At 43.7% G+C, this 136,597-nt stretch overlaps 1 protein-coding gene across 1 annotated transcript; it reads right to left on the reverse strand.

Moving 5' to 3' along the window:
• Positions 1–9,414: 9,414 nt before the first annotated feature.
• Positions 9,415–79,462, reverse strand: LOC134355854 (polymeric immunoglobulin receptor-like). The gene is made up of 9 exons (XM_063066358.1): positions 79,324–79,462; positions 74,632–74,955; positions 50,542–50,647; positions 48,201–48,258; positions 35,950–36,157; positions 28,887–29,210; positions 23,209–23,335; positions 16,709–16,824; positions 9,415–9,863 (listed from the first exon to the last, which is right to left on the reverse strand). The coding sequence occupies exons 1-9, from the start codon at positions 79,418–79,420 to the stop codon at positions 9,526–9,528; spliced, it is 1,698 nt and encodes a 565-aa protein (XP_062922428.1). The 5' UTR covers positions 79,421–79,462; the 3' UTR covers positions 9,415–9,525.
• Positions 79,463–136,597: the final 57,135 nt, after the last annotated feature.

Genomic DNA, 136,597 nt, shown 5'->3' on the forward strand with positions numbered 1-136,597 from the left:
GAGTGCCTGAGGCTGAAGAAGCTGAAGATGTGATAAGATGGTCTCAGAGAGTCAGGAAACTCCCAATAGGCTGGCATATGATGCACAGGGGAAACAGTGTTCAGTCCATACTAATGGTGAGATATGTTACTGGCATGGTGAGGTATGTTACTACCAATGGTGAGATATGTTACTGGCATTTTCAAATGGATTGGGGATCCCAAAATCACAAACTTCATTTGAATACTGTGTTATTAATAATGGTTTAATAGGTTCCAAAATCATGAGGACATGATTATTTTTGGTGGGGCAGAGAATGTAATGCCCTCGTTAAGATTTCTACTGCTATGCTGTGAGGTATTTTATTTTAGCAGTATTCTGTAAAAGCAGTATGTCCTACTGGTACGAGTGTTTTGACTTCAGTTAAAGCTACGGAGCCTTTTTTCCCAACATTGAAATGTTGTGTCAGCCAGTCAGGGTTTGTGGGATGTACAAAAGGTTCTAGAGAGCTGGGTGGTAATGGACAGTAGTCTGGTTTGGAATCCTTTAGGGCAGATGCTGCGGAGTGGAGCAGAAGGGAAGATGCCGCAGAACACCAGTGGAAGGAGAGTCCCCATTGCAAGAAGTGCTTTGTGCAGATTAATGGTTTTCAAGAAAGAAGGACCATTGCAAGAAGTGCTTTGTGCCGATGAATGGCTCGAAGGGGAAAGGGCCAATACTCCTGAGAAAACAAGTTTGTTTGAGATGGAGTGTGTGGGAAATTTGGACTGTGGCAAGTGCTTTCACACAGACTGTGGGTCTAGCGTGGGAGTAAAGTGATACCCCCCTTGATTACTCCAGAAATGAGCTCAAACGTTTATGGGCACATTGGACTGGTATAACTGTAATGGGCCCTTGTATTTTTCTTTTCCTTGTTATTGTAACTGTAAAGTTGGTAAATATACAAACGTTTGTACTTACTTTATAATTTTATGCTGGTGTACAATCTGGACTACCGATAACAGTGCATGAGGAGTATTTACACAGCATTTGCTCACATTGAGGTTCCTTTAATCAGAACATTCCGACGTTCCTGTTTGGTTCCTTAGACATATGTTGCTTTTGAGAGGCAACCTTCTCACTGCTGAGTTATGTGGCTGTTAACAGAGTTAGCTAACAAGCCAAGTTAGTGTACTAGCCCCGGTGAGAAGTTAATATACATATATTTGCTGAGTATGCCTGCAGGAAAATGCATCTCAGGGTTGTATAAGACCATAAGACCATAAGACAAAGGAGCAGAAGTAGGCCATTCGGGCCATCGAGTCTGCTCCACCATTTTATCATGAGCTGATCCATTTTCTCCTATTTAGTCCCACTCCCCTGCCTTCTCACCATAACCTTTGATGCCCTGGCTACTCAGATACCTATCAATCTCTGCCTTAAATACACACAATGACTTGGCCTCCACTGCTGCCCGTGGCAACAAATTCCATAGATTCCCCACCCTCTGACTAAAAAAATTTCTTCGCATTTCTGTTCTGAAAGGGCGCCCTTCAATCCTTAAATCATGCCCTCTCATACTAGACTCCCCCATCATGGGAAACAACTTTGCCACATCCACCCTGTCCATGCCTTTTAACATTCGAAATGTTTCTATGAGGTCTCCCCTCATTCTTCTAAACTCCAAGGAATACAGTCCAAGAGCGGACAAACGTTCCTCATATGTTAACCCTCTCATTCCCGGAATCATTCTAGTGAATCTTCTCTGTACCCTCTCCAACGTCAGCACATCTTTTCTTAAATAAGGAGACCAAAACTGCCCACAGTACTCCAAGTGAGGTCTCACCAGCTCCTTATAGAGCCTCAACATCACATCCCTGCTCCTATACTCTATTCCTCTAGAAATGAATGCCAACATTGCATTCGCCTTCTTCACTACTGACTCAACCTGGAGGTTAACTTTAAGGGTATCCTGTACGAGGACTCCCAAGTCCCGTTGCATCTCAGAACTTTGAATTCTTTCCCCATTTAAATAATAGTCCGCCCATTTATTTTTTCTGCCAAAGTGCATAACCTTACACTTTCCAACATTGTACTTCATTTGCCACTTCTCTGCCCATTCTTCCAATCTATCCAAGTCTCTCTGCAGACTCTCTGTTTTCTCTGCACTACTGGCTCCTCCACCTATCTTCGTATCGTCAGCAAACTTAGCCACAAAGCCATCTATCCCATAATCCAAATCATTGATGTACAACGTAAAAAGAAGCGGCCCCAACACGGACCCCTGTGGAACACCACCGGTAACCGGCAGCCAACCAGAATAGGATCCCTTTATTCCCACTCTCTGTTTCCTGCCAATCAGCCAACGCTCTATCCACATATGTAACTTTCCCGTAATTCCATAGGCTCTTGTTAAGTAGCCTCATGTGTGGCACCTTGTTAAAGGCCTTCTGAAAATCCAAATATACAACATCCACTGCATCATAAGGAGATGCTTGATAGAGAAAGTGAAGAAGAAATAGACAGGGCAACAGGGAGGTGGTCACCCCAAGGCTACAGGAGACAGATAAATGAGTGACTGTCAGGAGAGGGAAAGGAGAACGTCAGATAGTGGAGAGCACCCCTGTGGCCATCTTCCTCAACAGTAAGTACTCCACTTTGAGTACTGTTGGGGGTGGGGGGAACGACCTACCTGCGGGAAGCAACAGTGGCCATGCCTCTAGCAGTGTGTCTGGCCCTGTGGCTCAGAAGGGTAGGGAACTGAAGTGGATGGCAGCAGTAATAGGGGATTCTTAGGGGGACAGATAGGCGAGAAAGAAACACGGATGGTAGTTTGCCTCTCAGGTGCCAGGGTCCGCAGTGTTTCTGAACACGTCCGCAATATCCTGAAAAGGGAGGGTGAGCAGCCAGGAGTCGTGTACATATTGGTACCAGCAACGTAGGAAGATCCTGAAATCAGAATACAGGGAGCTGGGAAGGAAGTTAAGAAGCAGGATCTCAAGAGCAGTAATTTCGGGACTACAGTGAGGACAGGAATAGAACGAGGTCACAGATAAATACATGACTGAAGAATTGGGGCAGGGGACAGGGATTCAGATTTCTGGATAATTGGGACCCCTTCTGGGGCAGACGGAACCTGCACAAAAGGGACGGGTTGCACTTGAATCCGAGGGGGATCAATATTCTTACAGGTAGGTTTACTAGAGCTGTTGGGAATGGTTTAAACCAATATGGCCTTGGGATGGGAACCAGTATGATCGAGCTGAGGATGAGCCCGCAGTTTACAAATGCATATAGAGCAAAGAGTTAAATTGGACCACAGAGGCAAAATTCAAAAGGGAAAAAAATATAGGACTGAAGGTGCTGTATTTAAATGTGCATAGCATTTGGAATAAGGTGGATGAACTCATGGCGCAATTAGAGACTGGTCAGTATGACGTTGTGGACATCACTGAGTCGTGGCTGAAAGAAGGCCAAAGTTGGGGAGCTTCACATCAAAGGATATACTTGATATTGAAAGGACAGGCAGGAAGGCATAGGCGGTAGTGTGACTCTGTTGGTAAGAGATGAAGTTACATCTTTAGAAAGAGGTGACATAGGATCAGAGAATGTGGAACCTTTGTGCACAGGGTAAAGAAACAGCAAGGGTAAAAAAAAAACATTATGGGAATCATTAATAGGCCTCCAAATAGTAGTCAAGATCTGGGGTTGAGATTGCAAAGGGAGCTGAAAAAGGCATGTAATAAGGGTAATGTCATAATTGTAATGGGGAACTTTAATATGTAAGGGGATTGGGAAAATCAGGTTGGTGTTGGATTGCAAGGGAGGGAATTTGTTGAATGCCTTGTTACGTAACCGGCAACAATGAATATCAATCGAGACAGGTTATATAAAAACAACCAAACATTTATTAAACACGGATAAACGATAAGGAAAAAAAAACATACAAAAACTTTAACCAGAAGTTAACCGTTATGCAGCTGTTCAACAAATTGTCACTTGGCACTGGTTCTTAAAGCGTTAAATGCGAAAACAGTTCTTAAAGCGATACAGTCAGATATAGTTTTTAAAATGGTAAATTCGAAAGTCCAACAGATTTATACGTTCAATTGGGAGAGACTTCTCTGGAGAAGGATTTCTTCATAGATGTGACTTTCCTGCTGGTTCTGTCCAAAGGATTCACGATGCAGTAACTAAACAGTTTAAAACAACTGACCTTAATTTCCTTTTAAAGAGAGAGAGCAAACCTTTGCATGAACTCTTTTTCTCCTTTGGCAAGAGTTACTTTCGATGCAGGTCGCTACTCCTTCAACGAAGACTCAATAAGGTCGATCCTTTGTTAAACTGCCAAATGATGCCATCTTCTTCCAATCCTTCGAGTCCTGTACTTCGATGAAGTCTTCACTCCCCCTACTACTGCTGGAATAGGGTAAATCAGCACATCTAGCAAAAATTTCCAGTCCAATAATATTGTATCTTGCAACAGAACGCAACACTCCATTTTAAAAATGAAACTGCGTCACAAAAACAAACGCAACAGAAACGGAGATGCAGCACGTTCTACCTGGAAATCTACAAACTAAAAACTAACTGTGTCATCTGGGGTCGACCCTTATATACCCATTGTGCGTATGTCATCACGTGACCTCACATTGGCGGGAAAATCACATCAGGTGACCTCCAAAAGAACATTACATCATTCTCACAAAAAAAACACAGATCTCCTTGAGCATGTAACAGCCTACAAGACGGCTTCTTAGAGCAGTTTGTGCTTAAGCCTACTTGGGGAAAGGCTACCTTAGATTGGGTGTTGTGTAATAACCCAGATTTTATTAGGGAGCTTAGCGTAAAGGAACCCTTAGGAGGCAGTGATCATAATATGATTGAATTCATACTGCAGTTTGAGGGGGAGAAGCATAAGTCAGATGTATCAGTATCACAGTGGAATAAATGGAATTACAGCGACATGAGAGAGGAGCTTGTCCAGGTGGATTGGAGGGGGACACTGGCGAGGATGACAGCAGCTCAGAGATGGCTGAAGTTTCTGAGAATAGTTCACAAGGCGCAGGATAGATATGCCCCACAGAAGAAGTAGTTCTCGAATCACAGGAGTAGGCAACCGTGGCTGACAAGGGAAGTTAAGGATTGCATAAAAGCCAAGGAAAGGACATATAAGGTAGCAAAAGTGAGTGGGAAGTTGGATGATTGGGAAGCTTTTAAAATCCACCAAGGGCAACTAAAAAAGCTATAAAAGGGAAAAGATGAAATATAAGGGCAAACTAGCCAATAATATAAAGCAGGATACTAAAAGTATTTTAAATTATATAAAGAGTAAAAGGGAGGTGAGAGTTGATGTTGGACCACTGGAAAATGATGCTGCTGAGGTAGTAATGGGGGACAAAGAAATGGCAGATGGACTATAAATTATGCATTACATATTTAGACAGAGACGTAACGTAAAGACTTTTACTCCTCATGTATATGAGGGATGTAAGTAACAAAGTCAATTTAATAGTGCAGATTATTATCTAAATGGGGAGAAAATTTAAACATCAGAGGTGCAGAGGGACTTAGGAGTCCTCGTGCAAACTAGCAGAAGGTTAATTTACAGGTTGAGTCTGTGGAAAAGAGGGAAGTACAATGTTGGCATTTATTTCAAGGGGAATAGAATATAAAAGCAAGGAGATAATGCTGAGCATTTATAAGGCACTAGTCAGGCTGCACTTGGAGTATTGTCAACAGTTTTGGGCCTCATATCTCAGAAAGGATGTGTTGTCATTGGAGAGAGTCCAGAGGAGGTTCACAGGGATGATTCTGGGAATGAAAGGGTTAACAGAGGAGGCGTGTTTGGCAGCTTTGAGCCTGTACTCACTGGAATTTAGACGAATGTAGGGTTATCTCAATGAAACCTACTGAATGTTGAAAGGACTAGATGAAGAGGATGTTTCCTATGGTGGGGCTATCTAGAACTGGAGGGCACAGTCTCAAAATTGAGGGGTGACCTTTTAGAAAAGAGGTAAGGAGGAATTTTTATTAGCCAGAGAGTAGTGAATCTGTGGAATGCTCTGCCACAGACTGTGGTGGAGACCAAGTTCGTGGGTGTATTTAAAGTAGAAGTTGATAGTTTCTTGATTGGTCAGGGCATCAAAGGATATGGTGAGAAGGCAGGTGTGTGGGGTTGAGTGAGATCTGGGATCAGCCATGATCGATTGATGGAGCAGTCTCAATGGGCTGATTGACCTAATTCTGCTCTTATGGTTTTAGAGTCTTTTGCTCTTATGTACATACTTCGATAATAAATTTACTTTCACTATGGTATTTAAAGCAGAGCTTGATAGGCTTATGGTTAGTATGGGCATCAAAGGTTACAGGAAAAAAGCAGGAAAATTGGTTTGAGATGGAAAATAAATCAGCCTTGATCGACTTGGTGGGCTAAATGGCAAAATTCTATCCTATGAGTAGGTCTTTGGCGCAGAGACTTACCAGTGACACAAGGGAGATGCAGGTGCTGGAAATTTTAAACAACACACGCAAAGTGGTGCAAGAATTCAAAAGGCCGGGTAGCGTCTATGGAGGGAATGAACAGTTGATGTTTCTAGTTGAAAGCCTCCATCGCAACTGGACGGAAGGGGACAGAAGCCAGAACAAATGGCATGTGCGGGGTGGGGAGGAGCACAGACTGGCAGGAGAAAGGAAGAGCGATGGCTGGAAGGGCTGAAGAAGACAGAATCCGATAGGAGATGACAGTGGACCATAGAATAAAAGGAAGGAGGTAGGGTATCAGAGGGAGTTGATGGGCAGGTTATGTGAAAGGGTCACCAGAGTCGGGGGTATAGCCTCTTAGTATTTAGTAGTGGCCCCATTGGAGTCTTCCACTGGATCTTGAAATTTCTGTATAAGTTCCTAACTCAGTGGTAGGTCTATACAACACATATTTACTGATCAAAGTTGCTGGTGAACGCAGCAGGCCAGGCAGCATCTCTAGGAAGAGGTACAGTCGACGTTTCGGACCTTCGTCAGGTCTCGGCCTGAAACATCGACTGTACCTCTTCCTAGAGATGCTGCCGGGCCTGCGGTGTTCACCAGCAACTTTGATGTGTGTTGCTTGAATTTCCAGCATCTGCAGAATTCCTCGTGTTTACATATTTACTGATTCTTGTTTCCAGTTCCGACCTGCCAGTTCTTCCATTTCCCCAGGTTTGAATTACTGATTAGGTTACCCTCTCTCACATGCCCCTGTTTGTCCCTACGGTTGTCCGGACTCCTCTCCACCAACATGTCTGATTCTTGTTGGTTCCCCTGGTGGTGCATTAATGGGCTCCTAGAGTGGGTGTTGCTCCATAGGTCCAGTGTTCTTGTGGGCTCAGACTGCAGCTCCAATCATAGACAGAAAGAATTCACACACACTCCGGGTTTACCTTCAGAGCAAACTTCCTCTTTATTAAAAGCCATCATCAACAGAGGAGTCACTCATTCCAGAAGGAATGCTCTCTGATTCAACTTTCATTCTTCTTATACTATTTTTAAAATCTGTCTTTCCCTCACTCTCTCTGCACCACATGTGCAGTGTATTCACAGCAAGGTAAGGCTTTTACAGTGTCAAGCTTCAGGGTCTACATCCTCTGTGTGCATTTAAGTTTGGGTACTTCGTTTTATTTTAATTACAAAAATATGTTTATTGCAATTTTATAATTCGACAATACTATAAAGCAGAGACAATACCATGACTAACTCGAACGAAATTAAAATGTTTCCAACACGGTCTATGATATATTTATCCCCTGCAGAGCTCAATAGTCCCAGAACCCTTCCATGGTAGCCGAGAACACTGCGTGACTATTGTCCACGGACACAGGTATACCCCTGGAAGATCGTCAAGCAGTCAGCCTGTGCAGAGCCCTCTGCTGCCCACCTCAAGGACCCATGGATAGCTATCTTTGCCAGTCCCAGGTACTAGCTTATGAGAACATCCTCCTCTCTACTTACAAGAGTTCATTGGGTGTTTCACGAGCTGTGTGCATTTCTGCTTTTAACTTATTATGTACACAGGTAAATTTTCTATCTGGGAGTCTATGGGATTGTTGTTAGGCTGGTAACCAGGCATCAGTTTCCTGTAGTTCAACTTTAGGCTGCAGTTCCTGGTCCGTATCAAGTTTCAGCATTCTATGTACATCAAGATATAGAGTGAAGTACATTGTGCTGGGGGAGGGTTGGGGAGAAGTTGGCAGTGTGTTGGGGATTTGGAAAGGAGATGCTAGCGGTGTGTTGGGGACTTATGAAGGGTTTTGGCCCAAAACATTGACTGTTTACTCCTCTCCATAGACCCTACCTGACCTGCTGAGTTCCTCTAGCATTTTGTGTGTGTTGCCAGTGTCTCTTTTCCCCTTCCCAAACACACTGACAACTCCCTCCTCCCAACATATTGACAACTCCTCACCAGTACACTGAATATTAGCCACCAACACACTGACAGCATCTCCTTCTCCCATCCACAACACTGATAACTCCCTCCTCCCAACAGAGGATGCTGTCTAAGTTGCATGCCATCTTGGTCAATGTCTCCCATCCACTACATAATGTACTGGGTGGGCACAGGAGTACATTCAACCAGAGACTCATTCCACCGAGATGCAACACAGAACGTCATAGGAAGTCATTCCTGCCTGTGGCCATCAAACTTTACAACTCCTCCCTTGGAGGGTCAGACACCCTGAGACAATAGGCTGGTCCTGGACTTATTTTATAATTTACTGGCATAATTTACATATTACTATTTAACTATTTATGGTTCTATTACTATTTATTATTTATGGTGCAACTGTAATGAAAGCCAATTTACCCCGGGATCAATAAAGTATGACTATGACTATGACTATACTGACAACTCCTCACCAATACACTGAATATAACCCACCAACACACTGACAGCATCATCTTCTCCCCTCCATAAAACTGTGAACTCCCTCCTCCCAACATACTGACAACTCCTCACCAACACACTGACAGCATCTTCTTCTCCGCTCCACAACACTGTGAACTCCCTCCTCCCAACATACTGACAACTTCCACTATCTCTGCCCCAACACACTGCCAATTTCCCTCGCCTCTCCCCAATACATCAACAACTCACCACCCCTTCACCCACACGTTGCTATCTCCTCCCTTTCCATTCCCCACCCAAAGCCAACTTACCACTCCCCAACACCCTGGCAACTCCCTCCACCTCAACACCCCCAACTACATCCTCCCCACCGCTGCCAACTTTCCCCTCCCCAGCACCCTAGCAACTCCCCTTTCCCCCCAAACCCCTCCAACTTTTCTCTCCCCAACACACCATGAGCTTCCCTCTGCAGCACTTCCTCAACACTTTGTCACTTCCATTACCTGAAAGCATTCTGTCAGCCCATTCCACTACCCAACCCCCGATAACTACCAACCCAACCCCAAGCACCAGCTGCCAGCCATCCCTCACCCAGCTCAACAGTCCCCCAGCATTGGGCTCCATGCCACCTTGTCTTGCCTACAGGTCTCATCAAGCCTGTGGTTGCTGAACACCCCTGAGCTTGTTCAAGGACGAGGAGGGATGAAGACCAACGTGGCCGCCAGCGGCTTGCCCCTGCACCAGTCCAACACAGCCCCACAGAATGCTGTCATGGTTGAGGGCTTGTGGGAAACAGCTGCACTAAAACAAAGAAACACACAAAGAAACGTATTTGCAATGTTTTCTAGGTGTTCTTTGGAGCTTGAGTTAATGATTATTAGTGAGCAACTGCTGAATATGTCACAGTTTCTGAGGCACGTTGTGTTCTGGCTCTTCCAGGAGCATCTTGAACCCGAAGATTCATGTACGTGTTTTCCACGTCGTCTCTGCGATGCTTCACACTGGCATACACCACTGGCATTTCCTATATGGTAAAGTGAGAAATATAGTTAGTGGTGGACTGATGACAAGTGGGTGACCTCAGAAAACAGCAGAAGACAACATCAGTGAGAAGAATGCGAGAGTAAGTAAACCAACACAGAGTATGTAAACAAACCCTAAGAGCTTTTCTAAGGTCTATAAAGAGAAAAAAAAATCTATGTAAGCATAGAAAGTGAGCCTGGGGAAATGTTTTGGGGAACAAAGAAACGCCATCCAGGACATGACTTCTTGTTACTACAGTCAGGGAGGAGACACAGGATCCTGAAGACCCATACTCAAAGATTCAGGAACAGTTCCTTCCCCTCTGCCTTCTAATTCTTGGGTGGTACATAAACCCATGAACACTACCTTGTTACTAATACAACAGATTCTGCAGATGCTGGAAATCCAGAGCAACAGACACAACACGATGGAGGAATTCAGCACGCCAGGCAGGGCTGATGGACAGGAATAAGCAGTCAACATTACAAGCTGAGACCCTTCATGAGGACTGGAAAGGATGGGGATGGAGAAGGTTAGGGGAGGGAAAGGGGTACAAGCTGGCAGGTGTTGCGTGAAGCAAGGTGAGAGGGAAGGTGTGTGTGGGGGGGGGGGATGAAAGGAGAAGCTGGGAGATGACCGATGGAAAGGTAATGGCTGAAGGAGAGGAGAATGGATCATGGATGAAAGGGAAGGAGGACGGACACCAGGGGGAAGTGATTGGCAGGTGAGGAGTAGGGAGGGGGTAAGAAGGCAGCCAGAATAAAGAATTGAAAAAGGGAGAAGAGAGAGGGGGAGAAAGTACAGGAATTTAGGTTTATACTTTTTTGACTTTTTTTTGTGTAACAGAGGAATTTTTTGTCTTTGCATTGCACTGCTGATGCAAAACAACAAATTTCACATTATATAAGTCAGTAATGATGAATTGAATCTGATGAAACAGAGAATTAAAATGTCTTTATGGTTAAAGATATTGTGAACATCATATTAATACAGACTATTGGCAGAGAGGAATGAAATACCATCACCAATCTTGGGGAATTTGTACTCGGCATTTCCCTGGACCAGATGATCTGCATCCTAGGATACTAAAGGATATGGTTGCTGAATTAACAGGGTGGCATGGCAGCGTAGTGGTTAGCGTAACACTACTTCATAATATTGAATAGGATAGGACTTCAACAACCTGGGTTCGATTCCTGCCACTGTCTGTAAGGAGTTTGTACGTTCTCCCCGTGACCGTGTGGAGAGTTCCAGTTCCCTCCCACTTTCAAAATACCTGTGGGTTGGGGTTAGTGAGTTGTGGGCATGTCATGGTACTGGAAACATGGTGACTCTTTCGGGCTGCCGCCAGCACATCCTTGAACTGTGTTGGCTGTTGAAGCAAACAACTCGTTTCACTAGGTTTTGAGGTACATGTGACAAATAAAGCTAATCTTTATAAAGATCTTTTATCTTTACGTTGACATGGAGAGAGAAATGATCAACAGGTAGGAATTGAATAGGGACAATGGGTTCATTTTCAAATTACCGGTGAATGATCAGTGCAGGGGTCAGGGTTGGCTCACTGCTGTTTGCACTATCTGGCAAAAAACTTGGAGGTAGGAAAGAAAGGCATTTGGCCACACTTGCAGACAATGTTTTACCACTTACCTACTGGAAAGATGTAAGTAATGTTGAAAGAGTACAGAGAAAATTTACATGGATGTTGCTGGTACTGGAGGTCAGTATTATAAGGAAAGATTCAATAGGTTAGTGCTTTATTCCTTGGAACATAGAAGGTTGAAGAGCGATTTGACAGAGGTATATAAAGTTATTGGGTAAGTGCAAGTAGGCCTTTTCCACTGAGGTTGGGTGGGACTACAACTAATCATGTGTTAAGGGTGAAAGGTGAAATGTTTGAGGGGAACATGAGGGGAAACTTCTTCACTTAGATGGTCATGGGAGTGTGGAATGAGCTGCCAGCGCAACTGATGCATGAGAGCTTGATGTCAACGTTTAAGAGGAATTTGTTTAGCTACATGGACGGGAGGGGTATGGAATGCTATGATTTGGGTGCAGGCCGATGGGAAAAATCAGTATTAATGGTTTGCCATGGACTGGATGTGCTGAAGGTCCTGTTTCTGTTCTGTACTTTTCTAATACTCGATGACTCATTGCAAAGGTAGGTAGGAAAGCAAGCTGTAATACATCACAGAGATTCTTAAAGATTAAACGAGTGGACAAAAATGTGAGGCTGTTTACTTTTGGAAGGATGGGCAAAAGAACATTAAAATAATTTGAATAGGGAGGAAAATGCAGAAAGTTGCAGTGTAACATGGTCTGGGTGTCTTAGTGCACAGAAAGCCAGCACATAGTTCTCCAGGTAGGGAAGGCAGATGGACTGTTGGCCCTCACTGCACTGGGGCTGGACTATCATGGTAGGGACATCTTCTGGTCACTAGTGAGACCTCATTTAGAGCACTGTAAATTATTTTGGTCTTTCTATTTAAGAAAAGATTTCATTAAGGCAGTTCGGAGAAGGGTCACCAGGATGATCCTAGGCCTGGAGGGACTGTCCTGCAAAATAAAACGTTAAACAGTTTGCAATGCCGGACATTGATGCACATTCTGAGAAATGTGCAAGGTGATCTTATTGAAACATGTAAGATTCTTCGGGGAGTGATCAGCTGAGAGGGAAGCATAAAAGACTGTAGATGCTGGAATCTAAAAGGGAAAGGAAAACAAACTGCTTGAGGAACTCAGCAGGCCAAGCAATCAAAACTCTGCATCTGGGTGAGAGTTTTGAAAGAAGACCGTCAGTATAAAGAAGTGAGAGGGAGCATAGAGGCAGGAGATGGTAGGTAATAGGTGGAACCAGATGACGTAGGGTTAATGGGCAGGTAGGGTGGAGGAGAGGGGAGTTCGGAGACAAGAGACCTGTGGGCAATCGGGAAGAACAGATAAGGACAAGTAAAGAGTTAGGCGGGGTTGAGGGGAGGGAGAAGGTGAAGTCAGACGTTGGAATTTAATAAGGAAAGGATGATGGGTAGATGGAACCAGATGGGGAAAGGGATAGGAAGGGTAAGGCCAAGGGAGAAGAAACCCAGGTGGATAAATATGTGAATATATGATGGACAGAGGGAAAAGGGAAATGTGAACAAAGGAAGAGGGAAGGTGGATTGGTAGGAGTAGGAAGGGAACATGAAGTGTGAGTAAGCTGAAACTGACAAACCCAGTGTTCATACCATTGGGTTGTAGTCTCCCCAGAGACTATGCGATGTTCTTTTTGAGTTTGGCAGTGGAGAAGGTTAAGAATGGACAGCTTATGACTAATGTATTATGTTACAGTCTTGTCGTGTGACCTATGTGTCGTGTGAATCTCTTGGAATATCTTCAAGCAGAGTTGGCTACTCTCCCCTGTTTCTTACATGAAGTGGCATCAACTTACTAGATTTTCTGCACCGTTAATCCTCTGTCCATTTGTACCTGGAAAATGTAACAATAATTTCCTTGAGTTCAGATTTGCGAAGGTTACTGTTAGGTTTATTCATTGATGTCATATTTGATGCTGTGCCCTTGCCCACAGGAACTGCGGGGCACACATCAGCAAATCACGGCAACCAGCCTCCTCTCTATGGTCTTTGTCTATACCTCAAAGGTTTAAGGGTTCAGAGGTTAATTTATTATCAAAGTATATATGCAGTATATAACTCTGAGATTTGTCTTCTTCAGATAGCCATGAAACAAAGAAAGCCATGGAAGTTGTTCAAAGAAAAACATCAACCCCCCCCCACACAAAAAACACATCATGCATCCAGCAAGAACATCAAAACGCAATCCCCCTCCCGGCACAAAAATCTAACAAATCATGCCAAACGGCAACAAGAAAGAAAGGCACCATGATTATCAACCCCCCATGTGAAAAATATCACGCAAACAGCAACAGGAACATCAACCCTCAAACTCCGCTGCGCAAAGAAACTAACAAATAGTGCCAAACAGCAACGAGAAAGGATGGCAACACAGTCATCAACCCCCCCATGCGAAAAAATCACACAAACAGCAAGAAGAATATCAACCCCCAATCCAACCTCCACACACAAAAATAACTAACAAATCGTGCCAAACGGCATAAGAACAAAGAGGCGAAAACACAGAACATTAACACCATAAAACTGAAAACCCCACAGTCCACAGACCAATCCATAAATCACAGAACGTTGGAAACATCCTTTGACAACATTGAAGAAGAGAGACCACTCGAATGCAGAGGCGTAAGGCAGCCAAAATAATCCAAGACCCCACCCACCACAGCCATTCTCTCTTCTCCTTTCTTCCTTTGGACAGATGGTGAAAGAATCTGAAAGTGTGCGCCGCCATGCTCGGGGACAGCCTCTATCCCGCAGTTGTGAAATTTTTGAATGGTTCCCGAGTGTGATAAGATAGATTGTTGGTCTCACAATCTACCTTGTTATGATCTTGCACCTAGTTGTCTAACTGCACTGCACTTTCTCTGTAGCTGTTACATTTTATTCTGCATTCTGTTGTTGGTTTACCTTGTACTGCCTTAATTCACTGTGTAATGAATTCATTTGTATGAACAGTATGCAAGACAGGCTTTTCACAGAACCTTGTTACATGTGAAATTGCAATGGACTACAGGGACCCCCTATCTCACAAGGAACTTATGTTCCAGGATAAAGGGTATCATGTTGTTTCTGAAAAGTGAAGCCACATCATCTGAACGTACATCAAGATTATCTAATCTAAAAAATGCAGACTTATTTACTTTGTTCACACAAAATTTGTGAAGTGTATTTTATTCTGCATCTGAAAGTTGTCTGTGAATTCTGTAACCTGAATTGTGGTAATACTAGTGCATTCTGTACAAAATACTAAATTAATCTACCACAGTACAATGTTAAATCCATGCCAACCAACTGAGATATCCATCTGAACTAGTCCCATTAGTCTGCATTTGCTCCATATCCCTCTTGGCCATTCCTATTTATGTGCCTTGTCCAAATGTCTTTTAAATGTAAGTGTATCTACCCCTACAGCTTCCCTGGCAGCTCTTTCCATATGTCTACCACCCTCTGTGTGAATAAAATTGTCTCTCAGGTTCCTTTTTAAGTTTTCCCTCCTCTCACATTAAATCCATTCTTTTAACTTCTCCTACTTCAGGCAGATGGGGCTTATCAGCTGTGGTTGGCAGCTCATCTACGAGAAGGAAAACTCTGATCTCATACTTCCGCTGCTTTGTGGCTATGTCCACTCATAGGGAAGGCTTTGGGTGTAAACCCCAAGAGAAAAATCCAGATCTGGAGTCCCTAAGGCAGTCATATGTGGAGTTCAATGCTGACTAGCAATTCTTGCGATGCCGTACGAGGCAAACTGTATCGGTCCCTGCCATTCCTTTGGGTTAATCAGATACGTGGAGAGGGGAAGCTTGCTGCCTGGGCAACAGCTTGCTCTCCATATCGTGCTGCCCATGCTTGCATATCAAGACAACTAGGACACAGCATCCATTGCCGACCCTGATGAATGGAGGCCTCAGAACTCATCCTACCATGGGGAGAAAATGTAGCTATTCAATTTATCTACATCCCTCATGATTTTATATACAGTGTAAGGTCACCCTTCAAACTCATAGGTTTCAGGAAAAAATGTCCCAACATTACCAGCTTCTCTTTATAACTCAAGCTCTCCAATCTTGGTCATGTTCTCATGAATATTTTCTGCTTATTGACATCCAACTTATTAACATTCTTCTGATAAATGAATAACTTCTTGACCAGAACAGCTTGACACCAGACTTTACAATTCCGAATAATTTCCACTGAATGGAGTATCAACAGTTCAAAGAAGAACTATTTGTACCTCAAAGTACTTATTCACATGTCAATAAACTGCACTTGGAGTTACAAAATGAAATAACATTGTGTAAATGTCTGAATCTATTGAGAAACAGGATGGCTTCTTCTGCTTTTCAACTACTTCATTTAACTCCTGGTTTGATGCTTTCATCACTTGGTTTGTACCGCTTTCAAAGAAAAACATTCTTGTTCATTCTAGGTATAACCAAAATACTTCCATCATCTTTTAGAGCTTTCAACCGTCCGACACAGGTATCGATTTTGTAGAGACATGCAGCATGAAACAGGTTATTGGAATTTCAATGTTGTGTCGACATTTTAACCTACTTCCAAGACCATTCCAAGAGCTACCTGCCAGCCTAGTCGTCATATGGGAGCCCAAACACGGGAGGATGAACCCTGGGCGTCCTCCCAAGACCATGGTCAACACACCCCTAGAAGACAGCGGCGCGGCTAATGTAGATGAACCGAACACACTGATGAGGGAGAGGGGGAAGTGGAGAGTCCTTCATCGTGCCCTAGGCCTGAGTTGACGTAGTAGTAGTAGCAGTAGCAAGACCATTCTAACCCTTCCCTTTTCCCCTTGCCCATAGGCCTCCATTTTTTTTTCATCCACGTGTCTATCTAAGAGTTTCTTAAATGGCCCAAGTGTATTTGTCTCTACCACCATTGCCGGGAGTGCATTCCACTCTGTATATTAAAAAACACCTCGGATATGCCCCCCAATACTTTCCTCCAATCACCTTAAATGTATGCCTTCTCATATTAGTCATTGTCATCCTGGGTAATAAGCTCTGGATGTCCACTCTAGCAATGCCTCATCATCTTGTACACCTCTATCAAGGTGTTGTCTAACCAGTGCTTTGCAGATGTATAAACTGGTTGCTTTTGTAGACTAGGTGAATGGTCTGAATTTGTGAAAGGCACATCAGAGAGGAGAGCAATTTTTAAACCATCATTTGACATCATCTTGATACTTAACTAAACTTACCAGTCTTCATCTTCTGCCTGAGCTTTGCACAAATAATCATGGCAGTAATGAGCAGCAGGAAAAGAACTGACAAGGCAATTGCAAGTATAATATGCCATTGGGATAAAGGTGTTGGCCTGCAAAATTCAACAAAGACATTAACAGACCTAGACTAATGGGCACACTGAAAATTTCTGGTTCTCCAGTATTACGCTATGTTTTTGATCTGGTAAATACCAATATGATGTACATTTGAACACAGTTAAATTCCGGAATTTTACTAATTATCCTAAACACGTGAGCCTCTCACTCAATGTCAGCATGACCAAGGAGATGATTATTGACTTCAGTAGAATGAAGCTAGTGGCCCGTGAGACATCCTTCATCAGGGGTGGAGAGGGTCAGTAACTTTAAAATTCTTGGTTACAATTTCAGAGAATCTGTCCTGGAGCCAGCACATAAGTGCCATTATAAAGAAAGCATGGCAGCGCCTCTGTTTTCTTAGACGTTTGTGAAGAATTGACATGCCATCTAAAACTTTGACCAACTTCTATGGATGTGTTGTGGAGAGTATACTGACTGGCTACATCACAGCCTGGTATGGGAAGACCAATGCCCTTGAATAGAAAAGCCTATAAAAAGTAGTGGATACAGCTCAATCCATCTTGGGTAAAGCCCGCCCCACCATTGAGCACATCTACATGGATCACGGGTATAGGAAAACAGCATCTATCATCAAGGGCCCCCACTATTCAGGCCATGCTCTCTTCTCACTGCTGCCATCCAGAAGAAGGTAGAGGAGTCTCAAGACCCACGACACAAGGTTCAGGAACAGTTATTACCCCTCAACCATCAGGTTCTCGAACCAGAGGTGATAACTTCACTCGCCCCATCATTGGACAGTTTCCACACCTATGGACTCACTTCCTTCATCTCATGATCTTGATATTTATTGTTTGTTTATTTATGATAATTATTATTATTTTTCTTTTTGTATATGTACAGTTTTTTGTCCTTTACACATTGGTTGCTTTTCCATCCTGTTGGGTATGGTCTTTCAACAATTCTGTTGTGCTTCTGGTACATACTGTGATTGCCCGTAAGAAGATTAAACTCAGGGTTGTACTTGGTGAACTTGTGAACTTTGAGATTCTGGAGATCCAAAGCAACACACACAAACTGCTGGAGGAGCTCAGTAGATCAATCAGCAACCATGGAGAGGAATAGACTGTTGTTGTTTCGTTAGGAGTGGAAAGGAAGGGGGAAGAAGCCAGAATAAGAAGGTGGGGGGGGGGGAGGGAGGTGAAGGAGAACAAGTATGGCAGGTGACAAGTGAGAGCAAGTGATGGGGTAGGTTGGTCACCTTTTACCTCTTCCACCTGTTGCCTCCTGACTTTTTACTTCATCGCCCTCTCCCTACCCACATCTGATCTTGTATATCACATTTTCTCCTTCCCCTTCCTCCCACCTTCTTATTCTGGCTTCTTTCCCCTTCCTTTCCAATCCTGATGATGGTTCTTGGTCCATAAAGGCAACTGTATATCCCCCATCCCCCATAGATTCTGCCTGGCCTACTGAGTTCCTTCAGCATTTTGTATATGTTGCAAATAATCCTGTTTGTACTTGAGGAAACACTAAGGAATTATACATTTCAACTCCAAATTTGTTCCTGTTGTAATCCTTTGTCAACTATGTAAGTCTATTAATGGAAAACGATCGCTTCTGTTAAGAATTTGTTATAAATAGAGTCAAGTAATCCTGGATTCACACAATTAGACCTCAGAAAATGCTCATCACTGATCAATAGTTCATCACTAACTGTATTACTAAGTCTAGGAACCCTCCAACCTGATGGCATGAACATCGATTTCTCCAACTTCATGTTGGAGACTTACGTGACACGAAATTTGTTGTTTTGTGGCAGCAGTACAGTGAAAAGACATTAAATTACAAAAATTAATGAATAGCAAAATAAAAAGGAATAACGTGACAGCAGCGAACCTAAATTCTGGTAATTTTTGCCCTCCCGCTCACTTCTTCTTCATTTCCCCAATCAAGCTTCCTACCTCTTCTCCTCATCTGCCTATCACCTCACGCTGGGTGCCTTTCTCCTTCCCTTTCTCCCATGATTCATTCTCCTCTCTTGTAAAATTCCTTCTTCTCCAGCCGTTTGTTTTTTCTACATATCACCTCCTAGCTTCTTACTTCACCCCCACCCTCCTCCCACTCATCCGGCTTTACCTATCATGTTCCAGCTTGTCCTCCTTCCTCTCCCCCCACCTTCTTATTCTGGCATCTTCCCCCTTCTTTTCCACTCCTGATGAAGAATCTTGGCCCAAAATATCTATTAGAAATATAGAAAACCTGCAGCACAATACAGGCCTTTCAGCCATCAATGCTGTGCCGAACATGTACTTACTATAGAAATTACTAGGGTTACCCATAGCCCTCTATTTTACTAAGCTCCATGTGCCTTTCCAGGAGTCTCTTAAAAGACCCTATCGTATCCAACTCCACCACCATTGCTGGCAGCCCATTCCACGCACTCACCACTCTCTGCGTAAAAAACTTACCCCTGACATCCCCTCTGTACCTACCTCCAAGCACCTTAAAACTGTGCCCTCTCATGATTGCCATTTCTGCCCTGGGAAAAAGCCTCTGATGATCCACGTGATCAATGCCTCTCATCATCTTATACACCTCTATGAGATCACCTCTCATCCTCCGCCGCTCCAAGGAGAAAAGGCCGAGTTCACTCAACCTATTCTCATAAGTCATGCGCCCTAATCCAGGCAACATCTTTGTAAATCTCCTCTGCACCCTTTCTATAGTTTCCACATCTTTTCTGTAGTGAGGTGACCAGAACTGAGCACAGTACTCAAAGTGGGGTCTGACCAGGGTCCTATATAGCTGTAACATTACCTCTCGGCTCTTGAATTGAATTCCATGGTTGATAAAGGTCAATGAACCGTATGCCTTCTTAACCACAGAGTCAACCTGCGCATCAGCTTTGAGTGTCCTATGGACTCGAATCCCAAGAGCCCTCTGATCCTCCACATAGCTAAGTGTCTTTCCATTAATACTATATTCTGCCATCATATTTGACCTACCAAAATGAACCACCTCATGCTTATCTGGGTTGAACTCCATCTGCCACTTCTCAGCCCAATTTTGCATCCTATTAATGTCCTGCTGTAACCTCTGGCAGCCCTCCACACTATCCACAACACCCCCAACCTTTGTGTTATCAGAAAATTTACTAACCCATCCCTCCACTTCTTCACCCAGGTCATTTATAAAAATCATGAAGAGAAGGGGTCCCAGAACAGATCCCTGAGGCACACCACAGGTCACCGACCTCCATGTAGATATGACCCATCTACAACCACTCTTTGCCGTCTATGAGCAAGCCAATTCTGGATCCACAAAGCAAGGTCTCCTTGGATCCCATGCTTCCTTACTTTCTCAATAAGTCTTACATGTGGTACCTTATCAAATGCCTTGCTGAAATCGATATACACTACATCTACTGCTCTACCTTCATCAATGTGCTTAGTCACATTCTCAAGAAATTTAATCAGGCTCGTTAGGCATGACCTGCTTTTGACAAAGCCATGCTGGCTATTCCTAATCATATTATGCCTCTCCAAATGTTCATAAATTTTGCCTCTCAAGTCTTTTCCATCAGCTTACCAACCACTGAAATAAGACTCACTGGTCTATAATTTCTTGGGCTATCTCTACTCCCTTTCTAGAATATCTGCAACCCTCCAATCCTCCGGAACCTCTCCCATCCCCATTGATGATGCAAAGATCCTTGCCAGAGGCTCAGCAATCTCCTCCCCCACCTCCCACAGTAGCCTGGGATACATTTCATCTGGTCCCGGAGACTTATCCAGCTTGATGCTTTCCAAAAGCTCCAGCACATCCTCTTTCTTAATGTCTATCTGCTCAAGCTTTTCAATCTGCTGTAAATCATCCTATAATCAACAAGATCCTGAAGCAAAGTATTCATTAAGTACCTCTGCTACCCCCTCCGGTTCCACACACATTTCCACTGTCACACTTGATTGGTCCTATTCTCTCATGTCTTATCCTCTTGTTCTTCACATACTTGTAGAATGCCTTGGGGTTTTCCTTAATCCTGCTCACCAAGGCCTTCGCATGGCTCCGTTTGGCTCTCCTAATTTCATTCTTAAGCTCTTTCTTGCTTGCCTTCTAGATCTCTAACATTACCTAGTTTTTTGAACCTTTCATATGATTTTCTTTTTCTCTTGACTAGATTTTCAACAGCCTTTGATCCTGTACCGACCATCCTTTCCCTGTCTCATTGGAACGTACCTATGCAGAATTTCATGCAAATATGCCCTGAACATTTGCCACATTTCTGCTGTCCATTTCCCTGAGAACATCTGTTCCCAATTTTTGCTTCCAAGTTCCTGCCTGATAACTTTGTATCTCCCCTTACTCCAGTTAAATGCTTTCCTAACTTGTCTGTTCCTATCTTCCCCCAATGCTGTGGTAAAGGAGATAGAATTGTGATCACTATCTCCAAAATGCTTTCTCACTGAGAGATCTGACACCTGACCAGGTCCATTTCCCAATACCTGATCAAGTACAGCCTCACCTCTTGTAGGCTTATCTACATATTGTGTCAAGAAACCTTTCTGAACACACCTAACAAACTCCACCCCAACTAAACCCCTTGCTCTTGGGAGATGCCAATCAACATTTGGGAAATTAAAATCTCTCACCATGACAAACCTGTTATTATTAAACCTTTCCAGAATCTGCCTCCCTATCTGCTCCTTGATGTCCCTGTTGTTCTTGGGTGGTCTATAAAAAACACCCAGCAGTGTTATTGACCTCTTCCGGTTTCCAACTTCCACCCATAGAGACTCAGTAGACAATACCTCCATGAATTCCAACTTTTCTGCAGCCATGACACTATCTCTGATCAGCAGTGCCACGTCCCCACCTCTTTTGCCTCCCTCCCTGTCCTTTCTGAGATATCAGAGGTAAGTTTTTTATGCAGAGAGAGGTGAGTGCGTGGAATGGGTTGCCAGTGGCGGTGGTGGAGGCAGAAATGATAGGGTCTTTTTAGAGACTCATGGATGGACACATGGAGCTTTGAAAAATAGAGGGCTATGGGTAAGCCTAGGTAGTTCTAAGGTAAGGTCATGTTTGGCACAGCTTTGTGGGCCGAAGGGCCTGTATTGTGCTGTAGGTTTTCTATGTTTCTATGTTTCTATCGAAGTCCTGGCACTCTAAGGCACCCTTCCTGCCCCTGAGCCAAGTCTCTGTAATGGTTACAACATAATAGCTCCAAGTATTGATCCATGCTCTAAGCTCAACCACTTTGTTCATGATGCTTCTTGCATTAAAATAGACACATCTCAAACCGTCAGTCTGAGCGTATCCCTTCTCTATCATCTGCCTATCCGCCCTCTCGCACTGTCTCCAAGCTTCCTCTCGCACTCTCTCCAAGCTTCCTCTAACCAACAGCCCCTTCCTCCATCTCTTCAGTTTGGTTCCCAACTCCCAGCAATTCTAGTTTAAACTCTCCCCAATAACCTTAGCAAACCTCCCTGCCAGGATATTTGTTCCCCCTCGGATTCAGGTGCAACCCTTCCTTTTTGTACAGGTCACGCCCTCCCCAATGATGCAGAAATCTGAATCCCTGCCTCCTGCTCCAGTCCCTCAGCCACGCATTTATCCTGCACCTCATTCTATTCCTATACTCACTGTCACGTGACACAGGCAGTAAACCCGAGATGACTACCTTTGAGATCCTGCTTCTCAACTCCTTCCTAACTCCCTGTAGACTGTTTTCAGGACCTCCTCCCTTTTTCTACCTTTGTCGTTGGTGCCAGTATGTAACACGACCTCTGGCTGTTCACCTTCCCACTTCAGGATATCGTGGACGCAATCAGAAACATCCCGGACTCTGGCTCTAGAGGAAAACTACCATCCGTGTTTCTTTCCTGCATCTACAGCATTGCCTGTCTGACCATCTAACTATAGTCACCTATTACTGCTGCCTTCTTCCTTTCTCTACCCTTCTGAGCCACAGGGCCAGACTCTGTGCCAGATGCGCGGCCACTGTTGCTTCCCCCAGGTAGGCCGTCCGCCCAACAGTACTCAAACAGGAATATTTATTGTTAAGGGGGACAGCCATAGGGGTGCTCTCTAGTATCTGACTCTTGCCTTTCCCTCTCCTAACTGTTACCCACTTACCTGTCTATTAAGTCTCTGCAGGTTCTTTATTCATTTCTATAGATTCTTGGTGATATCTTCTCCATTCCTTTCCTGTCCTGATGAAAGGTCTTGGCCCAAGATGTTGACTGTTAATTCATTTCCATAGATGCTGCCTGATCTGCTGAGTTCCTCCAGCATTTCGTGTGAGTTTCACTATATTACTGTACTGATAAAGTTGCATTTTCCTCTGATATTTACTGTGAGTTGTTCTCTGAATACTGTAATGCTGAGGTAAAGCCGAATTGTCCCATGAAATGACTAACCTGATCTGATGTGAGGAAACTGAAGACTCAGTGGATTCTGCTTTCCTGGTGGACATCTCATTCTGAGGTGAAGTGGTCCACATGGTTTCAGTGGAAATTTCCAAGGTGGTTGCCTTCTTTTCTGGAGCTAAAGTGGATCAAATATCTGATCATTGAATGTCTTATAGCAATTTCTATCTCCATGATGTGTCTATAGTGCCCCAGCTAGGAGGTCTCCTGCAATGTGCGGGTTGATTCTTGGTTCAAACCTGATACCAGCGGTTTGAGCAAGAATTTCCAGTCTGGTGATCCAATGCAGTCCCCTCCTGCAGAAGTCATCTTCAGATGGCCAAGCGCCATAAGCGAAGCATTAAGGATCAAGGATACATTTTATTTACTATTTACATTTACACGTATTTGGAATTTACTGTGGTGTTTGTTGATGCAACATGCAACAAAAAACAATTAGAAAGAATAAAGAATTATCTATTTCTTTATTCTTTCAAGGATAGAGGTTAGAGGTAAGAGGAAATCTTGCCTGATAAATCTGTTGGAATTCTTTGAGGAAATAACAAGCAAGATACACAAAGGAGGGTCACTAGATGTTTTTTACTTGGATTTTCAGAAGATCTTTGACAAGGTGGCACATATGAGGCTGCTTATCAAAATAAGTGCCTGTGGAATTACTGGAAAGATACTAGCATGAATAGAATATTGGCTGACTGGCAGAAGGCAAAGAATGGGAATAGAGGGGACTTCTCTGGTTAGCTGCCGATGACTAGTGATGTTCCACAGGGTTTGGTGTTAGGACTATTTTCCATGTTATGTCAATGAATTGGATGATGAAATTGATCGCATTGGGGCCAAGGTTACAGATGATATAAAGATAAGTGCAAAGACAGATGGTGTTGAGGTAGCAGGGAGTCTGCAGAAGGTCTTAGACAAATAAAAGGATGGACTATTTTCTATACAGGGAGAAAATTCAAAATTCAGAGGTACAAAGGAGTCCTTTTGCAGGATTTCTTAAAGGTTAACTTGCAGGTTGAGTCAGTATAAAGTCAGGAAGGTAAATATTATGTCAGCATTCATATCGAGAGGACTAGAATATAAAAGCAAGGATGTATTGTGAGCAGTTTTGCTTCTCTTATCTAAGAAAAGATGTGCTTGCATTGGAGCGGGTCACAAGAATTATTTTAGGAAAGAAAGGGTTAATGTTTAATTAGCATTTGATCGCTCTGAGCCTATACTCACTGACATTTAGAAGAATGGAAGGACGTTGGGGGATCTCATAAACCAACTGACTATTGAAAGGACAAGATAGATTATGAAATGTGGAGAGGTTGCTTTCTTTCACGTGAGTGCCTCGGACCAGTGGGCATAGCCTAGGAATAGAGGTATGTCCATTTAGGAGGAATTCCTTCAGCCAGAAAATAGTGAAACTGTGGAATCCATTGCCACAGACAGCTGTGGAGGCCACGTCATGGGGTATATTTAAAGTGAAGTTTTCCAGAGTCTTGATTAGTCTGGATGCCAAAGGTTACAGGGAGACGTCAGGAGAATGGGTTTGAGAAAGGTAATAATGGATTGGTGGAGCACAAATGACCTAATTCTGCTCCTATGTCTTATGTTCTTTGGAATAAAATTTACATAAATTCATAAATACCAGCATATATTTACAATGTAAACATCATTATAAAAAGCAACTTACATTGCAATGCATTAACTGAGGTAATAAGCAAAAGGAATCCTTCTCACTGTTACACACATTATTAAACTTCTTTCACAACTTTCAAAATACTCCAAGTTGTGTTGTCTGTGTGTTGTTAGGGAGAAGTATATTCCTTCTGAGCTGAAGCAGAAGTTGGGGTTGGGGAATGGGGAAGATCCCATGGTTAGCATTGGTACTAAGGACATAGGCAGGAATAGGATGGAGTTTCTGATGAAGGATTATGAGAAGCTCGGGGGAAATTGAATGTTTACAGGGTGACCAGGACTGAGTACTCATTCATCCAGATTACATAATGTTCCAGAACAAATGGACAAATCATAAATGAGGTGGCAGAAGTGTTATTAATCAAGGAAGGTATCAGTGGGTTTTGAGTTGTTAGGGTTCAGTCTGTGGGTAGTAATGTTGAATCAGAATAGGTTAAAATCACTAAGTACAAAGCTAAGATAGGAGTTGTCTACACGCACCCCCACCCCACAAAATGTGATCCTACATTACTTCGGAGCATAAATGTGGAAATCACTAAGGCATGTTTGAAGGGGACTGCAATTGTCACAGGAAAGTTTAGTGGGAATTGGAATGGTATGATTATTGTCACATGTACTGAGATTCACTGGAAAGCTTTTGTTTGAACTCCCTCCAGACAAATCATTCTCTACATCAGTATGTCAAGGCAGTAAAAAGAAAACAAAATGCGGAATGTAATATGCAGTTACAGAAAAATGCAAGGGCCACAATGAAGTAGAATGGAAAATCTAGGGTTCAACTTTGAGTGTATCAAAGGTCTGCTCAGGATCTGTTCACAGTGGTACAGAAGGTATCCTCGAGCCTGGTGGTACATACTGTCAAGCATTTGTACCTTCTGATAGACAGCAGGAGGGAGAAGAGCAAACTACTGGGGTGAAAGGTGTCCTTAATTTTTGATGGATGCTTTCCTGAGCCATAGACAAGAGACAGAAGTACAGAGAGAGACCAAAGAAGGGAGACTGGTTTAGCTCTTGTGGTCTTTGGCAGAGCAGTTGCCATAAAAATAGTGATTCATCCAGATAGGATGCTTTCTGTGGTGTATCTACAAAAATTGATGAGGGTCATTGGAGGTGCCAAATTCCCTTAAGCTTCTGATGAAGTAGAGGGTCAGTGTGCTTTCTTATTGTAGCATCTATATGGAGGGGCCAGAACAAATTCTCAGTGATACCTACAGCTGTGACTGAAGTTCTCACCCATCTCCAACTCTGCATTAATGATACAGATACAATCATGTACTGCATCCTACTGGTCATATCAATGACCAGCTCCTTCATATTGATTGCAAGCACCAAACTGGCGAGGGTATCAAAGAGAAAAAAATTGTTGAGTACATGAGAAATTAATTTCAGAGCAACATGTTATGAAGCCTACCCAGGAATTTGCTCATGTGAGCAGGTTTTTGCTGGGAAATATACTCAGTGGCCACTTTAGTAGATACTCTGCGTGTTATTATGTTAGATAATAAAAAACTTCAGTTTCCAGTGGGCAATGCGAGGAGTTCACCACAGTGCCATATCTGAAGAGGGTGTGATGGCTGACCCAAGAAAGACGTTGGACGCTGAAAACATGGAGAGGCCCATAAACAGAGAGGAGATGAGACATTTCTTGGGGATGGTGATTTATCTGGCTACATTCACCCTTGACTCTCAGATGTGTCAAACCCCTTATGTCACTGCTTGAACATCAAAAGTTATCTCATGAGCAAGAAGATTGTTTTCAAATGCTGAAAAGAGTCATAACTGAAGAGACAGGCTGACGTTTTATGATCTGGAAAGGGGTACTAGGACCTCAGCTGATGCGTCCCGAAATGGCTTTGAAACAGTACTACTGCAGCAGCATGATGACATATGTCAACCTGTGACCTGTGTGTCAAGGGTTTCAGCAAACGTGGAAGACAACTACGTACAAATAGAGAAAACATTTCTCACCAGCAAATATGCATGCAAAAAGTCCCATCAGTATACCTATGGACAAGGTTTTGAAGTGGAGACAGACCATAAACCATTGGTCTCTTTTCTGTCCAAACCACTGAATGACTGTCCCATGAGGATACAGCACATGTTGAGAAGGCTGCCGAAATATGATGTGAAGATGATCTACACTGTGGGAAAATAAAAGTTTGCTGCTGATGCGTTGTCTTGTGCAATTTATGAGAAAGAACAGATTGATGAAGAAGTTAATTCAGATATACAGGTCTTTGTTGACATGATTATCACCTCCCTTCCAATATCTCCAAGAAGAACAGAGCAGATTAGGAAAGCAGCAGTGTCAGATGAAACAATGAAAGAACTCAAGGATACGATATGGAAAGCATTGACAGCAGCAAAGAATTACTGTCCACTGAGTATTCAGGATTCTCGGGCATCCAGAGCTGAACTGTTAGTAGTGAAAGGTGTGGTCTTCAGATGGAGCAGTTTTGTGATTCCAGTGTTGCTATGCAAGGAAATGCTCCAGAGGATGTACAAAGGGCATCTTGGTGAGGAAGATGTAAACGTAGAGCTTGTGAAGTGATATACTGGTCAAGAATAAACTGAGACATCAACCAGACCATCGCTTCATGTGAAATAGGCCTTACCTACAGACAAGAAATTAGCAAGCAGAACTGCTTACACCAACACCTGTACCAGACAGCTGGTACTTCAATATTGGAGTGGGTTTGTTTGATTGTAATGGGAAGAATCACATTGTTGTAACAAACTACTTTTCCAATTACCCAGATAATGCAACACTGCAATCGACATCCAGCAAAGCAGTCAGCACCTTCCTGAAGGCTATGTTCTCACATTTTATTGATTATGAACATACATCAGTAGCCTCTTTATTAGGTAAAGGCAATGCATAATAAAATGGGCACTGAGTGTAATTTCTGGAATCTTTCTAAATAGTGATCTGAAAAAGTTCCTTTTATTTTGGGGAATTTATTTCTGGTGAAAGTCCATGATCAACCTTTTTGTTATCATCAGTTTTGAGGAAAGTAGTGATTTCTGTGGAAACTCTCCAGATGAGCTTTTGTGTTCTTGGACAAAAAATGTTCCTGAGAGTGTCCCAGTTCCCTGAAAATCCCCTCAGCAGCTGGGACTACATTTCCCCCTCCATCCATACTGGGACATCTCCCACACCGAAGCTGGGCTCTTGCTGTTGGTCACAAGCGCAGATCCCACTGGGTCAAAATTTCTGTGCTGAACCAAGGTGACAGAGTGAAAGCAGAAGGTTCCTGATCCCAGTCTGTCCACTGCTGGGACTACAGGGAAAAGGCCTGGCCTCGAACTCCCACTGCTGGGAAACTGGAGCATCTGAGATGGGAGAGTGGGAATAGGGTTTGTGGGGATGGAGAGAGAAGGAAGAACACTGAGGAAGGGAGGAGTGATCAGTGTGGAGAGGGGGAGAAAGGGAGGGTAAAGGTGAAGGGTGGATATAAAATGCTCTGGTAATTTCCCGCAGAGATGTGAAGATAATGTTCAAGATTTCATCTCTTTAATAATTGAGACAGAGATAATGTAATCTGTTAACTGTTCAGCAAAGGATTCCCACTTCTTATCATTTGTATTTTGTTCAGATTGTCAGAAATCCCAAGCATTCTTTTAGTGCAGTTGTAATGAGCAGTTTGTAGGAAGGATAGGGAGAAGGGCGGAGAGGCTGCAAAGGAGATTCACCGGGATGTTGCCTGATAGGCAACGATTAAATTATGTGGAAAGATTAGAGAGACTAGATTGTATTTTTTGGGGAGGTGAAGACTGAAGGGGGACTGACTGATATCTGCCAAACTATATGGGGAATAGATGGAATTGTTTGTGGTAAACTTCGGCTCATGGCGTATGTAACCTGGGACTGAAGTTTAAGGTAAGGAATAAAAGATTTAGAGGGCATATAAAGAATATTTTTACTTCATCCAGAGGTGAGGGAGGAAATTCTCAGGCTGGGAGAGTGAAGAAAAATATTAACGTACCTTCAGAAATCTCCAGTGAAATGGTAAACCTTTCGTTCGGTATCAACATTGCCCTTTCTATCATACACTGGTATAGCCCTTCATCACTCATCTTTAGATTGTCCATGGTTACTGAAAGTATCCCTTGTGTTTTGTAATCAGTCATTGTTATTCGTTCACTTTGTGGCTGCTCAGTCGAAACCACAGCGGAACAACTAGTGTAAGTTTCACCTCTACACCATTTCTTCACGTAGTCCTTGTATTTCTGATCATACCGACATTCCACAGTGACTGATTCTCCCACTACTCCTCTGACCTTCTTAGGTCCAGTTAATGCAGTTGAGCCTGTGAAGAGATTAATAATGAAAGGTCACTCACACGTCACCAGAACAAAGTGCAGTAAGCAATATAAACTCATCATTTCAGTTGTTCAGAAAATTCCATGATTTTGCAGAGATCATGTTCCATTTTAATAGTTTATCCCTGATGTTAATCCTTATTTCACTGAGATTGTTCTTGAAGTTACAGTGAAAGTGGAATCGCTCAGTTAGGCATTTCCAACTTGTGCATCTGCTGTTTCTTCTGTTGGTCCGTTGGTTCAATCTGTGCAGATTGGAAGTAGCATCTCCAACTTGCTGACAATCAACACTGGCTCTCCTCAGGGATGTGGGTTTAGCCAACTTCTCTTCTTGGGGTGCCCTACAAGGCTGTGTACTCAGCCCCCTGCTGTACTCACTGTACACTGATGATTGTGTAGCCAAGTTTTCATCGAACTCAATATATAAGTTTGCTGATGACACCACAATTGTAGGCCGTATCTCGGGTAATGATGAGTTTGAGTACAGAAAGGAATTTAAGAACCTGGTAGCATGGTGTGAAGACAATAACCTATCCCTCAACGTCAGCAAGATGAAGGAATTGGTTGTTGACTTCAGAAGGAGTAGCGGACGGCACGACTCCATTTACATCGGTGGTGTGCAAGTGGAACAGGTCAAAAGCTTCAAGTTCCTCGGGGTCAATATCACAAATAAACCTGACTTGGTCCAAGCAAGCAGAGTCCACTGCCAAGAAGGCCCACCAGCGCCTTTACTTCCTGAGAAAGCTAAAGAAATTTGGCCTGTCCCCTAAATCCCTCACTAATTTTTATAGATACACCGTAGAAAGCATTCTTCTAGGGTGCATCACATCTGGTATGGAAGTTGTCCTGTCCAAGACCGGAAGAAGCTACAGAAGATCGTGAACACAGCCCAGCACATCACACAAACCAATCTTCTGTCCTTGGACTCACTTTACACCGCACGCTGTCGGATCAGTGCTGCCAGGATAATCAAGGACACGACCCACCCAGCCAACACACTTTTCGTCCCTCTTCCCTCCGGGAGAAGGCTCAGGAGCTTGAAGACTCGTACGGCCAGATTTGGGAACAACTTCTTTCCAACTGTGATAAGACTGCTGAATGGATCCTGACCCGGATCTGGGTCGTACCCTCCAAATATCTGGACCTGCCTCTCGGTTTTTTTGCACTAACTTACTTTCCCTTTCCTATTTTCTATTTATGATTTATAATTAAAATTTTTAATATTTACTATCGATTTGTACTCCAGGGAGCGGGAAGCACAGAATCAAATATCGCTGTGATGAATGTACGCTCTAGAATAAGAATCAGAATCAGAATCAGAATCCTTTATTATTGCCATGTATGTGGACACATACAGGGAACTTGATGCTGGTTTCCCTGAGCTCTTGCAGTACAGAATCAAAAAGCAAACAAAACAATAGTGCAAGTGATCGTGAACTATATACAAATGAGGTATACCTGTGTATGTACAGGTGGACTAAAATTCAAGCGTTCATAAGACAGATGGCATACGGAAAGAAACTGTTCTTGTACCTATTAGTCCTGGCATACAGTGGTCTAAAGCGCCTACCAGAAGGAAGGAGTTGGAACAGGTGATGTCCAGGGTGTGATGGGTCTACAATGATGCTGCTTGCTCACTTCCTGACTCCAGATGCATATAAGTCCTGGATCGAGGGCAGCTTTACACCAATAATCCTTTCCGCAGCCCTGACGGTTCTTTGGAGTCTATTCTTGTCTTGTTTGGTAGCTGATCTGAACCAGACAGTGATGGACGAACAGAGAACAGATTGGATTGTTGCTGAATAGAATTGAATCAGCAGCTCCTGAGGCAGATTGTACTTCCTGAGTTGACGTAGGAAATCAATTGTTTGGTGACAATAAAATATAAAGCCGGCGGGAGGAGAAGATGGCAGCGCGCTGTGCGTGCGCAGCTCTCCGGTGAAAATGATGTCGTATCTGTTAAATAGGGGCCGTGGACAATTCTGATATGATGGAGAATGGACATGAAAGCACAGAGGAACACCTGGAGAAATTTCTGAAACGCCCGTTCGCTGCTGTCGTTACTGTGTGGTCGTGAAATTTTCAGAGGGTTGGCCTCAAAATCCCTGGCCTTGCTTGCTTTTGGCGACCGAGAAGGAGGTCGAATCGTTCGGACAGAGATGGCGCTCAGTACTCAGTGTCACAGAGCTGATCAGAGCTCAAAGCTTTCAGCCGACTCAGAGTTGGCTTTGGGTCGGCATGGCAGGGAGAGTTTTTCTTCCTTCTACCGTCTGCGTGAGATATGGGACTTTCGAGAAACTTTGAACTTTTTTACTGTGCGCACGGACTTCTTCATCAAGTTATGGTATTGTTTCACTGTTTGTAACTATATGTTATAATTATGTGATTTTGTCAGTTTTTTTCAGTCTTGGTTTGTCCTGTGTTTTGTGACATCACACCGGAGGAAATAATGTATCATCTCTTAATGCATGCATTACTAAATGGCAATAAAAGAGGACTACGTATCTTCATAATCATAAAGTATAAAGTATAAAGTACTCCCGAGACAACCATGATTAGGCACAGCTCGTCAAGTCAAGTCAAGTCACTTTTTATTGTCATTTCAACCATAACTGCTGGTACAGAACATAGTAAAAATGAGACAACGTTTTCCAGGACCATGGTGCTACATGAAACAACACAAAAACTACACTGAACTACGTAAGAAAAAAAACACAAAAACTACACTAGACTACAGACCTATCCAGGACTGCATGAAGTGCACAAAACAGAGCAGACATTACAATAAATAATAAAGAAGACAGTAGGCACAGTAGAGAGTATAGTAGGTTGGTGTCAAGCCAGGCTCTGGGTGTTGATGGCTTCGGGGAAGAAACTGTTAGGTAGTCTGGTCATGAGAGCCTGAATGCTTCAGTGCCTTTTGCCAGATGGCAGGAGGGAGAAGAGTTTATATGAGGGGTGTGTGGGGTCCTTCATAATGCTGTTTGCTTTGCAGATGCAGCGTGTGTTGTAAATGTCTGTAATATCTCAAATGTCATCCAGAAATTTGCTGATGGCACAGCCATTGTTGGCAGAATGTCAGATGAGTGGTGTCACAGGAACAACCTTGCCCTCAGTGCATGCAAGACCAAAGAGCTTATTATTTAAATTCAAAAAGGTAAGATGAGGGAACACATGTTAATCCTCAGGGAAGGATCAGAAGCAGAGAGAGTGAGCAACTTCAAATTCCTGGGTGTTCATATGTATGAGCACCTAACCTGGTTCCGTTATATTGACGCAGCTATGAAAAAGGCTATATTTCATTCGCAGTTTGAGGAGATTTGGTATGTTACCTACAGTCCTCAGACATTTCTATAGATGTACCATGAAAAGCAATCTGACTGGCTGCATCATCATCTAGTATCAGAAACAACTTCTGCCCATCTGCTCTCCAATTTCTGAATGGACATTGAGCTCATGAACACTACATCACGTCTTCTTTTTCTATTTTTGCAGTATTTATGCAATAAAACAATTTTTATCTATTATACAGTTTTCAGCTCTCTGCAGTTCACTTCGATCCTGTGCAGTCCCATACCAGATGGTGATACAAACAACTGTAATTCAGTTTTTTCCTATATTATTTGTTCTGCAGCTGGTGCAAAGTTATCAAATTTCACAAAATATGTTGGTGATATTAAACCTGATTCTGATTCTGATCCTTGTTGAGGGCAGGTTGTGATTTCTGGGAAAATGATCCCTGCTGTGGTTCAGTGAAAGAGTCATCACATTCTTAGGGGCAACCAGAGGTAGAGAATAAATTCTGGCCTTGTCAATGATGCCCAGATCTCAATGAAGTTATTGGGGGATCATCCAGTGTGGCTTTTTGGGTGAAACTCAGAGGAAGAACTGGGTGAATACTCTATTTCGATTACACTAGAGGCCATTTAATAATAAACCTAAATTAGAGGAACAAATTCTTCAAGGTGGTTGCAGAAAGTTGCATGAATATTAGGTTTGTCATAGTAAATGATTTAACTTTCTAAATAAAGAGTGAATCTGCTTCAGTGCTAAAGAAATTGATGGGATTGTATTTATTAATTGTTTTCAGAAATGTTCCCTTAAGCAATATGTAGAAGGTTCTGCTACAGAGAGGGAAAAGCCCAGTCTATTCTTGGGAAATGGGCTGGACAAATTGGAGCATTGCAAATTTTGATGATATTAGATAGAAACTTGCTGAAGTTGATTGGAGTAGTTTGTTTGCAGGCAATGGGGGCGACAGACAAGTGGGAATTTTGTAAAAGTGAGATAATCCATATTCCCTTTGGAGTATTGTCATGGCTGGCAGGAATAAAGAATTCTTAACCATGAGAGCCCTGGTCAGGAGGAAAGAAGGATACATGGAACAACTGGGATCTGGCAGTAAAGGAGATGCAGGTGTATGCTTAGGAAGGAAATCAAGAGCGCAAGGAGGTGGCATTAGATAGCTTTGGCTCAGACACACTTACTCACACAGCCAGCTGATCTCCATCGGGAGAACTTCTGAATATACAGAATGGGGGGCTGGTGGACCCTGGTGATTACTGTACATGCACTGAAACTCCTGCCCATATGGCTAATAGCCTAGGGTGCAAGGAGAGAGCAAAAAAAGTTCAAATGCAAAGTAAATTTGTTATCAACGTCCATTCAGTGAGTTTATTCAGTAAATCTATAATAGAATAATAACCATAACAGAATCAATGAGAGACCTCTTGGGTGTTCAACCTGTGTGCAAAAGTTAACAAAATGTGCAAATGCAAAAAGAAGGAATAGTAAGCTATAATTATCGAAAAGATGCGATGAAGTGTCCTTGGAAGTGAGTCGATAGGTTGTGGGAGCGTTTCAATGATGGGGAAAGTGAAGTTAATCCCCTGGTTCAGGAGCCCGATGGTTGAGGGGTAATAAAAGTCCCTGAACCTGGTGGTGGTATTGGATCCTGTTGCTCCTGTACCTTCTTCCTGATAACGACAGTGAGAAGAGAGCATGTCCTGGATGGTAAAGATCCCTGATAACGGATGCTACGTTCCTGTGACAACGTTTCATGTAGATGTGCCCAGTCGATCATGGGTAAAGCCCTCACCACCACTGTTCACAATTTGCAATGGTGGGGACTGGCCCATGGACCTCTGGTTTCCTCCTCCTGAAGTCAATAATCAGCTCTTTGAACTTGCGGACATGCTACAAGGTTGTTGTTATGCCACCACTCAGCCAGATATTCAATCTCCCTCTATATGCTGATTCATCACCACCTTTGATTCAGCCAACGACAGGAGTGTCATCAGCAAACTTGAATATGGCATTGGAGCCATGCTTAGGCACACAGGCATAAGTGTAAAGCGAATCGAGCCGTGGACAAAGACCACACCAAACTGGGTGTTTAACCAGTGTGCAGAAGGACAACAAACTGTGTAAATAGAAAGAGAAAGAAATAACAATAATAAATTTAAGTCTCTTTTAAGAGTCTCCTGGATAGGTACATGGAGCTTAGAAAAATAGAGGGCTATGGGTAACCCTAAGTAATTTGTAAGGTAAGGACATGTTTGGCACAGCTTTGTGGGCCGAAGGGCCTGTATTGTGCTGAGGGTTTTCTACGTTTCTATGTCTATAAATAAATAAACAATAACTGTCAAGAACGTGAGAGGAAGAGTCCTTGACAGTGAGGCCAATGGTTATGGGAACTCGCCATGACAACATTCGGTCATGCCCTCTTTTCACTGCTACTATGAAGAATGATTTTGAAACCTGATATCTCACCTCATCAAGTTCCAGAGCAGCAGCTTTCCTGTGACTACCAGGGTCTTGAACCATCTTGCATGGGCTTATCTCTACCTCAGCAGCAGAACACAGTGGACCATCCATTGCACTACCATGGACTGGACTCTAATTGTGCTTATCTTTGCTCTAATGTCTTGTTTTACACAGTTTCTTTGTTTTGTGTTTGTCTAAATCTATATGGCCGTGTTGCTGTTGCAAACAGATTTTACCCTGTGACTGTACATCACAGTGCTTGTGTATGTGACCATAAATTTGACTTATCACCAAGAGCTAGGTAATCTTCCTCATGGCACCAAATCAAAATCTTCCATGCAATTGCACCACCCACTCAAAGACCTTCCACCTTCCAACCAGTGCTATCAGAACCTCTGTCGATTGAGGATTATCTCAGATCATCCGCACCCTAACTCTTCTCCACTGGGGTGAACATCGTAACCTCCCCCTCCTTTGTCGTACTAAAGCCCACGCCTGTTTCCCTGGATGCCAGCTTGTCATTCAGTCTGATTCTGTGCGTTAATCAAAGATCAGCTTTATTCTCCATATCGATTTATATGTATTGGGAATTTGCAGTGGTGTGTTGGTGAGATAGAAAAGAAAACATCGCCATTCAAAATTGTAATAATAATACATTATATAAAAATAAATTAAAATACAGATACGGAATAAAACATGCATAAATATCAGCATATACTTGCAATGTAAACAACATTAAAAAATGTTTTAAAGTGCTTACAGTTATTACAGAGACAGGGATGAGTGGGGGTGCAATCCAGAATAGTTACCTGGGGGAAGAAACTTTTAAAATGGTGTAAAGTGTTTGTTTTAATAGGCTTATCGCGCTTCTCAGAAGGGAGCTTTAGGAAAAAGTAGTTTGCCAGGTGGGTAGAGACTGCAATTAATTTTCCTGCCCATTTCTTTGTCCGAGACACGTACAAGTCCTGCAGTAATGGTGGGCTGCAGCCAAGGATATTTTCATCTTAAGTGAAATACTGATGAGCAGGTACTTGAATGATGAAGCAGTGCCCACTGTAGAGTTGTTGATGATAAGAGTGTGGAGAGGAGACCCATTACTCCTGAAGTCGATATACAGCTCCCTGGTTTTGAGGGCACTCAGCTCCAAGTTGTTGCGATTGTATCGACTCTGGTGATTAGTCAGTGATTGAGCAAGCTTTATCAGTGTAATTGATGGATCACGGAAGACGCAGCCATTGGTGCATGGAGAAAGTAGCAGAGGGGATGGAACACACCCCTGTGGTGCAGCAGTGTGGAGTGAGCATGATGTGGAGATGTGCCTGCCTCGTCTCATAAACTGCCTTCTGTCAGTATGTCACACGTCCCCATTGAATTAAACTGTATGGCTGCTCATGAAAGCTGCTGTTTCAACCCCGAGCCCCAGTGGAAAATCCACGCCTTCATATGACAGGACTGTTACTCCCTCTGGTTAGAAGTAGGAAACAAAAGGATTCAGTCCGATACTGAGACCTAGGCTGTGTGGGAGGAAAACCAGGAAACAGTGTCCCAGAAGCTTGGAGCAGATTCCAAACCTCAAGCTCAGTCTATTACAGTAAAAGTAGCCACTCACATGAAATAAACTGTCTGCCTTGATACTGGCAGCTCGGGAACATCTTCACACTGCACTTCATCCAGTCTCTGAAACATAACATCATTCAATTCTCTTTCCAGTCACTGGTAACGTGGGCAGTGGACAGCACACTCCCCATTGTGTAGTGTAAGGAGCCAGTGTGGAGATGTGTGATCAGATCAATCACCAGTTACCATCGAGGAATTCAGTGACCTGATCTTCAGAGACTGGGTAAAGCCCACTGTGCAGACGTGCTCAAGCTACCAGGGCCTGCTGTGTTGCAATTTATTGTAAGTGAGCAGATGATTTTTAACAGAAGGGAGACATTGGCACAAATTCTGCAAATGTGAAACTAAGAAGAGCTTGTAGTGCTTCCTGATTTCAGAAGAACATCTGTTTCCAAAGGTTGGGTTGCACACATTTTTATTAGAGTGTCCTATAATTTAACGTTTTCCCATGCAGTGTGTAGAGAGTGTCATAGAGACATAGAGTCATTGAACACTACAGTATGGAAACAAGCCCTTCAGCCCATCTAGTTTATGCTGAACTATTAATCTGCCTAGACCCATCAACATTCACCCACACTGTAGTCCTCAATGCTCGTCCCATCTATGTACTTATCCAAATTTCTCTTGAATATTGAAATGGAACCTGCATCCACCACTTACGCTAGCGGTCCGCTGTGGCTTTCGCAGGCTGACTGTACCCCACCCAGTGCCAGTGGTGTGTTCCGGGTAAAGCTCAATGGGTGATGTTCTGGCCGTTTCCTCTCGCACTCCAGGAGCCTGAGCACTGACGGAGTGTACATCTGAGGGAGCTTGGCACTGTTAGAGGACCCTCCTTGTTCAGGATGAGAATTATCCCCACCACCAAGGGCAAAAAGCAGGGCAGAGGGCAGTTATCTCTTTGCTATTCAGGAGAACTTGCTGTGTACACATTGGCTACACACAACACCACACAGACACTGATGGAGGTTACTGCAGGATCCTGCAGATTGAGTGATTTACCATTAGCTGAACCACCGAGCGAGGGAACAACATCAGAATTTCCTGTTATTCATCAGTTGGTTTGACAAAAACACTTTAGGCCACTTGTTAATAGTTCAACTGATGAGATTATTTTATAAAATAATGATTTACCTGATATGAAACCAACAGAGATGAGAAACAAGAAAGCGATAGATTCCACAATCCTGGGCCATTTCTGGTGAGTGACTTCACCCTGCAGCAACTCCATATTTCAGCAGTGTCAATCTGATCAGCTCCCTGTACTGTGTCTTGACTTGGTCTCTTCCTTATTCCGATATCTCAAAGAAACTAGTTCCTGTTTTGAAATAAAACAAATCAGCTGTAGTGTACGAACTGCTTGGTGACTCACTTCCTGACTCGCCCAAAGTCAATGCCAATTACATCTCTGCTCTTTCATCCTCTAGTTCTTCAATCCCAACTGCATTCATCCTACCTACAAATCTCGGTTGTATATACCTCTGTAAAATCTTCCTTATTCAACTACCATCCAGTAAGAGAAGCCCCAGTCAGCTCAACCTCTCTCTGTAAATCGATAATCGAATTCCATGGCCAAGTGGTTAAGGCGTTTGTTTCAAGGTTGCTGGTTCGAGCCTCAGCTATGGCAATGTGTTTGTGTCCTTGAGCAAGGCACTTAATCACACATTGCTCAAATGTCTGTGCGAGGAGAGGCGCCCCACACAGACTTCCAATCTGTGCCTTGTAAGGCATGAAAATGCCCGACACAGGCCTCTCATGGTCTGAGTTGACGTTCCCCCTCCCTCCTCCCTGACTGGGGTGAGGAAGGGCAGTGTACCAAGAGCCTTTTTCACCACACAGTCTATTTGTGATGTTACTCTCAAGAAACCAAGCTCTTGTACTCCTCAGTCCCTGAGTTCTATAACCCTACCCAGGGCCTTACTTTTCACTGTAATATCCGACTCTTATTTCCATTCCAGATTAAAGTCTGCCGCATCATTGAGACTTTCAGCCTGACCACTGCATGATTTGTCAAGTCCATGAGGAGATCCATCCAACAATACTTCTTGCAGAAAAGAGAAGAAATTCCATGTTCTTGGGCAAAAAAAAAATCCCTTTAAGCAATGGAAAGAAGGTAGGCTGTGTTGTCATCATCTCATTGCTGTTCATGGGAGTTTGCTGTTTCATAAACTTGCTTTGCTGCTAATGTTCTGTTCCTACATCAGTGATGGAAGGAAGTTACTGCAGTATCAGGAATTTGCAAAGCTGTGAACGGCTTTTCTTTCCTTTAACACCCAGTGAAGGGAGCAACATTGAGGTTTAGACTTGAATCCACTAAGCTGATAAAGAACTCTTGAAGTTACATGTTATTAATCGCAAAGGACATTAAAAAAAAACTACTTATCTGATGAAATGTCAACAGAGGTAAGAACCTACACAGGAATTGTTCCTGTAGTTCTCTGCCTTTACCGGTGGGTATATTCACCCTGCGCAACCCCCTATTCCAGCTGTGTCGAATGGGTTGGGTGTCTGAGTTCTGTTTGAGTTAGTCACTTCCTTTTTCAGGCAGTAGTCAAAGAAACCAGTTCCTCTCTCAGTTGTAACCCAAATGTGCTGAGTGAAAATGATTCCCTGTCACTGTCAACTGATCCAGCATGAACAACGCACCAATCAGGAGAGTATTATAACAAATGCCGGCTGGTCGTAGTGGCATCAACGCTGGACTTCAGGGTGAGAGGTCCCGAGTTCAAATCTGGCCAGCCACCTTGCATGCTCTCCATCTGTGCCTGGGTTGAGTGTCGAGCTAGCAACACGACCTCGTTAAAATAAAACTTGGAGAGGGGTTGTCTCCGCCAGGTTTCATATGCTGAAGACACGCCGTACAATGAGCGATCACCAAAATAATCGGTGCGAAAGCTTGTCATGACGGTGACCCGACGACCACCAGGAGTTAAGGGCACGTACACACACACACACACACAAACACACACACACACACACACACACACACACACACACACACAACAAGCTCCTCTTACCAAGACCCACACACTTCCAAGACTGGTTCAGATGCTTAATTTTGCGACTTACTACTCAGTTTAATGCAGTCGTGTATGGCGGGTGCCGGGGGGTGGGGAGTGTGGGTGGGATAGTGATGTGGGAGCAGTAGTGTGGCAGATAAGAAACTGGAAGAAAAAAATAGGCAGATTCTGCATGATTTCCTTAAGGGAAAATCTTGCCAGATAAGTCTGTCTGAATTATTTGAGGAAGTAACAGGCAGGGTAGATAAAGGAGAATCAGTGGATGCTGTTATTTCAGAAGGCTACTCATAAGGCTGCTAAATAAGATATGAGTCCATGGATATTACAGGAAAGAATCATTTTACATCTGAAACCACGCTCAAGATCTCTCTGTCTATCTGTGCGCGGTTTTTTCTGCATCAGTTAGGAAATGTGATGCAAGGGCTATGGGGCGTTTACTTAATGTGACAAGACTACACCTCCACCATAAGGCCAGGCATTTCAAGCAAGTTTCACTGGATAATGTGGATTGTAATGTGTGAGCAGTGTCTAACTTCACCATTTCCTTTGCCTTTTGGAAAGCTACCTCACACTGCTTTGGCCATTGCCATTTCTTCCCAATCTGTAGTAATGAGTTCAAACCATCAGGGCAGCCAGGTTTGACAGGAACATGTCATAGTAACTGAAAAATCCTGAAAAGGACCACAGCTCTGACAGGTCCTTTGGCCTGGGGTATCCACCACTGTTTGACTTTTCTTGGTACACTTGTGTAATCTTTGTGCATCAATACTGTGACCACAGTAAGTAATGTTTGATTTAAAGAAATCACACTTGCCATATAGTGCTGTAAGCCCGTAGCTATTTTAACATTTGTTTTGTAATTTTAAAGATGTTCTGTGTTATCCTTGGTAACAATAATGTCACCCAGGTAACACTGCATGTGGAGATGCTACTTTAAAAACAAGTCCGTGATTGCAATAAAGACCTTTGTGAGTGCTATGGTGAGGAACACTTTGGACTCCTCTTCATCTCCTTCTGTAGGGAACCACAGCTGAGTCCACAATGCCAAACTGTTTCCTCCGGAAAGGTTTGCAAAGATATCCTCTATCCTGGGCAAAAGGTATTGGTCTACTTCAGTACTGGGTTGATGGGACCTGAAAATCACCACAGATCCTGACAGACTCATCCTTCTTGGCTACTTGGACCACTGATAATGTCCGTGTGCTCCACTCAACCTTGTGAAAATTCCCTCAGCCTCCATGCAATCTAGCTCACCGACATCTTTATCATAGAATATAATGAACTAAATGGACTTTGTAAAATTGGGGTGTGGCATTTTCATTTCACAATATTGTACCCTTGATATGTTTGATTTTTCCAATGCCATCCTTGACCACTGCTATGGCATCATTTGGTATCTTTCTTAATATGTTTTCAGTTGACTATATTGCAGGGATGTGGCATGCAAATGGTTGATGGATCTCCAATCAAATTCTATATGTCTCAGCCAATCAGGTCCCGCAATACTGGCCTTCCCGTTCTTAACCAAATACAAGCCCAATGTGGCTTGCTGGTTGTTGTACTGACACATGGGGCCTCCACAAGGGTCTTCCATTTCTGTTGTATTTCACTGTTATGAATATCACTCCCACAGGAGTTATCTTTTCTCCAGCACAAGTTCTTTGTTGGATATCTGCAGGCATCATTTCAGTATCTTTGAAATGCTGTTCAAACACATTTTGTGGAGTGATTGAAACAGGCAAGCCAGTGCCAAATCCATTTTATTTAATTTTCCATTTTCAATTTTCTAGTGTAAGCCGTATTTGCTGGTGTCTTGTTAGTGTTCATATTGTAAATCCCAAGGCTACCCAGCAACGTTCCTGCAACGTTGAGTGAGTGTGTCTACAGGCTTCTGTATCTTCTCCTTGATGGTAGCAATGAAAAGAGTGCATGTCCTGGGTGATGGAGTCTTTATTGATAGATAAACAAAGAAACATAGAAATATAGAAAACCTACAGCACAATACAGGCCCTTCGGCCCACAAAGCTGTGCTGAACAGGTTACCTGAGAAATTACCTAGGGTTACCCACAGCCCTCTATTTTTCTGAGCTCCATATATCTGTCCAGGAGTCTCTTAAAAGCCCCCATCATATCCCACCTCCACCAGCGTCGCCGGCAGCCCCCATTCCATACACTTTTTAGACCAAAAGACCATAAGATATAGGAGCAGAAGTAGACCATTCGGCACATCGAGTCTGCTCCACCATTCAATCATGGGCTTATCCAGTTTTTACAGTCATCCCCAGTCCCCTGCTTTCAGCCCATACCAGTTGATGCCCTGGCTAATCAAGAACCTATCTATCTCTGCCTTAAACATATCCAATGACTTGACCTCCACAGCCTCTCGTCGCAACACATTCCACAGATTTACCACCCTCTGACTCAAGTAATTTCTCTGCATATCTGTTCTAAATGGATGCCTTTCAATCCTGAAGTTGTGCCCTCTTGTCCTAGAATCCCCTACCGTGGGAAATAATTTTGCCTTATCTAATCTGTTCAAGCTTTTCAACAATCTGAATGTTTCTGAGAACCCCCCCCCCGACCCAATTCTCCTGAACTCCAGGGAATACAGCCCAAGAGCTGACAGACATTCGTCATATGGTAACCCTTTCATTCCTGGAATCATTCTCGTGAATCTTCTCTGAACCCTCTCCAATGTCAGTATATCCTTTCTAAAATAAGGAGCCCAAAATTGCACACAATACTGTAAGTGTGGTCTCACGAGTGCCTTATAGAGCCTCAACATCATATCCCTGCTCTTATATTCTATACTTCTGGAAATGAATGCCCACATTGCATTTGCCTTCTTCACAACCAACTCAACCTGGAGGTTAACCTTTAGGGTATCTTGCATAAGGACTCCCAAGTCCATTTGCATCTCTGCATTTTGAATTTTCTCTTATCTAAATAATAGTCTGCCCATTTATTTCTTCCACCAAAGTGCATGACTATACACTTTCCAACATTGTATTTCATTTGCCACTTCTTTGCCCATTCCCTTAAACTATCTAAGTCTCTCTGCAGGATCTCTGTTTCCTCAACATTACCTGCTCCTCCTCCTGTCTTTGTATCATCGGCAAAGTTAGTCACCAATCCATATACCGTAGTCCAAATCATTGACATACATTGTAAAAAGCAGCGGTCCTAACACCGACCCCTGTGGAACCGCAGGCAATCGGTAGCCAGCTAGAATAGGATCCCTTTAATCCCACTCTCTGTTTTCTGCTGACCAGCCAATGCTCCACCCATGCTAGAAACTCCCTTGTAATTCCATGGGCTTTCATCTTGCTAAGCAGCCTCATGAGTGGCACCTTGTCAAAGGCCTTCTGAAAATCAAAGATTTTCCATGTCTACTGCATCTCCTTTGTCTAATCTGCTTGTAATTTCCTTAAAGAATTGCAGTAGGCTTGTCAGGAAGGATTTTCCTTTCAGGAAGCCATGCTGGCTTTGGCCTATCTTGTCATGTGTCTCCAGGTACACCGTAATCTCATCCCTAACAATTGATTCCAACAACTTTCTAACTACTGATGTCAGGCTAACAGCTCTATAGTTTCCTTTCTGCTGCCTCTCACCCTTCTTAAATAGTAGAGTAACATTTGCAATTTCCCAGTCATCCGGTACAATGCCAGAATCTATCGATTCTTGAAAGATCATTGTTAATGCCTCCCCAATCTCTCCAGCTACTTCCTTCAGAATCCGAGGGTGCATTCCATCAGGTTGAGGAGATTTATCCACTCTCAGACCATAAAGTTTCCTGAGCACCTTCTCAGTCGTAATTTTCACCGCACAAACTTCACTTCCCTGACACTCACGAATGTCCAGTATACTGCAGATGTCTTCCACTGTGAAGACTGATGCAAAATACACATTCAATTCCTCTGCCATCTCTGCATCTCTCATTACAATATCTCCAGCGTCATTTTTGAGGTATTACTTTTTCAAGGTGCCCTCAATGCTGGGGAGGGCCATGATGGAGATGGCTGAATTTGCAACTTCCTGCAGCTTTTTTCTGATCCTGTATAATGAACCCTCCATACAAGATGGTGATGCAAATAATCGCTTTGGTAACCTAACAAGTCTCCTCCAAGTCCTAATGATATATTGCTGCCATCATCCCTTCCTTGTAAATGCATGAATGTGTTGGGCCCAGGGTAGAGCTTCAGAGATGTTGATGCCCAGGAACTTGAATCTGTTCATTCTTTCCACTGCTGATCCGTTGATAAAGACGGGTGTGTGTTTCTTCAACTTTTCCTTCCTGAAGACCACAATCAATTCCTTGGTCTTACTGACATTGTGTGCAAGATTGTTGTTTCGACAACACACATTCAGTTGATCTATCTCGCTCCTCTATGTCTCATCATCACTGTCTGAAATTTCACCGACAATGTATGTGTCATTGGCAAGTTTATAGATGGCATTTGATCTCTGCCCAGCGGCACAGTCATGGGTGAAGAGAGAGTAGAGCAGTGGGTTAAGTACGTATTCTTGTGGTGTACCAGAGTTGATTGTGAACAAAGAGGAGATGATGTTTTTGATATAAACATAGAGCAGGCCCTTTGTCTCATGACCTTTTAACCTAGGAAGATTAATCTAATCTTTCCCCTCTACATAGCCCTCCGTTTTCCTGGCATCCATATTCAGAGTTTCTTAAATGTCCCTAATGTATCTGCCTCTATAATCATCCCTGGCAGGCATTCCACGCACCCACCAATCTCTGTGCAAAGAGCTTACCTGTGACATTTACTGCACACACACAAAATGCTGGAGGAACTCAGCAGACCAGGCAGCATCTATGGAAAAAAGTAATCAACTTTTTGGGCTGAGAGCCTAGTTGTGTTTCTAACTCAGAAGGACATCACAGTAGTACTTGGAGAGGATATTCCTGATGGATCATCCAGTGAGGCAGTGTGGATGGAATTCAGAAATAAGAAGGGAATGATCAGTTTGAAGGAATGTTATCATAGCCTCAATAGTCAGCAGGAATTACAGGAGCAAATATGTTGGCAATCACAGGTAGCTGTAAGAGCACAAACAATTTTAAATTTCCTAATATTGACTGGGACTGCCATGCTGCTAAGGACTAGCATGGGGCAGAATTTTCTAGGAAATCAGTAGCACGAGAGATGCTTTCACTGGAATACACACAAAATGATGAAAGAACCCTGCAGTTCAGGCAGCGCCAAGGAAGTTAATAAGCAGTCAATGTTTCAGGCTGAAACCCTTCATCAGGCCTTGGCCTGAAATGTTGACAATTTCTTCATTTTCATAGATGCTGCCTGAACTGCTGATTTCCCCCAGCATTTTGTGTTTATTGTCCAGGAATGTTTTCTCAAGAAATATGTAGATTGCCCTACTGGAGAGGGGGCAACAGTTGACCAACACCAATGCCCTTGAACAGAAAGTCCTACAAAAGGTAGTCGATATGGCCTCGTCCTTCATGAGTAAAGGACCATTGAGCACATCCACATAAAACCCTGTTGCAGCAAAGCAGCATTTATCATCAGGGACCCCTACCATCTCAGACATGCAGTCTTCTTGCTGCTGCCATCAGGAAGAAGGTACAAGAGCCTTAGGAATCACACCATCAGGTTCAGGAACAGTAACTATCCCTCAACTATCAGGCTCTTGAATCAAATTGGATAACTTCACTCAACTTCAATTCCCCATCATTGCAATGTTCCGCCAACCACTGGACTCACTTTCAAGGACACTTCATCTCACGTTCTTGATATTTATTTCTCATTATTTCATCTTTTTGTATTTGCACAGTTTATTGTCTTCAGCACTCTGTTTGAACACCCAGGTAGGGTGGTCTTTCATTGATTGTGATCTGTATGTTATTCCAGAGGTTTATTGAGTATGCCGACAAAGAAATTAATCTCAGGGTTGTATCTGGTGACATACATGTCCTTCGATAATAAAATTTAATTTGAACATTGAAATGTGGTGGGAGAAGTTACTGAATTGTAGCAGGGGGAGCATTTGGGACCAGTGACCGTTTTTCCATGAGCATTAAAATAGTTATAGAAAAATATATGTTTGCTCCTCAGTTGAAGTCCTAATTTGGGGCAATGCTAATTCCAAATGGTATTAGATAGGAATTTGGAAATATTGACTGGGAGAGGCTGCCTACAGGTAGAGAGATGGCTGGCAATTGGGAGGACTTTAAAAGTGAATTAGGGAGAATTCAGGGCCAACGTATTCCAGTTAGAGAGAAGGGCAAAGCTGGCAGGATTAGGTGGACAAGGGGCATTGAGGCTCTGATTAGGAAGAAATTGAGTCATATTTATATAACGCTCAGTTATGTTGGTTTGTATATGTCTCGGGGAAATCCCACCCAGCACCTGTCTTAAAGCTTCCCACAGAGTTGGTTGCCGCCCGAAACAATCCCAAACATCAATCATCAGCCAGCACACCCAGTACGTTTTACCAAGTACACTTTATAGATATTACTAATTCTATGACATTAATATAAATTCGATACAGAAAAGGAAGTAATGAAAATAAAGGTGCCAAGACTTATCAAAGTCCAAGTTCTTCATGTGCAACCGTTGGAGCTCAATTGATTCCTGACGACCACCCGAATCCTGTCGACTCATGGCTCGGGACCACCTGAAGTGATCGACTGGAGCCTTTCCGCACGTCCGCCGTCCTCCTCGTCTCTCCTCTGACTCCCCCCAAAAACCCCATCCCCAGTCATATGAGACAGCATTATCACCCGAAAACAAAATGATACATGACCACCCATTGGCTAATAGCACCCTGCTATCTGTATTAACTCAAGCAACTGTCTAGCTAGAGACTTTCTCAGCATTTAACATAGCAGAGAAGCATCCCCCAGTATAACATAACAAAGAAGCCACTTTAAATTTAACATACAAAGAAAAAGAAAGACCCCGTACATTTAAATTATAGACATTTGTGGAGGGGAGGGATCGTGGGGAGCGTTGCGTTCAGATCTTATGGTCACTCATCTTTGGGATGTCTGCCTGTGAGTGGGCATTGGGGAGAAGGCAGGTGTGTCTTTCCTTTTTGTTGAAACTTTAGCCTCCCCAGTACTTCTTCCATTAATTGGAATTAATTGCTGTTGACGTCACTGGTCACTCCGTGTCAAGAATTGTCACTGTCCTGGGAATTCCCAGCCACAAAAGGCTTGATAAATGGGAACCCTGCATCAGCATCATGTGCGATTGACCAATTTCCATTCAAGTACATGGTGTTCCCTACAATATTGTGCTGTTGGCAACAAGAACAGACTCCCTAAGGTATTGACTCTGTGTTCTTGAATGTAGAGTCATAGAGCGCTACAGCACAAACCCATTCTGAACTATTTTGCTGCTGCGACCCCTTCCCACCATTTACCTATCCTAATATCTCAGAAAAGTTGAAAACAAAACCAACATCCATCTGTTCTGCTGGCAGCTTCTTCCACACTCTAACCAACCTCTGAGTGAAGAACTTCCCCCTCATCTTTCTCTTAAACATTTCACCTTTCACCTTTAATCATGACCTCTAGTTCTTGTCCCACCCAACCTCACTGGAAAGAGCCTGCTTGTATTTACACTTATCATTTTGTATACCTCATTCAAATCTCCCCTTAATCTCAAATGGTCCAGGGAACAAAGTCCGAAGCTGTTCAACGTTTCCTCATAACTCTGGTTGTCAAGTCCCAGCAACGTCCTTGTAAATTTTCTCTTCTGTCTTGCAATCTTATTAAAGGTCAAAGTACATTTATTATCAATGTATGTATGCAGTACACAACCCTGAAATTCGTCTTCCCCACAGACTATCACAGAACAAAACTACAGAACCAACCCTTTGAAAATGAATCAAAGCCCCCCCCTCACGCGCATAAAAAGCACGCAAGCACTAACAAGAAAAACCGAGCAAAAGCAGGGAATATAAAGACACAAATTCAAGAGGCATATTTCAGTACAGTTTAGCTCAGTGTTCCATTATCTGCAGGCCACCCTGATTCAAAAATGTCCCAAAAGCAGTAACAAAAAACACGACCAGAACTAGAACATATCATAAACCTGAGAGTCCAAATCTACAGATTTTCCTGTAGATATATTTCCTGGAGTTAGATGACTAGAACATCTCTGATCTTAATTCTTCTTTCTCTGGTGGCCATATCTTCATCAGTCCAGGCTCTGAGTTCTGGATTCAAACCTGAAGTCTCTCAGTCCCTGTTGATGATGCTCATTTAATCCCAGCTCGTTGACTGAGCGCTGGGTCATGTGTGCTTATAACAGGTCTTGTGATTCAGTGGCAAATTCTGACGACACTGCTATGGAGCACCTCGGGACTTGTCTACCATATTCCTGTTGTTGCATTATTACAAAGGATTGGTCAATAGCGTTTACAAAGTTCAGTCATCTTTATTCAATCTGGATTATTTTGACCAGTATTGTTTGTGCAAAATTTTACACAATCTTTCATTTGGTAAAAAATAAAACATTTCACATCACTGAGAGCAACTTGTGAGTTCAGGTCAAAATACTACCGGTCCTTTCAGCGAATCTCTGGTCTGGAAACTGGGCTGATTTGTCTTAGTCGTAGGTTCTGCTTTTCATGGACTTTCTCATTTACTTGTCTAGAAAAACAGAAAGTCACTGATTAAGAGGTGAGAATTGCAATATGATTGATGATATTTCTCATCAAGGGACACTGTTGATAGTCTCCAGGTGGAGTGTCAGGGGTGGATGGATTTATGTGGTGGTGGGTGTGGATGGTGTGTTGGTAGGCTGGTGTGCGAGTCTGTTAAACTGTGGGGCTTCCTTGGGGCTGTAGTGCGTGGAGTGTGGATGTTGGATGATGTGCAGGCTGGTGGGTCCAAAGGGAGAAGACTGAGCTGTTTGCTGCAGGATTTGTGAGTGAAGTGCCATAAAGTTGTTTGGGGAGTGGGTGTGGAGCGGGAGCTGTCTAATAACATTCCAGAAGGGTATGGTGAAATTAGATTGGAGATAAATGGAAGCGTAGTGTCAGGGCATGCATGTGATGAGATTTGTATGTCTCCAAATGGTGACCACCCTCTCTAGCCCTGAAAAGCTAAACATGAGTGTGCAGTGCTATTTCATCAGAAGAATAATTTTTATAGATTGAGTTTGAGAATCTGGCTCAAGGACTGAAGGCCCTGAGGTGGCCTGGCCTGGATTGTCTATGTGTGTGGGGTGGGGTGGTGAGTTAGTGTATGGAAGGGATGGGAAAGGGACTAGTTTTGCTGTTATTGATTTGTTTTGTTGTTGTTGTTCCGGTTGTTGCTTACATTGTTCTGCGGAGAAATGTGGAATGCTATTTTGTTACCATAATGTGTGGTGACACTTGTGAATGTCCTTGGGTGTGCTGGTTGTTAATAGAAATGATGCATTTCATTGTATGTTGCAATGTACATGTGAATCTGAATTCAAATACAGTTATTAGCCTTCATTTCAATATTATTCTTCTCATATGGTCTGTACACATTTTGTTCAGGTGTATAACCATTTGTGTGTCGCCGCTGCTGTTTCACTCCAAGGATAATGGTTAGTAGATACAATCACAAAAATTGCATGCCAATATCTTTATTTTGTTAGTAAGTCAAAGAGATTCAATATTTCAAGGAGCTCTCTAACAAGCTTCTAAATATGTACTTTTGAAAGTATCTTGACTTGTTACATTGTGGTCTGGTAATTGCAGAAAAATAAGTAGCTGAAGAGGGTAGTGGACTTTGCCTATTACATCATGGGAACGTCCTTCCCCACCACTGGGCATATCTACAGGTGCCGGAGCCTTGTGAAGGCAACAACCATCATGCAAGATCCATCATTTGGACTATGCATTTGTCACAGCTACCATCAGACAGGAGGTACAGAAGCCTGAAGTTTGGCATCACCAGGTTCAAGGTTCAACCATTTGGTTCTTGAAGGAACTGCAGAACCGTAATCTCTCTCTCAGTATTCATTTATTTAGAGATACAGCGTGGAACAGGCTCTTCTGGCCCTGTGAGTTGTGCCGGTCAGTAAACCACCTCTTTAACCCCAGGCTTATCATAGAGCGACTTACATAGACTAATTAACCTACGAACTGCTGTGTCTGAGGAAATCACAGCACTCAAGGAAACCCACGTGCACTCGGGAAAGACCTACAGGTTTCCTTAATGAGGATACAGGAATTGAATTCTGAGCTCTGCCGCCCCCAGCTGTAATAGCATCACGCTAACTGCTACAATAACGTGGCAGTCTGTAATCAGAATCAGGTTTAATATCTCTGGCCTATATCGTAAAATTTGCTGTTTTTGCAGCGGCAGGACATTGCAATATATAAGAATAAAAAACTGGATTGCAGTAAGTATATATATGTAAAACAGTGAAATTAAATAAGTAGTGCTGAAAAAAGCAGTAAGGTAAGTTTATGGGTTCAATTTTGATTCAGAAATCAGATGGCAGAGGGGAAGAATTGTTCCTCTATTGGTGAGTGTGTGCCTTCAGGATCCTGTGTCTCTTGTAGAAGAGGTCGCGTGCGAGGTGATGGGAGCCCTTAATAATGGATACCACTTTTTGAGGCATTGCTGTATGGCAACTATATGATCACTTTCACATCTTTGCAATAATTGATTTTTTTTGTCTAATTGAGTTCTTCCTTTTATATTTTTATATAATTCATGTTTTAATGTTGTGCACCTGATACTCTGTCTGCGTTGCTGCTGCATGTTCTTCGTTGAACTTGTGCACGCACGTATCTATGCAAATGACAATAAGTTCAACTTTGACATAATGTGCAGGTTATAATCTGTTCTGTGTGAAGCAGTTATCTCAGGGAATTCACAGCAACTCTTCAGATTCTGCCTTTGATTGCATTTAATGTTAACATGGAAGTGAAGAGATTGGAAACAATATACCTTTGAACAGCTGTCATGCAAAGTATTGAAACGGTGCAAAGAACCAGAACTCCAAAGACTATCCAGCGGGTCAGAGCCCAAAAGTGGTGAATTTTCCGCTGTGTTCCTGATGGACCAAGAAAATATAATTATTGCTCACAGAGTAATCAGTAACCGAAACAGTGTAGGGAAAGTTTGAAAATGTTAGGACTTTATTCCCTGGTGCATTGAGAAATGAAGCGAGACTTGATCGAGGTTTACAAAATTATGAGGGGTTTAGACAGGGTAAATGCTAGCAAGCTATTTTCCACAGAAGTTGGGTGAGACTAGAACTTGAGGTCATGGGTTAGGTGTGAACAGTGAAATGTTTAAGGGGAATATGAGGGTGAACTTCTTCAATCAGAGGTTGGTGAGAGTAGAATTTGCAGCCAGCTGAAGTGGAGGATATAGAATTGTTCTGGTGGATGGAGTCAGAGGGATGAATTGGAGGGTTGTTTTTCAGTACTGAGCCCTGTACTGCAGGAACTGGTGCCAAGTACCCACTTGTTTGTCGTCCATATTAACCATTTGAATGAGCGAGTAGTTGGCATGACTCATATAGTTTCCGGGCAGATGACACCAAAATTGGTGTTTAGTGGACAATAAAGAAGTTTTCTTTGATTATAACAGGATCGTTATTTATTTGGAGAGCGGGGCAAAGTATAGCAGATAGAATTTAAGTAGGATAAGTGTGAAGTGTTACATTTTGGGAAGGTAAACCAAGGCAGGACTTACACAGTAAATGGCAGGTCCCTGTAGAAGGTTGTAAAAAAGTTAGTCCTGATGGGAGCCAAACAGTCTGTCAGCAGGGTAGGTAGGATCCCTCATGATATTGTTTGTCTTTTCCCGACACTTTTCAAGGACACGCAGTATATACAGAAAGGTACTGGTAAAAGGCCAGCAATATTATGAAGGATTACAGCCATCCTGTCCATCTCTTTGTCTCACTCACATTAAGATAGAGACTATACAATATCCACACCAGCACCACTGGACTGAAGACCAGTTACTTCTCCCAAAACAATAGACTGATTAACACCTTCATGTTCCTTCCTCATTCCCTCTCCCTTTGTTCACCTTTCCCTCTCCCTCTGCCCATCACTCACTTATACACTTATCCACCTGGGTTTCCTCTCCTTTGGCCTTACCCTTTCTATTCCTTTCCTCCCTACCTGGTTTTATCTGGTTATCATACTTTCATCAAGTTCCACTTATCACCCTCCAGCCTTTGACCTCACCTTCACCCTCCCCTCCCCCACTTGACTCCACCTGACCTTTTTTTAGGTCCTTATCTCTTCTCCCCGATCACCCAGCAGCCTCTTGTGTCTGAACTTCCCTGTCCCCCACCCTTACCTGCCCATTAACCCCACATCATCTGGTCACACCTATCACCTATCTGTCCCTACCACTTTCCTCCCTGTCACCTATTTATACTGACGGTCTGCTCTTTACCCTCTCACCCCGATGCAGGGGTTTGGCTACTTGGCATATTGTGCTCCTCCAGGGGTTTGATATTTTTTAATTCAGATTCCAGCATCTGCAGTCTTTTGTGCTCCCCTCTCACAATTTATGTTGATCACCCCCAGAAAAAATCTTACATATTTTAATAAGGTCATCTTGCATCCTTCTAAAAGTAGACTGCACACTCATTGGAGTATGCATCAAAGTCTAGTGTTGCAAAACTTTTAACTTTGTTGGACAATCCCTCCAGGCCTCCAGGATCCCTCCAGGAACATCCCAGAGATCCTTCTCTGAACTGCCTTCATGAAATCTTTTCTTAAATAGGAAGATCAAAATTATTCACGATAGTCTAATTGAGGTCTCACTAGCAACCAGAAGACTTCCCTGCCATGATACTCCAACCCTGGTGAAGAAAGGGCCAACGGTCCATTAGCCTTCCCGACCTAACTCACTATGTGCTGGCTTTCTGTGCACAAGGATACCCAAACCTTTTAACACTGCAACTTTCTGCAGTTTCTTCTCTACTCAAATAGATTTAATGTTCTTTTGCTCATCTTTCCAAAGTATCAACTTCACATCTTCGTCCACTCGTTTAATCTTTCAGAATCTCTGTGAATTATTACCCACCTCACAGCTTGCTTTCCTGCCTATCTTTGCATTGAGTCATAGTGAAGTAGAAAAGTACAGGAGAGAAACAGGCCCTTTGGCCAATCCAGTCCATGCCAAACCATTTAAACTGACTACTCCCATTGGCCTGCATCTGGGTCATAGCCCGCCATACCCCTCCCATCCACGTAGCTATCTGCACTTCTCTTAAACATTGAAATTGAGCTCGCACACATCACTTACACTGGTAGCTCATTCCACACACTCACAACACTCTGAGTGAAGATGTTTCCTCTCATGTTCCCCTTAAACATTTCACCTTTCACCCTTAACTCATGATCTCTAGTTGCAGTTGCACCCAACTTCAATGGAAAAAAAAACCTACTTGCATTTATCCTATCTATACACCACATACTTTCCAAGAAATAAAGTCCTAACCTATTCAATCTTTCCCTATAACTCAGGTCTTCCTGTCCTGGCAACATCCTTGAATTTTTTTTTCTGTACTCTTTCAACCTTAATGACACCTTTTCTGTAGGTAGGTGACCAAAACATTGCCTGCAGGGGTGACCGTATATTGGAATTGAATTGATTTATTGCTTACATCCTTCATATACATGAGGAGTAAAAATCTTTACGTTATGTCTCTGTCTAAATGTGCAATGCGTAATTTATAGTATGTAGAACAGGACAGTCGATCTAGCATAGAAATACAATTGTATCAGCCTGAATTATTCAGTCTGATGGTCTGGTGGAAGAAACTGTGTCAGAGCCTGTTGGTTCTGGCTTTAGTGCTGCGGTACCATTTTCCCGATGATAGCAGCTGGAACAGTTTGTGGTTGGCGTACTTAATGATCCTTCGGGCCCTTTTTACGCACCTGTCTTTGTAAAGATCCTGAATAGTGGGAAGTTCACATTTACAGGTGCGTTGGGCTGTCCTGCAATTGAGGGAAGTACAGCTCCCATATCAAGCACTGATGCAGTCAGTCAGGATGCTCTCAGCTGTGCCCCTGTAGAAACTCCTTAGGATTTGGGGACTCATACCAAACTTCTTTAACTGTCTGAGGTGAAAGAGGCTTTTTTCACCACATAGCCGGTATGTGCACGGAAAGTGAGATCCTCAGTGATGTGTATACCGAGGAACTTAAAGCTGTTCACCCACTCAACCAGAGATCCATTGATGTCAATAGGGGTTAGCCTGTCTCCATTCCTCCTGTCGTCCACAACCAGCTCCTTTGTTATTGTAACATTGAGGGAGAGGTTGTTCTCTTGACACCACTGTGTCAGGGTGATGACTTCTTCTCTGTAGGCTGTCTCATTATTATTTGAGATAAGGCCAATCAATGTAGTATCATCAGCAAATTTAATTAGCATATTGGAGCTGTGGGTGGCGACACAGTCATGGTATACATAGAGTAAAGGAGCGGCTTAGGATACAGCCCTGAGGGGCTCTTGTGTTGAGGGTCAGAGGGGCAGAGGTGACAGGAGGTCCAGGATCCAGCTGTACAAGGCAGTGTGAAGGCCGAGGTCTCTGAGCTTCTTGTCGAGCCTGGAGGGAATTATGGTGTTGAATGCTGAACTCTAGTCCAAGAACAGCATTCTCACATAAACATCCTTCTCCAGATGTGTAAGGATAGTGTGTATAGCTGTGTCTATTATGTCATTTGTCGATCGGTTGTGTCAGTAGGTGAATTGCAGGGGGGTCCAGTACGGGTGGTAGTGTGCTGCAGGTGTAGTCCTGGACCAGCCTCTCAAAGCATTTGTCTATTACTGATGTGAGTGCAACAGGACACTAGTCATTCAGCATGTTACCTTAGTCTTTTTAGGTACAGGAACCATGGTGGATGTTTTGAAGCAGGAGGGCACTCTACACTGGGAGAGGGTGATATTAAACACACCTGACAGTTGTGCTGTGCACATCCTGAGTACCCACCTGGGGATGCCGTCCAGTCTCGCAGCCTTGCGACTCCCTACTCACTTCCGAAGAGGAAATGATATACTTGGTGTGCGTTTGTCCAGTTACAGAGTAGAAAAACTTAAAAGGAATTGCTCTTGGCTCTCGCGCAGGAGGACTTAAAACTAAAAAAAAATACTGGAGCGTATGGAGGCAACTGACAGGGAGTTCACGGACAGTATGACCCGGCTGACGACGAACATTGAAAAACTGACTAACTCTGTTGCATTAATAAAGCACCTTGTTAAATGTATAAAACATGTCTGCATCAGTATTATCCTGTATTTCCATACGATGTTACATTAGGCTGTTACACATCTATTGTCAGAGAAGTACTTACATAAATAGATAAACCACCTTCATACAAGCAAGGACAGAAAATGGGGCAAAGTGAGTATACTTATTTATTCAGTAAGCTATGGGTCAAGGTATTTGGTGAGTACATTTCTAACACTTCTGGCTTCAGTCCCGTTGCCGTCTGTTCTGAAATTGTTAGGTTATGTGGGGGTTGCGTTCAAGAAAACAACGAAATGCCGCGCTGCGGCCATCTGTTCTGGCACGTCATGACAGCGTTTTTAAATAGTCAAAAAAGCTCACTTTACAATTTAACTGTCTCACCGTTCACACTGACTGCGCGTTATAACAGCCGTACAGCAGTGCTTGTGTAGTACCAAGAAGAAGCAGAAAAAGCATTGTTGTTGTGGTGTTGTCAGGACAGCGTTTTTAAATCTCTCCGTTTACCCTGTACACACTACAACGGATATTAGGCGTTTTCAGATTTATTCACTCTGGAGACCGTTTCTGAAAATCTCTGTTTTCGGGGGATGAAAATGCCGTTTTAGTCTGGACAGAGGGTCAAAACAAAGAGAAAAAGCTTCATTTTCAAAATTATCCAGTGTAGTGTGGACGTAGCCTGAGATAGATACACTGACACATATGTTTTGGTCTTATTCTATATTGGAACAGTTCTGGAAGTTGGTTTTTTCAACAATTTCTAAAGCTCTTAAACTTAGTCTACAACCTAATTAATTAACTGTGCTTTTTGGAATAATTCCTCAAAATATTCATGGTATTTCTGTGTCTGACCAACATGTTATTGCATTTGTTACATTGATGGCTAGGAGGGCCATTTTGTTGAAGTGGAAGGAGACATCAGCTCCCACTTTGTCACAATGGTTCTCTCAAGTGATGCTATGTCTTAGTTTGGAGAAAATTAGAAGTCGAACCTTTGAACCTTTATTTGATTTTGAGAAAAGATGGGGTTCATTTGCTCGTTATTATCATTTGAGCTAATTGATAGATTTTTTCCACGATCTAATTGTAAATTTTTTGGTATATTTTCTTTTCTTGCTGGCGGTTTGATGTTTATTTTTTGAAGCTTTTTGTATGACGCATGGCTCCGGGGTTGTACACCTAACGGGTTCTTTTTTTCCTCACTTTTCTGCTTAGTAGGTTTTTTTCAATCTTTAAGATAATGTCTTTTTTGAGACATTGTCAGTGTTGTTACTGTAATGTACTAGTGTTACTTTTGTATAATATAACGATAAAAAGATTTGAAAAGAAAGAACAATTAGAATAAATAAATAATTTTATATTTCTTTGTACTTTTAAGGATAGAGGTTAGAGGAAAGGGGAAAATCTTGCCTGAAATACCTGTTGCAGTTCTTTGAGGAAGTAACAAACAGGATACACAAAGGAGGGTGTCGTTTGCTTGGGTTTTCAAAAGGCCTTTGTCAAGGAACCACACATGAGGTTGATAACAAGTTAAATTCCTGTGGTATTGGAGGAAAGATACCAGCATAAGTAGAGTATTGGCTGACTGGCAGAGGGCAACAGTGGGAATAAATGGGGAATTTTCTGGTAAGCTGCCGGTGACCAGTGGTGTTCCACAGGGTTTGGTTTTGGGTGCACTTCTTTTCACATTATATGCCAATCATTTGGATGATGGAATTGATCACTTTGTGGCCAGATTTACAGACAATTTAAAGAGAGGCAAAAAGACAGGTAATTTTGAGGAGGTGGGCAGCCTGCACAAGGTTTTAGACAGATAATGGCATAGACTATTTTTTAAATGAGGAGGAAATTCAAAAACGAGAGGTACAAAGGGACTTGGGATTCATTTTGCAGAATTCCTTAAAGGTTAACTTGCAGTTTGAGTCAATGGTATGGAAGGTAAATGTTATGTTAGCATTCATATTGAGAGGACAAGAATATAAAAGCAATGATGTCCAGTAATACCAAGTCTTCATAAGGCCATTGGTCAGATCACACAGAGTATTGTGAGCAGTTTTAGGCTTCTTATCGAAGAAAAGATGTGCTGGCATTGGAGAGGAGCACAAGAATGATTCTGGGAATGAAAGCATTAACATTTAAGTTGCATTTGATTGGTCTGGGCTTATACTTGCTGACATTTGGAAGAATGATGTGGGAGGATCTCGCTGAAATGAAATGAATATTGAAAAAACTGCAGCAACACACACAAAAAATGTTGGTGAACGCAGCAGGCCAGGCAGCATCTATAGGAAGAGGTACAGTCAACGTTTTGGGCCGGGACCCTTCGTCAGGACAAGCTGAAAGAGGAGATGGTAAGAGATTTGAAAGTGGGAGGGGGAGGGGGAGATCTGATATGATGGGAGAAGACAGGAGGGGGAAGGGTTGAAGCCAAGAGCTGGAAAGTTGATTGGTAAAAGGGATACGAGGCTGGAGAAGGGAGAAGATCATGGGATGGGAGGCCTAGGGAGAAAGAAGCGGGGGGTGGGGAAAGCCCAGAGGATGGGCAAGGAGTTACCAAATTTATCACCTCACGGGAGCTCCCATCCACTGCTATCAACCTTACAGTTCCAACACAACTCACTTCCCATTTCTACCTCCTACCCAAGATCCACAAACCTGCTTGTCCAGGTAGACCCATTGTCTCAGCTTGCTCCTGCCCCACCAAACTCATTTCTGCATACCTCTACACTGTTTTATCCCCCCTTGTTCAATTCCTTCCTTCCTATGTTCATGACAGCTCTCACACTCTGAATTTTTTCAATGATTTTGTGCTCCCTGGCTGTCACCGCTTTATTTTCACCATGGATGTCCAGTCCCTATATACCTCCATCCCCCACCAGGAAGGTCTCAAAGCTCTCCGCTTCTTTTTGGATTCCAGACCTAATCAGTTTCCCTCTACCACCATTCTCCTCCATCTAGTGGAATTAGTCCTTACTCTTAATAATTTCTGCTTTGGCTCCTCCCACTTCCTCCAAACTAAAGGTGTAGCCATGGGCACCCATATGGGTCCCAGCTATGCCTGCCTTTTTGTTTGCTTTGTGGAACAATCCATGTTCCAAGCCTGTACTGGTATCTGTCCCCCACTTTTACTTTGCTACATCGAGGACTGCATTGGCGCTGCTTCCTGCAAGCATGCTGAGCTCGTTGACTTCATTAACTTTGCCTCCAACTTTCACCCTTCCTTCAAGTTTACCTGGTCCATTTCCGACACCTCCCTCCCCTTTCTAGATCTTTCTGTCTCTATCTCTGGAGACAGCTTATCTACTGATGTCTACTATAAGCCTATGGACTCTCATAGCTACCTGGACTATTCTTCTTCCCATCCTGTCTCTTCCAAAAATGCCATCCCCTTCTCGCAATTCCTCTGTCTCCGCCGCATCTTCTCTCAGGATGAGGCTGTTCATTCCAGGATGAAGGAGATGTCCTCCTTTGTTAGAGAAAGGGGCTTCCCTTCCTCCACCATCAACTCTGCTCTCAAACGCATCTCTCCCATTTCATGCACATCTGCTCTCACCCCATCCTCCCGCCACCCCACTAGGAATAGGATTTCCCTTGACCTCACCTACCACTCCACCAGCCTCTGTGTCCAACATATAATTCTCTGTAACTTCCGCCACCTCCAACGGGATCCCACCACTAAGCACATCTTTCCCTTCCCCCCTCTCTCTGCTTTCCGCAGGGATCGCTCCCTACGTGACTCCCTTGTCCATTCATCCCCTCCATCCCTCCCCACTGATCTCCCTCCCAGCACTTACACTTGTAAGCGGAACAAGTGCTACAGATGCCCTTACACTTCCTCCCTCACCACCATTCAGGGCCCCAGACAGTCCTTCCAGGTGAGGCGACACTTCACCTGTGAGTCGGCTGGGGTGATATACTGCATCTGGTGCTCCCAATGTGGCCTTCTATATATTGGCGAGGCCTGACGCAGACCGGGAGATCATTTCACTGAACACCTATGGTCTGTCTGCCAAAGAAAGCAGGATCTCCCAGTGGCCGCACATTTTAATTCCACGTCCCATTCCCATTCTGATATGTCTATCCACGGCCTCCTCTACTGTCAAGATGAAGCCACGCTTAGGTTGGAGGAACAACACCTTATATTCTGTCTGGGTAGCCTCCAACCTGATGGCATGAATATTGACTTCTCTAACTTCTGTTAATGTCCCACCTCCCCTTTGTACCCAATCCCTTATTTATTTATTTACTTACTTACTTTCTTTTCCCTTTTTTTTTCCACTTTTCTCCCTCTGTCCCTCTCACTGTAACTCCTTGTCCATCCCCTGGGCTTCCCCCCTCCCCCTCCCCCTTTCTTTCGCCCTAGGCCTCCCATCCCATGATTCTCTCCTTTCTCCAGCCTCGTATCCCTTTTGCCAATCAACTTTCCAGCTCTTTCCTCCCCCTCCTGTCTTCTCCTATCATTCAGATCTCCCCCCACCACTTTCAAATCTCTTACTATCTCTTTTTTCAGTTAGTCCTGATGAAGGGTCTTGGCCTGAAACATCAACTGTACCTCTTCCTATAGATGCTGCCTGGCCTGCTGCATTCACCAGCATTTTTTGTGTGTGTTGCTTGAATTTCCAGCATCTGCAGATTTCCTCGTGTTTGCGTTGAAACAATTGTGTTCATTGCAACAGATATCTGTGGAAGCCAGGTCGAGGCAGGAGGAAGAGAGAGCAGCGCGCCGTGTGCGCGCAGCCCTCCGGTGAAAATTATATCGTATCGTTAAATAGGGGCCGTGGACAATTCTGATTTGATGGAGACAGCCATGAAAGCACAGAGGAACATCTGGAGAAATTTCTGAAACGCAGGTTCGCTGCTGTTGTTACTGCGTGATCGAGAATCTTCCGGAGGGAAGGCCTCAAGATCCCCAGCTTTGCCTGCTGTTGGCGACCGAGATTGAGGTCGAATCATTCGGATAGAGATGGTGCTCGGTACTTGGTATCGGAGAGCTGATCGGAGGCTCGAAGTTTTCGGACGATTCAGAGTCAGACTGTGGTCGGGCATGGCAGGGAGAGTTTTTCTTCCTTCTCCCATCTGCGTGAGATGTGGGACATTTGAGAGACTTTGAACTTTTTACTGTGCCACGGACTGTTCTTCATCAGGTTATGGTATTGTTGCACTGTTGTAACTATATGTTATAATTATGTGGTTTTGTTAGTTTTTTTCAGTCTTGGTCTGTCCTGTGTTTTGTGATATTACACCGAAAGAAATATTGTATCATTTCTTAATGCATGCATTACTAAATGACAATAAAAGAGAACTGCATGTCTTCATAATCTAATCTAATGGGGTATACTCAAAGTGGGGGTTTGCAGGTTCTTGGTTAGTCTGGATTGTCAAAGGTTACAGGGCAGGGAGAAGACAGAAGAATGGGGTTGAGAGAGATAATAGATCATTAGTAATGGAATGGTGGAACAAAAGGGATGAGATTCCTTCTCACTCTTATGCACGTTATTAAACTTCTTTCAATACTTTCTGAATTCCACAAGCTGTGTTGTCTGTGTGCTTTTAGGGTGAAGGACATTCCTTCTGAGCTGAAGAAAAAGTTGGGTTTAGGGGAGGGGTACGATGCCATGATCAACATTGGTACTGATGATAAAGGTGGGACTAGGATGGAGTTTCTGATGAAGGATTATAAGAGGTTTGGGGGAAATTGCATGTTTACCGAGTGAACAGGACTGAGCACTCTTTCATGCAGAATGTTCCACAACAAATGGACATAAAGGAAAGACGATGGTGTATGTGTTATTAATCAGGAAAGATGTCAGAGTGGTGTTCAGTTGTTAGGGTTGAGTCTGTGAGTAGTAACATAGAATCAGAATGGGTTAAAATTCCAAAGTACACCCTCCAAAATGTGACCCTATATTAGTGCAGAGCATAAATGTGGAAATCACTAGGGCATGTTTGAATGGAACTGCAATTGTCACAGGAACGTTTAGTAGGAATTGGAATTGTTTGATTATTGTCACATGTACCGAGATCCAGTGGAAAGCTTTTGTTTGAACTCCCTCCAGACAGATCATTCTCTACATCAGTATGTCAAGGCAGTAAAAAGAAATCAGAATGCAGACTGTAATATGCAGTTACAGAGAAATGCAAGGAACACAATGAGGTAGATTGGAAGATCTGAGGTTCAGCTTTGAGTGTCTGAAAGGTCTGCTCAGGATCTGTTCACAGTGGTACAGAAGGTGTCCTTGAGCCTGGTGGTACATGCTGTCAAGCATTTGCACTTTCTGATAGACAGGAGGAGGGAGAAGAGCAAATTATCAGGTTGAGGGGGGTCCTTGAGTATTGATGGATGCTTTCCTGAGCCATAGATGAGAGATAGAAGTACAGAGAGAGACCAAAGAAGGGAGACTGGTTTAACTGATGGATTGAGGTATGTTCACAGCTCTTGTTGTCTTGATAGATTGTTTTCAAATACTGAAAAGTGTCATAACTGAAGAGACAGGCTGATGTTTTATGATCTGGAAAGGTGTACTGGGACCTCAGCTGATGAGTCCCGAAATGGCTTTGAAACAGTACTACTGCAGCAGCATGATGACATATGTCAACCTGTGACCTGTGCGTCAAGGGTTTTAGCAAGCGTGGAAGACAACTACGTACAAATAGAGAAAGCATTTCTCGCCAGCAAATATGTATGCATAGAGTTCCATCTGTACATCTGTGGACGAGGTTTTGAAGTGGAGACAGACCATAAACCATTGGTCTCTTTTCTGTCCAAACCACTGAATGACCGTCCCATGAGGATACAGCACATGTTGAGAAGGCTGCAGAAATATGATGTGAAGATGATCAAAACTGTGGGAAAATAAAAGTTTGCTGCTGATGCGTTGTCTTGTGCAATTTATGAGAAAGAACAGATTGATCAAGAGGTTAATTCAGATATACATGTGTAAGGGGGTTTCGACTTTTATGTTACTGCGGAGGCTAATTAAAATGGCGTCTTTGTTATGTTAATCTGGGGAATGCGGCTTTGTTGTGTTAAACGCTGAGAAAGTTTGCGCTAGCAGCTTGTTTTTCCTTTAGAGTGTGATAAGAAAGTGCTATTAACCAATTGGGATAGTTGTTATGGTTTTGGTGTATTTGAAGATACTGTATGCGGTGGGGGGGGGGTTTGGGGCAGAAGGCGGGAGAGCGAGACAGAGGATGGACCAGGTGCTGTGAGTCCGCTAACGGGGTCGGACCCCGAGCGGGACGTTCGGCGAGGAGACGGAGACGGACTCGTGTGGTGCGTCTGGTCGACCACTGTTGTTGGTCCCAGGCGGCCGGTCGAGGTGGTCCAAGGGGGGGGTCGCAGGGTGAAGAAGAAGGTTCTTGAGCTCCAACGGTTTTTGTGCACGAAGAGATTGAACTTTGATAAGTGTGGCGCCTTTTATTTTCCTTTTATATTTTATTCTCTCTTAATTATATAGTTCCAGTAATATCTATAAACTGTAAATCATTTAATTGCATCTGGTGTATTGTCTGTTATTTGGGCGGGGTGGGGTAGCTCACACAGCATCCACACAAACGAATTACCCAGTTTGGCGGGGCCGAGGCTGTTTCCTTAGACGACAGCGAGCCGAGCGACCCTGAGGGTGGCCGGGGGTGGCGGGGGTGCAGGCTACACAGGTTTTTGTTGACATGATTGTCACTTCCCTTCCAATATCTCCAAAAAGACCAGAGCAGATTAGGAAAGCAGCAGGGTCAGATGAAACAATGGAAGAAACCATAGAAAAACTACAGCACAGAAACAGGCCTTTTGGCCCTTCTTGGCTGTGCCAAACCATTTTCTGCCTAGTCCCACTGACCTGCACACGGACCATATCCCTCCATACACCTCCCATCCATGTATCGATCTAATTTATTCTTAAATGTTAAAAAAGAACCCGCATTTACCACCTCGTCTGGCAGCTCATTCCATACTCCCACCACTCTCTGTGTGTAGAAGCCCCCCCTAATGTTCCCTTTAAACTTCCCTCCCCCTCACCCTTAACCCATGTCCTCTGGTTTTTTTCTCCCCTTGCCTCAGTGGAAAAAGCCTGCTTGCATTCACTCTATCTATACCCATCATAATTTTATATACCTCTATCAAATCTCCCCTCATTCTTCTACGCTGCAGGGAATAAAGTCCTAACCTATTCAACCTTTCTCTGTAACTGAGTTTCTCAAGTCCCGGCAACATCCTTGTAAACCTTCTCTGCACTCTTTCAACCTTATTTATATCCTTCCTGTAATTTGGTGACTAAAACTGAACACAATACTCCAGATTCGGCCTCACCAATGCCTTATACAACCTCATCATAACATTCCAGCTCTTATACTCAATACTTTGATTAATGAAGGCCAATGTACCAAAAACTCTCTTTATGACCCTATCTACCTGTGACGCCACTTTTAGGGAATTTTGTATCTGTATTCCCAGATCCCTCTGTTCTACTGCACTCCTCAGTGCCTTACCATTAACCCTGTATGTTCTACCTTGGTTTGTCCTTCCAACGTGCAATACCTCACACTTGTCAGTATTAAACTCCATCTGCCATTTTTCAGCCCATTTTTCCAGCTGGTCCAAGTCCCTCTGCAGGCTCCGAAAACCTTCCTCACTGTCTACTTCACCTCCAGTCTTTGTATCATCAGCAAATTTGCTGATCCAATTTACCACATTATCATCCAGATCATTGTTATAGATGACAAATAACAATGGACCCAGCACTGATCCCTGTGGCACACCACTAGTCACAGGCCTCCACTCGGAGAAGCAATTCTCTACTACCACTCTTTGGCTTCTTCCATTGAGCCAATGTCTAATCCAATTTACCACCTCTCCATGTATACCTAGCAACTGTATTTTCCTAACTAACCTCCCAATGCGGGACCTTGTCAAAGGCCTTACTGAAGTCCATGTAGACAATATCCACTGCCTTCCCTTCATCCACTTTCCTGGTAACCTCCTCGAAAAACTCCAATAGATTGGTCAAACATGACCTACCACGCACAAAGCCATGTTGACTCTCCCTAATAAGTCCCTGTCTATCCAAATGCTTGTAGATTCTGTCTCTTAGTACTCCCTCCAATAACTTACCTACTACCGACGTTAAATTTACTGGCCTATAATTTCCCGGATTACTTTTCAATCCCTTTTTAAACAATGGAACAACATGAGCCACTCTCCAATCCTCCGGCACCTAACCTGCAGACAGCGACATTTTAAATATTTCTGCCAGGGCCCCCGCAATTTCAACACTAGTCTCCTTCAAGGTCCGAGGGAACACCCTATCAGGTCCTGGGGATTTATCCACTTTAATTTTCCTCAAGACAGCATACACCTCCTCCTTTTCAATCTGTACAGTTTCCATGATCTCACTACTTGTTTCCCCTAATTCCATAGACTTCATGCCAGTTTCCTTAGTAAACACAGATGCAAAAAACCTATTTAAGATCTCTCCCATTTCGTTTGGTTCCGCACATAGCCGACCGCTCTGATCTTCAAGAGGACCAATTTTATCCCTTACAATCCTTTTGCTCTTAATATACCTGTAAAAGCTCTTTGGATTATCCTTCACTTTGACTGCCAAGGCAACCTCATGTCTTCTTTTAGCCCTCCTGATTTCTTTCTTAAGTATTTTCTTGCACTTCTTATACTCCTCAAGCACCTTATTTACTCCCTGTTTCCTATACATGTCATACAACTCCCTCTTCTTCTTTATCAGAGTTGCAATATCCCTTGAGAACCAAGGTTCCTTGTTCGTATTCACTTTGCCTTTACTCCTGACAGGAACATACAAACTCTGCACTCTCAAAATTTCTCCTTTGAAGGCTTCCCACCTACCGATCACATCTTTGCCAGAGAACAACCTGTCTCAATCCACGCTTTTTAGATCCTTTCTTATTTCTTCAGATTTGGCCTTCTTCCAGTTCAGAACCTCAGCCCTAGGACCAGATCTATCCTTGTCCATGATCAAGTTGAAACTAATGGTATTATGATCACTGGAACCAAAGTGCTCCCCTGCACAGACTTCCGTCACTTGTCCTAACTCGTTTCCTAACAGGAGATCCAATATTGCATCCCCTCTAGTTGGTCCCTCTATATATTGATTTAGAAAACTTTCCTGAACACATTTTACAAACTCTAAACCATCTAGACCCCTAACAGTATTGGAGTCCCAATCAATATATGGAAAATTAAAATCCCCTACCACCACAACTTTATGTTTCCTGCAGTTGACTGCTATCTCTCTGCAGATTTGTTCTTCTAATTCTCGTTGACTATTGGGTGGTCTGTAATACAATCCCACTAATGTGGCCATACCTTTCCTGTTTCTCAGCTCCACCCATAAGGACTCAGTAGACAAGCCCTCTAATCTGTCCTGCCTGAGCACTGCTGTAATATTTTCCCTAACAAGCAATGCTACTCCCCAACCTTTCATTTCTCTGCCTCGATCACATCTGAAACATCGGAACCCTGGAATATTAAGCTGCCAGTCCTGCCCCTCCTGTAGCCAAGTTTCACTAATTGCTATAACGTCATAATTCCACGTGTCAATCCACGCCCTCAACTCATCTGCCTTCCCCGCAATACTCCTAGCATTGAAATATATACACCTCAGAAGATTTTTACCACCACTCACAACCTTTCTATTAGCGGATTTGCTTGAACTTTTAACATCATTTATTTTCACCCCAGCCACACTGTCAGCTCTGGCACTCTGGTTCCCATCCCCCTGCAAATCTAGTTTAAAGCCTCCCCAATAGCACTAACAAACCTCCCTGAAAGGATATTGGTCCCCCTGTAGGTCAAGTGTAACCCGTCTCTCTTGTACAGGTCCCACCTACCCCAGAAGAGGTCCCAATGATCCTGAAATCTGAAATCCTGCCCCCTACACCAGTTCCTCAGCCACTTGTTCATCCTCCAGAGCATCCTATTCTTACCCTCACTGGCACGTAGCACAGGTAGCAATCCTGAGATTACCACCCTTGAGGTCCTGCTTTTCAACTTCCTACCAAGCTCTCTATACTCACTCTCCAGGACCTCCTCACTCTTCCTTTCTATGTCATTGGTACCGATGTGCACCACGACATCTGGCTGATCACCCTCCCACTTTAGAATGTCATGCAAGCGATCAGAGACATCCTTGACCCTGGCACCCGGGAGGCAACAAACCATCCTGGATTCTCTGTCACGACCACAGAACCTCCTATCTGCACCTCTAACTATCGAGTCTCCTATCACTACCGCTCTCCTCTTTTTCCACCCTCCCTCCTGCACTGCAGAGCCAGACTAAGTGCCAGAGATCCGGCTACTGCAGCTTGTTCCAGGTAAGTCATCCCCCCCAACAGTATCCAATGTGGTATACTTGTTGTTGAGGGGAATGGCCACAGGGGAACCCTGCTCTGCCTGCTCTTTCCTCTTCCCTCGCTTGACAGTGACCCAATTTCCTGTCCTCTGCTCCTTTGGCGTAACTACCTCCCTGTAGCTACGATCTGTAATCTCCTCATTCTCCCGAATGATCTGCAGGTCATCCAGCTCCTGCTCCAGTTCCCTAATGCGGTTTGCTAGGAGCTGCAGCTGGATGCACTTCTTGTAGGTGTCGTTGTCAGGGACACCGGAGGGCTCCCTGACTTCCCACATCCTGCAAGAGGAGCATTCCAACATCCTGCCTGGCATTCTCTCTACTCTAAACAATCTGAACAAAAATCTTACCGGAACCTACCCTGGCCTCTGCCTGTTGAGCCAAAGCTGTCCCACTCTGACTCAGTCCACTCTGACAATGGCTGCTACAATGATGGCCGCTGTATACGGTGGTCTGCTTTTAAACCTTGGCGCGCTATGTCACGCGCCTGCGCAGTGCAGACCTTTCTCCCCAAGCAGTGTTTAAAAAAAAAACGACTTTTTCTACCCGATTTCTTCACTCCCTTCTTCTCAGCTGCTTGCTTCGACTGAAACACTCAAAGATACAATATGGAAAGCATTAACAGCAGCTAAGAATGACTGTCCAATGATTATTCTGGATTCTTGGGCATCCAGAGTTGAACCGTTGGTAGTGAAAGGTATGTTTGTCTTTGATGGAAGCTTGTATAGCTCCGGGGTTGTGCTCCCAATAGGTTTTTTTTCCCGGTTTTTTAAGTTAGTAGGGTTTTTTTCTCTTAGTTAGTAGGGGTTCTTTTTTTTCCTTCCTTTTTTTCTTTCAAAAAATATTCTTAACACTTTATTTTTTCTTCTTATTATTGATATATTGCTTAGCTTTGTTAATCAGTTATTTGCTAATTTAATTCTTTATTGTACATATCGACATATTGACTTGATTATCTTAAATGTATTTTTTTGTTGATCTTTAATAATAATTGATAAAAAAGATTTAAAAAATGAAAATGGAGCAGTTTTGTGATTCCTGTGTTGCTATGCAAGGAAATGCTCCAGAGGATGCACAAAGGGCATCTTGGTGAGGAAGGTGTAAACGTAGAGCCTGTGAAGTGATATACTGGTCAAGAATGAACTGAGCCATCAAGCAGAGAATTGCTCCATGTGAAATAGGCCTTACCTACAGACAAACAGAACTGCTTACACCAACACCCTGTACCAGACAGCTAGTACTTCAATGTTGGAGTGGGTTTGTTTGATTGTAATGGGAAGAATCACATTGTTATAACAAACTACTTTTCCAATTACCCAGATATTGCAACACTGCAATCAACATCCAGCAAAGCAACCATCACCTTCCTGAAAGCTGTGTTTGCAAGGCAGGGAGTTCCACGTGATGTAGTGTCAGACAAGGGGCAACAATTGGAGCTGTGAATTTCAGTCATTTGCCAATGAATGAGGGTTTTGACGTACAACATCAGTGAAAATCTAGCAGAGAGTTTAGTCAAATTAATGAAGGGCCTCATGAAGAAAGTGCAAGATGGATGAGAGGATTTCCACAAAAGTCTAATGATTTACAGATGTGTGCCACCGCAGAATGGCCTTTCACCAGCCCAAGTGCTGATGGGTCGACACACATGCACTAACCTTCCATGCATGAAATCCTGTTCACACCTAAATGAGCACACAAGGTAAAACTGGCTAAAGTAAAAGGGAAAGAAAAACAGCAAGAGTATCATGACAATACTGCAAAAAAATACTACCAGTCCCGAAGCCTGGAAATCATATGAATTCGAGATCATGATTTTGGCACATGGTCCATGCAAGGATACGTACAAGAGGATGCAGATCCATATTCCTATCACATCCAGATGGAGCAAAACATCTCCAAGAAGGAATCATGTGGCTGTACGGTCACAAGCTCCAACCCATAGCTGTGACATGTCACCTGTCAGTACACCAAAGGGGCTAGCATATGTAAAAAATGAACTTGTTGATCAGAGTTCTCAGAAAGACACAAGTATTAACGCAGCAAATACAAGCAATACTCCTGTGGAAATGAATAGCAGACCAAAAAGGACCATTAAACAATCTCAGAGACTGAACAGGTACTTTGAATCTGTCTTCACTAGGGAAGACACAAACAATCTCCCAGATGTAATATTGGCCAGAGGACCTAGGGTGATGGAGGAAATGAAGGAAATTTGCATCAGGCACAAAATGGTGTTAGGTAAACTGATATGACTGAAGGTTGATAAATCCCCAGGGCCTGATGGTCTGCATCTTAGGGTACTTAAGGAGGTGGCTCTAGAAATCGTGGACGCATTGGTAATCATTTTCCAATGTTCTATAGATTCAGGATCAGTTCCTGCAGATTGGAGGGTAGCTAATGTTATCCCAATTTTTAAGAAAGGATGGAGAGAGAAAACAGGCAATTATAGACCAGGTAGTCTGACATCAGTGGTGGAAGATGCTGGAGTCAATTATAAAAGATGAAATAGGGGCATATTTGGATAGCAGTAGCAGGATAGGTGCAAGTCAGCATGGATTTATGAAGGGGAAATCATGCTTGACTAATCTTCTGGAATTTCTTGAGGATGTAACTATGAAAATGGACATGGGAAAGCCAATGGATGTAGTGTACCTGGACTTTCAGAAAGCCTTTGATAAGGTCCCACATAGGAGATTAGAGGGCAAAATTAGAGCACATGGTATTGGGGGTAGGATACTGACATGGATAGAAAATTGGTTGGCAGACAGAAACAAAGAGTAGGGATTAACGGGTCCTTTTCCGAATGGCAGGCAGTGACTAGTGGGGTACCGCAAGGCTCAGTGTTGGGACCGCAGCTATTTACAGTATACATTAATGATTTAGATGAAGGGATTAAAAGTAACATTAGCAAATTTGCAGATGACACAAAGCTGGGTGACAGTGTGAAATGTGAGGAGGATGTTATGAAAATGCATGGTGACTTGGACAGATTGGGTGAGTGGGCAGATGCATGGCAGATTCAATTTAATGTAGATAAATGTGAGGTTATCCACTTTGGTGGCAAGAACAGGAAGGCAGATTACTATCTGAATGTTGTCAAGTTAGGAAAGGGGAAGTACAATGAGATCTGGGTGTTCTTGTTTATCAGTCACTGAAAATAAGCATACAGGTGCAGCAGGCAGTGAAGAAACTAAGGGTATGCTGGCCTTCATAACAAGGGGAGTTGAGTATAGGAGCAATGAGGTGCTTCTGCAGCTGTACAGGGCCCTGCTGAGACCTCACCTGGAGTATTGTGTGCAGTTTTGGTCTCCAAATTTGAAGAAGGACATTCTTGCCATGGAGGGAGTACAGCGTAGGTTCACTGGGTTAATTCCAGGGATGGCGGGAATATCATATGTTGAAACATTGGAGCACCTGGGCTTGTATACACTGGAATTTAGAAGGATAAGCGGGGATCTGATTGAAACAGTTAAGATTTTTAAGGGATTGGACATGCTAGAGGCAGGAAACATGTTCCCGATGTTGGGGGAGTCCAGAACCAGAGACCACAGTTTAAGAATAAGGGGTTGACTATTTAGAACGGAGTTGAGGAAAAACTTTTTCACACAGAGGTTTGTGGATCTGTGGAATGCTCTGCCTCAGAAGGCAGTGGAGGCCAATTCTCTGGATTCTTTCAAGAAAGAATTAGATAGAGCTCTTAAAGATAGCGGAGTCAAGGGATATGGGGAGAAGGCAGGAGCAGGGTACTGATCGTGGATGATCAACCGTGATCACAGTGAATGGCGGTGCTGGCTCGAATGGCCGAATGGCTTACTCCTGCATCTATTGTCTATTGACTATTGAATGTAAGCTGATGAGTAGATAAGTGATTGCAGCTGCTCATTACAATTGAAGTTGAAATGTTCAACAGTTGAGAATTTGAATAAAAAAGAGAAAAGTGACTGGCTACAGAATGTGGATATCTCCTTTGGAATGAATTATTCTTCCTTGCAGGTTTATGAGCACGTAGAATTGTAGCAACACACGTAAAAGTTGCTGGTGAATGCAGCAGGCCAGGCAGCATCTGTAGGAAGAGGTGCAGTCGACTTTTCAGGCCGAGACCCTTCGTCAGGACTAACTGAAGGAAGAGTGAGTAAGGGATTTGAAAGTTGGAGGGGGAGGGGGAGATCCAAAATGATAGGAGAAGACAGGAGGGGGAGGGATGGAGCCAAGAGCTGGACAGGTGATAAGGCAAAAGGGATACGAGAGGATCATGGGACAGGAGGTCCGGGAAGAAAGACAAGGGGGGGGGACCCAGAGGATGGGCAAGAGGTATATTCAGAGGGACAGAGGGAGAAAAAGGAGAGTGAGAGAAAGAATGTGTGTATAAAAATAAGTAACAGATGGGGTACGAGAGGGAGGTGGGGCATTAGCGGAAGTTAGAGAAGTTGATGTTCATGCCATCAGGTTGGAGGCGACCCAGACGGAATATAAGGTGTTGTTCCTCCAACCTGAGTGTGGCTTCATCTTTACAGTAGAGGAGGCTGTGGATAGACATGTCAGAATGGGAATGGGATGTGGAATTAAAATGTGTGGCCACTGGGAGATCCTGCTTTCTCTGGCGGACAGAGCGTAGGTGTTCAGCAAAGCGATCTCTCAGTCTGCGTCGGGTCTCGCCAATATATAAAAGGCCACATCGGGAGCACCGGACGCAGTATATCACCCCAGTCGACTCACAGGTGAAGTGTTGCCTCACCTGGAAGGACTGTTTGGGGCCCTGAATGGTGGTAAGGGAGGAAGTGTAAGGGCATGTGTAGCACTTGTTCCGCTTACACGGATAAGTGCCAGGAGGGAGATCAGTGGGGAGGGATGGAGGGGACGAATGGACAAGGGAGTCGCGTAGGGAGCGATCCCTGCGGAATGCAGAGAGTGGGGGGAGGGAAAAACGTGCTTAGTGGTGGGATCCCGTTGGAGGTGGCGGAAGTTACGGAGAATAATATGTTGGACCTGGAGGCTGGTGGGGTGGTAGGTGAGGACCAGGGAAACCCGATTCCTAGTGGGGTGGTGGGAGGATGGAGTGAGAGCAGATGTACGTGAAATGGGGGAGATGCGTTTAAGAGCAGAGTTGATAGTGGAGGAAGGGAAACCCCTTTCTTTAAAAAAGGAAGACATCTCCCTTGTCCTAGAATGAAAAGCCTCATCCTGAGAGCAGATGCGGCGGAGACGGAGGAATTGCGAGAAGGGGATGGCGTTTTTGCAAGAGACAGGGTGAGAAGAGGAATAGTCCAGATAGCTGTGAGAGTCAGTAGGCTTATAGTAGACATCAGTGGATAAGCTGTCTCCAGAGACAGAGACAGAAAGATCTAGAAAGGGGAGGGAGGTGTCGGAAATGGACCAGGTAAACTTGAGGGCAGGGTGAAAGTTGGAGGCAAAGTTAATAAAGTCAACGAGCTCTGCATGCGTGCAGGAAGCAGTGCCAATGCAGTCATCGATGTAGCGAAGGAAAAGTGGGGGATAGATACCAGAATAGGCACGGAACATAGATTGTTCCACAAAGCCAACAAAAAGGCAGGCATAGCTAGGACCCATACGGGTGCCCATAGCTACACCTTTAGTTTGGAGGAAGTGGGAGGAGCCAAAGGAGAAATTATTAAGAGTAAGGACTAGTTCCGCTAGACGGAGCAGAGTGGTGGTAGAGGGGAACTGATTAGGTCTGGAATCCAAAAAGAAGCATAGAGCTTTGAGACCTTCCTGATGAGGGATGGAAGTATATAGGGACTGGACATCCATGGTGAAAATAAAGCGGTGGGGGCCAGGGAACTTAAAATCATCAAAAAGTTTAAGAGCGTGAGAAGTGTCACGAACATAGGTAGGAAGGGATTGAACAAGGGGGGATAAAACCGTGTCGAGGTATGCAGAAATGAGTTCAGTGGGGCAGGAGCAAGCTGAGACAATAGGTCGGCCAGGACAGGCAGGTTTGTGGATCTTGGGTAGGAGGTAGAAACGGGAAGTGCGAGGTGTGGGAACTATAAGGTTGGTAGCAGTGGATGGGAGATCCCCTGAGCGGATAAAGTCGGTGATGGTGTGGGAGACAATGGCCTGGTGCTCCTTAGTGGGGTCACGATCGAGGGGTAAATAAGAGGAGGTATCCGCGAGTTGTCGCTGTGCCTCGGCAAGGTAGAGGTCAGTACGCCAGACTACAACGGCACCCCCCTTATCAGCGGGTTTAATAATAATGTTAGGATTAGTGCGGAGGGAGTGGAGAGCAGAGCGTTCCGAAGGAGTGAGGTTAGATTGGGGACAAGGTGCGGTGAAGTCGAGACGGTTGATGTCCCATCGGCAGTTAGCGACAAAGAGATCCAGAGCAGACAGAAGACCAGACCGGGGTGTCCATGAAGAAGAGGAGGTTTGAAGACGGGAGAAGGGGTCATTGGTGGGGGTGGAAGAGTCCTTGCCAAAGAAGTAGGCTCGGAGACGGAGACGGCAGAAGAAAAGTTCCGCGTCATGGTGAACACGGAACTCGCTGAGGTGTGACAAAGGTGAGGCCCTTACTGAGGACAGAGCGCTCTGCTTCCGACAGTTGAAGGTCGGAGGGGATGGTAAAGACACGGCACGGATGAGAGCTGGAATCAGAGGGTGGAGGGGAGAGGCTGGGGGTGTCAATGGAGAGGGGAGGGTTGGGGTGAGAGGAAGATGGAGCCTCTGAGAACCCAGGAGCTGACGATGGGATCTGAAGGAGATGGGATTGCAGAGTATTGGTGGGGCAAGGGGAGACGGGAGTCACAATAGCAGCACATAAAGACCCGTCCTGGAGTCAAGGCTGGAATCTTGAGAGCTCAGATCAGAGGGGGGAGGGGGGAGGCTGGGGTTGTCAGTGGAGAGGGGAGGGTTGGGGTGAGAGGAAGATGGAGCCTCTGAGGGCCCAGGAGCTGATGGTGGGATCTGAGGGAGACGGAGTTGCAGAGTGGTGGTGGGGGACGGGGAGACGGGAGTCACAATAGCAGCATATAAAGACCCGGCCTGGAGTCGCAGTTGGTGGTTGCGCAATCACTTTGAATGTGTCCATGGTCATTGCTGGAGTCCGGGTTTTGAATATGCCCTGAGGTGTTGGAGCCAGTGAGATCAATGGCAGAGGTAGAATTGTATTTGTTTTTCTTTCAAGAAGGAAGATATGTTATTATGTGTGCATATTAAATAACTTCAGTTCCCAGTGGGCAACGTGAGAGGTTCACCTGGTATGAAAAGCTACAATGGCGACCTGGTTGCATAGGTCAAGGGTTGAGCAGCAGTTCAGTAATAAAATGTTCTCACATTTTATTGATTATGAACATACCTCAGAAGCCTCTTTATTAGATAAAGGCAATGCGTAATAAAATGGGCACTGAGTGTAATTTCTGGAATCTTTCTAAACAGTGATCTGACAAAGTTCCTTTTATTTTGGGGAATTTATTTCTGGTGAAAGTCCATGATCAACCTTTTTGTTATCATCAGTTTTGAGGAAAGTAGTGATTTCTGTGGACACTCTCCAGATGAGCTTTTGTGTTCCTGGTCAAAGAATGTTCCTGAGAGTTTCCCAGTTCCCTGAAAATTCCCTCAGCAGCTGGGACTACATTTCCCCCTCCATCCATACTGGGACATCTCCCACACCGAAGCTGGGCTCTTGCTGTTGGTCACAAGCGCAGATCCCACTGGGTCAACATTTCTGTGCTGAACCAAGGTGACAGAGTGAAAGCAGAAGGTTCCTGATCCCAGTCTGTCCACTTCTGGGACTACAGGGAAAAGGCCTGGCCTCCAACTCCCACTGGAGCATCTGAGATTGGAGAGTGGGAATAGGGTTTGTGGGGATGGAGAGAGAAGGAAGAACACTGAGGAAGGGGAGAGTGATCAGTGTGGAGAGGGGAAGAAAGGGAGGGTAAAGGTGAAGGGTGGATATAAAATGTTCTGGTAATATCCCGCAGGGATGTGAAGATAAAGTTGAAGATTTCATCTCTTTAATAATTGAGACAGAGATAATGTAAACTGTTAACTGTTCAGCAAAGGATTCCCACATCTTATCATTTGTATTTTGTTCAGATTGCCAGAAATCCCAACCATTCTTTTAGTGCAGTTGTAATGAGCAGTTTGTAGGAAGGACAGGGAGCAGGGCTGAGAGGCTGCAAAGGAGATTCACTGGGATGTTGCCTGATAGGCAACGATTAAATTATGTGGAAAGACTAGAGAGACTAGATTGTATTTTTTGGGGAGGTGAAGACTGAAGGGGGACTGACTGATATCTGCCAAACTATATGGGGAATAGATGGAATTGTTTGTGGTAAACTTCGGCTCACAGTTTTTGTAACCAGGGACTGAAGTTTAAGGTAAGGAATAAAAGATTTAGAGGGCATATAAAGAATATTTTTACTTCACCCAGAGGTGAGGGAGGAAATTCTCAGGCTGGGAGAGTGAAGAAAAATATTAACATACCTTCAGAAACCTCCAGTGAAATGGTCAACCTTTTGTTCGGTTTCCACATTTCCCTTTCTATCATACACTGGTATAGCCCTTCATCACTCATCTTTAGATTGTCCATGGTTACTGAAAATATCCCTTGTATTTTGTTGTCAGTCATTGATACTTGTCCTTTTTGTGGCTGCTCAGTCGAAACCAGATCATTACAACCAACGTAAGTTTCACCTCTACACCATTTCTTCACGTAGTCCTTGTATTTCTGATCATACCGACATTCCACAGTGACTGATTCTCCCACTACTCCTCTGACCTTCTTAGGTCCAGTTAATGCAGTTGAGCCTGTGAAGAGATTAATAATGAAAGGTCACTCACATGTCACCAGAACAAAGGGCAGTAAGCAATATAAACTCATCATTTCAGTTGTTCAGAAAATTCCATGATTTTGCAGAGATCATGTTCCATTTTAATAGTTTATCCCTGATGTTAATCCTTATTTCACTGAGATTGTTCTTGAAGTTACAGTGAAAGCGGAATCGCTCAGTTAGGCATTTCCAACTTGTGCATCTGCTGTTTCTTCTGTTGGTCCGTTGGTTCAATCTGTGCAGATTGGAAGTAGCATCTCCAACTTGCTGACAATCAACACTGGTTCTCCTCAGGGATGTGAGTTTAGCCAACTTCTCTTCTTGGGGTGCCCCACAAGGCTGTGTACTCAGCCCCCTGCTGTACTCACTGTACACCCATGATTGTGTAGCCAAGCTTCCATCGAACTCAATATATAAGTTTGCTGATGACACCACAATTGTAGGCCGTATCTCGGGTAATGATGAGTTTGAGTACAGAGAGGAAATTAAGAACCTGGTAGCATGGTGTGAAGACGATCACCTATCCCTCAATGTCAGCAAGACGAAGGAATTGGTTGTTGACTTCAGAAGGAGTAGCGGACCGCACGACCCCATTTAGATCGGTGGTGTGCAAGCGGTACAGGTCAAAAGCTTTAAGTTCCTCAGGGTCAATATCACAAATAAACCTGACTTGGCCCAACCAAACAGAGTCCACTGCCAAGAAGGCCCACCAGCGCCTTTACTTCCTGAGAAATCTAAAGAAATTTGGTCTGGCCACTAAATCCCTCACTAATTTTTATAGATGCACCGTAGAAAGCATTCTTCTAGGGTGCATCACATCTAGTATGGAAGTTGTCCTGTCCAAGTCCAGAAGAAGCTACAGAAAATCATGAACACAGCCCAGCATATCACACAAACCAATCTTCCGTCCCTGGACTCACTTAACACCGCACGCAGTCGGAGCAGTGCTGCCAGGATAATCAAGGACACGACCCACCAGCCAACACACTTTTTGTCCCTTTTCCCTCTGAGAGAAGGCCCAGGAGCTTGAAGTCTCGTACGGCAAGATTTGGGAACAGCTTCTTTCGAACTGTGATAAGATTGCTGAACTGATCCTGACCCGGATCTGGGCCGTACCCTCCAAATATCTGGACCTGCCTCTCGGTTTTTTTGCACTAACTTACTTTCCCTTTTCTATTTTCTATTTATGATTTATAATTAAAATTTTTAATATTTACTATTGATTTGTACTCCTGGGAGCGGGAAGTGCAGAATCAAATATCGCTGTGATGCTAGTATGCTCTAGAATCAGAATCAGAGTCAGAATCCTTTATTATCGCCAAGTACGTGGACACATACAAGGAATTTGATGCCGGTTTCCCTGAGCTCTCGCTGTACAGAATCAAAAAGCAAACAAAACAATAGTGCAAATAATCGTGAACTATATACAATGAGGTATACCTGTATATGTACAGGTGGATTTTGTTTATAATAGACTAAAATTCAAGTGTTTATACGACTGATGGGATACAGAAAGAAACTTTTCTTGTACCTATTTGTCCTGGCATACAGTGATCTAAAGCGCCTACCAGAAGGAAGGAGTTGGAACAGGTGATGTCCAGGGTGTGATGGGTCTACAATGATGCTGCTTGCTCGCTTCCTGACTCCAGATGCATATAAGTCCTGGATTGAGGGCAGCTTCACATCAATAATCCTTTCCGCAGCCCTGATGGTTCGTTGGAGTCTATTCTTGTCTTGTTTGGTAGCTGATCTGAACCAGACAGTGATGGACGAACAGAGAACAGACTGGATTGTTGCTGAATAGAATTGAATCAGCAGCTCCTGAGGCAGGTTGTACTTCCTGAGTTGACGTAGGAAATCAATTGTTTGGTGACAATAAAGTTTAAAGCCGGTGGGAGGAGAGGATGATAATAAAAGTGAGACAACATTTTCCAGGACCATGGTGCTACATGAAACGATGCAAAAACTACACTGAACTACGTAAGAAAAAAACACAAAAACTACACTAGACTACAGACCTATCCAGGACTGCATAAAGTGCACAAAACAGTGCAGGCATTACAAGAAATAATAAACAAGACAGTAGGCACAGTAGAGTAGGTTGGTGTCAAGCCAGGCTCTGGGTATTGAGGAGTCTGATGGCTTGGGGGAAGAAACTGTTACATAGTGTGGTCGTGAGAGCCCGAATGCTTCGGTGCCTTTTTCCAGATGGCAGGAGGGAGAAGAGTTTATATGAGGGGTGTGTGGGGTCCTTCTTAATGCTGTTTGCTTTGCGGATGCAGCATGTGTTGTAAATGTCTGTAATGTCTCAAACGTCATCCAGAAATTTGCTGATGGCACAGCCATTGTAGGCAGAATGTCAGATGGTGACGAGAGGGCATACAAGAATGGGATATACCAGCTAGTTGAGTGGTGTCACAGGAACAACCTTGCACTCAGTGCATGCAAGACCAAAGAGCTTATTATTTCAATTCAAAAAGGTAAGATGAGGGAACACATGTTAATCCTCAGAGAAGGATCAGAAGTGGAGACAGTGAGCAACTTCAAGTTCCTGGGTGTTCGTATGTATGAGGACCTAACCTGGTTCCGTTATATTGACACAGCTATGAAAAAGGCTATATTTCATTCGCAGTTTGAGGAGATTTGGTATGTTACCTACAATCCTCAGACATTTCTATAGATGTACCATGAAAAGCAATCTGACTGGCTGCATCATCATCTAGTATCAGAAACAACTTCTGCCCATCTGCTCTCCGCTTTCTGAATGGACATTGAGCTCATGAGCAGTAGATCACTTCTTTTTCTATTTTTGCAGTATTTATGCAATAAAACAATTTTTATCTATTATGCATTTTTTCAGCTCTCAGCAATTTACTTCGATCCTGTGCAGTCTCATATCAAATGGTGATACAAACAACTGTAATTCAGTTTTTTCCTATATTATCATGTATGGCGTTGTGCAGCTGGTGCAAAGTTAACAAATTTCACAAAATATGTTGGTGATATTAAACCTGATTCTGATTCTGATCCTTGTTGAGGGCAGGTTGTGATTCCTGGGAAAATGATCCCTGCTTGGTTCAGCGAAAGAGTCATCACATTCTTAGGGGCAACCAGAGGTAGAGAATAAATTCTGGCCTTGTCAATGATGCCCAGATCTGAATGAAATTATTGGGGGATCATCCAGTGTGGCTTTATTCAGGGCTCTGTGTGGATACTGGCAGCTCGAGAACATCTTCACACTGTACTTCATCCAGTCTCTGAAACGTAACATCATTCAATTCTCTTTCCAGTCACTGGTAACGTGGGCAGTGGACAGCACACTCCCCATTGTGTAGTGTAAGGAGCCGGTGTGGAGATGTGTGATCAGATCAATCACCAGTTACCATCGAGGAATTCAGTGACCTGATCTTCAGAGACTGGGTAAAGCCCACCGTGCAGATGTGCTCAAGCTACCAGGGCCCGCTGTGTTGCAGTTTATTGCGGTGAGCAGAAGATTTTCAGCAGAAGGGAGACATCGGCACAAATTCTGCAAATATAAAACCAAGAAGAGCTTGTAGTGCTTCCTGATTTCAGAAGAACATCTGTTTCCAAAAGGTTGGGTTGCACATATTTTTATTAGAGTGTCCTATAATTCAACGTTTTCCTGTGCAGTGTGTAGAGAGTGTCATAGAGACATAGAGTCATTGAACACTACAGTATGGAAAAAGCCCTTCAGCCCATCTAGTCTATGTTGAACTATTAATCTGCCTAGACCCGTCAACCTTCACCCAGACTGTAGTCCTCCATGCCCATTCCATCCGTGTACTTATCCAAATTTCTTTTGAATATTGAAATGGAACCTGCATCCACCACTTCGCGAGCGGTCCGCTGTGGCTTTCTCAGGCTGACTGTACCCCACCCAGTGCCAGTGGTGTGTTCCGGGTAAAGCTGAGTGGGTGATGTTCTGGCCACTGAGTCAGAGAGTTGCCGGTTCCTCTCGCACGCCAGGAGCCTGAGCACTGATGGAGTGTACATCTGAGGGAGCTTGGCACTGTTAGAGGACCCTCCTTGTTCAGGATGAGAATTATCCCCGACACCAAGGGCAAGTGGCAGGGTAGAGGGCAGTTATCGCTTTGCTATTCAGGAGAATTTGCTGTGTACACATTGGCTACGCACAACACCACACAGACTCTGATGGAGGTTACTGCAGGATCCTGCAGACTGAGTGTTTTACCATTAGCTGAACTACCGAGCGAGGGAACAACATCAGAATTTCCTGTTTTTCATCAGTTGCTTTGACAAAAACACTTTAGGCCACTTGTTAATAATTCTAAAGATCAGGTTACTTTATAAAACAATGATTTACCTGAAAAGATATCAACAGAGATGAGAGCCAGTAAAGCGATTGATTCCACAATCCTGGGCCGTTTCTGGTGAGTGAGTTCACCCTGCACCAACTCCATATTTCAGCAGTGTCAACCTGATCAGCTCCCTGTACTGTGTCTGACTTGGTCACTTCCTTATTCAGATGTCTCAAAGAGACTAGTTCCTCTTCTGGTAAAAAAAAAAGCACAAATGAACAGTGGTACAAGATTAGTTCTGTGCCTCACTTCCTGACTCTTCCATGGTGAAGGCACCAATCAGGACTGCGCTGGAACTGTCCCACCAGCCTGTGTTGGAGTGGCTATTTCCTGCGTTCTGAGCTCACTGTGCGTGAAGGTGGGCACTTGCCTCATCATGCACAGCCCCAACCTGTCCAGCCTTCCTCAACGTCTCATGCATTCTTCTCATAAACATATACACCTACAGCAGGTCCACCACGATTCACATTACAAACACCTTAAATGAGAATTCAGGCATTGAAGCTCCTTCAATAATTCCAAAAGACTGAAGTTGGGTAAATACTGAAAGGCTTTTATTCGCAGTGAGACATGACCTCCATGCTAAGTGTCTGCCCCTGGTCTGAGGGGAAGGAGCAGGGTGAATACGCCTTTATTCAGTGCTCTGTGGGAGGAGCCACAGGGGCAGTCAGCAGAGGGGTGTGTCCAGACAGTTAACCCAGTTACCACACATATATATATATATATATATATGGTTTACCACAGGAATGTTATCTTCAAAGGATGGAGAAAACAAGGGGTGAAGGAATACATAAGCTGTATTCTGGAACAGGAAACAGGACTTTAAAAAATTTAAATGCAGCCATGTGGGCAAATGTTTTAAGTGTATACTTGGCTTCGTATCACTGAATCAGGATTGGGAGGGGAAACTTCAAAGACTACCAGTATATGGCAGCATGAAGAGGGGTGGGTGGATAGGGAATGGGTAGGAGATGATATAGGGTGAACAAGTTGTGAGGAAAGAATGGGAAAGGTGAAAAAAAGGAGAAGCTATCTAGGTGGACAGGTGAGTGCGTGTGGCAGGAGAGCACCTGCTCAGTGGGTTATCTGACAATTCAATGCTCATACTCCTGTGTTGTAAGCTCTGCTGGAAGATTTGAGTTGTGCAACTGCCTATTTCAGATGAAGTGTTGATAATTAGCAGAAGTGAGTAATAGCCCCATCTTCTTCGAATGTAAAACTGGGAAGTAACTGTGATGCTTCCTCATTCCTCATTTGCTTTCAACAGACAATTGTGTCTACTGTGAGGGTCCTGTGGTTCAGATTTTTTTAAAGATAAAGATTAGCTTTATTTGTCACATGTATGGTGAAATGTGTCATTTGCATCAACGACCAACACAGTCTGAGGATATGCTGGGACAGCCCATAATTGTCATTGTACTTCAAACGCCAACATAGCATGACCACAACTGACTAATTCTAACCCATGTCTTTGGAATGTGGGAAGAAACTGGAACAGTGGAGGAAACACCCACAGTGAAGCAAAGAAAGTATAAAGTCCTTACAGACAGTGGCGGGAATTGAACACCAATGATTGACTGCTAGTGACTGCATTGCCTGACCTGCTATGTGACATGTCTGTGTTAATTCAGTGGGCGATACTCTGGGGCCACAGAGCCAGAACAATATTGGTTCAGATCCCATGCCAGAATCCTGAGCACGGAGGGAGTTCAGAACTTTCAGAGGTGCTGTCTGACACTTTGATGAGACTGATAGCTGAGAGGCTGTCTGCTCTCTCAAAACCCTGAGAAAGTTCACCTGACAAGATTTTAATAATAGGGTAGGAAAGGTACTCCTTTTTCTATGCCAGGAATTATCCCTGCACCCAGGGAAAACAAGGCAGGCAGTATGGACATCCACTCGTTGCTGTTTGCAGGAGCTTTCCGGGCAGAAGTTGCCTTCCTCTTTCCTGCGTCTGCGGCGGTCACTGAAGGAAGTCAAGAAGTCAGCACAATATTAGGAGCCTGTACGACTGTGAGTTGATAGTCTTTAGCTCAAAGCCCCAGTGCTGAGAGCAACGTTGTGGCTTACTGACTTTTGTCCACTCAATTGATCAGAGTTTTTCAAATGACTTATTGCTAATTATAAGGAACATCATTGTTTTTCCAAAAAAAAAAGAGATTTGGTTGATATGGAATCCACAGACACATGCATGACCGATACAACAGTTCCCATAGTCTGGGCCATTGCAGGTGGGTGAATTCACCCTCCCTCCAAGAGAAGCACAGCCTTGTTGTGGTTTGGAGGCTTGCATGTCTCACTAACCAGAGAGCTATGCTGGCTGGATTGATGGATTTATGCTACGGCTCTTGGTAGTGTCTCCATGGCAAGCATGTCAAAGGGTAGAGGACAGACTAAGAGTGGTCCCAACGGTCCTCCAGATTTGGGAGCTTAGCTCAGGGCTAACAACCATGACTGGGAAAACAAAACTGTTATGGAAACCACAATGAAGAATCCTTCTACATCTGTGTGCAGTGGTGGCCAAACACAGACAGAGATGGAGGACCTTCATTGCTGCTCTCAACACCAATAGTGAAATGGGCAGTAAGTAGGAATTCTTAACTCTGTGCTTCAACTGTGTTGAATCAGTTGTGTCCCTGAGCTGTCTTTAAGTTGGTCACTTTGTTCAGACAATAATGAAAGAAACCAGTTTCTCATTCTTGAAACAAATCAATTTATTTCTCGGCTCCCCAGCCGTTCCACCATGGGCAATGACCCAAACAGGAGTGTGTTGTAACAACCTCTACTTAGCTGATTGATGCATCTCCAAGAACGTTCCAGATTCTCAACCATCACCTACTAGACATTTGTCTGTTTAACTTGATTTCCATCCATTATCCCCACACATTCCCTTCCTGCATGATGGATGCACTGTAACCACACTCTCCTCAAAGTATCTGGAATTAAGCTGTCCAGGATTCTTCAACTTACCATGTGTTGCTGAAAAATATATCTGAATCTGAGGATCTTCCAGTTTACTGCTCTTGAACTCTGGGCAATAACCCCTTACACGGAATACCAGACCATGCAGAGAAGATATATCCATGAACTACTTTCTTGGAAAGGTAAACTATTTCCACTTCAATCAGAAACAAATATTTCCCTGTCCCCTGATTTCAAAAGGAGGAAACCCTGCCTCCCTGTCCAGCTCCAAGCCACTTTCTGAGTGTTTTTCTGGAAAATGATCAGCTCTGTATATATGATGCCCTGTCTAACCATTGTACCAAGTAGAATTGAGTCTGGGACAGGGCATTTAGTTCCTGGAAATTAGCAACCCATGGGACCTCTTTAATTGACCTTATTGGGATGACAGGTCGCTCCAGCATTAGACAAGCCCAACCCAGGCTGCTTCCTGATAGCCTGAAATGACATTGTTTGTGCTCTGGGCTAGCTCACATCAATATTATTTAATTCCAGCATCTCATAGAAGATTGGCCGGTCAGTTTTGGGAAGTGCAGCTGACACTGAACAGGCTCTGGGGTCTGGAGAGTCATCGGGGATATGTTGTCCTTATTTTGGTTCTTCAGCTGCAGCCTCACCAGTGATCCTCCTGGTCATCTGGCTCAACAGTTGTAAGATCACTTATCACCCAATCTATGGAGCTGGAGCTGTCCTGGTGATATAGAGGCCTAACACACTGGTTTCACAGTAAAAATGACACTGTACTAACACAATTCCATTCAGATAGAGATTATCCCTTACAATATGGGACACTTGGCATCTCTTGAAGCTCTGAAATACGGAGACTTCCAGTTCTGAACCCCTCATCATCTCTAATTTGTACCTTCCATGGCCCAGATCCTGAGTTATTGGAATTCCTTCCCTACAGCTCTCTGGGTCACTTTAAATGCTTGTTAAATCCCACCAGATTGTTTTTGGTCACCTGTGACTCCATGACAAAAATTGTCAGACTGTCATGGTCCAGTCTGTGAGGTCTGTGTTCCGGTCCCCGGTCCGGTCCTTGGACTCCGGACTCCGGGTCTTCCGGATGTCCCTTGTTTCAGTTGGGCTTAATCATAGGCACCTGATGCTCGTCTTGGGGCTGGGAATATAAGTGGCCCTGGGACTGAGTGTGGTTGCTGGCTTGTCTTGTCAGTATCCTGTCCTCACCTCTGTGGGGTAAGTCAGGCTGGCTTTGTTGTACCCTGCGGTTGGATCTGACCCTTCCTGATCTTGCCTCTGTTGGGTAAGCCAGGCCCCCTTCTCTCCCCCCCCCCCCCGAGCCTTGCCTGCAACCTTGTCAAGTTCTGCCACTGGAGTGAGACTGGAGCCTTGCTGTGTCAAGATAAGGAACTGTCTATAGTTGAGTTGGAACTGTATCTGTGTCCACGCCCTCGCTAGGTAGGTTCGGCTATTTGCCGCTACCTAGTGTTGGGAACTGTCTTGTCGTGTTCAGCATTCTGTGTAGAGTCCCAGCCCTCAGTCCTGTTCTCAAGGAGGAGTCCTGGCTCTGTGTTCCATGTCCCTGTGTTCCTGTCTCTCAAGTCCAAGGCTCTGTGTTCCTGTGCTCTAGACCAAGCTCTGTGTTTCTGTCCTCCCCAAGACTAAGGCTCTGTGTTGTGTGTTCCTGTCATCCCAAGTCCAAGGTTCCTAGGTTCCTGTCATCGCAAATCCAAGGCTCTGCTATTCCTGAGTACCAAGTCAAAGCTTTGTGTTCTCGTCCTGTGCTGGATTCCCTCGTCCTGTGCCGGAGTTCCCTCTTCTTGCCCAAGAGTCTCTCGTTCTGTCCTGTAGCCTCGCCTAGTTCTGTCTCCCAGGACCACGTCATGTCTTCACCTAGTTCTGGGGTCCGAGCCCGAGTCAAGACTCAGGTTCTGGGTCCTTCTCCAGTCTCTGGCTCGGAGTCCAAGCCCAGGCTCCTAGTTCCCAGTTCCTTGTCCTGGTCCCACTTGCCTAGCCAATGTCCTAGTTCAAGTCTGTGTTCTTGTCCCAGGTCTCTAGTCAAGTCCTGTTCCTAGTTCTTCAGTATCTATGTCTTGCATTTGGATCCGCCAACCACACCCCCTTATGACACAGACAATGTTACTTCAGTCTTTACCATGACATTCTAGGTGCTATGGAAATGAAATTTGTTGTTGTCTTATTACAAAGGATTGTTCAAACATTACAAAATCCAGTCACTGTATCCACTCCGGATTATTTTGACGAACATCATTTGCTTTGGTTGCGCTGGGTTTTACAAACTCATACAGTAAAAATGGAAAATAATGCATCGTATTGAGAGCAGCTTGTGAGATCAATCAAAACACACAAAATGCTGGAAGAACTCATCAGGTCAGGCAGCATCCATGGAGGGGAATAGTCAAATTTCTGGCTGAGCGACTTCATCGATCTCATGTTGAAATATCAACACTTTATTTCTCTCTGTAGATACTGCCTGACCTGTTGAGTTCATCCAGCATTTTGTGTGTGCTACTCTGCATTTCCAGCACCTGAAGAATCCCTTGTGTTCAAGTCAGTTCTGGTGATTTTCTGGATCTTAATCAGTGTCTGCAAATGCTGCACTAACCTATCTGTGGATTTACAAAATTCTGGAATCTGGTCAATAAGAAATCTACTGGAGGAATACAACGGGTTCAGCTGTATCTGTGGTGTGAAAATATGCTGTCGCCATTTTGGGTCGAGACCCTGCATTAGGACCGATCCATCTGTGTTGTGGGTTCTGTTTTTCAGGGCACGTCGCACCAGCCTGTCTAGAAAAACAGAAAATCCAGTGTTAGGGATTGAGGGATGAGAAGGATCAGAATAGTTGATGATATTTCTCTTCAGCAAACACTAGTGATAATTTCCTTATGTGGGTGCTGGAACAATGCAATAAGGACTCTGCAGTGGTGGGTGTTGATGCTGTGGGGTTGGGCCATTCTGTATCTGCCTGGGGAAACTGAAAATATGTGGTGGTAGTGTAAAGTTGTCTGAGCTGGAGGTTGGGTGGAGCGATAAAGGATTGCGGATGGCTTACTTCCGTGAGTGAGGCTCCATTTAGGAGTTAAAGATTAGCTTTATTTCACACAAGTACATCGAAACGTAAAAACGTACAGTGAAATACGCCATTTGTGTCATCGACCAACACAGTCTGAGGATGGTGCTGGGGGCAGCCCACAAGTGTCACTGCTCTTCTGACGCCAACACAGCATGTCCACACCTCAGTAACCCAAACACCTCCATCTTTGGAAAGGGGGAGGGACACCAATGTGGTAACAGGGAGAACTTAAATATCCTCACAGCAGCGGGAATTGAACCGCGATCGGTGATCACTGGTGCTGTAAGATGTCGAACTAAGCATTATGCTATCGTCTTTCCTTAGTCTATTGAGCTACGTGAGATACTTGGCCAGTGGTGAAACTAAATTGGGTATGAGTGGAGCTGTGTGAGCAGGATCCCTGGTGCATGTGAGGAGCATTTTACATCTCCAAATGCCTAGTAACCTCTGTGGCCCTGAAAAGCTAAGCATAACATGTGGAGTATGTTAACTTAACTATTATATTGTTTTAATGTGTATCCTTTAACTGTTACTTTCAGCCACTTTAAGACATTTAACCATTAATGGATCTCCACCGTCATTTCACTCTAATCGTTAGTTTGCAGTTACAGATGCTTATGTGACACTCTGAATTAATTAGCAAGGACTAATTTGAAGCTTCCACTTTTAATTGTGATTCATACGACGTGGAAGTGATGGGGTTGGAAACAATATACCTTTGAAAAGCTGTCATGCAAAGTATCGAAACAGTGCAAAGAAGCAGAGCTCCGAGGAGTATCCAACGGGTCAGAGTCCAAACATGATGAATTATTGACACATAGTTCCTGATGAACCAAGAAAATATCATTAGTTACACACAGAGTAATCAGTAAGTGCCACTGAGAAATGCATTTTATCGAATACGTGTTATCAGCAAATGATAGATACATTTTATTAAAATGGTTCAAAAAGCCAGGTCACTGAAGAATATTAACTGGATCACAGCCAAATCATGGTGAATTTTCAACTCACAGACACTGATGGAGAAAGGAAACATAATTAACAACACGCAGAGAATTCTGTAACAGTTGGGAAACGCCTTGTCCTCACATTGCACATGAAATCATTCAACGTGATGCATGGAGTATCGAGCAGTCTGCTGGTTGAGTGCTGATTCTCCAACCTATGCCCATGCCTTGGAACTGTCGCACTGCCAGTGAAACTGAGTGAAATTAATGTTATCATATCTATGTATATATTTCTATATACTTAATGCACACTAGACCTTGTTTCCCCATCACAGTGCATAGCGGAGATAAATATAGTCAGCAACTGTGACGCTGAGGCTGTGAGGTCGCTCCAGCTGCTCTGTTTCGCGTTTGCGAACCTTGCGGCGATTCGCCCTGGTAACATGATGAGCTGATACCTAGTCTTTGAGCCTACTCTGGGGATTTGGATCTAAGGACTCAACTTGGTACAAAATGCTGCTGTTGTTCCTCGCTTCTTTTGTTTGCACGATTTGTTTTTTTTTTCTCTTTTTCTATGCATTGAAGGTTGGTCTTTACTTTTTAAAATTGGATTCTTTTGGGTTTCTTGCTTTGTGGCTGCCAAGGCTATATAATCTATACATTCTTTGATAATAAGTGTACTTGGAATCTTTGAACTTTACCAGCGATCAGAGTGATTTCATGTTGAATACTGATGTATATTTACTGGGTTGTTTTCCCCTTCCTTGAACCTTTTGTGTGCAGACAATCCTGCTGGAGTAAAGTCCACCATGTTGGTGTTCTGCCAGAATTATTCCTGGATAGCCCCAGGAGAGGAAGATCAGGTTGCAGAGACTGTTCTTCAGGCATTTTCTTCTCAATGTGTTGAAAAGAGGGAATTTCTGCTGTGTACAATGAGGTGCAACTAAGGCAAAGAAAATGCTCATCATGAAATCACTGTGATCTTTGGTTGGGTTGTTCACCAAGCCCGGAGGTTAGGTCGCAAAGGTTTCGTGTCCAGTCGAGGTGACAACATCAATACGCAATTTGGGTGTTTCTGCCGAGTGCTCGCAGAAGCACAAAACAAGAAAACAAGAGAATTCTTAAAAGTTTGGTTCTCAACAGAAGACTCTATTAACAAGCATATTGGACTAGATGCAAATTACGAACCTGTGTCTGTGGGATCGGGGGCAAGGGAACACCCAAGGAACCACCGATCAGTGACTGCTAACCAGGGACATGGGCCAGCAAGCCAGTGGTGATCACTCAGCTATCTGTTTCGCTTGGACCTAGTGTAAACTAGTGGCCAGTGCGACAGCCTACCTATCAGAACTCTGAGTCAGACCAATACAAACGCAAGCATTCGGCAGAAACAGCACTCATTTGCACACTGATGATGTCATCTCGACTGCTGTTGTAACATTTGCGACCCAACCGCCAGGCTCAGTGAACAGCTCTACAAACAAGCAGCCAACCTGAGCTACCGTCTACTCTTTCCTTTCAAGTCACTGCGATCACTGGAAAAATTGCTGACTATATTCATCTTGAGCTGTCCTGAGAGTACTGCAACATTGAGGTAAAGCTGTGGAAGTCTGAGTTGGCCCATGAAATGGCTGATCTGATCTGAATCAATGAAGCAAAAGTCTCAGTGGATCCTTCTAACCTGGTGGGAATTCCGTTCTGAGATGAGCTGGTCCACGTGGTTGCATTAGTAGTTTCCATGGTGCTTGCCTCATTTTCTGGAGGGTAAAGTAGACAAAATATCTGAATATTGAAAGTTTGAAAGCAGCTTCTATCCCATCTCCATGAAGTGTGGGCAGTGCCCCACTTAGGTCACTTGCTCAGTGCCTGAAGGTCCTTGGTTCAAATCTTACTGCAGATGGTCATTGTGGTTCCCTCCTGACAAGGCCATCTTCATACAGGCTAAGCCCTATGAGCTCTCAAACATTCCCCAACTTCTATCATGAGCCTCAGTCTGGTTAGACATCGCCAGTGGAAGCACCGTTGTGTGACTTGCAGCTGTGTCTGACCTAGGAAGGGTGGGGCAATCAAGGGGTTGTGGCTGATAGGACAATGTGCAAGAGACCTGGCAATCATTCCTTTCAATTTGGAGAGTTTATTTCTTGTGAGAGTCCATGCTTGCGTTGTCTTCAGTTATTAGAGAAAAAGGGTGACAATATATTCCTGATTTTTGGGACGCTCCCAGAGGTTCCTGAATTTGGGGCACTCTCAGGGAGATTCTTTGGCCATTCTTTGTCCCTGGTCATAGAATGTTGCTGAGAGTGTCCCAAATTCAGGAAAATCTCTGGTGCAGCAAGGACCACATCTAACCTCTTCACCTAAGGATGTCCACTGCTGTCATTACTTTGCCCCTGTGGCTGGAGTCTTGGAGCTGGTCACCAATCTAGATCCCACTGACACAGCATTCCTGTATCGGACTGAGGAGTGGGGTGAAGGTAGAGGGGCTCTGAGCCCAATCTGTCCACTGCTGGTACAGGGAACAGGCCTGACATAGAAACATAGAAAACCTACAGCACAATACAGGGTTGTGCCGAACATGTCCCTACCTTAGAAATTACTAGACTTACCTATAGCCCTCTATTTTACTAAGCTCCATGTACCTATCTAAAAGTCTCTTAAAAGACCCTATTGTATCTACCTCCCCCACAGTTGCCGGCGGCCCATTCCACGCACTCACCACTGAGAAAAAAAACTTACCCCTGACATCTCCTCCGTACCTACTTCCAAGCACCTTAAAACTGTGTCCTCTCGTGCTAGACATTTCAGCTTTGGGAAAAAGCCTCTAACTATCCACAGGATCTATGCCTCTCATCATCTTATACACCTCTATCAGGTCACCTCTCATCCTCCATTGCTCCAAGGAAAAAAGACCAAGTTCATTCAACCTATTCTGATAAGGCATGCTCCCCAGTCCAGGCAACATCCTTGTAAATCTCCTCTGCACACTTTCTATGGCTTCCACGTCCTTCCTGTAGTGAGGCAACCAGAACTGAGCACAGTACTCCAAGTAGGGTCTGACCAGGGTCCTATATAGCTGCAATATTACCTCTCAGCTCCCAAATTCAATTCCACGATTGATGAATGCCAATACACCGTACGTGTTCTTAACCACAGAGACAACCTGCACAGCTGCTTTGAGGGCCCTATGGACTTAGACCCCAAGATCCCTCTGATCCTCCACACTGCCAAGAGTCTTACCATTAATACTATATTCTGCCATCATATTTGACTTGCCAAAATGAACCACCTCACACTTATCTGGGTTGAACTCCATCTGCCACTTCTCAGCCCAGTTTTGCATCCTATCAATGTCCTGCTGTAAACTCTGACAGCCCTCCACACTATCCGCAACACACCCAACCTTTGTGTCATCAGCAGACTTACTAACCCATCCCTCTACTTCCTCATCCAGGTTATTTATAAAAATCATGAAAAGTAAGGGTCCTAGAACAGATCCTTGAGGCACTCCACTGGTGACTGACCTCCATGCAGAATATGATCCATCTACAACTATTCTTTGCCTTCTGTGGGCAAGCCAGTTCTGGATCCACAAAGCAATGTCCCCTTGGATCCCATGCCTCCTTACTTTCTTAAGCCTGGCATGGGGTACCTTATCAAGTGCCTTGCTGAAATCCATATACACTACATCTACTGCTCTTTCTTCATCAATGTGTTTAGTCACATCCTAAAAAAATTCAATTAGACTCGTAAGGCATGACCTGCCCTTGACAAAGCCATGATGACTACTCCTAATCGTATTATACCTCTCAAAATGTTCATAAATCCTGCCTCTCAGGATCTTCTCCATCAACTTACCAACCACTGAGGTAAGACTCACTGGACTATAATTTCCTGGGCTATCTCTACTCCCTTCCTTGAATAAAGGAACAACATCTGCAACCCTCCAATCCTCCGGAACCTCTCCCGTCCCCATTGATGATGCAAAGATCATTGCCAGAGGCTCAGCAATCTCCTCCCTCTCCTCCCACAGTAGCCTGGGGTACATCTTATTCGGTCCCAGCGACTTATCCAACTTGATGCTTTCCAAAAGCTCCAGCACATCCTCTTTCTTAATATCTACATGCTCAAGCTTTTCAGTCTGCTGCAAGTCATCACTACAATCATCAAGATCCTTTTCACAGTGAATACTGAAGTAAAGTATTCATTAAGTTCCTCTGCTATTTCCTCCTGTTCCATCCACACTTTCCCTCTGTCATAATTGATAGGTCCTATTTTTTTCATGTCTTATCCTCTTGCTTTTCACATACTTGTAGGATGCCTTGGAGTTTTCCTTAATCCTGCCCACCAAGGCCTTCTCATGGCCCCTTCTGGCTCTCCTAATTTCCTTCTTAAGCTTCTTCCTATTAGCCTCATAATCTTCTAGATTTCTAACATTACCTAGTTCTCTGAACCTTTTGTAAGCTTTTCTTTTCTTCTTGACTAGATTTATTACAGCCTTTGTACACCACAGTTCCTGTACCCTACCATAACCTCCCTGTCTCATTGGAATGTACCTATGCAGAACTCCACACAAATATCCCCTGAGTATTTCCCACATTTCTTCCATACATTTCCCTGAGAACATCTGTTTCCAATTTATGCCTCCAATTTCCTGCCTGATAGCCTCATAATTCCCCTTACTCCAACTAAATGCTTTTCTAATTTGTCTGTTCCTATCTCTCTCCAATGCTACTGTAAAGGAGACAGAATTATGATCACTATCTCCAAGATGCCCTCCCACTGAGAGATCTGACACCTGACCAGGTTCATTTCCCCATACCAAATCAAGTACAGCCTCTCCTCTTGTAGGCTTATCTACATATTGTGTCAAGAAACCTTCCTGAACACACCTAACAAACTCCACCCCATCTAAACCCCTTGCTCTAGGAAGGTGCCAATGGATATTTGGGAAATTAAAATCTCCCATCGCAACAACTGTTATTATTACACCTTTCCAGAATCTGTTTCCCTATCTGCTCCTCGATATCCCTGTTACTATTGGGCGGCCTATAAAAAAACACCCAGTAAAGTTATTGACCCCTTCCTTTTCCTAACCTCCACGCACAGAGACTCCGTACACAATCCCTCCATGGCGTGCACCTATTTGCAGCCGTGACACTATCTCTGATCAACAGTGCCACACCCACACCTCTTTTGCCTCCCTCCCTGTCCTTTCTGAAACATCTAAGACCCGGCACTTGAAGTAACCATTCCTGTCTCTGAGCCATCCAAGTCTCTAATGACCTCCAGCTCCCACTGCTTGGAAACTGGAGATCTAAGAGGGGAGTGCGGAGGTGAAACGGGGGTCGGGTGAAGTAGCTCAAAGAAAGAGGCTGAGAGAAAGGAGGGGTTGATCAGTTCACAGAAGAGGAATAAAGGGCAATAAGAAAAGGACATTTGAAGGTGCTAATAGGGTATCTACCTCTACCATTAAATCTAGAGATGCTGACTGACCTATTGAGAATTTCCCATGATGTGTACCTTCTGTGTTGGCTCAGTGCAAAGACCAGACAGACATTTTTGCTCGGGGGAAATGATTGGTAGAATTGGCAGAACTGGATCAAGGTGAAGCAATGGAATCACCACTGTGTGTGAGTGGTGAACGTGAGCTTGGTGGGCAGGGGAACAGGGGTTGGGCTGGTTCCTCTCCTCCTGTTTCAGTGAGACTCAGCACAAGGTCTGATCTTAGAACCGCAGTCTTTTGGGGAAAATGTCTTATCAACAGCTGAAAAGCTGGCCGCCGGGATCTTCCTGTCAGGTTTATCAGCTCATTCATACTCCCCCCAGGAAGGTGGAGCTCTTCTTTGTCCTTATCGGCTGCACCCCTGCAAATGAGTTCCCATCTCTTTAATGGTACTGAGTCACAGTCAGAGCTGAGGGAGGGAATTCCTAAGCTGCGATTTTCTAATATGGAAGCTTGACGAGAAATTGTAAACGTACCTTCAGAAACTTCCAGTGAAATGATAAACCTTTTTCTCGGTACGTATATTACCCTCTCCATTATACACTGATACACCCCTTCATCACTCTTCATTAGATTGTCCACGGTTACCGAAAGAATCCCTCGTATTTTGTTGTCAGTCATTGATACTCGTCCTCTTCGTGGCTGGTCAGTCGAAACCACAGTGGAACAACCCACGTGAGGATCACCTCTACACCATTTCTTCACGTAGTCCTTATACTTCGGATCATACTGGCATTCCACAGTGACTGACTGTCTCACTGCTCCTCTAACCTTCTCAGGTCCAGTTAATGCACCTGAGCCTGTTGGCACATGAATAATGGAAGTTACCCACACGTCATCAGCACAAGGTGCATTTAGCAACATACACTCATCTTATTAACTGCTTAGAGAATCTCGCAGAGATCATGTTCCTCTTGAATATTTTATCCCGGGTGTTAATCCTCATTTCACCGAGTTGTTCCTCAAATTACAGTAAAAGCTATAATGGGTGGTCAGGCGTTCACAACTTGCGTGTCTGTTGTTTCTTGTTGTGAGCAGGCTGTGAATCCTGGAGAAATGATCCCTGCTGTAGTTCAGTGAGGGAGCCGCCACCTCCTCAGCGGCAACATGAGATGGCAGATAGGTTCTGGCCTGGTCACTGTTGTAATGAGTTTACTGGGGGATCATCCAGTGAGGATCTCTGGGTGAACCTGAGAAATAAGAAGGGGTTGATCATTCTACTCCAGGCGGGCTAATCATCAATGGGTATAAAAGGAACCTTCAAAGTGGTTGCAGAAAGTTTTAAAAAAAAAATTAGTTTTCTTTCATAGTAGGGGATATCATGATTCCTTATAAACAGTGGGACTGCCTTAGTGCTTAGGGCTTTAATGTGACAGAATTTAAGTGTATTCAGGAAAATTCTCAAGCAATATATCGAATGCTTTACTCTGAAGATGGCAAAGTTTGATCTACTCTTTGGACCACGATCAATTGGGGTATGGCATATTCTGTGGTATTAAATAGGAACTTGGCAAAGTTGACTGTGACACAGAAATGGCTTGCTGGTGCGAAGGGAAGCGTGAGGGTTTATAGTTGTTTATTGGGTTAGAGGTCTGTGACCAGCATTGTGCCTCAGGTGCTGGTGCGAGGCGGATTGTAATTTGTCACGATATCAGGAAAAGGACATCTGCAGGTGATTATTTATACAGCAATATAAAAGATTTTTCTTTCATAATTGATAAAAATAAAGCAACCAGTCAGTCTTCCAGTGTATTAAAAAAATTCTCACTGAGATATTGTTAGGACTGCCATCAATTCCAGCCTTTCTAACTCAGTTCCTAGTGATCACTAATGCTTATTTTCTCACCTGCTGGTAACTTCAGACATTTATTCTCAGTTCTACTCCACCTCCTGACTCAAATCTTGGTACCTGTCCCAATCTTTAACCAGTTCTTTACCACACAAGCTTTACTCTCTGCTCTCCCTACCCTATCAACAACCTTTCTTTGTCTTCTGTCCATCCACGCTACTCTTCCCCTGCCATTTTCTTCTTGGGACACATCGCCCCTACTGGTGTAGAGGCCATGGATAGAAGCTCAGCAGAGTCCACTGTCCTGGGCCAGTCTTTCAAATTTTCCCAGGTGTAACCCATCTCCATGGTGTATCTTTCCTCTCCCATGGATGAGATCTTTGGAGCTTCTGTTGGTGTTTCTGTAGCTCTGGGTTTTCACGAGATTTTTTTTTCTTACTTTAATTTATTTAGTGATATAGTGCAGAGTAGGCCCTTCCAGAAACTCACCTATTTAACCCTAGGCTAATCTCAGGACAATTTACAATTAGCTTACTAACTGGTACGTCTTTGGATTGTGGGAGGAAACCGGAGCATCAGGAGGAAAGTCACAGGAAGAAAGTACAAACTTTCTTACTGAGAACACTGGAATTGAACGCCAAACTCCAATGCCCCATGCTTAAGTAGTGTTGAGCTAACCACCATGCTACTGTGGGTTGCTAGCCTCATGCTGAACTCTTCTCCTTTTGCATCTGGGCTTGGGACTGTCCATTTGTGGAGTCTTCCCTCTACCTGCGACTGAACAAATTTTTGACCTCAAATGCTTCCATTACCAATGAAAGAGTATCTAGCTGAATCATTAGCTCTATTCTCCTTGCCATTGATTTTAGTTAACCTGCTGTACGTATCCAGGGATGAGGCATGAGTTGTGGTTAGTGAAAGGGAGGAAATTCACAGGATGAGATTTTCAAACTTGGGAATGTGATGTCAAATTGTATACATACCTTCAAGAGATGTCTGCACATCTATTGATTTTATTTTCTTTTCTATTAGTAATTTCAGCTCCTAGTCTTCTATTTACCACCCATCTGTCTGCTTCTCTGAATTGTAACTTCTGCATTTCCTCAAAATATTGGCCGTTCAGATTGACCTGAAACATTAAGGTTGTTTTCTCCCCACGGATGGTGCCTGACCTGCTGAGTATTTCCCACATGATCCACTTTATTTTTTACTTTCTGTGTGGCTCAGTCCAAAGACCAGATCACCCTTCCTATCTGGGAATTTATTGCTGGAGCTGGACTTAGTTGAAGCAATGTGCGAGAGGTGAGGGTGAGCTTGGTAGGCAAGAGGACAGGTGTGAAGCTTGTTCCTCTCCTCCTGCTCCAGTGAGAGTCGGCTTAATGTCTGATCTCAGAGCCACTGTCTTTGTGGAAGTGACCCATCAGCAGGAGAACAACTGGCCATTGAGACCTTCCCGTTGGTTCAGGGTTTCACAGTCCATTCACATCCTTCCAGGAGGTTGGGGCTCTTAGTGTGTCCCCATAGGCTGAGATCCTCAGTAATTGCGGACTCAGTCCTTTGATGCCCAGGGATGAAGCACTGAATTGTGGTCAGTGCAAGGAGGGAATTCCTAAGCTACGATTTTTAAACTTGGGAATGAAAGACAAATTATTAACATACCTTCAGACACCTCGAGTGAAATGGTAAACCTTTCATTTGGTGTCAACATTGCCCTTTCTATCATACACTGGTACAGCCCTTCATCACTCTTCCTTAGATTGTCCATGGTTACTGAAAGTATCCCTCGTGTTTTGTAATCGGTCATTGTTATTCGTTCACTTCGTGGCTGGTCAGTTGAAACCACAGCGGAACAACCAATGTGTGAATCACCTCTGCACCATTTCTTCACGTAGTCCCTGTATCTCAGATCATACCAACATTCCACAGTGACTGATTGTCCCACTGCTCCTCTGACCTTTTCAGGTCCAGTTAGTGCACCTGAGCCTGTGGGTACATGAATAGTAAAAGATTACCCATGCATCATCAGCACAAAGTGCATTTAGCAAGATAAACTCATCATGTCTACTAGAACATGGAACATGGAACAAAGAACAGCACCGCAGAGGAAAAGGCCATTTGGCCCATTGTGTTGTGCCAAGCCAGCTAAAAACCAAATCTAATATACCCAAACACTCATCCATCTACCTACAACATGTCCATATCTCCGCATTGTCCTGCCTATATAAAAGTCTCTGAAAAGCTTCTGATATATTTGCCTCTACCACCATATCAGGCAGCACATTCCAGGCATCCATAACTCTGAGTAAAGAAACTTACTCCTCACACCACCCTTGAGCCTACTGTTCTGAGAGCTTCATGGTTGTGCAGAGATCATGTTCCACTTTAATATTTTATCCTTGGTGTTAATCCTCATTTCTTTGAGATTGTTTGTCAATGTTCAGTGAATGCGGAACCGCTCACCCTAATATGTCTAAGCTTTGTATTTGGTGTTTCTTGTTTGGGTTGCGAATTCTGCTGAAATGATAACTGCAGTGGTTCAGCGAGGGAGGCATGATCTTGCGGAGCAACCAGAGATAGCAATAAATTCTGGCCTTCCCACTGATGCCCAGGTTTAAATGAATTTACTGGGGTTCCAGTGAAGCTTTATGGATGAAACTGGGGTGTATGGGGTGTCAGGGAGGGGTAGCACCTCTGGTGGGGGAACATGTCGCGTCCATTTCAGGGCGGTTAGTCCACCTTTGGTCCCCACCTGGTACTCAGCTCTCACCTGTGGCTCCCCGTAGCTGTTTGCATGCGACAGCGGCCACACCCCGGGCAACAGCTTTGACAAGCCGGCTAAACCAGGTGAGGGTAGCCGACGGGTCTCAAACCCTCGGTGAGATAGGGAGTTGTCTATCCCAGCATGTGAAGACAGACTCTGGTGGATTGAGTGGACGAGACCAATGGAAGGTCCAATAGTCAAGAAGGCAGTCTCTGCAAGCGTCGTGAAATGTGTAGAGCAGGACAAGACACAGAAGACGTCCTGGTCATCCACTGCGCCTAGTCCCATCTCCAGCCATCTTGACTCTGTCTTGCCACTGGATCCAGATGGGAATTGGGAAGAGAGAGTGAGGCTGACACTGAGCAACTCTCCCTCACTTAAATCCAACTCACGCGCTAGTCTCGACACCATCATAATGGTGTCAAGGTCCTCATCGATGTCGACAATGGACGAACAATGATTGAAACTGAGAAATGAGGATGGGTTAACATACAAAACACCGGAGGAACTCAGCAGGTCAGGCAGCATCTATGGGAATGAATGAACAGTCAACATTTCAGCCTGAAACCCTACTTCAGAACTGTCATGTAAGGGGGAAGACACTAGAATAAAAAGATGTGGGGAGGAGAAGGAGATAAGCCAGAAGGTGATAGGTGAAGCCAAGTGTGTGGGAAAGCTAAAGGGCTGGAGAAGAAGTAATCTGATAGGAGAGTAGAAGAAACCATGGGATAAAAGGAAGGAGGGGCAGCAGGTGATAAGCAAGTGAGGAGAAGAGATAAGAGGTCAGAGTAGAGAATAGAGGAAGAGGGAGGAAGGTGGCAAAAAAATGATCAGAAACAGAAATTGATGATCATACCATTTGGTTGGAGGCTACCTGGATGGAATGAGGTGTTGCTCCTCCATCCTGGGAGTGGCCTCATCATGGCAAAAGGGTAAGCCAAGGACCGACATGTCAAAATGGGGATAGGAATTAAGATGGTTGCCTTCTAGGAAATTCAGCTTTTGATGGATGTGCTTGACAAAGCAGCACTCCAAGTTACACCTGGAAGACTGGGGCTCTGAATGGAGTTACGGGAGGAGGTGAATGAACAGGTATAGCATTTTTGTCACTTGCACAGATATGTGCCAGGAGATAGATTAATGGGGAAGGGATTTACAGACAAGGAAATCATAAAGGGAGCAATTACTGGAGAAGCTGAGAGTGAGGGATGATTATAAGACCATAAGATTATGATGTGTTTGTTGGTAGAATCCTGTTAAAATGGCAGAAATTGGGGAGAATGGTATCTTGGAATCAAGGGGTGAGCGTAGATGTCCAGGAAGTAAAAGTGATTCAGGTGGGAGCAGCATCAATGGTGGAGAAAGAGAAAGCCTGTTCTTTGAAGGAGGAGGACATATCTGATGTTCTCAAAATGAAAGCTTCATCATGGGAACAGATGTGGGAGAGACGAAGGAACTAAGAAAAGGGAAAAGCATTTTGATAGGCAATATGATGGGAAGAGGAATAGCCAAGATAGCTATGGGATTCAGTAGGCTGACCCAAAGAAAATACAATGGAGTCATGGTGTGCGGACACGAGCTCAGTATTGTAGGAGCAGGCAAAGGCCATAGGCTGACCTGGACAGTCAGGTTTGTGAATCTTAGACAGGAGGTTGAAATGAGGAGTCTGGGGTAAGGGACCTACGAGCTTGGTGGTGGTGGATAAGATTTACCAAAGTTGATGAGGTTAGTGATGGTATCAGAGACAATTTTCTGATCACTTTATTCAGATTGTACCATAAGCTGTCTCACCACACCTTGTACTATTGTAAATTAACTCCCCCAGCTCCTGTATTCCATACCTTAACTGATGAAGGCCAATATACCAAACTTCTTCACCATCCTGTCTGCCTGTGTCGCTGCTTTCAGCAAATTGTGTACTTTTACTCTTAGGTTTGACCATACATGTATTGATTTTCTTTTCTATTCTGTTGGTAATTTGAGCTCTTGGTTTTCTCTCCAACCACCCCACCCTTCTCCTTCTCTGCATTGTAACTCTTGCATTTCCTCTAAGTATAGGCAGTTCAGATTGATCTAGAACATTAAGATTGTTTTCTGCTCAGAGATGCTGCCTGGCCTGCTGAGTATTTCCCCCATTATTCACTTTATTTTGTATTTTCTGTGTGGCTCAGTCCAAAGACCAGATCACCCTTCCTATCTGGGAATTTATTGCTAGAATTGGCAGAGCTGGATAGAGTTGAAGCAATGTAATCACAACAATGTGTGAGTGGTGATGGTGAGCTTTGATGGATAGGGGAACAGATGTGTAGCTCGCCCTTCCCCTTCTGTTCCAGTAAGAGTCAGTACAGTGTCTGATATTGAAGCAACTGTCTTCAGGGAAGTGACCCATCAACAGCAGAACAGTCGGCCATTGGGACCTTTCCATCAGTTTAGTGTTTGACAGTCCATTCATACCTTCCCAGGAGGTTGGGGCTGTTAGTGTGTCCCAATAGGCTGGGATCCTCACTAAATAAGGCTCCGATCCTTGATCCCCTGGGATGAGGCACTGAGTCATGAATAGTGTGAGGGAGTGAATTTGGGATTTTCAAATTTTGGAACAAAAGGGAAATTGTTAACGTACCTTCAGAAACCTCCAGTGAAATGGTAAACCTTTTATTCGGTACATATATTAACCTCTCCATTACACACTGGTACAGCCCTTCATCACTCTTCCTTAGATTGTTCACAGTTATCAAAAGAATCCTTTGTGTTTTGTTATCAGTCATCAATATTCGTCTTCTTTGTGGCTGGTCAGTTGAAACCACTGTGGAACAACCAATGGAAAGATCACCTTTACACCACTTTTTCATGTAGTCCATGTATATCCGATCATACCGACATTCCACAGTGACTGATTGCCCCACTACTCCTCTAATCTTCTCAGGTCCAGTTAATGCACCAGAGCCTGTGGGTACATTAATAATGAAAGATTACCCACACATCATCAGCACAAAGTATACTGAGCAATGTAAACCAATCATGCATACTGTTCAAAGAGTTTCCTGATTTTGAAGAGATCATGTCCCACTTTAATAGTTTATCTTTGATGTTAATCCTCATTTCATTGAGATTGTTCCTCAACGTTTAGTTAAAGCAGAATGGCTCACCCTAATGATTCTGAACTCTGTGTCTGTTGTTTCTCATTTTGAATGTGTTGTGAATTCTGTGGAAATGATTGCTGCAGTGGTTCAGTGAGGGAGTGATCACCTTCCTAGGGGCAACTAGGGATTGCAATAAATTCTGGCCATGCCACTGATGATCACATTGTTATAAAGTTTCTGGGGCCCCAGTTGGCCTCATTGGTGATAGCAGGAAATAAGTAGGGGTTAACACATACAACTTGACAGGTCAGTCAGTGTCTATGGAAATGAACAGAGTCAACGTTTCAGATCAAGACCCTTCGTCAGGACTGGAAATGAAGGGGGAAGACAACAGAATAAAATGATGGGGGGAGGGGAAGAAGATAAACTAGAAGGTGATAGGTGAAGCCAGATATGTGGGAAAGCTGAAGAACTGGAGAAGGAGGAATCTGATAGCAGAAGACAATGGATCACAGGAGAAAGGGAAGAAGGAGGAACACGAGGAGATGGTGATAGGCAGGTGAGGAGAAGAGATAACAGGCCAGAGTGGAGAATAGAAGAAAGGGGATGAGGGAGGGCTGGAACATGGACTGTTCCACGTGACTAACGAAAAGACAGACATAAATGATGTCCATGTGGTTGCCTATGGCTACTCAGTGAGCTTGGAGAAAATGGGAGGAGCTGAAGAAGAAATTGGTGAGGGTGGGTACCAGTTCTGCTGGATGGAGGAGGGTGGTGATGGAGTGGAAATGATGGGGTCTTTTTTTGAGGAAGATGCAGAGAACTTTAAGGATCTCCTCTACAGCAGTTTTTCATGTAGTCCTTGTATCATACCGATCATACTGACAATCAACAGTGCAACACAAGCTACTGTTCAAAGAGTTTCATGATTTTGTAGATATGGTGTTCCACATTAGTATTTTATCCCTGGTGATAGCCCTAATATCTCTGATTTTTTTTTTTCCTCACGTCATAGTGAAAGCAGAATCACCCAGCCTGATGTTTCCAACCTGTCCCTATGTTGTTCAAGTTGTGAACAGATTGTGAACATTGGAGAAATAATCCTTGCTGTGGTTCAAAGTGGACGGCACCAGCTCCTCCACAGGGGCATCCAGGATGGGTAACAAATAACAGCAATGCCACCGATGCCCTGACCACAACGATAACATAAATTTAAGACTAAAAGGCCACCATAAATAGGTGCAGAATTAGGCCATCTAGCCTGCACTGCCATTTGATCATGGCTGAGTTATTTTCCCTCTCGATTCTATTCTCCAGCTTTTTCCCCGTAGCCTTTGACACTCTTACAAATTAAGAACCTGTCGACCTCCACCAAATCCTTTCATAGAGTTGGGCCTAAAGTTACTCACAACTTAATGGCTGCATATTATTTATTTATCTAGACCATCATAATTAAAGGACAAAACAGTTTGCTGAGGTTCCTCATTATTCCGCTGTCCCCAGCTGCTACTTCAAGTTTGCCCATTTGTAATTGGAGCTGTTTCCTCTCCTGTAATTGAATATCCAAGCTGGAAATTTTACAGAGGGACAGTTTCCATGGATGATTTATCCCTGACATATTCCCCAATAAAATTCTGTCAATCTACATTGGGAGGATCGCTAAATGCAGAAATATTGGTCCGACAGTGGAGATATTTTAGTTGTTGCTCTGTCTGTGTTGAAACTACTGCCCACATGGCAGAGAGTCCAGGCTATTTCTGGGATCATCTTGCTGTGCACCCATTGCACCTCTTGACCAGAATCCTGGATAATTCACGACAGCAAATGGCATTATTCTCAACGGTTCATCTTCAGCTCTCCCACCCAGTGCATGATCCGACATCAGCAGAACTTCCTGCATCTGTCAGTGTTATTCATTAGAAAACTGTACAGTACTTGTTAATATCTATAAACATCATATATTTTAGATATAATGCTTTACCTGATACAAAACCAGTGGAGATGAGAACCAACAGAGCGATAGCTCCCATTGTCCTGGGGTGTCTTTGGTGCATGAATTCACCCAACACCAGCTCCATACTTCAGTTGCCTTAGATCAGTTGGGTCTCTGTGTTATTTTTGAGTTTTCCAGTTCTTTATTTAATAAGCACAAGAGGGGATCAATTCTGCTTTTGCCATGACGTATATGCTGTTGTGCTAGCAACCTTTGGTGTCTCACTTCCTGACTCGCCAACCAGTCAATTGCAGACAATGCAGCAGTTAGGACCGTGTCAGAATATTTTTCTATTCCCTTGGATTTGTTCAGCTTCAAGCATTCAGGCGTCATGGAAGGAAAGAGGAGAGAACGCGCACCAGTCCTCACATAGGGCACAGCAGTGGAAAGGCATAGCGGCTTCATAAGTTCCTCGGTGTCAACGCCTCTGACTGGTATGGAGAGGACATTGCACAGGACTGGTAAAAGCTGCAGAACGTTGCAAACTCAGCAAGCACTGTCATTACACCCGCCTTCCCTGCATCGACGACATCTTCAAAAGGCGATGCCTCAAAAAGGCGACTTCCATCATTACGGACCCCCATCACCCAGAACGTGCCCTCTTCCCATTGTTACCATCATGGAGTAGTTACTGGAGCCTCACTGAACACACTAGAAACACTTTCTTCCTTTCCAACATCAGATTTCTGGTGAACACTACCTCACTATTTTGCTTTATTTCCCTACTTAATTTTCTTTTGACAAGTTACTTTTTATTTTGAGGTACTGCACTGCACTGCTGCTGAAAAGGTACAAATTTCATGAGAGAGGTCAGTGATATTAAACCTGATTCTGATTTTCATTCTGATTCAGATTCATTTTGCAGAATCTCAATGTCATCCAGGAGAAGTTTTCTCGTGTGACTGACTCTCCAACCACCGTCCTAAACATTCCCTTTTTTGCAGAGCTGACCCACTGTGACTACAGTGTGTTTCTTTTTCATAATGTACAGCACCATCTCTTCCAGGCTTCCTCAACGTCTGATCTGGAAATGATTCTGTTATCATGGCTCTGATCTCCCTTCAGTTTACTGTTCCATTCAGTCCTGTCCCACAGAGATTGTCCCATTCCCTGCAGCCTTGAAGTAATATGCAATCCTGCTGCCTGTGCCCTAGACTATACCATCTAAACACAACTACATTGTGACTTGTGACTGGACTTTGATTTATTTGACCACATTTCTCCACATCAGCTCAGTTCCAACATACTTTCACAGATGGTTGTAGAACATAGAACATAGAATAGTACAGCACAGTACAGGCCCTTCGGCCCACAATGTTGTGCCGACCCTCAAACCCTGCCTCCCATATAAGCCCCCACCTTAGATTCCTCCATATACCTGTCTAGTAGTCTCTTAAACTTCACTAGTGTATCTGCCTCCACCACTGACTCAGACAGTGCATTCCACGCACCAACCACTCCCTGAGTAAAAAAAACCTTCCTCTAATATCCCCCTTGAACTTCCTGCCCCTTACCTTAAAGCCATGTCCTCTTGTATTGAGCAGTGGTGCCCTGGGAAAGAGGTGCTGGCTATCCACTCTATCTATTCCTCTTATTATCTTGTACACCTCTATCATGTCTCCTCTCATCCTCCTTCTCTCTAAAGAGTAAAGCCCTAGCTCCCTTAATCTCTGATCATATTGCATACTTTCTAAACCAGGCAGCATCCTGGTAAATCTCCTCTGTACCCTTTCCAATGCTTCCACATCTTTCCTATAGTGAGGTGACCAGAACTGGACACAATACTCCAAGTGTGGCCTAACCAGAGTTTTATAGAGCTGCATCATTACATCGCGACTCTTAAACTCTATCCCTCGACTTATGAAAGCTAACACCCCATAAGCTTTCTTATCTACCCTATCCACCTGTGAGGCAACTTTCAGGGATCTGTGGACATGTACCCCGAGATCCCTCTGCTCCTCCACACTACCAAGTATCCTGCCATTTACTTTGTACTCAGCCTTGGAGTTTGTCCTTCCAAAGTGTACCACCTCACACTTCTCCGGGTTGAATTCCATCTGCCACTTCTCAGCCCACTTCTGCATCCTATCAATGTCTCTCTGCAATCTTTGACAATCCTCTATACTATCTACAACACCACCAACCTTTGTGTCGTCTGCAAACTTGCCAACCCACCCTTCTACCCCCACATCCAGGTCGTTAATAAAAATCACGAAAAGTAGAGGTCCCACAACAGATCCTTGTGGGACACCACTAGTCACAATCCTCCAATCTGAATGTACTCCCTCCACCACCACCCTCTGCCTTCTGCAGGCAAGCCAATTCTGAATCCACCTGGCCAAAATTCCCTGAATCCCATGCTTTCTAACTTTCTGAATAAGCCTACCGTGTGGAACCTTGTCAAATGCCTTACTAAAATCCATATAGATCACATCCACTGCACTACCCTCATCTATATGCCTGGTCACCTCCTCAAAGAACTCTATCAGGCTTGTTAGACACGATCTGCCCTTCACAAAGCCATGCTGACTGTCCCTGATCAGACCATGATTCTCTGAATGCCTATAGATCCTATCTCTAAGAATCTTTTCCAACAGCTTTCCCACCACAGACGTAAGGCTCATTGGTCTATAACTACCCGGACTATCCCTACTACCTTTTTTGAACAAGGGAACAACATTCGCCTCCCTCCAATCCTCCGGTACCATTCCCGTGGACAACGAGGACATAAAGATCCTAGCCAGAGGCTCAGCAATCTCTTCTCTCGCCTCGTGGAGCAGCCTGGGGAATATTCCGTCAGACCCCGGGGACTTATCTGTCCTAATGTATTTTAACAACTCCAACACCTCCTCTCCCTTAATATCAGCGTGCTCCAGAACATCAACCTCACTCATATTGTCCTCACCATCATCAAGTTCCCTCTCATTGGTGAATACCGAAGAGAAGTATTCATTGAGGACCTCGCTCACTTCCACAGCCTCCAGGCACATCTTCCCACCTTTATCTCTAATTGGTCCTACCTTCACACCTGTCATCCTTTTTTTTTCTTCACATAATTGAAGAATGCCTTGGGGTTTTCATTTACCCTACTCGCCAAGGCCTTCTCATGCCCCCTTCTTGCTCTTCTCAGCCCCTTCTGAAGCTCCTTTCTTGCTTTCCTACATTCCTCAATAGACCCAGCTGATCCTTGCTTCCTAAACCTCATGTATGCTGCCTTCTTCCTCCTGACTAGATTTTCCACCTCACTTGTCACCCATGGTTCCTTCACCCTACCATTCTTTATCTTCCTCACCGGGACAAATTTATCCCTTACATCCCGCAAGAGATCTCTAAACATCGACCACATGTCCATAGTACATTTCCCTGCAAAAACATCATCCCAATTCACACCCGCAAGTTCTAACCTTATAGCCTCATAATTTGCCTTTCCCCAATTAAAAATTTTCCTGTCCTCTTTGATTCTATCCTTTTCCATGATAATTATAAGGCCAGGGAGCGGTGGTCACTGTCCCCCAGATGCTCACCCACTGAGAGATCTGTGACCTGACCCGGTTCATTACCTGGTACTAGATCTAGTATGGCATTCCCCCTGGTCGGCCTGTCCACATACTGTGAAAGGAATCCGTCCTGGACACACTTAACAAATTCTGCCCCATCTAAACCCTTGGAACTAATCAGGTGCCAATCAATATTAGGGAAGTTAAAGTCACCCATGATAACAACCCTGTTATTTTTGTACCTTTCTAAAATCTGCCTCCCAATCTGCTCCTCTATCTCTGCTGCTACCAGGGGTTCTATAGAATACCCCCAGTAGAGTAACTGCTCCCTTCCTGTTCCTGACTTCCACCCATATTGACTCAAAAGCGGATCCTGCTACATTACCCACCCTTTCTGTAGCTGTAATAGTATCCCTGACCAGTAATGCCACCCCTCGTCCCCTTTTTCCGCCCTCTCTATCCCTTTTAAAGCACTGAAATACAGGAATATTGAGAATCCATTCCTGCCCTGGTGCCAGCCAAGTCTCTGTAATGGCCACTACATCATAATTCCCTGTATGTATCCAAGCTCTCAGTTCATCACCTTTGTTCCTGATGCTTCTTGCATTGAGATACACACATTTCAGCCCTTCTACCTTACTGTCTTTACACCATTTATTCTGCTTCTCTTTCCTCAAAGCCTCTCTGTATGTTAGATCTGGCTTTACTCCATGCACTTCTTTCACTGCTCTAGCGCTCTGGGTCCCATCCCCCTCACAAATTAGTTTAAACCCTCCCGAACCATGCTAGCAAACCTACCTGCAAGAATATTGCTCCGCCTCGAGTTCAGGTGCAACCCATCCAATCTGTACAGGTCCCACCTTCCCCAGAAGAGATCCCAATGATCCAAAAATCTAAAACCCTGCTCCCTGCACCAGCTGCTCAGCCACACATTCAACTGCCATCTCCTCCAATTCTTACCATCTCTGTCACGTAGCACTGGCAGCAATCCTGAGAATGTCACACTTGAGGTCCTGTTCTTCAGCCTTCTGCCTAATTCCCGAAACTCACACTTCAGGACTTCATCCCTCTTCCTGCCTATGTCGTTGGTCCCAACATGTATCACGACTTCTGATTGCTTTTCCTCTCGTACCAGGATGTCGTGCACCCGGTCAGAGACATCCTGGACCCTGGCACCCTGGAGGCAACAAACCATGCGGGTGTCCTTCTCACGTCCACAAAATCTCCTGTCTGCTCCCCTGACTATAGAGTCTCCAATGACGACAGCTCTGCTCTTCTCCGTCCCACCCTTCTGCACCACAGGGTCAGACTCAGTGCCGGAGGCCCTGCCACCGTGGCTCACACCTGGTCGGTCGTCCCCGCCAACAGTATCCAGGATGGTAAACTTATTATTCAGAGGAATGGCTACAGGGGTGCTCTGCACTACCTGTCTGCTCACCTTCGCTTTCCCCCCTCTGACTGTCACCCAACGACCTGCTTCCGACTACATATTCTGCTGAGACCGCAATGGTTCAGTTTTATATCTTTTCACTTGTCTACAATGTCTTCCTCATCCTGCATCTTCCTATATGTTAACCTGCTTTCATGAGGTTTGCCAACATTGTGTTCTCTGAATGATGGACAGGAGATGAGAACGGCTTGTTGTGGGTTCATCTTGATATTGGCGAGGCTACAACCACCACAGTTCTGAACAGAATCAATGGGTCGAAATATCTCCCGAAGCTGTGGACTTTGTGTGTAATAGGTGAATGAGGAGTTAGTAAATATTATACAGGATTTGCTGGCTGGTCTCTCCTGAACGCTGGTGAATGTGATATGATATTGGTTAATTGTCACTGAAAAACATTGCGTGTCTTCCAGGCAGATGTCACCATAGAAGTACATAAATGAAAGCATAATGTGGAAAATAAGATAACCTCATTAAACTAATACTGATCCCCACACCATACAAAACCCATGTACACTAATGCAATATATATATTTTTTTATTTTTTGGCTCTGTCTTTCAAAGATTCAAAGTCGATTCATTATCAAAAAATCTCACAGGTAGCCTCAAAACGAGGAACCCAAAAGACCCAAATTAAAGAAAAAAAAGACCAACGAATGATGTACAAGAGAAAGAAAAAAAAACACAAATCATATAAATGGTTGGAATGAACAACATTCCAAACCAAACTGGGTCCTCAGATCTGAATCCCGGAACAGCCCAGAGACTGGCTTATCATTTCATTATATTAATAAGCTTGGAGCACAAGCAGCCAGGGCACTAAGGAGCGAGGAGCACCCATTGCACTGCTCTTTAAATTTTGCACTAATTATTACATTTCTTATTATAACTTATTGTGCTTTTATGTATTGCACTGTGCTACTGCCACAAAACAACATATTTCAGGACATCTGCCAGCGATATTAAAACTGATTCTGAAGTTCATATTTGAACTGCTTTCATGCAAAGATGTATTGCCCCTTTAATGGCAGAGGAAAATGATTCCCAGTCTCCCAAGATCGGAAAATCAGGCACGTTTCCTTCCTGTCCATCTCAAAACCACAGTTGTGCAGTTGTGTGTGTTACTGAGAAATTATCAGCTGTTTTCACAGATCTTTGTCAACCCCTTGTACCATCCAGGAAGGAGTACTTAGAATTTCCCAATCCGAGGGACATCTTTAATTGACTGCATCGGAATGGCAAGTAGCTCCAGCAGTAGACAAGGCCAACCCAGACTGCTTCCTGATGGCCTGATCTGATATCGTTGGGGCTTTGGGCCAAGCATCCAATGTATCTGTTTCCAGAATTTCAAGAGAGATTGTCCAGTCAATTTTGTGAAGTGGAGCTGACATTGAACATGCTATGGGCTCTGGAGTGTCGTTGAGGAAATATTGTCCCTATGTTGGTTCTTTAGCTGCAGCCTCCCAAATGATCCTCCTGCTCATCTGGGTTAGCAGGTGTGAAGTCACTGTTCATTCATTCTGTGGGGCTGTAGCTTCTTCGTGGATTGTCACCTCGTCGTGGTGGAGAAGCTTGTGTGGTCCTGTGATCCCGAGAGCAATGCCGTCTGGAGCTATGCTCCTGGTAGCGTCACTCATGGCGGTAAGGTCAAGGGTGAGGTCCCTGACAAAGAACAATCCACCCAAGACCTCAATGGTGGAACAGGCAGACGAAGTTACTTCGAACTCAACGGCTGTGAAGACAGATGAAGGCTGCAACAAATCCATCAGCTCCAATCGTCATGGTTTCCATGCCATTGGAATCAGTTGGTTGATTTGTGAAGTATCGTGTGCTTCTTGGAGTGCAACATCAAGTACACGTTAAAAAAATACACGCACAGGCGTTTTCGTTCTGTGGGCCACTTCTTCAGAACGAAGACCATCATCCTCGACCTCGAGAGATAGCCACGATGGGGCTGTAGCTGTCCTGGGGATACAGAGATCTAACACACTAGTTTCACAGTGGAATTGACACTTTGCTCACAAAATCCCTTTCAGCTAGAGATGATCCCTTACTAAATGGGGCACTTAGCATCTCTCAAAGCTCTGAAATACATGGAAACTTCCAGCTCCGGACTCTGATCATCCCTGAATTTAACTGTTATTCCTCTGGTTGCTGTACCTTCTGTAGCCCAAATCCTGAGCTCTGGACTTCCTTCTCTACTGCTCTCTAACTTTCCCCTTCATTCCCACTTTAAATGCTCATTTAAGTCCCACCTGATTGGTGAGGCCTTGGTCAATGTGAATCAATGACAAACATTGCCAAACAATGATGCTGTTAAGGGCCTTTGGCCTTTACAATCACATTGAAGGTGTTAGGAAAATGCAATAAACTTGAAAAAACATTTTAAACACATCAGTAGCATTGCTTGTGCTGGGTTTTTCACAAAATTGCATCCAGTAATAAAGGTAAATATTTTAGCATATAGGGATCAGATTGTGAGTTCAAATCAAAATGCTGCTGGTAATTTTGGATGAATTTCGTGAGCAATCGGTGTTGTTTTTCTGTAGTTCTCTTTTCTTGCTTTGTTGTTCCTTTGCCTTCCCACCAGCCCATCTAGAAAAACAGAAAATCAGACTTTAGGGATTGAGAGGTGACGAGAAGCATCGATGTTGATGATATTTCTTTTCAAGATACTCCAGTGATAATTTCTTCATGTAGGCACTGGCAGGGCCTTGCATGTTTGATGCTGTGAATGTAAGTAGCTATCAAGGTATGCAGTGTAATGGGTCATGGTTGTTGTCTGAGCTGGAGGTTGGATGGAGCAGTGAAGGACTGTGATTGGTTTGCTGTGGTAATTGTGAGTGACGTCCCATTAGGAGCTTGGGAGGCATGTAGTGAGGTGAGATTATATTGGGTATAAGCTGTAGTTTGGTTATTATGAGCAGTTTTCGGCCCCTTTTCGAAGGAAGGATGTGCTTGAATCGGAGAGGGTCTGGACGAAGTTCACAAAAATGATCCCAGGAATGAAAGGGTCAATGTACGAGGAGCATGTGATGGTTCAGGGCCTTTACTCGCTGGGTTTTAGAAGAATGGGGGCGCAGGGGAATCTCATTGAAAATTATTGAATATTGAAAGACCTTGATAGAGTGGACGTGGAGACGAAGCTTCCTATAGTGGGGGAGTCCAGGACCAGAAGGATCGGCCTCTGAATAGAAGGAAGTCACTCTGGAAAAGAGATGAGGAGAAATTTCTTTAGTCATACGGAGGGTGGTGAATCTGTGTAACTCATTGCCACAGATGGCTGCGGAAGCCAGCTTATTGGGTATATTTAAAGTGAAGGTTGATAGCTTCCTGGTGAGTATGGGTGTCATATGTTACAGGAAGAAGGTGAGAGAATGGGCTTGAGAGGGATAGTAAATCAGGCATGATTGAACGATGGAGTAGATGGGCTAAATGCCCTAATTCTTCTCCTATGTTTTGTGGTCTTATGAGTGTACTGCAGACTGGGTAAGGAGACTCTTTGGTGTATGTGACATGGTTTCTATATTCTTAACTGCTGTGCCTGCTCTGTGACACTGCAAATGTAAACATAAAGTGCAGTGACATTACATCAGAATTAAAAGCAGTTAACAAACCCTATATTATCCATCAAATACGGTGCCTTTGAACATGAATTTCAACTATTTCAGTATTCAAAATATAGTTATTTTCAAAGTTATGTATGCAGGATACAACCCTGAGATTTGTCTTCTCCAGACAGCTGCAAAACGAAGACCATGGATGTAGTTCAAAGAAAAACATCGACACACACAATAAACCCAAATTAACTAAACAGCAACAAGAACGTCAAAACCCCTTCAAGATGCCAAAAAAAATCATGCAAAAGGCAACAAAAACTGTAACACGCTGCTCTACGGGCAAAGAAAGAAAATATTGTGCAAACAGCATCAAGAACATCAACCCCCTGCCCCCCCATGCACAAAAAACCTATCATGCAAATTGGAACAATGACATCAAACCCCACACACGCAAAATACAAATCGCGCAACCATTTAACCATTTGTGTTACCACTGCCGTTTCACTCCATGAATAATATTTAATCTGCAGATTATAATCTCTTCTGTTACATTTTGTTGTAATTTCCCGAGGATATTCACAGAACTCCTGAACTGCTGGACGTGAAGAAATTGGAAACAATATACCTTTGAAAGGCTGTCATGTAATGTATCGAAACTGTGCAAAGAATCAAGGCTATGAAGAGTATCCAGCGGGTCACATTCCAAAAATGATGAAATTTTGGCACATCGTTCCTGATGGATGAAGGAAATATAAGTATTTATACACAGAGACAAATTGCCATTGAGCAATACAACATGGACACAGTCCCATCAGCCCATCTAGTCCATGCTGGCCACTGGGCCCATCCAGCTACTCCCTAGTCCTAATTTCCTGTGTTTGGACCATATTCCTCTAAGCCTTCCCCATCCAGTACCTATCCAAGTGCATCCTAAATGATACATGTACCTGTCTCAATCATGTCTTGCAGCTCATTCCCTGGATTCACCAACCTCTGTGTGGAAAAAGTTAGCCCATCTTCAAGGTCCCCCAACATTCAGGCCATGGTCTCAACTTGTTGTTCCCATCAGAAGGTGTTACAGGAACCTCAGGTCCCACACTACCAGGTTCAAGAACAGGTATTACCCCTCAACCATAAGGCTCTTGTACCAATGGGGATAACTTCACTCACCAACACTGAACTGATCCACAACCTTTGGACTCACTTTTAAGGACCCTACAACTTGTGTTTTTGATATTTATTGTTATTATGATTGTAGTTTTAATTTTTCTCACAAGATCACAAGACAAAGGAGCAGAAGTAGGCCATTCGGCCCATCGAGTCTGCTGTGCTACTCTACCATGAGCTAAACTATTCTCCCATCTAGTTCCAATTTCTGGTTTTTTCCCCATATCCCTTGATACCCTGACTAATTAGATGCCTATCAATCTCCTCCTTAAACACCCTCAATGATCGGGCCTCCACAGCTGTATGTGGCAACGAATTCCATAAATCCACGACCCTCTGGCTAAAAAAATTTCTCCTCATCTCTGTTTTAAATGGGTACCCTCTAATTCTAAGACTGTGGCCTTTTGTCCTGGACTCATGCACTAAGGCAAATGGCCTTTCCACATCTACTCTGTCCAACCCTTTCAACATTCGAAATGTTTCTATGAGATCCCCTCTCATTTTTCTATACTCTAATGAATACAGTCCAAGAACCGACAAACGCTCCTCATATGTTAGCCCCTGCATTCCAGGAATCATTCTCGTAAATCTTCTCTGAACTCTCTCCAACATCTGTACATCCCTTCCAAGACAGGGGCCCAAAACTGCACACAGTATTCCAAATGAGGTCTCACTGGTTCCCCATAGAGCCTCATCAACACCTCCTTACACTTATACACTATTCCTCTTGAAATGAATGCCAATATAGCATTTGCTTTCCTTACTGCTGATCCAACCTGGTGGTTAACCTTTAGGGTATCCTGCATGAGGACCCCCAGGTCCCTTCGCACTTCCAATTTTTGAATTTTCTCCCCATCTAAATAATCTGCCCAATTATTTCTTCTTCTAAAATGTACAACTGTACATTTCTCAACATCGTTTCTCATCTGCTATTTCTTTGTCTACTCTCCTAAACTGACCAGGTCTCTCTGCAACCTTTCCGTTTCTTCAACATTTCCTGCTCCTCCACCTATCTTGGTGTAATCCGGAAATTTAGCCACAAAACCATTTAATCCATAAACTAAACCATCGATATACATTGTAAAAGAAGCGGCCCCAACACTGACCCCTGTGGAACACCACTAGTAATCGGCAACCAATCAGAATAGGATCCCTTTATTCCCACCCTTTGCTTTCTGCCTATCAGCCAATTCTCCACCCATTCCAATATCTTTCCTGTAATTCCATGGGCTCTCACCTTATTAAACAGCCTCTTATGCGGCACCTTATCGAAGGCCTTTTGAAAATCTAAATACACAACATCCACAGCCTCTCCCTTGTATATCTTATTTGAGATTACCTCAAAAAATTCCAATAGGTTGGTGAGGCAGGATCTTCCCTTCATGAAACCATTCTGGCTTGGGCCTATCTTGTCATACACCTCGAGGTATTTTATAACCTCGTCCCTGAGGATCGACTCCAATAACTTTCCAACTACTAATGTCAGACTAATAAGTCTATAATTTTCTTTTTGCTGCCTCCCTCCTTTCTTAAACAGCGGAACTACATTTGCGACCTTCCAGTCCTCCGGAACCATGCCAGTGTCTATTGATTCCTAGAAGATCATTTCTAATGCCTCCACAATCTCCAAAGCCACCTCCTTCAGAACCTGTGAGTGCACCTCATCCGGTCCGGGAGACTTATCTATTCTTAGTTCATTTAGCTTCTCAAGCACTTTCTCTCGAGTAAACTTGACTGTGCCTAATTCTATTCCCTGAGACCTCTGGCTATCAGGTATGTTGCTAATGTCTTTCACTGTGAATACTGATGCAAAATACTCATTTAGTTCCTCTGCCATCTCTTTGTTTCCCATTATAATATCTCCAGCATCATTTTCAATCGGTCCCATATCTACTCGTGTCACTCTTTTACTCTTCATATATTTAAAAAAACTCTTAGTATCCTTTTTTATGTTAATTGCCAACTTCCTTTCATAATTCATCTTTTCTTTCCTAATGACTTTCTTAGTTTCCTTCTGTAAGTTTTTAAAAGTCATCCAGTCCTCAGTTTTCCGACTAATTTTTGTTTCCTTGTACGCCGTCTCTTTTGCTTTTATTTTAGCCATAACCTCTCTTGTTAGCCACATTTGTGCCAGTTTTCCATTCATGATTTTCTTTTTTCTTGGAATATATTTTTCCTGCACTTTCCTTATTTTTTGTAGGAACTTCATCCAATTCTGCTCTACCATCCCTCCATCTAACTTACTTTTCCAATTGACTTTGGCCAGTTCCTCTCTCGTACCACTGTAATTTGCTTTGTTCCACTGAAATATCGATACACCTGATACCAGCTTCTCCTTTTCAAATTTGAAACTGAACTCAATCATATTATGATCACTACTCCCAAGGGGTTCTATTACCTCCAGCTCCCTAATCACCTCAGGTTCATTACACAGCACCCAATCCCAAACAGTCGGTCCCCTGGTGGGCTTCTGGACAAGCTGCTCCAAAAAGCCATCCCATAGGCATTCTACAAACTCCCTCTCCTGAGATCCAGTACCTTCCTGACTTTCCCAATCCACTTTCATATTAAAATCCCCCATAATTATCTTGACATTTTCCTTCTGACACGCTTTTTCTATTTCCAGCTGTAACTTGTCGTCCACATCCCGGCTGCTGTTTGGACGTCTGTATATAACTGCTATTAGTGTCTTTTTACCCTTGCCATTTCTTAACACGCCCATAAGGATTCTACCTCTTCTGATCCTATGTCCCTTCTTTCTCGTGTTTTGATATCGTTGCTTACCATCAGGGCCACTCCACCCCCTTTGCCTACCTTCCTATCTTTCCTATACACTGTGCATCCTTGGGCATTCAGCTCCCAATCATATCCATCATTCAGCCATGACTCGGTGATGGCCTCAGTGCCATATCTTTTAACCTGTAGCTGTACAACAAGGTCATCCACTTTATTTCTAATGCTGCGTGCATTCAAGTACAGTACATTTAGATCACTATCTATTACCAATTTTGCTATATTTCTATCACACAGCAAATTATCCTGTCTAATCACCTGCCTTTCCTTCTTGCCATCTTTGCTGCATAGTATTTTTGACTTCTTTCTATTTTCCTCTTCCTCGACCCTAACACCCTGGTTTCCTTCCCCCAGCCAACTTAATTTAAACCCTCCCTAGCAGCTATATTAAACAATCCCGCCAGGATATTAGTACCCTTCGAGTTCAGGTGTAACCCATCGTTTTTGTATAAGTCATACCTCCCCCAAAATAGATCCCAATGATCCAAGAATTTGAAGCCCTGCCCCCTGCACCAGTTACTTAGCCACACATTCATCTGCTTAATTCTGCTATTCTTACCTTCATTAGCACGTGGCTCAGGCAGTAATCCTGAGAATATTACCCTGGAGGTCCGGCTTTTCAATTTTCTTCCTAGCTCCCAGTAATCTTCCTTCCGGACCACCTCTCTTTTTCTGCCTATGTCATTGATACCAACATGTATCAAGACCTCTGGCTGCTCGCCCTCTATCCTCTGAATACTCTGGGCCCGATCTGAGACATCCTGTACCCTGGCACTAGGGAGACAACATATCATCTGGGTATCCTTGTCCAGCTCGCAGAATTTCTTGTCTGTTCCCCTCACTATGGAATCCCCTATACATACTGCATTTCTCCTTGCTCTCTTGATCACGGCACTGGGCAGAGTGCCAGAGTTCTGTTCGCTGTGGTTTTCCTCTGTCAAGTCAATCTCTCCAACAGTATCTAAAACGATATATCGATTTCTGAGGCGGACTGTCACAGAGGTGCTGTCCACTGTCTCTCTGTAGGTATTATCAATCACCTCCTCACTTTCCCTAATTAGCTGAAGGTCATCAAGTTGCAGCTCCAGATCCCCAACACGGTCCTTAAGGAGCCTCATCTCAATGCACCTGGTGCAGATGTAATCCTTGGGGAGGCTGGGAGTATCCCAGGGTCCCCACAGCTGGCACTCCAAGCACAACACCTCAATCTGGTAAAACCTGTGGTAAAACCACAGGCATGCAGCCTCATTTCTCAATTACTAGGAATTTTGGGATGATTCCTTTGTTTACTTTTGTGGCTTTTTGAAGATTTACATAAATATAGCTGTGTTACCTTAATTGTTTAATGCTATTGTATAATGACCAGGGAAGATACCGGTTGTAGATATTATTATTGGGAGGATCTATACACTGTACGTGTTCCATAGTCTTTCAATTTCCTCTTTTAATTCAGCATATTTCAGATGTTTTTCACTTACTAATTTCGGTGTGTTATTTGTGTTTGGAATGGCTATATCTATTAAGTAAGTTGTTCTTGCTTGTTTACCCTGTATTATTATATCCAGACAATTATTATGGATTGTCCTATCTGTGATAACAGATCAGTTGTAATATATTTTGTGGGACTCTAAAACTGGATCAAATTTGTATTTAAAGTAAGGTTTATTTATAGGCATCCATTAGTCTCATGAGACCATGGATTTGAGCCTTGGAAGGTTTCCAGGGCGCAGGCCTGGGCAAGGTTATATGGAAGACTGGCAGTTGCCCATGCTACATGTCTGCCCTCTCCACGCCACCGATGTTGTCCAAGGGAAGGGCACTAGGGCCGATACAGCTTGGCGTTGGTGTCGTCGCAGAGCAATGTGCCTTGCTCAAGGACACAACACGCTGCCTCAGCTGAGGCTCGAACTAGTGACTTTTAGATCACTAGACTGACGCCTTAACTACTTGCCCATGCGCCCACTATAGTAAGGTGTAGTTTCTTTTATGAGTTTGTACTTTAAAGCAGGATTTTGGTGAATGATGTTTGCCTCCTGATTGTGCCTGTGTAAGTAATCAGATGGAGATAAATTGCTGCAGGATCTTGTAATATGTTGGATTGTTTCTGGTTTCTCTTGGCATTTTCTGCATTTATCGTCTTCAATTTATTGGTTTTATATTTAGTATATTTGAACATTTTTTGTTGACCACCTGATCCTGTATTATAACAAGGAACCCTTCTGCTTTTGGGAAGAGGTCTCCAACTCTAAGCCAGTCATTCGACATTTCCTTGTCATCTAGTATGCTCACATTGTAGGGCTGTCTTGCAGGGAGGGCATCTTTTCTTCTGTACTGATAATTTCTTTATTTTTCTGGGTTGTGCTTTTATTTAAGTTTAGTGGTGTATACTTCTTACCAGAATTGCGTATGCTTGCATGGAGTGCTGAATCCTGTTCTCTTTGACTAGAAATGTATACTGGGAAGTTTTATCTAACAGTTGTGCAAATGTTTTACGTCTGTTATTCTTCTTCTTCCTTCTGTCCAAGGAACATAGTGTTTTCTAAAACTTGTCATTTCAGTTCTTACTTTTCCTTATAAATTTTCTGGATTTTGGACCAAAATATTATGCCAAACGAATACATTAATATGGGTAAAGTTAAAGTTATTATTGCCTTTGTTATATTTCTACTGTTGAGCTCTATTTGGCAGATTTTCTTAAGTCTTGAAGTAAATTCAATTGAAATTTTTCCTCTTATTGATTGATTTTCTTTGCTTGTTGATATCCCAGATAGTAATATGTTTCATATTCCTCCATCAGTTTTATTGTATTCTTATGCTCTGATTTCCATTTTGTTATTGCTGATGAAGGAGGATATAATTTCAATTCGTCCACATGTGGAAGAAGTGTCGAGGTATAATTCATTTGGTTATTTCTGATGAGATACTGAATTTTCATCCGATTTGGTAAATTGGAGAGTGGGGTTAAAGCTAGACAAAACTACAGTGGGTTTAGAGTCACCCTGGTAGTTGCCTCGGTTTATTTTGATTTTTGGTTGTAAATGGAAGGGTGATTATAATACGCCAGCGCTTCATCAGATGTTTCATATGTATTGGGTGTAGTTTATATATATTTTAGGAACTGCTATTAATCATGAATGTGGAACTGAATCAAATGCTTTTTGGTAGTCAACATAACAATAAGAAATATTTCTGCTTTTCCATCAAGCCTGATTTAGAATTACAGAATCTATTATCAGTTGTTCTTTACATCTTTTCATCCCATTATGGCATTCTTTCTGATCTTCTGTAAGTATATTGTGGTTATCTACTGTAAGTGAGTGGTGATTAATTGCGAGGTACACAATGTTACAATTTTATATATAGTTTGTAAACAATTAATAGGACGATATTTTGATGAATCTTTTGTGATATCTCCTTTCGGAAAGAGGTATGTTTTATCTTCTGTCAAAAATTCAGGCCCCTTTTCAGGATTTTTAAGAAAATTGTTGATCTATATCAATATTATTGTGTTTAATTCTTCACAAGGAAAACTCGAAGCATTTGGCATTTTAATATTGCTGAGAGTATTGAATCTATGCCCTGTGCCACTCGGCTGTTTTTTGAGAAACCTTTCACCACAACCTACTACTTTCAAACTCAGGCCAGTCTGAATGATCTAAATAATCTCCCATGGATTCGATGGGACCTAACCTTCCAGACTAGCCTACCATCTGGGATCTTTTCAAAGGCCTTGTTAAAGTCTAAATAGACATGACCCACTACCTTAACCTCATCCATCTGTTTCAAAATTCAAAAAACTCTGAATAATTTATCAAGCAGTTTCCATGCACAGAGCCATGCTAACTCTTTTAATCAGGTTGTGTCTATCCAAATGTTGATAGATCCCGTCCCACAGAATTCCCTTCAGTAACCCCTCTATTTCAGGAAGACCAGCTTTGTATTGCTATATTTTTTGAGAAATGGAACAACCACCTATCTTTGGGAACCTCCACAATGGTAATGACAAAGCAAATATTTCTGCAAGGGTCTCCACAATTTCTCCTCTGCTGTCCGCAAAATCTAAGAAAGCATTTGGTTAGACTCTGGGCATTTATCCACCCAAATGTGCTGAATGGCTGCAAGTACTTCCGCCCTGATAATATGAATATCCTCCACTTGGTTCCCTTATCCCCTGAGCATAATTGACTTTCTCCTCAGTAAACACCAAGGAGAAATAACCATTAAACGTCCCACCCATCTCCTGTGTCCCAAGACATCGTCTTACCCTACTGATCTCTAAGGGGAGTAGCTCTCCTTAGTTACTCTTTTGTACTTCATATAGATTTAGAAACTCTTGGGATTTTCTTTAACCTTACCTGCTCGGTCCATCTCATACACTCTCTTTGCCCTCTTAAGAATTCTTAATTTTTTTATAGTTATCATCGATTCACACAATTCCCAGCCTCCTTCCCCAATATATTCTTTCTTCTTTTTCTTGCCAGAGCCTGTAGGTCCCTCATTAGCCAAGCTACTCTCGGCCTGTCATGTTTATCCTTAACTCTAACAGGAACATCCTACTCCTGGACATGTGATATCACACTCTTGAAAGCTCCTGCTTGCTATTTGTTCCTTTCCTTCAAAAAAGTTCACCCAATCAACTTTTGTTAAACCTTGCCTAATTCCTCCCAAATGAGCTCTATTCTAGATTAACAGCCTAACCTGTCCTATCCTTTTCCATCGTTACCATAAAACAAACACATTTAAGTCCTTCTTACCTGTTTCCATTCTCGGTCAAAGGAGTAGAACTGGTTGCAGTGGCTGTCTTTCTCACCTCTGTGAATAAAGTGGATGAAATATCTTATCAGTGAATGTCTAAAAGCCAGTTCTCTCCCACTCCAGAGCTTTGAACAAGTTGTTTGAGAAAACTAAAAAATTGTTTGACCACATTCTGTTTAAGCCTTCCATCTCCATCCTAACTATACCTATGCAAGTATTTTTTAGATACTGCTATTGTACCAACTGAATATTTCGATTTGATGAATACAAATGGATCCCCTCAGGTGGTGTTAAACTTGAACTTGATGCGTGAATAATATTAGATGCTGAAAGAAGCCTAAACCTTCTGGGATACTGGGTATTATCAGACAGAATATCGCAGGTGAAATTTCAAGGGCCTCTTAATAAACATTTCAATAATATAGTACAAACGTTTGTACATGCACCAGCAGATGCTAGTAGTGAAGAAGATATAGAAAGTTATTTATGATACCTTGCAAGAAGCAAAGGACCACTGCAAATCACAAAATATCCTTATGATGATAGCGGATATGAATACCAAAGTTAGACAACAATGAAATGGTGATATTGTCAGCACTTTTGGGAACCAGGAATGACAGAGATGAGAGATTTTATAGACCTGTGGGCCTGAAGATAGATAAATCCCCTGGTCCTGATGGAATGCATCTCAGGGTACTGAAAGAAATGGCAGAGGTTATAGTAGAGGCTTTGGTGATAATTTATCAAAATTCTCTGGACTCTGGGCAGGTCCTGGCAGATTGGAAGATGGTGAATGTCACACCGCTGCTCAAAAAAGGATGTAGGCAAAAAGCAGGTAACTATAGGCCAGTTAGTTTAACATCTGTAGTTGGGAAAATGCTTAAAGCTATCACTAAAGAAGAAATAACGAGACATCTGGAAAGAAATGAATCCATCAGGTAGATGTAGCATGGGTTCAGCAAAGGCAGGTCCTGTTTGACAAACTTACTGAGTCCTTTGAGGATATAACAAGTGCAGTGGATAGAGAGAAACAGTGGGACATTATTTACTTGGATTTCCAGAAGGCATTCGATAAGGTGCTGCATAAAAGACTATCATTAGATATGAATGCACTGAGTTGAGGGTGATGTATTAGCATGGATAGAGGATTGGTTAACTAATAGAAAGCAGAGAGTTGGGATATATGTGTATTACTCTGCTTGGCAATTAGTGATGAGTGGTGTGGTGCAGGGGTTGGTGCTGACCCCCCTGGTGCTGACCCAAATGTTCATGATATACATTAATAATCTGGAAGAAGGGACCGAGTGTAGTGTATCTAAGTTTGCCGATGACACTAAATTGAGTGGAAAACCAAATTATGCAGAAGATATGGAGAGTCTGCAGAGAGATATGGATAGGTTAAGTGAGTGGGCAAGGGTCTGGCAGATGGAGTACAATGTTGGTAAATGCAAGGCCATCCACTTTGGAAGGAAAAATGGAAGATCAGATTATTTAAATGGTAAAAAATTGTAGCATGCTATTGTGCAGAGGGAATTGGAAGTGCTTGTGCATGGATCACAAAATGTTGGTTTCCAAGTGCAGCAGGCTATCAAAAAAGGCAAATGGAATGTTGGCCTTCATTGCTAGAGGAGGGTTGAAGTTAAGAGCAGGGAGTTTATGTTGCAACTGTACAGGGTGCTGGTGAGGCTGCACCTGGAGTACTGTGTGCAGTTCTGGTCTTCTTACTTGGAGGCGGTGCAGTGGAAGTTCACCTGGTTGATTCCAGAGATGAAGGGGTTAGACAATGAAAAGAGATTGAGTCACCTGGAACTGTACTCACTGGAAATCAGAAGAATGAGGGGAAATCTTAAGGAAACATATAAAATTATGAAAGGGATAGATGAGATAGAGGCAAGAAAGTTGTTTCCACTGGTAGGTGAGACTAGAACTAGGAGACACAGCCTCAAGATTTTGGGGAGTAGATTTAGGACAAAGATGAGGAGGAACTGCTTTTCCCAGGGAGTGGTGAATCTGTGGAATTCTCTGCCCAATGAAGCAGTAGAGGCTACCTCAGTAAATATATTTAAGACAAGGTTGGATAGATTTTTGCATAGCAGGGGAATTAAGGGTTATGGGGAAAAGGCAGATAGGTGGTGATCAGTCCATGGCCAGATCAGCCATGATCTTACTGAATGGCAGAGCAGGCTCGACGGGCCAGATAGCCGACTCCTGCTCCTGTTTATTATGTTCTTAGGATGGAGCTGGCTGAGTTTACTACTTCTGCAGCTTTTTCGGACCCTGTGCAGTGGCTGCTCTCTGCAAGATGGCAATGCAGTCAATTGGAACACTCTCCATGGTACGTCTGTAGAAATTCCTAGGAGTCTTTGATGACATACTAAATCTCCTCAAGCTCTTAATGAAATATACCTGCTGTCATGCCTTCTTTGTAATTGTATCAATATGTAGGGATCAGGATAGATGTTAACACTCAGGAACTTGAAATTGCTCATCCTTTCCACTTCTGATCCCTCTGAGGACTGGTGTGTGTTCCCCCACTCACTCTTCCTGAAGTCCACAATCAATTCCTTGGTCTTACTGATGTTCAGTGCTAGGTTGTTGTGTCACCACTCACCCAGCTGATCGCTCACACTCTTACATGCCTCCTCATCTGATATTTTGGCAACAATAGTTGTGGCATTGATACATTTTTTGACGGGGTTTGAGCTGTGCCTAGTCACACAGTCGTGGGTGCAGAGGGAGTAACGCCGTGGGTAAAACACATAATCTTGAGTTGTGCTGGTGTTGATTGTCAGTGAGGAAGGGGTGTTATTTCTAATTAACACTGTCTATGGTTGCCCATTGAAGAAGTCAAGGATCTAGTTGCAGAGGGAGGCACAGAGGCCCAGGTTTTGGGGGTTGTTGATTAATACTGAGAGTATGTTGGTGTTGAACACTCTGAAAACATGGCTCTGTAGTTTTTATTTCACCTTCTCTGGAAACAAATAACATTCATTTGCCCTGTCTACTCCCCTCATGATCATATACACCTCTGTAAGACCACCCCTCATTCTCCAGAATAAGGTCTGAGTCTGGCCTACTTATCCCCAAACTTCTGACTCTTGAGTCCTGGCAACTGTCTCTTAAACGTAGCAACATCCAAAATGTTGAAGGAATTCTGCAGGTCAGGTCGCATCTATAGAAGGGACTAAACAGTCACATTTCAGGCCACTGGGACTGGAAAGGTAAGGGGGAAAGCCAGAATAAGGTATGGAGACTGGAAGGAGTATAAGCTGGCAGGTGATAAGTGAAGCCAGGTAAGGGAGAAGATAGGTGGATGGGAGAGGAGGGAATGAAGTGAGAAGCTGGGAGGTGATCGGTGGAAAATGTAATGGGCTAGAAAATAAGGAATCTAATTGGAAAGGAGAGAGGACCATGGAAGAAAGAGGAGGAGGACCAGAGGGCAGTGATGAGAAGAGAAGAGCTAAGGGGGAAGCCAGATTGGGGAATAGAAAAAGAGAGAAGAGGGTGGGAGAAGAAAAAATCCTAACTTAGAGCAATTGATATTTATGCCCTCAGGTTGGAGGCAATCCAGATGGAAAATAAGGTGTTGCTCCTCTAACCTGAGTGTAACCTCACTATGGCAGTAGAGGATGCCATGGAGCAACATGTTGGAATGGGAATGAAGAAGAACAAGTAAGTTGGATGTCCATTGGGAAAAGAATACTCTCATAAATCACCTTTGTCCTCTTTGCACGGTTTAATGATGCCCTGCCCTTAATAGGGTGACTTAAGCAGTGCTTAATACTCCAATGGTTTCTCACCATCATCATATGATTGCATCATATCACCCCAAATCCAATCTTCAGTGGCTGATGAAGGCCAATCTTTCAAATGTCATCTTCACCACCATAACTATCTGTGATACTGCTTTTAGCAAACTATGTTTTTGTACTCCTATATCTGAACTTTCATCTCGATAAGATGCATTCCTGAATTTTATTTCATTTGTAAGCAATCCCAGCCTTTCTACCATCTACACGTCTATTCATTTAATTTTTTTTCCTGTTGGTAATTTCACCTTTGTCTTCTTTCTAACCACTGCACCCTTCCTCTTCTCTGCATCATAATTCATAGAAACATAGAAAACCTACAGCACAATATAGGCCCTTCAGCCCACAAAGCTGTGCTGAACATGTCCTTACCTTAGAACTACCTAGGCTTACCCATAGCCCTCTATTTTTCTAAGCTCCATATGCCTAACCAGGAGTCTCTTAAAAGACCCTATCGTCTCCGCCTCCACACCGCCGCCGGCAGCCCATTCCTTGCACTCAGCACTCTTTTTTAAAAAAACTTACCCCTGACATCTCCTCTGTACCTACTTCCAAGCACCTTAAAACTATGCCCTTTCGTGCTAGCCATTTCAGCCCTGGGAAAAAGCCTCCGATTATCCACACGATCAATGCCTCTCATTATCTTGTACACCTCTATCAGGTCATGTCTTATCCTCCATCACTCCAAGGAGAAAAGGCCAAGTTCACTCAACCTATTTTCATAACGCATGCTCCCCAATCCAGGCAACATCCTTGTAAGTCTCCTCTGCACCCTTTCTATGGTTTCCACGTCCTTCTTATACTGAAGCGACCAGAATTGAGCACAGTACTCCAAGTGGGGTCTGACCAGGATCCTATATAGCTGCAAGTTACCTCTCGGCTCTGAAACTCAATCTCACAATTGTTGAAGGCCAATGCACCGTATACCTTCTTAATCACAGAGTCAACCTCCGTAGCAGCTTTTAGTGTCCTATGAACTCGGACCCCAAGGTCCCTCTGATTCTCCACACTGCCAAGAGTCTTACCATTAATACTATATTCTGCCATCATATTTGACCTACCAAAATGAACCACCTCACACTTATCTGGGTTGAACTCCATCTGCCACTTCTCAGCCCAGTTTTGAATCCTCCCAATGTCCCGCTGTAACCTCTGATAGCCCTCCACACTATCAACAACACCCCCAACCTTTGTGTTATCATCAAATTTACTAACCCATTCCTCCACTTCCTCATCCAGGTCATTTATAAAAATCACAAAGAGTCGGGGTCCCAGAACAGATGCCTGAGGCACACCACTGGTCACCAACCTCCATGCAGAATATGACCTGTCTACAACCACTCTTTGCCTTCTGTGGGCAAGCCAGTTCTGGATCCACAAAGCAAAGTCCCCTTGGATCCCATGCCTCCTTACCTTCTCAAGAAGCCTTGCAATGGGGTACCTTATCCAATGCCTTGCTAAAATCCATATACACTATATCTATGGCTCTACCTTCATCAATGAGTTTAGTCACATCCTCAAAAAATTCAATCAGGCTTGTAAAGCAGACCTGCCTTTGACAAAGCCATGCTGACTATTCCAAATCATATTATGACTCTCCAAATATTCATAAGTCCTGCCCCTTAGGATCTTCTTCATCAACTTACCAACCACTGAAGTAAGACTCACTGGTCTTTAATTCGCTGGGCTGTCCCTACTCCCTTTCTTGAATAAGGGAACAACATCCGCAACCCTCCAATGCTCTGGAACCTCTCCTGTCCCCATTGATGACGCAAAGATCATCGGCAGATGCTAGTAATCTCCTCCCTCGCTTCCCACAGTAGCCTGGTTTACATCCCATCCAGTCCCTGTGACTTATCTAACTTGATGCTTTCCAAAAGCTCCAGCACATCCTCTTCCTTAATATCTACATGCTTAAGCTTTTCAGTCCGCTGTAAGTCATCCTTACAATCGCCAAGATCCTTATCTATAGTGAATACTGAAGTGAAGTATTCATTAAGTATCTCTCCCATCTCCTCCAGTTCCATACACATTTTCCACTGTCACACTTGATTGGTCCTATTCTCTCACGTCTTATCCTCTTGCTCTTCACATACTTGTAGAATGCCTTGGGGGTTTTCCTTAATCCTGTCTGCCAAGGCCTTCTCATGGCCCTTTCGGGCTCTCCTAATTTCATTCTTATGGTCCTTCCTGCTAGCCTTATATTCTTCTAGATCTCTATCATTACCTAGTTTTTTGAACCTTTCGTAAGCTCTTCTTTTCTTCTGGCATTTCCCCAAAATATTGGAAGTTCAGATTGATGTAAAACATTAAGATCATTTTCTCCTCATGAATGCTGCCTGACCAGCTGAGTATTTCCCACATGATCCACTTTATGTTGTACTTTCTGTGTGGCTCAGTCCAAGGACCAGATCACCCTTCTTATCTGGGAATTTATTGCTGGAATTGGCAGAGCTGGACTGAGTTGAAGAAATGTGTGAGAGGTGAGAGTGAGCCTTGGTGGGCAAGGGGACAGGTGTGTAGCTTGTTACTGTCCTCCTGCTCCAGTCTGAGTTGGTTCAATGTCTGATCTCAGAGCAACTGTCTTTGGGGAAGTGACTAGTCAACAACAGAACAGTTAGCATCTGGGACCTTCCTGTCAGGTCAGTGTTTGACAGTCTATTCATACCCTTCCAGAAGTCTGGGGCTCTTGGAGTGTCTTCATAGGCTGGGATCCCCAGTAAATGAGGCTGCTGTCCTTAGTTGCCCCAAGATGAGGCACTGAGTCATGGACAATGTGAGTCGGGGGGGGGGGGGGGGGAGGGTGTTGGGATTCCCAAGGTGTGATTTTCAAACTTTGGAATAAAAGTGAAACAGTCAACATACCTTCAGAAATCTCCAGGGAAATGGTAAACCTTTTGTTCGGAATCAACATTGCCCTTTCTATCATGCACTGGTACAACCCTTCATCACTCTTCATTAGATTGTCCACAGTTACTGAAAGAATGCCTTGTGCCTTGTTATCAGTCATCGTTATTCGTCCTCTTCGTGGCTGGTCAGTTGAAACCACATCAGAACAACCAACGTAAGGATCACCTGTACACCATTTTTTCACGTAATCCTTGTATTCCTGATCATACTGGCATTCCACGGTGATTGATTGTCCCACTACTCCTCTGACCTTCTCAGGTCCAGTTAATGCAGTTGAGGCTGCAGGCACATTGATGATGAAATATTAAGTACACTGCATTAACACAAGGCAATTTCATCAATATAAACTTGTCATTTCTACTGCTCAGAGCTTCAAGTTAACAGTGAAAACAAAATCACTTGGTGTGACATTTCCAACCTGCCTGTACGTTGGTTCTTGATTAACACAGAGAGTGAATTCTGGGGAAATAATTCTCACTGTGTTTCAATGAGGGGAGTCACCACCTTTTTCTCAGGGGCGATTAGGGATGAGTAATGAATGCTGGCCGTGCCACTGATGCCCAGCTCACAATCATAAAATACATTTAAAATTTCTGCCAATGCATTTTCTTTATTTACTCAGACCATCACAATTAAGAGACAAAGTATTTTTGCTGAGTTTTTAAAAATTTTAACATTGTCCCCGGCTGCCATTCACAGTTTGCCAATTTGTGATTGGAGCCATTTCTTCTCCTGCAGGTGAATATCCAGGCTGGAAATTCTACGGAGCGACAGTTTCCGTGAATGATTTGCCACTGACACGCTCCCCAAAAAAATTTGGTCAATCTACGTTGGGTGACCTCCTGTTTGCACAAATGTTGGTTAGGTAGAGCATAGAAAGAACATGGAAACCCTACAGCACAATACAGGCCCTTCGGCCCACAATGCTGTGCCGAACATGTCCGTACTTTAGAAATTACCGAGGGTTACCTATAGCCCTCTATTTTACTAAGCTCAACGTACCTAACCAAGAGTCTCTTAAAAGACCCTATCATATTGGAAAGGGTATGGAGGAGATTTACCAGGATGCTGCCTGGTTTAGAGAGTATGCATTATGATCGGAGATTAAAGGAGCTAGGGCTTTACTCTTTGGAGAGAAGGAGGATGAGAGGAGACAGGATAGAGGTGTACAAGATAATAAGAGGAATAGATAGAGTGGATAGCCAGCGCCTCTTCCCCAGGGCACCACTGCTCAATACAAGAGGACATGGCTTTAAGGTAAGGGGTGGGAAGTTCAAGGGGGATATTAGAGGAAGGTTTTTTACTCAGTGTGGTTGGTGCGTGGAATGCACTGCCTGAGTCAGTGGTGGAGGCAGATACACTAGTGAAGTTTAAGAGACTACTAGACAGGTATATGGAGGAATTTAAGGTGGGGGCTTAAATGGGAGGCAGGGTTTGAGGGTCGGCACAACATTGTGGGCTGAAGGGCCTGTACTGTGCTGTACTATTCTATGTACTCTATGTATATCCACCTCCACCACTGTCACTGGCAGCCCATTCCACACACTCGCCTCTCTCTGCATAAAAAAACTTACCCCTGGCATCTCCTCTGCACCTTAAAACTGTGCCCTCTTGTGCTAGGCAATTCAACCCTGGGGAAAAAAGCCTCTGACTATCCACAGATTCAATGCCTTTCACCAACTTATACACCTATAAGGGTGTTGGGACCCTTGTGGTTTGTAGTGGTTGCTGTATCCCTGCTGAAGCCACCGCCCTTATGGCAAACAGTCCAGGGTATCTCTGGGATCTTGCTGTGCACCCATTGCAACTCTTGAACAGAGTCCCATGGAATTCATGACAGCAACTGCCATTATTCTCAATGGTTCATCTTCATCTCCATCACCCTGTGCATGTTCCAACCTTAGCAGAACTTCCTGAATTTGCCAGTGTCATTGATAAGAGTACTGCTGAACACTTATAAATAATTCTAAACAGCACATATTGTAAATATAATGATTTACCTGATAAGAGGCTAACAGAGATGAGAACCATCAGAGCAATAGATCCCGTAGTTATGGGGTGTTTCTGACAGTGGAACTCATGCAACACCAACTCCATTTTTCAGCTGTTTTACACCATTTGGGTCTCTGTGTCACGCTTGAGTTGCCCAACTATTTACTTAGTTAGCACAGGAGTAGATCATTTCCTCTTCTGGCATGACACATATATGCCATGGTGTAAGAAACATTTGATGACACACTTCCTGACTCGCCAACCAATTAACCACAGACAATGCACCAGTCAGGATAGTGCCGGAATATTTCTCATTCCCTTGGATTTGTGCAGCTTCAAGAATCCTCCAGAAGCTCGACGTCGTCCAGGAATAGTTTCCTTGCATGGCTGGCTCTTCGTCCGCCATCCCAAACATTCCCTTCCTGCACCTCAGACCCACTGTGTTTATTTACCCTCCTCACAATGTACAGCACTATCTTGTCCAGACTTCCCCAAATTCTTATCTGAAGCTAACCCTGTCTTCATGCCTCTGATACCCCTACAGCTGATTATTCTGGCCAGTGCTGTTCAGTGTCCACTGCCCTATCCCCTGCAGTCTTGAGGACATCTGCAGCTCTGCTGCCTGTGGCCTACCCTGCACTATTGCGTTCCTTCTTCACCCTTAACATTGTAACCTGTGACCGCATTCCTCCACCTCATCTCAGTGCTGACATTTTCCCCCAAGAAACATTACAACGAAGCATTACAACCAGTCCTTAATCGATTTCAGACTCTCCCAGGGGACCAATGGCTCAGTTCTAAAATTTTTACGCTTATGTTCAAATCCTTCCTCACCCTCACTCCTTCCTGAGGGTTAACCAGGGGTATTGATGGGAACCTGAGGGCAATTAATGTAAATAGGTGCTTAATGGTTGGGTTGACCCAGTGGGCTGATCCTCTGTGATTAAAGATATTAGCTTTATTTGTCACATGTACATCGAAATGTACAGTGAAATGCATCATTTGCAAGAGTGTCTAACGCATTCTGAATATGCACTCAGGGCTGCCCACAAGTGTTGCCATGCTTCCATTGCCAATGTAGCATGCCCATAACTTACCAACCCTAACCCATATATCTTGGGAATGTGGGAGGGAACTGAGGCACACCGAGGAAACCCACACAATCGTGGGGAGGATGTATAAACTCCTTACAGACAGAGGTGGGAATTGAACTCTGATCACTGACTGCTGGCACTGCAAAGTCCAAGGTTGAATGTTTAAAGTCAATTTATTATCAAAGTACATATATATGACACCATGTACAACCTGAAGATGCATTTACCTCCAGACATTCACAGTATATTCAAAGAAACACAATAGAAACAATGAAAACCTGCACACAGCAAGAAAAACAACCAAACTGTACAAATACAACCATAAAATAATACAAAATAGTAATAATAAACAAACAAACTCGTAAATAAATACATACATGCATACATATTGAGAACATGGGTTTGGAAGTTCCTTGAAAGTGAGTCAAGTTGTGGGAACAGTCAGTGTTAGGGTGAATGAAGTTGAGTGAAGTTCTCACCTTGGATCAAGAGACTAAATGCTTCTGAAACTGGTGATGTGGGTCCTGAGGCTCCTGTACCTCCTTTCTAATAGTAACAGCGAGAAGAGAGCATGGTCTGGAAGGTGGGGTTCTCGATGATGGATTCTGCTTTCCTCCTTGTAAATGCGTTCACTGGGGAGGGCTTTATCAGGCCACGATGCGACCAGTCAGTATACTCCCCACTGCACATCTATAGAAGATTATCAAAGTTTTAGGTGACCTACCGAACCTTCACAAACTTCTGGAAAAAAAGCCGTACACGCGAACTGCTACACTGCCATGCTGTCCAGTATGGTACACCACGCTGCGCGACTACAACTGTAACTCAGTGATTTTCTCCTCATCCTGTAACTCGAACCTTTTGTGACATAGCTAGGGAGAATGGGAAGGTAGGGTACTCCCTGCATTGTGTTTTTTAAGGAGATGCTGTGGAGACTCATGATCAAATCAGTCCAGGTCCCATCACAAGTCATAGTACAAACCTGTTGAAAGAAATATCAATGACTTGAGCTTCAGAAGGTGGGCAAAGCAAGATGCAAAGTAGCCTGTGTCACTAGTGAGGCAGTTTATTTCACATGAGAAGTTGAATTGCCTGAATAAAAATTTTACATCAATGTAAAATGTTGGTTTGACCAGATTTGGAGTGTTGTGTGTAGGTCTGGTTGCCCCATTACTGAAAAGCTAGAGCAGGTGAAGAAAATAATTCACAAGAACATTATCTGGATTGGGAGGCTTGAGTTATCAGGAGAAGTAGACTAGGGCTTTTTGCCCTGGAGCAAAGGACTCTGATGGATGGTGTGATTGAGATCTATATAAAAAAAAAATATGAGCAGCATGGTTGGGGTAGACATTGCTGCATTGCGGAGTTGAATTCTGATTTTTCTTGTAGTTTAACTTTCCAATGTTTGCATGTATTTTTATATAATCACCTATATACATAGAGAAATACAGCACAGAAGCAGTACCTTCAGCCCATCTAGTCCATGCCATAAGACCATAAACCCATACACATGGGAGCAGAATTAGGCCATTTGGCCCATCGAGTCTGCTCTGTCATTCAATTATGGCTGATCCTTTTTTCCCCCTCCTCAACTCCACTGTCTAGCCTTCGCCCCATAACCTTTGATGTTGTGTCCAATCAAGAACCTATCTAGCTCTGCCTTAAATACACCCAATGATTTAACCTCCGCAGCTGCCTGTGGTAATAAATTCCTCAAATTCACCACCCTCTGGCCAAAGAAATTTCTCAGTACCTCTATTTTAAATGGACGCCCCGCTAGACTCTCCCACCATACGAAACATCCTTTCCACATCTACTCTGTCGAAAGGTTTCAATGAGATCCCCCCCCCACCATCCTTCTAAATTCCATTGAATACAGACCCAGACCTATCAAATGTTTCTCGTATGATAACCCTTTCATTCCCAGAATCATTCCCCTGAACCTCCTCTGAACCTTCTCCAGTGCCAGCACATCTTTTCTTAGATGCGGAGCCCAAACCTATTCACAATACTTAGGTTGAGGCCTCACCAGTGCTTTACAAAGCTTCACATCCCCGCTTTTGTGTTCTAGACCTCTTGAAATGAATGCTAACATTGCATTCGCCTTCCTCACCACTGACTCTACCTGCAAGTTAACCTTTAGGGTGTTCTGTGCGAGGACTCCCAAGTGTCTTTGCATCTCAGATTTTTGGATTTCCTCCTGATTTAGAAAATAGTCTCAACATTTATTTTCACTGACAAAGTGCATGACCATGCACTTTCCACATTGTATTTCATTTGCCACTCTCTTGCCCACTCTCCTAATCTGTCTAAGTCCTTCTTCAGCCAGCCTGTTTCCTCAACACTACCGTTGTTGAATGCCAAAACTATTTAAACTGCACATAATTGTTCTGTGAATTTTCCTGTAATTAAGGTGCAGTTGCTTCTGTATTTTTCTAGAAACTTCTTTGTTTGTAGAAGCAGGTGTCACGTCACCTGAATGTTGCTATTCTGGAGTTAGGGTATACGGCAGATTGGATTTAAAAAGCAGCTCAGAAAAATTAAACCTCAGATGCCTGAATGTGCATGAATGCTGCCTCGAGCCAGTGGATATTAACATTCATTTTGGGTGTCCGGAGTGTGGGTGCAAGGAAGGAGGTGTGTGACAAATATATGTAATTCAAAGGAAGCATTGTAGATACATTGTAACTGTAGAGTTGTTCCACTGTTACCTTTGATCTTTAGCCTATAAAAATGTCATGTAATATTGGGTTGGGAGACCTCTTCTTATGAGAGTGTTTCAATATGATGCCTGCTGCTCATTTGTTGAGTAAAAAAACTTCTATCTCCACTGGATTCAGTGTCTTTCTGGTGGCTTTGTTCATGACACAACACTACTTTACAGGTTTTTTGACATCACCGGAATTTGCAGTTATCTGTAGTCTAGTATGAGACAACCACGACTAATTTTAGATTGTTTTCTGCTTTGTCTTTTCAGCACTTCTTTGTTTTGTTCTTCTTTGCTCTGGTAACATTTGATTAGATGGCTGTGAGTAGCAAGTTTTATGCTTCATTCTTGAACCACTGGATCTCAAAAGTAGTAGGATCCAATGAAGGCCATGATAGGGGTGTCTATACTTAGAGGGGTAAATGTTTAAGTCGAGAAGCAGGTGGTTCAAAGGGGATCCAGGTGCTAAACTTTTCACACAAAAAGCAGTTGGTATCTCGAATGAACTAGCAGAGAAGGTGTGAAGGAGAAACAGTGACAGTGATTAAGAGGCAGCTGGAAACATACCTGAATGAGCAGACACAGCAGAACATGGAAGTAATGCCAGCAAGTGGGGTTAGTTTAAGTAGGCATGATGGTAGGCGGTGGGCTAAAAAGTCTCCTTCTATACTGGACAACTTGATGGCTCTGTCACTCAATGAGACATTGCAACAAATTCTTCAAATGAAAAACAAGCACTTCCCCATTTCTGATGTTTCTGACAACTGTGTTTCACATTTTTTTTATTAGTGACCTGTGGTTTTAGTTTGAAATTTTCCTCTGCAGTATGTTGAGGAAGTACTGGGCGGCTTTCGTATACTAACCACCCCACCGAGAGCTAGCGTTCTGTTCCAGTAAAAGCTCAGTGAGTGATGATCTGGTCATCAAGTCAGCGCTAACTCCAGAAACCTGGGAACTGAGGGGGTGCTGTACTGAGGGAGCTCAGCACTGTTGCAGGTACTGACTGCCACGGCTGTCCTGGGCCCAACATATCGATGCAGCTACAAAGAAGGCATGACAGCAGCTATATTTCATTAGGAATTGGAGGTAATTTGGTGTGTTGCCAAAATCACTCAGAAATTTCAATACATGTACAGTGGATAGCATTCTAACTGACTGCATCACTGTCTGATGTGGGGAGAGGTGCTACTGCACAGGATCAAAATAAGCCGCAGAGTTGTAAACTTAGTCAGCTCCATCATGGGCACTAGCCACAGCATCCACGACCTCTTCAAAGACTGGTGCTTCAAAAAGGTGGCATCCGTCATTAAGGACCCCCATCACCCAGGGAATGCTCTCTTCTCATTGCTAACCTCAGGGACGATGTACAGAAGCCTGAAGGCACCCAATTAATAACTCAGGAACACCTTCTTCCTCTCTCCCATCCGATTTCTGAATGGACATTGAACTCATGAAGACCACCTCACTACTTTTTAAAAATTCTTATTTTTGCACTACTTATTTAATTTAACTACTAATGAATAAATAAATAAATAAATATATATATCTCCTACAAATCCTACCTTGGCGCCTCACCATAGCGTAGGAGTGACACTGGCCGAACATCAGCGAAGCACGGCGGAGATTCGTTCTCTGGCAGGTCTAACCTAGCCGTGAAGGTGATGTTCCATCGGTATACTACTAGACTAGATCTAGTAGTAGGATCGTGGCTAGCTAAGTCAAGGAGGTAAGTCAGTATATATATCTACTGCAATACAGTTTTTTTCTTTTACTATGTATCGCATTGATCTGTTAAAACAAAGATAACAAATCACCGACATATGCTGGTGATGTTAAACCTGATTTTGGTTCTGATTCTGATTGATAAAACTTTTAGCTGAGCCACTCTCTGATCTTTCAAGTAACTGCAGAACGAGGGTAAATACAAGCAGGCTTTTTCTCCCGAGGTTGAGTGAGACTAGAACGAGAGGTCATAGGTTGAAAGTGAAAGGTGAAATATCTAAGGGGTAACTGAAGGCGATTTGCTTCATCAGAGGGTGGTAAAAGTGTGCTAGCAGAAGTAGTGGATGAGGTTCAATTGTAACATTGGGGAAGGTTTGGATAAGTGCATGGATGAGAGGGTGTGGAGGACGAACGTCTGGGTGCAGGTAGATGAGACTAGGCAGATAGAACAGATTGACATGGACTAGATAGGCTGGATGGACTGTTTCTTTGCTGTAGTAATCTCCGACTCTATCAAAGTAAATTTATTGTCAAAGTCAGCATATACTATCTTGAGATCATTATCTTGTAGGCTTTCACAACAGAACAAACAAGTACAATAGAATTGATAAAAATCACCCCAAAGCAGAGACTGACAAACAACCAATGTGCAAAAGAAGACAACTTGTGCAAATACAATAAAAAGTGAATTACTAAACAAATAAGCAAGTAAATAAATAAACAAACAGGTAAATGGATGAATACTTAAATAAATGAATAAATAAATAAAACAAAACAAAACCAAGTTGTAGAGTGGCTATGACTGGTGTTGTTTTGTACAAAAATATGTGACTGATTTGCGTTCCTAGACAAGAAGTATGCTACCGCTGTCATCCCCAAAGCTGACTTTCGCACAAATGACCACATTGGCATTTGTGGGAGGTTGCTGTATACTAGTTGGTTTCTGGTTTTGCCACAACTACATGTGCTCATAACAATCACAGCAACAACAGCTTGCAATTACCCCTGGAGGACTCCTCTGTCAGCTCACATCATCCGGGCTACTTGCTAATAAGGTTAGTATCAGAATCGGGCTTGATATCACTGGCGTATGTCGTGAAACTTGTTGTTATGAGGCAATTCATAATAATAAAGACCGTGAATTATAGTAAGAAGTATATGTTTTTGAAGTTAAATTAAATAAGTAGTGCAAAAAGAGACAAAAAAAGATGTTCAATATCCATTCGGAAATCTTATGGCAGAGGGGAAGAAGCTGTTCCTGAATCATTGAGTGTGTGCCTTCAGGCTCCTGTACCTCCTCCCTGATGGTAATGGTGAGACGGGGGCATGTCCTGCGTTTGGTGGGTCATTAATGATGGATGCCGCCTTTTTGAAGTACCGCTCCTTGAAGATGTTAACATTTGATGTAGCAATGTTTATCAAAATATATTAATTTATCTGATGTGAACCAGCAGAATGATTGTTCCCCTTGTTCTCGACTTACACCTCCTCTACCCTTCCATTTCTGCTGAATCACTCAGGGCCACACATTGTACTTGCGTGCAAATAAACCTTCCTCTTTCAGCGTAAAGCATCAGTTAATTGTGGCGTGGTGTGGGAACAATCCGTGGCTCTTCTAGCCATTTTACCATCGGCCAATCATGAACATGCTGGTCCACTTTTGTTTTGCCTGGATTGGTGTAGTTGCAGGAATGCTCCAAATTTTTAACATAGCTTGGTGGAACATTGTCTGCTTGACTTTGATCCCACCCACCACCACAATCATCCCGTTCCTGCGTAGTGACTGCAGACTCCTCAGAACGTATGTATTTACTTGTCTCGGCTCCCCCAGTTTCTCATGGGTTGCCATGGCATCATTGAGATATATATATATATACTTGTTTATTTACTGAGATACAGTGTGGAATAGGCCCTTCCAGACCTTCAAACCTCTCCACTAAGCAATCCCCTGATTTAATCCTAGCCTAATCACGGGACAATTTACAATGATCAATTAACTTACTGACTTTTACTGTCGTTGGGCTGGAGGAAACCCATGCAGTGCAAACTCCTTACAGGCAGCGACGGGAATTGAAACCTTTGATCACTGGTATTGTAAAGCACTGTGCTAAGCACTACGCTACCATGCCACCCCATACCACGACAGCATTGTGATCCCTACTGATGATTGATCCAACTCTCTCCTACCAATAATGGTAATGGTGGTCTGCTTTCCTTCTTCAATGTCAACCCCTGTCACTACACTTGGGTTCACAGGAAATCAGTCGATCATACAAAAGGTAGGAGGACTTGCCATGAATGTTACAGGACTGAGGGAATATCTATGACTCTGTGTTTCAACTGTTAAAGGGCAGTTCAAATTGTAGGATTACAAGTACCCGGAGAAAGTAGCTACTGTTAAAAAACAGTCGTCCGTACTTGACATGGACACAAAGGGGGCAAGTGTATGGAACAGAGCTCTTGGGTTAAGATCAGAAATGGTGGAATCAGCTATAGAGGTTTGAGTGGGATAACTGAATGATAGATACTGCTTTAAATAGCCAAGAATGATAAGAATAACACATTTTGTGTTTCTATTTTGATTTTAAAAAACCTTGAAGGTGCACATCGGTATCGTTGTTTTGCCGCTTCCCAGCAAATCTGTCTGGAATATCTGAACCACATTTCAGCCAAATGAAGCAAAACAGTGTTGGGTACATTGATAAGAAGAATCCTTAGAGTTATGGAAAGGATGTATGTTTGGGTGTCTGGCATGGAGATCTGGGTTCCAAGAGATGGGTAATATAACGATCATGGGCACAGGCAGGAATGTGTCACTCAGACAGAGAGATTGTCTCTGTGAGAGGTTCACCGCACCATCCACCCCCTGGCCCTCTGCCCCACACTTCTGTCTCACTGTCCCCACCACCCTCCGCACTGAAACATGAACCTCCATCCCGCTGTCCCACGCCACTTGTCAAACTGAAACACACACACGCACCATCTCATTGCCCCACACACCTCCATTGCACTGCTCCAGAACCTCGCCCCATTGACACACATACCCTCCCATTCCACTGCCCCACACATCTCCATTCCCTTGCTCCAGGACCTTGTTCCATTGAAACACATACCCTCCCATCCCAATGCCTGACACACCTTCAATCCACTGCTTCAGAACCTCGTCCCATCAAAACTTACCCTCTCCCATCCCACTGAGAAGTTCTCTTATATCCCTTCTCATCCTAAATTATCCACGCCCGTGCCTACATCAAGACCAGTACTGGTCTGCTGTTAGCAGCTAAATTAGGTGCATTTGTGGTCCTGATCTGCAGTTTCAACCTACAATGTTGACATTTTCTTCTCCTTTCCCACAGATGCCACTCGATCCGATGAGTTCCTTTAGCAAACAATATTGCTGCAGACTTCAGCATCTGCAGCTCTCATATAGCCACATTGTTACCTTACCTACCATCCCAAATATTGTATCAGCTTTGCATAATCAAATAAGATACAGGAGCAGAATTAGGCCATTTGGCCCATTGAGGCTGCTATGTCATTCAATCATGGCTGATTTAACTTCCCTCTGCTTTAAATAAACCCAGTAACTTGACCTCCACAGATGCCTGTTGCAAAGAATTCCACAGATTCACTACCCTCTGCCAAAAGAAATTCCTCCTCATCTCTGCTGTAAAGGGGTGTCCCTCTCTTCTGAGGCTGTGCCCCCTGGCCCTTGACTCTCCCACTATGAGAAA

The sequence above is a fragment of the Mobula hypostoma genome, chromosome 13 (genome assembly GCF_963921235.1).
Source record: "Mobula hypostoma chromosome 13, sMobHyp1.1, whole genome shotgun sequence".
Lineage (NCBI taxonomy): Eukaryota > Metazoa > Chordata > Chondrichthyes > Myliobatiformes > Myliobatidae > Mobula > Mobula hypostoma.

What these genes read in the sequence shown, in the direction of transcription:
- LOC134355854 (XM_063066358.1), bottom strand. Translation starts at nt 79,420, where the DNA reads ATGGAGTTGGTGCAGGGTGAACTCACTCACCAGAAACGGCCCAGGATT. An exon ending in CTCTGTTGATATCTTTTCAG is followed by an intron (nt 74,956 to 79,323) that starts GTAAATCATTGT and finishes ATCTCTTCACAG; the next exon opens with GCTCAACTGCATTAACTGGA. An exon ending in TTCACTGGAGATTTCTGAAG is followed by an intron (nt 23,336 to 28,886) that starts GTACGTTAATAT and finishes GATCCACTTTAG; the next exon opens with CTCCAGAAAAGAAGGCAACC.